The sequence below is a fragment of the Hippocampus guttulatus genome, chromosome 1 (genome assembly GCF_054856545.1).
Source record: "Hippocampus guttulatus isolate MCC_2025c chromosome 1, RoL_Hgut_1.0, whole genome shotgun sequence".
Taxonomy (NCBI): domain Eukaryota; kingdom Metazoa; phylum Chordata; class Actinopteri; order Syngnathiformes; family Syngnathidae; genus Hippocampus; species Hippocampus guttulatus.
Genome location: NC_141261.1, coordinates 26,487,637 through 26,619,698, shown reverse-complemented (window position 1 = coordinate 26,619,698; position 132,062 = coordinate 26,487,637). Strand labels below are relative to the sequence as shown.

Sequence of the window (132,062 nt, the reverse complement as noted above, 5' to 3'; positions counted from 1 at the left end):
ACCCAACTTATAATGTTTTTCATGATCCAAGCCGTTGGTTGGCCAATTTTTTTCCTTTCATTTGTGAGCAAAAATTGGTGGCAGTAGCTAGTTGAAGTTTCATGTCACTAAATACAAAGACAATTGCATTCTTGAGTGTTAAACAGTCAGCAGGCTTCACATTACTGTATTCATAGACGTCGCATACTGTAGAAAGACTGACATGTCAATAAAAATAAAATAAAATAAATAAAAACAATTACTCCTCCCTACCTTAACTAATGTATAGGCCGATTAAACATTTTTGATATGATTGTGACATATCATACAAATTGGATGTTTTTTAAATTTTTTTATTTATGGCTCTATTTTTGTGACCAATGCAAGTCTGGCATGATGAAATCTGCACAGACTTTGTTTTGATAATTACACAAATGCAAGCGGCTCAGAACGGTTTAAAATGGATATCTTGCGCCATTGTGGGCATGAACACAGCCGACTTGATTCACCACCAATCCAAGCTGCTTCCTTTTAAAATCAAAACACAAGAAGCGCAAATTTCTTGACATGGTGGAAGCAGAAACGGACTTGCTGGAGTCTACGCAGAAAGTCGAAGCGTGCATGCGTGCATTTATAAGGAGTCGAGCCGCTTCTCCTCCACATCAAGAGGAGTCAGATGAGGTGGCTCGGGCATCTGATTAGGATGCCTCCTGGACGCCTCCCCGGTGAGGTGTTCCAAGCATGTCCCGTTGGCAAGAGACCCCAGGGATGACCCAGGACATGCTGGAGAGACTGTGTCGGCCAGCTGGCCTGGGGATCCCCAGGGAAGAGCTGGAAGAAGTAGCCGGGGAGAGAGAAGTCTGGGTTTCCCTGCTAAAGCTGTTGGCCCCACGACCTGACCCCAGATAAGCGGAAGAGAATGGATGGATGGATGAACATTAAAAAAAGTGCTATTTTCCTTATTAAAAAACAATTTACCAAAACATTTGTTGTGTTTTTTGGGGAGACTGGAGCATATTAATGACACGTCGGTTCATTTGAATGGGGAAAAATGATTTGAAATATCAGTGTTTTGTGTCACAAGTGTGGTCACGGAACAAATTAAACTTATCTCTCAAGACACGGCTGATCTGCATGAATAAAAGGTACAAGGCCATTCTCAATTCGATATCACCACCCCATCGAGTTTATAAATGGTGTCAATACTAAGCCTACTTGTGTGTAGTTGTGTATTTGAACATTATAAATAAAGAGCTGTGTATTTGATGATGTAACATAATCCTGATGTTTGGAAAATGTGTAATATTCAACCACTGTGTCAAATATACAATGTGCGTCAGCGCTGCTTATGTTATTCTTGCATCTTCCCATCCCAACCTACTCCCAGCTCAGACCTGCTTTTTTCTTCCCTCCTGAAGTCTTTTCTTCAGTCCTCCTTCTTTTCCCTTGCAGTTGATTTTTATTTTGTCTGAGCACTTTCAAATCAAAGGAATTCGTTTCTCTTGGAAATTTCAAACATATTGTGAGTGACTTGGCAGAATCTTTATATCGCTTCTGCTCTTGTTTTAATTGGCAGTGCTGTTATTTATCTATATTGCTCTTGATTACTGTATTGCGATTGGCTGCCAACCAGTTCAAGTCAAGTCAAGTCAAGTCAACTGTATTTATAGAGCACTTTCAAACAGCCATCACTGCATACAAAGTGCTGTACATGGAGCAATTTAACATGCACAATAAACAGTAAGACAAATCGGTAATAAAGGCGGTAGAAAGCACCAAACAGTAAAACCAAGAACAAATCTAAGTCATGCTGAGTTGAATGCCAAAGAATACAAGTGAGTTTTGAGGAGGGTTTTGAAGGGCTTGCCGAATGTTCAGTGGGAGGTCATTCCAGAGAGAGGGACCAGCAACAGAAAAGGCTCGATCCCCTCTGAGCCTCAGTTTAGTTCTTGGTACTTCTAATAATGTCTGGTCCACAGACCTGAGGCGCCGGGCAGGTGTGTAGGGGCGGATGAGCTCAGAGAGGTAAGGTGGCGCGAGATTATTCAGAGATTTGAAAACAAATAAGAGGATCTTGAAAATAACTCTAAAATGTATGGGGAGCCAGGTTCAGGGGAGTTCAGGGTGTACCCCACCTACTCTCCATGTCACCTGGGACAGGCTCCAGCACGCTCTCCATCCTCGTGAAGATAAAGCATTTCAGATAATGGATGGATGTATGGATGCTCCCGATTACTCGTTTATTAGTTTTAGCCTACTATATTGCTGTGTGAATGATGGCTGTTATAATTGGTGGAATGATGTATGGAAATAAATAGCTATATAGATGGATAAATAAATAAAATGCGTTCCCCTTTTTACCCTGCCTTGAATACCCGTTTGATTGGTGAGCTCCGTGGAGAATACGAAAAACAAATTGTTTCTGCCATGCATGACAAAATGAATCCTTCCTGCCTTCCTTCGCTTGGAAGTCAGAAAGAAAGGGAGGAAGAAAAAGGCACCAGGAAAATTGCATATGGAATATGATCAAATGACATGAAATTGTGTTTGGCTACTATCAGCACACGCTGTATAATCGAGTAACAAGAATGTGCTAACTTGATTGCTCTGGCTATACTGCGAGGTAGCCAGAGACGCGTCGCTTACGTAAACCGCGTCACTTCCGGCTAGCAGACCCGGTGGAAGGAAGCTCGCCGTTCGGCTAAGTTAGCACTAGCAGGGCCACCGCCGAGGCAGCTCGCCTCCTCTCTTCATGTGACGGCGGCTTCGGTTGGCAATAATAATAATACTAGCAGTAATAATAATAAAGCCAGGTCGCTTTCATATTGACAGGACTGCCTGTTTTGGGGTGTCAGCAGCGAAAGACGACGACGACAAAAAGCGAGGCCGCCTCTCCCTGCCTGCTGCTGCCGCCGCTGCTGCTACAAGAACTAAAAGTAGTACAAGTCGAACAGGGACGGCGGCTAACTACTGCTGTAGCAAACTGACATCCGAGCATCTCCACTAAAAGGCTACTCACGCGCTGTACGAATTGTCCGGGGAGGGGGGGGGGGCTCCAAACACAACAACAGCTGGACGATCCATGATGTCCGCCGCCAGCATTGACCCGCAGGTTTGCTTCAAGAACTCATTTCAGACAAGCATGTTGCAGATGTACATATCTCCCACTGAGAGGCCAGCTAACTGTAAGGCTAGATAACTGCTTGTAATCAAGGCCTGCTTGGACTACAGTCCCCAGTAGCTGGCTGGCATCGTTGGAATTCTGACTGCTTGTTCTCATGAGTGTTCTTACTATTATTCCAGAAGCCCACGTACAATACTGTCAGGTGTGCACGGTCATCTGATGCCTTACTCACGTTGCTCTCTTCCCCCCTCACATGCTTCCCTTCTACTAAGATCTCGAAAGGACAAGATGCCAATAAAGGTAAGAAATAAATGAGCCCTGTCATGTGTCCTGAAAATGCCAGTAGCTAGATACAAGCGGGGTGCAAAGGTAGGGTTCAGGGAACACCTGTTAATCACAGGAGAAATATTCCAGACCTTCACACATTACATGAAAATCCAAAGGGTAATTTTGTATGATGAGTTTGAGATGACATTAAATCATTTAGGGATCATATTTTGTGGCATCTGTTTGTCTTGCCTTGTACCCCATCTTAATTAAGAGTCAAATTAACTTACATGTAGCAGATACAGAAAATATACTGCTCTATGCTAAATACAAGTGAACGGGTCATCTTCAGGCTACTTTGAATGAGCGTGTGTTTTTGCATTCACTTTTTAATAAATCAATACAAGCAGTTTCATCAGAATACCACACCCGTAACTGAACGCTAAGGAGACGGTGCAAATTGAAAGTTGACCAGGTTGCCAAGCAGTGTAATGCGTGAGTGGCGCATCAAATGCAACCCAAAAAAAAGTAGAATTCATGGCCAATAACTGTAGATTTATTGTGTAAGTTGCTCCAACTCCAAGCCTCATCAACATGTGGAAATGCTCCTCATAGGTCATGAAAAAAGTCGACAGGCCCTGATCCTTCACCAATTAACATGAGAGGCTGTGAAATGACTGCAAAAGAGCAAAATGATGTTTCCCCTTATGAGGTAGTAGAGCTTAGCGCTACCCCTGGAGCGTGGAAAATAAAAGATTCTCCGACAGATCTGTCAGCATCGCCCCTCAATTCAAGGTCGCTCCATTCAGAGTGTGTCCATTTCCCGAAGGTGCGTAAGTGCATGATTATGATGTTTTTGACCGACGTTGTTTTATTGCAGGCTTTCCGGTTTCAGTGCAGAACGGCTCCCTGCACCAAAAGGACACCGTCCACGACAATGACTTTGAGCCCTATCTCACTGGCCAGTCCAACCAGGTGGGTTGCTTGCATTGTGTTTTTATGAAATTAGAACTGTGTTCACACGTTGTAACCCAGGACTCTGGTTCGGACCACTGGTAAAGGTTTTTTATTTTTATTTATTTATTTTTTTGCTGTTGCCATTTTAAAACCAAAGCTTCGTTTTTGATGTGGCATGCACAAACTTGGGAGGCCACAAGTATGTTATGATATGGAGTTCTGAGGCCACCTTCATGAACCAAGTATCATGGAGGGATCACCAAACACGGTGGCATTTGTGTTCAAGGGCCACCCTTTAGAAATTGGTAAAAAGAGAACTCCGCTCCAACATTAGAGACAACATCTGTGACACGTAACTACATCTGTTGCTATAAGACCCACGAAGACAAGTCAGTTACCGTGACAGTTGAGCTCACCTAAAGCTGGTCAAAAACAAGCTAAGCTTGATTTTGGGGATTGAGAAGACAATAAAGTAAAATATACTATGTAGACTGCTGTGGAACTGTTACAGAATGATGTGAATGTGTGAGTCGAGCAAAGTAACGCAAATAAACTAATGCAAGAATATGTTGTGATGAAGTAAACTTGTATGACTTCTCTTGCTTACGCACATTAAGACAATTGGACAGTTTTGCCCCTCCCTGACCAAGGCTGTCAAATGACCGATCGGTTTGTTTGTTTGTTTATTTTTTATTTTTTTACAAGATCGGCCCCTATGATGATCCTTCTGCCTGAGAAATGTTAAGGAGCATTTGTTCCAATAAGCAGGTCCAATATGAGTTGAGCTGACAATCTTAAATATTTAAACAAGTACAACATTTATGACCAAAAATCGGAGTCACAAGGCTATGAATTGTAATGCGGAATGGAATGTAGCCAATAAAAAAAGCACCCAAACTCGGGAACAAGGAAACCGCAGTCCATCAAACAAAACATGTCCTTCCTGATGATTTCTTTATTCATTTTTTTACATTTAAAAGTGTGAACCTTAATGTGTGTCGTGCTCTGACTGATTATCGTAGCACACCACGCACAAACCAAAACTCTTCCATGCCTGATTTTTGATCTTCGTGTGTAGGATCTGTCACAGATAAACAATCGTTTAAGGTTTGAAAAAATCTGTGACCTGTGACTCAAATTGCTTGAAATTTCATGGGGACTCGGCTTGACTTCTGTCACATTAATGCCGGCGTCAGACTACACGAATGTAGCCCGCTTATGAGCCGACAGACGTTTCGCAGACAAACGTAGTGTCTCGTAGCCGATTTTGAGTCGTCTTGACACATCGTAGCCCGTGACATACTCAACGTGGTGTCATGAAAAAAAAACGTGACCTCAAGTTCTTTTTGGAGAATAGACGGTCCATTTTGCCCTCACCTCACCATTCAGGAACAGCCCATACTTTTGTTTTTTTGCCTTTTCTGAACATAGAAACAACACATATGCACATAATGCCTCCGTCGCCATGACTGTGACAGCTGCATGTCCCACCTCCCCAAAGGACCTGCGCCGATGGACTGAATCTTGACGGAAGCACGCAACGATTGAGTGGGGTCTAGTCTGTGACGGACTCGTAGTGTGACATCTCGCCCACGGTAGATTGACAGGGCAACCCTCGTGAACGATACAAAAGGCGTGGAGTTTGACTCGGCCATAATTTGAAACTTTACAGTTTAGACTTGAGACTTAAGACTTGAACATACAGTATATGACTTATTCCCACTTCTGCCATTCTTCTTTGCATAGGCATTTCAGTCAGGTTGTGACTTGAGTTTTGCAATTGTGGTCCAGACCAGAGTACTGGACTGAGTGTGAACACCGCAAATGAGCCCTATTTGCTCCTTCTTGTTGTTTCTGATTGATGATTTTCTTGCTGTATGTAGAATAACAGCTATCAGTCCATGACCGATCCTTACCTGTCCAGCTACTACGCCCCCTCCATTGGATTCCCCTACCCCCTGAGTGAGGCTCCATGGTCCACAGGTGGTGACCCGCCTATCCCCTACCTGACGCCTTATGCGCCTCTCAGTAACGGGGACCACCACTTCATGCACGACACGGTATTTGGCCAGCCGGGGGGGCTCAGCAGCAGCATATATCCGCACAGGTTTAACTTTTTCCCAGAGAACCCAGCGTTCTCTGCCTGGGGCACCAGCGGTTCTCAGGGCCAGCAGACCCAAAGCTCAGCCTACGGGGGAAGTTACAGCTACCCACCCAGCTCCTTAGGCGGCACTTTAGTCCCGGATGGCCAGACGGGTTTCCATAGCGACACCCTCAGCAAGGCCCCGGGCATGAACAACCTAGAGCAGGGCATGCTGAGCCTTAAAATCGGCGGGGATGTGACGGCAGGGGGCTCGGGCGTGAAGACTGCCGGCTCAGTGATCGGCGGTGGTGTTCCCGTCGCCGCGGGCAATGGGGGAACAGTGGGAATGCCGCCTCCAAAACCGACATCGTGGGCCGCCATCGCAAGTAAGCCCGCCAAGCTGCAGCAACAAAAGTCCAAAAACAAACTCTGCGCCCCCATCGGCGGCGGCCCGCTTCCCCCCGCGCCCGTGAAACACAACATGGCGGACATTGACACGTGGGATAATAAAGTGGCCACCCCAAAGATGACTGCTCCCTTACAGCCCCACCACCACCACCACCACCAACAGCAGCACCAGCCGCCGCCACTTCATTCTCACCCTGGCGGCCTCCTGCCCCCCCTGCAGCAGTCGCTCCAGTCGGCCCAGTCTTTGGTGCAGCAGATGACCATGCCCGGTCCTCCGCCTCCCCCGCTCCAGTCCTACCAGAACCACAACTCGGCTCCGGCGCCGCAGACCCGCTGGGTGGCGCCTCGCAGTCGCAACTTGTGCTACGGCGGCGGGAGCTTGGACAGTAGCGGCTCATCCAGCGGCGGGGTCGGCAACGGCTGCGGTGGCGGCTGTGGGGGACCCGAGCCGGGTTTAGAGTCGCACCCGGTCCTGGAGAAGCTGCGCGCGGCCCACAGTTATAACCCGAAGGAGTTTGAGTGGAATCTGAAAAACGGCCGAGTGTTCATCATCAAAAGCTACTCTGAAGACGACATCCACCGCTCCATCAAGTACTCCATCTGGTGCAGCACGGAGCACGGCAACAAACGCTTGGACTCGGCCTTCAGGACCATGAACTCCAAAGGTCCCGTGTACTTGTTGTTCAGCGTCAACGGCAGCGGCCACTTCTGCGGCGTGGCGGAAATGCGCTCACCTGTGGACTACGGCACGAGTGCCGGCGTTTGGGCGCAGGACAAGTGGAAGGGCAAGTTTGACGTGAACTGGTTGTTTGTTAAGGACGTGCCCAATAGCCAGCTGCGCCACATCCGCCTGGAGAACAACGACAACAAGCCGGTGACCAACTCGCGTGACACTCAAGAAGTTCCTCTGGAGAAGGCCAAGCAGGTGCTCAAGATCATCGCCACCTACAAACACACCACCTCCATCTTTGATGACTTTTCCCACTACGAGAGGAAGCAGGAGGAGGAGGAGGTGGTGAAAAAGGTCAGTGTTACGTCTGCATACCAATTCCTGCTAAGACAACAACAAAAATGTGTGCAACGTGTTGAAGATAAGCAGTACTCCACAGGAGAGGTGCAACAACTAATTGAATAATTGACAGCTTGTCAAATGAACAACTATTTTTCAGAATCATTTAGAGCAGGGGTGTCAAGCTCATTTCAGTTTAGGGCCCACATATATCCCAATTTGAGTTCAAGTGAGCTGGACCACTTGGAGCCTCATAAAATCGCTACTATTCGCCATTTTTGTTTTTGCCATTTTTTTGGTGCGAATCATGACGAAGACATTTGGAAAAGATTCACATTTCTTGATTATGATCTCTTTGCTAATCATATGCCATCTGAAATATCGTAACAAAAATTTGTGCAATTGAACAGTACGAATCAGTGGTTTCATTTGCACGTGCAACTTGAAAATGGATACAATCTTTTTTTTTTTTTGAATACCTTTCCCTCTCCATCCGGCAACCATCAACCAACACATCTATCAGCTGTGTCTACTAATGACATACAATACATATTCATATTCTGTTATAAGGAAGGATTGGACAGCGTAAATATGATTCCTTACGAGAGAATACTTGGGCGGAGAAAAAAAAAAAAACGACCGACCGACCGAGAATTTCTACGTCGAAAATGCTGACCGTAAAGTATTTTATAAAATTTTTTCAAACAACCCTCTCCATTTTTGTGTAGAGGGTTTACATCGGTGCAAACTCTCGCGATATTCACGTTGAGCGCGTGCGTTGTTTGCCCTGTCTTCTGTCAACAACATTGAATCATGACGGCGGCCGCGATCTCCGACGACCGTTTAAACTGCGTTTTCTGTGCTACAGTCGCATGCTCGCACCGTAATGTTAAGAAAGTAGCATCCATTGATGTATCGAAAAAATTAAGCGAACTATTTGATGAACACCACGGGCCGAGTAAAAACCGAGGGCAAAGGAGGTCGGCGAAGGCGGCCGCGGGGTCTGGTGCCGGTCGTTGACTTGTATTCTCAAGTGAAAAGAGATATTTGCAAATGTCTTGTTTTGATTCTACAAGGATAATCGGTCTGCTTTGAAGGTCTACACAAATTGGCGTAGGTGACTGCTAAGAGACTGAAATTGAGGGGATTTCCACCATTTTAGGTGAAACGAGGTCGAGTGCTTTCAAACCACTGATTGACTATCACAATATTGCTGATAATATTTGATTAGTTGTCAGCCGATAAATTGGTGTACCTCTCCCCGTGTTTGTCATGCCTCTGCGTAAGCTCACCGAGGCCGCCTTCCCTCTCTGTTCGCAGGATCGTCAGAAGTAAGCGGCGCCCGTGGTGGAACGCTCGCTCCGTGGCAAGTCCTGCTGGGATGGGCACTCGAATGAAATTCCCATTTAACAAAAACAAAGACGGCAACATACGGACAAGGAGAATATTGAAGACTTCATATTTTTTCTATTTAATTTGGGCCCACTCTGGCACCCACCCCCGACCCTGCAATCGTTGAGCACCATCTTGAGGAAGTGTGAAGTTTCTTTAGTGTTACATACTTTGTGTATTTTTGGGGTTTTTTCGGCTTCTCTTGCATCATTCATGGACTAAATAACACGTGTGCACGTCTGATTTTTAAGATCTCATGACAACACGCTGCTGATATTCAGTGACTGTTCACTTTGTGGTTTGTGTGTTGGACAAATGTGAAGTGCTTGTGTCGGTGAATCTCGCGAGTGAACAACACTATTGACAAAACGTCTGCTTTTTGTGCGCGTGCGTGCGTGCCTGGTCACTTGTGTTGAGTATTATGACAAAATATTTTTCTCACGTTTGCTTTAGGAATGTGCGCAGTGTGAGTCTGCGAAGTGAGGAAATGGTTTGGAAAGATGCGGCTCATATGAAATGGAGCATCGAGCTTGAGAGCGTTTGTGCATCTCCAGCGCAGAGCCTTAAAACGTTTCTTTTCAGCATCGGGATTGATTTCATTGTTGACGTCGTTTCAGGGAAATTGCGCTTCTCAAGGCGGTCCCGCTCTTTCTTATTCAAAAGTGAACGTAACCAATCGATGTCCCATCTTGGTAGCTTTCTTTTTTTTTTTTTTTTGCGTCTTGTCAAATTCTGGAGATGTAGCATGTACTGCTTTTCAAACTGTCACTTGCTTTTGTTTCTCGTTCTTTATTGACTCACCAATTATTAATATTGGCATCAGTTTCATCGCTGTGACCTTTCCCCTTTCCTCCCCTCTCATTGCCATCAGATAATATAAGCTTTAATGTACTGGCATTTGTAACTGCAAATGCCTCAAATGTTTAACTGTAGCATTATACTTAACTGATTTATCGTACGTGTATGGAAACCCAGAGGCTAGCCTATATGCTCTGTTTGTGATGTTTTTTCTTTTTTCTTTGTTTTTTTCCCCCCTTTTTTTAATAACTTGCAGTGTTGTGTGTGAGAGCGAGAGCGCAGGTGCGTAAAAGTAAAGAGAGAAGAAGTATGACTGCGGTGCAACCAGAGCTATATAACAGTATTGGATTATTGAAAAAGTATGCAAAAAAAGTTTAATGTCACCCCTGAATTAAATGTCATTGTATCAGAGGTCACTATCACATTCTTATATTTGATCATATTCATTATTAAAGATATACTTATCTGGTATGGTTTGCACTTTTTATTTGTCGAACAACTGCAGTTATTTTGATATTTTGTCAGGGTTTTTTTTCTTTTTTCTGTTGAATTTCTTTTGTCAGGCCAAAGCAACACAATAGTTCCACATAAAAGACAGTCCACATTTTTTTTCTGCTTGGCTCTCAACGAAGGCGGACGCTTTTTGCCCAGCTCCTGCCCTCACCCCCACCCTCTCCCTGCTCGCCACTTAGTCTTTGTGCTGTCTTTGTCTAACTTTTTCCTAGTCTCCTACCGTATTTTCATCCGAAGAACTAACCATGGAATTAGTTGGCTGGTCTCTCGATGCAATTGACAAAATTCTTTCGACGGAAAGAGCAGGCAGTGGGGAGCCTGCTTGCCCTCCGGGGACATTTGCTGCCGGATACGCCCTGGATCCATAGAGAAAGTGGAGACCGGTGTGCCTGGCAATACTGTCTGTGGAGGATGTGGAAGACATCTACATTATTGGCCTTTTGATAACAGGTATGCTGCTGTTTGGTGTTGGCAGCTTTCTGTTCTATCGCAAAATTCAACCGACGGGAGCGGCTTTATTGGAAGTGAAGAAGCTGCCGGTCATTCTGGATGGTTTGGCGCGAATGTCCAACACTCAGACTCAAGCGGGGACTGAGCTCAACCGTAATATTGATGCGGTTTTGGAGCGACTCCGCGCGATCGACAACAACATGGAGAAGTTGGAATCCGCACTGCGGAAAGAGTTTTCGGATTCGGCTGATCGGCGCCAGTGAAGAGATACAGACCACTGACTCAAGGCTGTCTGAAATTGTCTGAAAAGTTCCATGCGTACTTTCCCCTGGATGGAAGTACGCATGGAATCTAGGGCCCCCACCATCACCCCCCTCCTTCTCGGCCATGGACCGATAAGCCGGGACTGTCTTCATGATGAGCAGACCTCGACGAAGCAGCTATGACCTGTACACGCATACACATACACAACTGGACAACCACACGCGCATACACATCCTTGTTATCACCGTCTTCATCGCTCCGATTCTTTTTCCCCCGTGACGTGGTTCGACATGCAGAGCGCTCGTGTGTCCGTGCAGCTGGCCATTTCGGCCGCATCGCGGTCACCCCCCCCCCCCCCTTCCCATTCATCCTACCCCTTATTACATGTTATGTCTTGTTACTTGTTGTAACTGTCATATGCTCATTTATGTGCTAGGGTCTTTTTTTATCCTGGACTTAAATTATCCTCAGAAGAGGATAGTTCGAGCGTGCGCCACTTAAAAATGAGCGGGAAAATGAGAAGCAGTCCGCAGAGAAGGAAATTACCACGACACGAGTGCTATTTGCGTGTGTGTGTGCGCGCGTTTGTGTGTGTGTGTGTGTGTAACTTTTTTAGTCTCCCTTTTTATTTTAATTTTTATTTAACAGGATCAATATATAAGACATTGCCTTTTAAAATTTGGATGATTATATGCATGTAAAACATCTAGCTTCAGTGTATTTGCAATTTTTGTCCCTGGCAGGCTGGTACCATATCATCCCCTGGCTTGAATATTCTCAACAGATGGACACGGCGTATTGTTACGCTTGCAGACATTTTAGCCCTCCTAATACTGTTTTTTTTCTCATCACTGTAATGTTATGACTACAATTTCAAAGTCTGAAGAAATAAAAAGTCAAATAACATTTCGAATTTGTCTTTTTAGCCCTGGGTTGAATGTGCCCCCCCATCAAAACCCCTGGCCCCAGCCCGGCCCCCTCAGTGAAATTGATCCAGAACCGCCCCTGCTCCCTACCCAGCGTTTTCCTTTCTGAATTCTGATTGTAATTTCCTCATTGCGGGACAAATAAAGGATATCTTAATCTTAAAGGCTGAGTGATTTTTGGAAAAGATTAAACTACAATTTTTCTGGCAGATATTGCGATTTAGATTAAATTCATGAATTTGTGAGAGTCAAACCTCGGGACAGTATTTTTTTTTTTTTTTTTTTTTACAAAAGATTGAAATGAATGAATGAAATTAACATCATACCATCAAAACCTTAAAAGCTATTACCGGCACTCTTGTAATGCATGGGCACCAAAGAGGCTGTGTAAGGGAGGCAGTCCTTTCATTTTCATTTATTTCATTCTTTAAAAGAAATGAAAGGGGGCAGGAAGAAAAACAATCTACAGTATCTACACCTTATCAATAGAAAATGAATGACATCTCCAGTCAAGGTATATTTACAAACATAATTTTACAATACGAAACAAAATTTATTCAATCCCCTAATTTCTAATTTATAATAATTGCGCTTTTACACATTTCTTAAAAATGCAAAAGGACTGACGTTTTAATTCGACAATTAAGATTGTTCCACAAACTGACGCCATGCATTTAAACGCCTTTTGCTTGCTTAAACCTGTTTTGTAGGCTATTTGGTGAAAGTTGGTGATGACTTTATACATAATTTTCAGGAGGCTATATTCATTGAATTGTTCCCTTTTCAAGTTTTAAAAATGCTTCAGTACAGTATAGCAAGACCTACTGCCTGCCGTCATACACGTACGAACATGCAATTATGTTTAATTGTGTATTTAAAAATATACTTTTTGACCAAAATGGTTAAAATGTTCGAAGGTTCATGTCTTTTGTACATACAGTAAATGGGTTAGGCTTAGGATAATAATTTTGTTTCTTTTCTCTGCTGCTTTTCATACAAATTTAGCAAGTACTGTAGGTGGCGCTATGCACCAAAGAGACAAGAGAGCCAACAAGAAAATGATCCGACACATCAAGCAACATCTACAATGGGATGTTTCAAAACTAAGAATAATAAAGTTGCCGAAGTATGGCCAAGTCAAAGTTCAGACCTGAATCCATTTGAGAATCCGTGGAAAGATCTAAAAACTACTGTTCACAAACACTCTTCATCTAATGTACCTGAGCTGGGCTGTTTTGCAAGGAAGAATGAGCAAATATTTCAGTCTCCACAAACTGACAGAGACAAACCCCAAAAGACTTGCACTGTAATCGCAGCAAAAGGTGGTTCTATAAAGTATTAACTCAGAGGGGGATGAATTGCTTTGGTTTTTATTTGTTTAAAAAAAAGTTTCAAATGGCGTAAAATTTTGTTCGGCTTCACTATTGTCTGTCACCAACTTCGATACCTGTACCTCAGCACTGACAGGTGGACGTGCTAACCGGTCGACCCCAAATGCCGCCTCATACTGAATATTTGGATATGTATATTTATTATTTGCATATGTTATTTACACCTTAATCATAACATTAAGGTGTGACCTGACATTTAGTCTTTGAATTAAGTTTAATTTTGTATTTATTTATTTATTAAGTTGACAAACATTGCCATAAATGTCCAACGAAAAGATTCAAAAATTCACAAGTTTTTCCCCAACACTGTTTGAGACTAAATCTGAGATTTTTTTTCTTTCAGCGTGAGCCGCTTCTGTACACAGAAACATGCACTTGTAATGAAACCAAATGGAACTGCAAACGCGATTTTAAAATATGACTTCAAATCGCAAACAGCTTTTGAGCAAGCTCATACAAAATGTCCTCCAAATGCGAAAATGCGCCCGATGTACATACAAAAATGAATGTATGTACCCTTTGAATGTGCTGGATTGGTTTGTCCATCCGTCCGCATGCAGGCTGCCCACTGATTCCTCTCTTGGCATTCACCGCGTGCCTTAATGGTTCTCGTGTGCAATCAAGGTCCACCGTGAACACAAGGAGCGGCATCTTTTACAGCGTCCGTTAGCATGGCAAGCACGCCGGAACACATGAGGAACGTTTTCAGACGCACATCGCCCGAGCACTCTGCAATATCCTCTGCGTTTTATTTGGACAAAGCGGCGAGCTAGCAGGCAGGCGAATTATCTTGGCCTCCTCACGCATTCGGGCTCCATTTTCTGGAATGCAGGTAATTAAAGGCCCCTTCCCCTCGACCCCCACTGACTGCATGACGCGCATTGTCCCACGGCTGGCACTCGGTGGCTCGCCGCCGCGTTCGGCCGTGAGTGACCCGGCAGTCTCTGCGCTTCCTGCGGCTGCGTGGTGCGCTGACCGCGGTGCTGAAGAAGTGGACGACGTGATGGAAAGAATAAAGAAAAAACATTAAATAGAGTTTGCGTAGAGCGCTGAAGCGTACGTCAACGTCGCCGCCACGTTGGATGTGTCAATGCGGCTTCAGTCGCATTCATTTGCTTCTAATATGTGAAGCACGCTCATTCCAGAAGTGGACATTTTCTGTCCCCCCACCCACCCCAATAGATTTCTGCGGGCGCATGAAATGCATGTGGGTGGGCGGGGTCAATACCCTACAGACAGTACTTACTTTGCCATAGAGTTGATCCTCAAAACTCACTTGTATTCTTTGGCATTCGACTCAGCGTGACTTAGATTTGTTCTTGGTTTTACTGTTCGGTGCTTTCTACCGTCTTTGTTACCGATTTGTTTTACTGTTTATTGTATATGTTAAATTGCTCCATGTACAGCACTTTGTATGCAGCGATGGCTGTTCGAAAGTGCTCTATAAATACATCCATCCATCCATCCATTTTCCGAACCGCTTGATCCTCACTAGGGTCGCGGGGGGTGCTGGAGCCCATCCCAGCTGTCTTCGGGCAGTAGGCGGGGGACACCCTGAATCGGTTGCCAGCCAATCGCAGGGCACACAGAGACAAACAACCATCCACGCTCACATACACACCTAGGGACAATTTAGAGCGTTCAATCAGCCTGCCATGCATGTTTTTGGAATGTGGGAGGAAACCGGAGTACCCGGAGAAAACCCACGCAGGCCCGGGGAGAACATGCAAACTCCACACAGGGAGGCCGGAGCTGGAATTGAACCTGGTACCTCTGCACTGTGAAGTCGACGTGCTAACCACTGGACTACCGGGCCGCCCTCTATAAATACATTTGAATTTAATTTTGAATTGAATTGATGCTACTGTTCTCTATTCACGTAGCAATGCTGCTCCCAGTCAATCGTCTTGAATGGCTTTTGCGACAACCGCTGCCACATATTACCATAGACAACATTTATGGTGCATGCACGGACGTTTGGCATCGGACGGACAACCCGTTTCAACAGGTGCCTCCAACAGAAAAAAATATTACAAAAGGAAAAGAAAATCGATGTTGAATTTAAATGTTTCAAAGGTTGGTGACTCCTGTGGTTTCCTATACGCATCCGGTTCAAATGGATCTTTGCGTTAGCCAAGCTGGCGGGAATATGTCCCTCCTCCCCTGCCATCCTGTGATTCGCAAAGGATCATCTGAACCTACAACGTACGAAAACAAAACCTCTCATCTCCGTGAACTGCGATCAATCAGTCGTCATCAACATTTTTGTTTACATCTCTGCTTGTGCGCACATGAACATGTGGCGCAACGAGTGTCGGTTGCTTTCATCATTTAATAAGCAATATATATTAATGTTGATTTTTCGCCAAACTTGTATGAGCCAAACAACGTCACCTTGAGAATTCCATCCAAGGAAATTCAAAACAAACATTTCAATAAAAGAGAGAAGAGGGCATGGTTCCGATATAAATGTTTTATTTAAACATCAAATTAATACTTTGTGGAAGAAATAATATTAATTTGTTTGCCTCGGGCTTGGTGCGATATCGTGACCAAGTCCGGTATCAGAGCAAGCATTGATTTTGCAGGACACGGCCTCAATTTGAAGAACACATGGATTGAGCTTCAAAAGCTGTACGTGCACTCGCTACGCGCGATAGTTGGTCAACCTAATAGTGAAGGTTTCAAATTAGTGTTTAAAAATAGAGTCCGTGTGTCAAAGTGGTGTTTTCTCCCAGGGTTAGGGTTTCAAAGTAGGATTTTAAACTTTGGTTTGAGTTTCAAAGTAGGGTTCTAAACACTCAGTAGTGTTTGAAATTATGATTTTAAACCTGGGTTAGTGTTTCAAAGTAGAGCCGTGACCAACGGGTAGTTGGCACCGGGCATCCATCTGAGGGAAGTGCATCCACAGCAGAACAGTTTAATTTAAGTCTGGCAAAAATTTCATGAATACGAGGAGGATGCAAATAGACATTGAATATAATTTATTTGAAAGCAAGCTTCAAGCAAGCACCATTTTTCATCTCTCTCTCTCTCTCTCTCTCTCTCTATATATATATATATATATATACAGTATATATATATACAGTATATTTAAATATATCTCAAGTCAAGTATCAAGTACAACTTTATTGTCAAATGTGCTGTATGTATATATATATATATATATATATACACACATATATATATATACACACATATATATATATATACATACATACATACACACACACACACACACACACACACACACACACACACACACACACACACACACACACACACACACACACAGTATTCTTTTTCAAATGAAAGCTTAGAGGTCGACCCGTTGGGCATCTCCAAAGTAGAGGAAGACGGCGAGGCCGAAGCAGTGGACGAAGGCAATGAGGTAGAACACTGACGTCCACGACTGGGTCACTTCAATCATGTAACCCGACAGCGACACCATCAGCACACCTGGGCGACACACATTACTCAATTACACTTTGAATTTCTCTTTTGAAAATGACATTTAGCACAATTATAGATAGATTCATTCACTCCGTGCCTCAAAACACTTACACAATATCTCAATCGTCTTCATCCACTGAAATGAATTGCCTAAGAAATTTCCGTTCCTATCCTCTCCTGGTGAGATGAACCAGAAGTACCTGGAGGATAGGTTTGTTCGAATTGTATAAACGCTTAGGAAAGGCGCCTGGATGCACACTTTAAGCCAGCTGTAGCAAAAGGTACTCCTGGCCAACCTTTATGAAAGCCGATTAGCCACAATTCTTTAGGGCAGCAACAAGAGAGCACCATGGTCGAGGGAACACGCAAAGACGCTTGTGTGTCATGCTCAAGACTTAAAAAATAATTAGAAGAAAGTAAACATCCATTTAACAAATGGAATTGAAACGTTTTGTGGATAGTCAATGAAACCACAAAATATACTGTACGTTCAAAGCAAAAGGAAAGAAGTGGTCCGACATAAACAGAAATAAAGCTATAAACATCTTTCCATAATGTATTAGAGAATGTCCAAAAGCAACAAAAAACATAATCGGTCATCCTTGACAAAACATTAATATCTGTATCTTTTTCATTTTATTATTAGGTTCATACTTCCACAAGCTAGAGACTTACATCAGCAATACTCGTCGTCGCGCAACGACATCGTTTCGGAAGACTGGAGTCAAATTCATTTGAAACAGTGCCGTGCTTTCCTTTGTTGGAACATAAGCAACCTTTTCATCTCCACTTAACCTGATGGCATCATCCAACAAAGGTGGCATAAAGGTTCTTTCCGAAGAGGCCCTCGAAGACTTTGGAAAGAAGAACTTCAGGACAAGACCTCTTGAAGTCCTGAATGTCAAAACCAACCAAAACGAAAGCCTTGGAAAGAAGAAACAGAAGCTAAAGGCTCGAATCCAAGACGAGCTCCTCCAAAAGAAAACATCACTTTTTTAAAATCCTAATCTTGGTTTTCACGCTATTCGATAACTAACTGAAGACGTCTTCCATGGTACCGATTTGCAAGTAAAGTCAAACAGCCGTCTAAAAAAACATTGTCTCATCACTGAGCGGAGAGACGGCAACGCTATTCATAGGCCAGTTTCAAGACCGTGTTTTGTTCTCAACTCAACTCATTCACACATTTGACTGCGTGTTGGGAAAATGAACACACGTTGAGGATACGTACCCGTGAAAGCTCCGAGCATATTCATGAAGCCTAAAACATAACAATAAGACAAATGAATACTTCAAATAACTTCTTGAGCCGCTTAACAGTGTTTACATTGTTCCAAAAAGCAGGACGTCTCAAATGGCGCCGGTCCAGGAAAAAATGTTTTCTAAATACATGATACACGTTAGAAGATAATTGCTGAAAACATGTACAAAGACTGAGAACTATGTGGTACTGAATTGTGGCGATACTTCAGTTGTAAGATTTTGGGCATTTTTGGTTAAAATGGGGCCCAGTAATGCACTTTGGGTGTCCGGCATAAGTCGCCCCTTCGCCACTTTGGAACAATGCGCCGTTATGCAGCACATATGCGACAGCCTTTTCCCGCATGACTGCTTCAGAGCAGCGTTTTAATAGTTCAAGAATTTTCATTATACTGTAGTTCAGTTTTATTTGTTATTTATTTTCAAATTCAAGTATTTTGAATTTGTTTTCAGAGAAGGGTTGTTCATTTCTATTAGTTGAATTGACAAGTAGGAAAACAAAACATATTTTCGCTTCAATTACACTGGTGAACAGTGTCAAAGTTTTCATCAGCGACGGTGTCATTTGTCCCCAAATACATTTCTGGGATTTATTTTAAAATTGTCCTTCCTGTTTTTTGTTCGTTTTCGGTCACTATGATGACCGTCCGTGCATTGGAGAGCCTCGTGTTCAGCCATAAGTGTGTGCACTCAAGCACGAAGAGAGGGAGATGGGGGGGGGTTATTCTATTATTTATTTATGCATCATGTTTATTATTATTTTGTTTTCAATACTTTTTTTTAAGTAAGATTTGACAATCAGTGGGTGATCAGGGGCTTAATGCTGGCATGCCACTTTAGAGCGCCTTGTTGTTGTGCCTTGGAAAAGCCCTGCTACAACCCGGTGTGATATACCGGTACTTTATTCCAGGCGCCAGAGGTTTTTAACGGATATCATTTGTTTGCTAAATCATATAGATGTGTGTAGGCATCAATTGAAGCCTCAATTTACATACTTGACCGTTTATTTAAATCATTGCCAGTCATTGCGCAATCATTCTGCAGACCCCCACGGGCTCAGTTTGAAAAACACTGCCTTCGAGTCACCGAGCCGACACGTGACACATTCATCCATCACGATGTCATAAGGAGACACGTGCTCCACTCACCAAAGAGGGCACCGGCCCGTGAAGGAGTGAGATCCTGCACATTCACAGATGCACCACTGCAATGCACGAAAAGTTATCAGCGAAACACAGCATGATCTGTCACACAGGTAAAACATACATGAATTTTTCTTTTGAGTGGGCCAGTAAAAACAACCAACTGAAATAACGTGGTTGCACAAATGCGCACACCCTCTTATGACTGGACCAGAGGCAGGGAACTCCGGTTCCTCGAGAGCCATATCCTGCCTGTTTTTGATCTCTGCCGACTCCAACATACCTGATTCAATTGATCATGCTAGTTTCCGGCTTCTACAGAGCTGATCGTTTGACTCAATGTGTTTTAGTCGAGAGAGGTCTAAAAAAGGCAGGATAAGGATCTCGAGGAACCGGTGTTCCCTACCCTTGGAATGGAACAAACTATACTGTACAGTCCACCAAATAAAAATATCTGTATCGTGATTAAAGTGTAGGGATGAGTGATCGTATTGTAAATGATTTTTATGGAAATATCTAGTTCCACTCTATAACAATCCCGATAGGGATTGAGCGAACAGCTTGACTCCATTTGAAGACCAAAACAATGTTTATGCATCTGACCACAAACAACTTTTCCCACAATATTCAAATTTTCAGAGAGTTCTTCATCATTTGCACATACCAGCTGGTGAAGGAGAGTGCAACCATCGCAGCAGAGATGCAGATGACGGCGATGGGAAAGGACACCTTGACAGACAGCGGCAAGACAAAAGCGCTGGACACGCCCATGGCGATGAACTGAGAGGGGCCAGACATGCATTTTAAAACGTGACAAAGTGCAGGCGACCATCGAAAGCAACTCATATGAGCAGCACGCTGCTGTGATTGCAACAATAGAACATACATGTATACGCTTACTTGCATGGACTTTCTCACAAACGCGACACTGTATCCTTGGCTGATGAGCGAATCGGAGAGATATCCGCCACAAAGCGCCGCCGGAATGGCAGCCGCCCAAGGGAACACATTGTACACCCACATCTGAAAGGAAAGCCGGGCGACGGGCCGTTGGGGTCATTGGCGCAAACATAGTGGATGCCCTCTGGGCCGGTAGGAGAACACGAGTACCGTGGCGTGGGGATATTCTTCATGGAAGTATGTCGGCATCCATGAGAGTAATGTGTAGGAGGTGCCGCATGTGCACAGGTGAGCCAAGACCATGGCCCTGTGTCAAAGCACACAATGACAAACAGGTTCATGTATGTTTCATGTTAGGATGTATCTGTCTTGTGTGATTCAGTTTTGATTAGAATTTCGTTTTCATTGTGTTTTTTTTGTTGTCTACGTTTGTGTCATTAGATTATCGGGCCACCTGTGCTTGTCATCTTGGTCCCTTATGTCTTCCAATCTGACACTTATGTCTTGTCCAAGTGTTTCTCATTGTCTTCTCACTTGCTTGTATTTAAGTTTCCCTTTTTTGTCCTTCTTGGTTCAGTGTGTTTTAGCAGTCTTGGTGTCATGTCAAGTCTTTTTTCCTGGTGTGTGTTTAGTTACTTTGAGCCTCATTGTTTGGGATTTCTGCTAATTTCACATTTTGGATATTTCAGAGTAGTTTATTTGCCCTTTGATTTTGAAAGTAAATTGTTTTTGGAGCACTTCCTGCTTCCCTGGATTTAGTTCCCAATCCAAACCAAACGTGACAGGCAGCATAGAAAAGCCCACATTTATTAAAAGACGCACTATTATGCTCGACATTTTTTTGCTACCTGTCCACGGCCCACCCAAAATGGCTCTGCGACCCACTTGTGCGTCCTGATCCACCAGTTGAGAATTACCGGTCTGGAACACGGGTGGGCGTGTCCAGTCCTCAAAGGCTGCTCTCCTGTATGTTTCAGACGTTTCCCTCCTCCAAACGTGTGATTCAAATGACCAGAATCATTATCAGGCTTCCGCAGGGCTTGCAGATGAGCAGATCATTTCAATCGGGTGTGTTGGAGGAGGGAAACGTCAAAAATATACAGGGCAGTGGCTTTAAGGACCGGAGTGTCCACCCCTGGGCTAGAGTGTCATCCCCAGCACTGCCATCTAGTGGTCACTTGTAATAAGTTCAAAATAAGACGACAGAAGTGCAGTCCGAGGAAAAAGTACCGGTACTGTATCTCCTTCCATTCATACTTATACAGTATTTTTGACATTACATTCTAATATAGAGTACAAGCACTGATTTATACAAAAATGTTACTGCAATACTATTATAACGTGTAACCCATCCGTACCAGACGCATGGTTTTTTGACGAATCTCAGCAGATGTGTACATGCAAAACTCCTTGATTGGGAGTCATCTCTTCCTTCTTTCTGCTTTGGATAAGCTTTGCCTGAAAACATCATATGTCAAATATTTTACCGTTTGAAATGGTGTCGCATGATAATTAAGTTCAATGAGTTTACTGTTCAGCACAAAAAAAACCCAGCAGCGAGTGGGGTAATTTTTCAGGTAAGCATAAATTATTGGACGGTATACTTTCTCTCTCCATTTGTCATTTACATCTCGATGTTAATACTATGAAATAAAATCTGGACTTCTTTTGATCAGAAACTCAGAAATCTTCAGTTTTCAACAACAACAACAGAGGAAGTCAAATGGTCTGCCGTTTGCCCCCCCCCCCCCCCACCTTTCACGGAAAAAATGAAGAAAAAAAAGTGTGGATTAAAAACTGCAAACTCCCCCTTTAAACACGTTCACAAAACTATTTAGCCTAAGCCACAAATTCAAGAAAACACAATAGTTGAGAGATGCAACGATGTCATCGTGAATACGCACCTTTCAGAAAATACTGCCACACAACGAGCGCCCAGAATCCAGACAGAAGACCAACAGCATAGAATACACTTTCCCAACCATACCGGTCCAGCAGTACGGAGCCCAGCAAGCCTGCCAACAGTATTCTGAAAGCACCGTCCAGAGGCATCACAAAGAACACGTTTTGCATCTTACGTATGTTGAGCAGCATGTGCGTGCACTTATGTATGCAGGCGGGTTTTTTTGTGTGCGCCGCATACCCAAGAGAGCTACCACTGTGCATGATGCTGTTTAAAAAGCTCTTCTCCCCTTCCGGTGCGCGCTGTGCGATCAGACTGGCCAAAGATGGGAAGAATACACCTGGAAAACAGCAATGGACATTTAGATCGCATGCAGAGTGGTAGCACGATATAACACGATATATTCCTATAAATAGTGACGGGTAGGTCCCGATACCAGGTATCAGTATTGAGCTGATACCAAGGTATCAGTAACTTATGAAGGATGCCACTAATAGCCAGCAATACTATTAGCACCTGGTGGCCGGGCCTACAACCATGGGACCTGGCCGGGCTCAGCCCCAAAAGGGCTCACCATCTGCGGGAGGGGCCAAAGGGGTTGGGAGTCCTGCGAGCTGGGCGGTGGAAAAAGCCATGGACCTTGGCGGTCGGATCCCCGGCTACAGAAACTAGCTCTAGGTACATGGAATGTCAGGAAGGAGCCTGAGCTGGTGTGTGAGGTAGAGATGTTCCGATTTGATATTGTCGGGCTCGCCTCCACCTACAGCTTGGTAGCATTTCACTTGGACACTGGTGGGGTTGGACACTCTTCCACTGTGAAGTTGCCCACGGTGAGAGGCGCCAAGCAGGTGTTGGCATACTTATTGGTCCCCGGCTTGGAGCCTGTACGTTGCGGTTTACCCCGGTGGACAAGAGAGCAGCCTGCCTCCACCTTCAGGTGGTGGGGCAGGTCCTGACTTTTGTTTGTGCCTCTGCACCAAACAGAAATTCAGAGTACCCACCCTTTTTGGAGTCCTCAGAGGGTGTGCTATAGAGAGCGCTCCCGCCGGAGACTCCCTCATTCTGCTGGGGGACTTCAATGCTCATGTGGGCAATGACAAGGAGACCAGGAAGGGCCTGACTGGGAGGAACGGACCCCCCCCCCCCCCAAACCCCAATATCTCCCCATTCAAACCCAAGGGTACTTGCTTTTTTTTCGTGGCAAGAGAATAAAGTGTATTTGAACAACCACTACAGCAGGTGTCAGTGCCGCTCTCATTGTGAGAATGTTTGCAGAGTGTATGAGCTCAATTTGGTTTGTTTGCACCAAGGATGCGCACACAGCACAGTGCGCACCAGAGAATGAAGTGCAGTGGACAAAGAGAGACAAAGAGCCACCATGGAAAAATATTTAACAGGGATGAAAAGAAAGGTGAGAGAGACTTAAAAAAAACTAATGCCAGTAAAGATATTTTTTGTTGTTAAGTTTATCTATTTTCAGTACAGAGTTTGGAGGATGTGAAATATTTTCTTCTTCCTCGAGGGGACATTACAGAAACTAATGGAGACACACAGCCGTAATGTCGGCATATCCACAAACAGAGTGGATACAAAGTCTACACCTCCCTGTTAGTTTTTTGTGATATAAAATAACCGGACCGACATAAATCATTTCCATACATTTTCTACCATAAATGTGACCTAAAACCTGTACAACGCAACAGATTCAAAAAAAGGTTTACAAGAGGGGCAGTGAAAATAAACAACCGAAATGATATGGTTGCTAAAAACAACAACAAAAAAAAAAACGGAGTTCAACCATGTCAGCAGATGCATGTCCACCTCAGTCCACCTTGTAGTCATATGACTGTGTGCTGAAACCGCCCATCCTGTCGCAAATCTAGATTGCTAAAATTGTTCAGATAGCTCACCTTGCAGTATTCCCATGAAGACTCGGGCCATGGTCATGAGAGCCAGGGTGCGAGAGCCAAAATGGGCCAAAGCTGGCGTGCTGGCTGTGACCACCGCCCACGAGGTGGCTGAGAAGAGCAGGACTCGCTCCCCTCCAATTCTACAAAATAGAACATTCAGCGTCAAAGTCAAGTGAAACCTTGATTTAACCAGAAAAAAAAACAAACACTTGAGACCGATGTCTCTTTATCAAGGGTGAAAAAAAAAGCCCCAACTGAGTGGGTCTCAAGCTCATTGCAGAGGATAAAGAACATATAACTGTGAGTACTGTTATATAGAATTGCTAAATGTGTTGCTGCTCAAATATCCATTTCTTAAATCGTTATATATGCAGTTCCAATCGAGGGCTAGTGTTTGCTTTTGGCTAATTGACAAAAGCAAGAACTGTGCGTTAATGTTAAATATGCATTGTGTAATTCTCCTTCTTTGATGTTTGCTTTCAGAGTAAATTTGTATTGGGAGTGGCATTTAACAGCTTTGAGCCTCTTTTCAGAAGAATTGTTGACTACGGAGCATATTTTCCTTTGTGCTTAAGTCAGAAAAGGTGCTTTTTCTATTCTGGCTCCAGTGCTCCGCAATGACATACCCACGGACATTGGAAGCGCGACCGCAGAAGAAATGTTTAAAACACGATTGAAGACGTCTTCATATACTCTCGCCTTGAGCTGAACTACATGTCATCCTGTTTGAGTGACGCTTCTATTCAGGCTCCTGGCCCCTCATCCTGGGCTTGGAAGCGGCTCACTGGATACTGCGCCCACTGACCGGGACAAGATCACAGGTGGACCACTTCCTCGGAGGCGCTGCTGTGGAGATTTCAGCATTGACCAATTGAGATGGGACCCAAATCATCAAAGGCATCTTCCTGCAGCGCTTCATCTGATTGAATGGACTTTCACACTAACTTGAAACATCGTATAGCATCATATTATGAGTTAAATGTTGCCCACTCAGCATCCGTTGCAGCATGGTCATGCCGGAAAGGGGATTCCCCGATTAGTGGCCTCTTCTCATGGTTTCTAATTTTTCCCCAGATGTTTTCTTTTTGGGGAGTTTCTCTTTGCCCTCCTGGGGGTTGTCAACTGTGGGCATGTGAAGCCCTTGGAGACTTTTCTGTGATAAAGGGCTTTATCAAGAAATTTGACTTGGCTTTTTGGCTGTGCAGATTCTTCCGTTGACTTAAACCTTCAAGCGCCAACATATGAAACTTGCAACAAACATTTACAGTATGCCGTTATCTATAACCATTTCCAAGCTACAATTTTGGGAAATACCTTATCTGGCTGTCTTTACTGATAAAAAAAAAAAAAACTCTGGCGCCTCAAGGTTGAAGTGTGTCACTTAGGCACTTTGATGAAATGTATGCACTCCGGGTGGTGCAACCTTCAAATGGGGGCCTTCTCTGACAAATTGATGAAAAAAGGATCATGACTTTTTTTCCATCACCTGCGGGGAGCATTTCCACATTTTGACGGTTGCATGGAAGCGCCGATCATAAAGAACTGCAGCCATGGGCCGTGCGTTATAGATTTTGATTTGTGGGAATTTGATGCCCCACACGCGCAGTCCGTTGCTTGGCAACCTGATCAACTCTCGGTGTGCGCCGTCTCCCAAGAATTCTGTTATGAGCACGGTATTCTGATTACATGGCTTTATTGAATTTATTAAAAAGTGAATGAGAAAACACACACTCCTTCAAAGTAGCCTGTAGATGAGCCGCGCACGCTGGCGATAATCCCCGGACCTACAGTGTGACGTTACTTTCACATTTAAAGTTTGACATATTTTGCACATAGAAATCGCGATGGAATTCGGGTCTCGGGAAAATCCCGTTCCAGAAATCAGCGCCATCCTCGGACTTTACATACATTTTTTGGTGGTCGCGCATGTATTTCCAAGTTGAGTGTGTCAGAAGCCGAGACGGAGAAAGTGCGCAAGGAAGGCGTGAAAGAAATTGACTAAAGCGCAAGCAGGAGAATATGACCCCGTTTGCCAATCTTCTGCTTGTTGTCAAGTGAGTTGAGTTGACCTCACTGCCACCATACCGAGCTCGTATCTCAAGTTTGCACTCTCAAGTCAAAGCAAAAAATAAAAATAAAAACATTTGATTGAATGTCAGCTTGTGTCTTGGAAAACTTGTACATCGCGTCAGTTGTATCTCAAGGCACCCCGGAATCACAAATCTGACATCTTTGTTATGTGTGCCTTTGAAGCTCTCCCAAAATCAGGAGTAGAGTTTTACATTTGAGGCAACGTGATTATGCCAAAACATTAGCACCTTTGAAGCACATACCTCAGGTCAAATTTTTGGGGATAAATCACATACAATATTGCCGTTGGGATTATGAGGGGTTCCCTGGACCCCAAAAGTGTGTGAAGCCTGCAGAAGTGAGCCAAGTAGAAAGACTTGCTTGTCACTCGCATGACCACCCAGGATCTGAGTGCACGAGTAGCCCCAGAAGAATCCACCCAGGGCCAGGCCAGAGTCGATCTTGTTCCAGTGGAATGTGGCTGCCATCGCCACCACACAAACGGGCATCGTCATCCGGGCAGAGTACAACAGGCACGTCCCCACAAACAACACTGGCATCCATTTGCGGGCCTCTGCTCTGTTGTTGGCAAATAAAAAGATTTTTGGACTCCCAGAAAATCTCACAATCGGTGATGTCGGTCACACACAAAATGTGCACATGCGCCATTACTAATCCAACGGATTACTTTTTCAGTCAGGTCATCGGGCTACAGTTATCCTTCAAAATAAACGTTACTAAGCAGAACATATTTACTTCAACTTGACATCAGTATTGCAATTACTGGTACCTACTTTTTTCGAAGGGCATAAGGGTTTTAATGAATAATAAAATACAGGAGGACGCTGGCACTCAACAAACAAGGGTACATTATGCAACACGTTCAGAAAGGGAAACGGTTTGAACATAGTGAGGCATCGGGGGAGTCTTCAACTTCACATTCGCCTCTGAGGGAGTGACGTCACGTACGGGTCATGTCATGTTCTTTGACGACTCACGTAACATACAATATAAACAGCAAGGGGGGAAGGAGAGATTTGCGTTTTCAAGCTGGAAGTGCAGTCACTATTTTAAGTTTGTGTCGGCTAAAAACGGCAGCGCCATGTGCTGTCGACAAGAGTGTTATCTAGCTTCAATAACTTTACGTCTACCGCCCCCCCCCCCCAAAAAAAAAAACATGGACATCATCAGTAAAGTAAGGGAGATGCTTTTGAAAGCAATTCATCTGTAAGGTAACGACGTTACTTTTTAACGGTAACTGTGGCGACGCTGCTCACAATCCAGATACAGTAGAGTAGAAAACTATTGTCGATGCAAGTGAACTTGATTAAAGCGCATCTCACCTGGGCCACAGATGTTTGCCTTGCGGCTCCTCTGAAGTGTTGTTGGCAGAGCAGACATCGCGCTCCAAGAGAGGAACGGCAAAGTCATTTGAACCATTTCCCAGCATGTGGTTTTGTGCCATTTGGGAAATGGTGGTGTCTTCGTTCCTCCGCCCAGAGTAGTGCGCTGCCGTCACCCGATCGCAGGCGGACGAGCTAGACGAGTAAAACGTGTTAGAACAAAAACCCTGAAAAAGCTCCTCAGTGGTGCCATCAAGAGTGACGTCAGAGGTATTTAGAGGGAGTTGTTGAATAGGGTGTGTGTGTGTGTGTGTGTGTGTGTGTGTGTGTGTGTGTGTGTGTGTGTGTGTGTGTGTGCGTGCGTGCGTGTGTGTGCGTGTGTGTGAGAGAGAGAGAGCGAGAGAGAGAGAGAGAATGAAGCGCTTAAATGGGGGAGATGAGTCAATGCTCCAGAAATTGAGACAACGACAACAGGAGCCTGGACATATTTGGGACATTGTTATTACTCTTTAGAGGCGAAAGTAAAAATGTAACTTCATTTTGTTCTGGTTGGTGGGTGCCCAACAGACGGTGCAACATTCAAATGTTACACTTTTCACCACACAGCAATCCAGTTCTTTTCGTCAGCTGGAATGCAATCGTTCACTGCCAGCCAGATCTGCAACAATGAATTACTCAAAAAGGAATCATTATTAAACTAACCGACAACCATTTTAATAATCGATTCATTGTCAAGTGCTCTTGCCGAACATCAAACTGTCCAAATACCCAGCTTCTCGACAGGGAATATTTTTAGATTTCTCCGAAGTTCATGTCATGATAGTAGTGAATCAGTAGCCAAGAAGTAGCTTTCAGTTTTAAAACGTTTTCTGAGTACAACTGTACGTCACTCCTTCTCACGTGATATTGCTTCATTGGTGGTTGTTTGATTTTGTGTAATCATTAGACACTAAGGACTACAGGAATGGGAGACTATTTACTGTTGAGAGATGATTAATTTGAGAACCGATTCAACTGTTCCTTGTTACATCTCTAATGTCGATAAAAAAGTCAACCGCAATTGAGATCTTGAGATATTGGGCTCGTATAAGGCCGGAAAGCAAAAGAGACAGCAGCTCCATGGACGGCCCAACAAGACACAACAGAATTGGAGAAGCAAGACGTTGCCCATCGACACAGGTGGACAGAATTTTTGACGGCCCTCCGGTAATAACGCAGGAATAATTTGAATCTGAGCAATGTAATGAAATAAAAAGTAGACATTGCTGTTGAATTGTGGTTGAACTGATTTTTTTTCCAAAGGCAAACTCATTAAACAGGCCTGGAAAAAAATGATGCCACCAAAACTAAGGAGCCAAAAGCCACAGCTGGAAACACCCAACAATGGCCAAGAGCAAAACACTGAAACAAGAAAATCCACAGCAAGTGTTGCTCTTTGTTGTTGCGTAGTAGATGTGACAAGAATGCTGTTTGCAGCTTAATATCCAGAACAGTTTCAGAACATTTATTTTCATCATTCTTACCTCGGAATTATGAGGAAAAGTCTCTGGAAAAATCCTACGTTTCATCTCATAGTGCCCTTTCAAATGTGAGGTCTTCGTTGCAGCTTTCACCTACTCTGGCGACATCAGCACATTGGTCCTGTGCTGGTTGGAGGAAGAAGAAAGGCACATCTTTTCAGTCCGTTCTCTGAACCGCTAATTTTCACTGTTGACTCTTCTTTTAGCACTTACAAAATGTATTTCTTGCAGCAGCCACCTTGGACGCAGCCCACGTGGAACAGGGAAGTGTGCCGCCTTGAAATGCCACGACAGGACAAAGACAACCAACGGGTTGTTCCACAGCGCAATGCGCTGCGCTTATTGTGGTCTGAAAATGATTCAATGCGATCATGTATAGGCTAAGCTAGAGAATTAGGAGCAAGTCGTACCAGTTTACTGGTGGACACTTTGAACTGAAACTTGTTTGCCAATCAAAGAAGGGCTGCCCCGAGGAACAGAAAATCAAAGGGTCGAGGAGGCTCAGAAATAATCAAGTTGTGCTGTTTTACTCTAAATTGAAGGCGTTTGAGCACATTTTCTAAAGGCGCTGTCACACCAAAATGCTCCCGAAAAAGGCCAGAACCCGCCTCCAAACATACAATCAGACCGACATGGCCATTCCAACAAGACTGAGCATTTTGGATTGTCTTTTTGGGCAAATCCGGTCACCATTGATAATTCCAGTGATTAGGGAGTTACTGCAGTTGCAGTCACTCACTCAGTTCCCTAATCACTACAAAGGAACTTTCAGAAGACATTTTAGGGAACTATCAGAGGGTGCACAACTTGAAACGGCCAAGCCAACCAAATCAGTATTTTGACAGAACTCTTATTACAACAAAATACAAAATCAAGACAAGAAAAAGAAATGTTTCACAAAAGTCATGTTTATTTACAAATCTGCTCTTAGAAATGTGGATTTGTACAATGGACGCAAGCACTCGGTGTCTCCCAAATGTCAGAGCAAGTCTCTGGAAAGACAACACGAGGTCGACAACTTACAGGATGGACAACTCACAGCAAATTCGGCTTCCTGAAAAAAAAAAAAGAAAAAAGAAAAACAACGCATATCAAAAGAGACAAGCGTGAGTGCTCTTTCCTCTCTTGAAAAACAGACACTTGCATGCAGTTAAGCGTGAAAACAATGACCATTAAAAAAAAAGTGAGGGTGGGCACATTTGATAGACTGCAAATGTTACCATTGATTGTTATGGATTACCAAAAGTCCCAGTGTTGCAACTCATCATGACCACCATTGAACAGAAACACGGTTAAAACAAAGATACACAAATGAGGTATATTCAGCTCGACTTTATACATTTAGAAATACATTTAGATTCCATCATTTCTTTCTCTCTCTCACACACACACACACACGGGCTCAGTCTAAAATGTCTTCGCTTGTCTTTTTAACCCAAGGGTGTCAAACAAACGGTCCTCTGCGGAGGGGGTTGAGGGTGTTCCCCAAACCGGCACGGGTGCTCGATAGCTTACTCAAGGCGATTTCGATAAGCGTAAAATATTGGTGGTCATTTTGTCCACTGAAAGGTGCACTGAGAACCACTTTAATGACATTCTGAACTTGGCTGTTACTCAAGATTTGAGACCTGACATTGTTGCATTTGGGAAGTTTCCGTAGCAATGCGAGTGTACGCCACATGACATGCTGCCGTGCCACTTGGGCACGATGAAGAATGTCTTTTTGTGAAAATGAACACCTCCTTGTCGAAATATCTGAAGACGGCGAGTATGGCAAAGCATCACTCGACTGCTTGAGTTGAAAAGAGGCTGGTTTGGTCGATCGCTTCTTTGTCGTTCGCATGCGTCGCCACAACTTGAGTGTCTTTTCATGTGAGGGACAACTGAGGGCGCTTGAGTTTGGACAGTGTGAGTCAGTTGAGTGTGACAAGATTTGCAGACGGAGTTTTAAAACCTACAAATATTTGAAAGTGTTTATCGAACAATATGTATTTACCGGTAGATTCACATTGATCTTTAAGTTGCACATGTTTAAATGATAAAACCGATTGAAATGTTGAAATTGCTTTTCTGTTCAGAAATTTCAGACTGCTCGTATGATTTGTACACACACGATGATCAAAAATGGAAATCTTTTCAAACACAAATAAATATTGGGCATTTTGAGGGGTTGTTGGTTTTAAATAGTTCATTTGACCCCGAAAATACTGGTCTGGCCCACTATGGGGTGAATGTAGCCCCTGAACTCAAATGAGTTTGACCCCCAAACCCCTGGTTTAAACCTTCCCAGCTTTCACTCATTTCGTGACCTCTCAGGCTGCTCATCCCAATTTTGCTCTTATCAAATAGTACAGCAATTTACAGTCTTGTCTTGCCTCTATGACACAGGAATAACAAACGTAGCAATATTATTAGAGTTTTTTTTTTTTTTAAACCATACAGCATATACGCTGTTGCACAAATCTAGATAGCAGGGTAAGCCAGTTTTGGGTATTCTGGTAGAACGCAGGCGTGACTTGTTTGCACAAAAAGCAACATGGTACCATGGAAAGCAGGTCAAGACCTGATTCACATTTTGAAACGGATTCCATTTTTCGAGCCACACAGGAGTAATAAGCGCTACCATGCTGAAAGTGAATTTGAAATCAGAAGTCAAGAAAAATCGTGACAACCATTTAAAAATACACTGGTGCCTTGAGAAACAAGTTTAATTCAGACTGTGACTATACTCTTAACTCAAAACACATCTCAACTCATCATTCCCCTTTAAAATAAACAGCAATGCCATTAATTGGTTCCAGTTCCCCCAATCACAAAATGATTTTTTTTAAATCAATTTTTATTTTAAACAAGAAAAATCTAAAACTGTACTTTATAAAAACTTATATTCAGGACATAATTAAATAGAATCTAAGGAAACAAACCGTTTTTGCAACATTTGTTTTGCTTCAATGAAATGGAAATTATGCTGCTCCTTCTAATATGCGCACCTTGGCCACCAAGGGGCTGTAGAACACCCACACAGATAAATGACAGGATGTTGCAGTTATACAATTCATTTTATGCAAATATAAGACTGCCAGAATTATTTTATTGTCTGTCTGCATGTGTTGCGCCACTGTTTGCATGAAAATATCCATTTTTATAAAGTGCTATAACACTGCGACACTGATGCTATTCATTATTTGTTGTTTATGGCAATTTGTGGTTACTATCAAGCTAAATAGACTTTTAGGTATAGCTATGTGGTTGTTTTGAATAACCCAGAGTTTGGCTGTCTTTTTTATATTAGATGCTTTTTCTGCCAAACTGTTACTTCCTGTGAAACAAATTGAGTCACCTGCCCACAAACAGGTTCCTATCTCAAATGTTTGCTTCCAAGTGAAAGCACAATAATAATAATATTAATAATAATAAATAGAAAAATCGTCCAAATGACTGCTTGTATGTTGAAAAACTGGGTCACTCTTATCTCAAGGCACCTATGTATAGCGCCATGGTAACTTAGACGGTGCTGTTTGAATGCAACAGTCACGATGACCAAGTTCAGTCAAAAAAAAAAAAAAAAAAAACCTCTGCAAAATCTAGTTTAGCACACTATCCAACTGCAACAGCCGCACGGTTGATCATAAATTAAGGGGGCCTACAAAGTCTGGTGGTTGGGCTCACTTGGGGTCCTCGATGGTTCCCGTACTCAAGTCAGTCATTTTCGGGTATTTCACTTTTTTCTGGTCCAGCTCGTTCTGCGCCCAGAGCAGTAACTTGAGGAGTTTGGCCAATTTGGGAGTGGACTCCCTGTTTTCATGGTCCAGCACAGCTTGGTTCACCTCGCTCCACACCTGTGCAGCAAAAAAACATTTCTCATTTCCATGTACTCTCACATTCAAATGTTTGTTTTGTAAGATTAAGATTAAGATATCCTTTATTTGTCCCACACTGGGGTGTTTTCCTTCTGAAAAGGGCTAAATATACTTTACTATCCCTTTAATAATGAATGACCATCTGGTTTTCCTTTTAGAAAACATTTTATTCTTCAATTTAAACTGGGCTTAGCAGCACATGATTTCCCTCTCTAGAAACTGTTTTGAGACAGATGTCTCCCCAAAGATTGTGGTTGATGAGACAAAATGACATCAGAACCACAGTAGTCATTTTGCTGGCTAAAACAACTCACTTGAGTAGTGCCGGGTAGTATTGAAAAGAACATCTATCACGATATAGCCCATTTTATAGCACGATAATGATATACACAATTTATATTCCATATATACCACTAAAAGAATTATACAACACCCTCCGAGTGCTTACCTTCTCTCACTTTATTTTGAAATGAGATGAAACAGTCCTGTATGAAATGAGCAATTCGCCCAGTGCTGTTGCTACATAAAATTATCAACACAATTGCCAACAGCCTGACAGTTTTGTAAGAAGCATTTCCTTGAGTGGCCTCGCCGGGTTCCAGATTGCAATCCCATATTTTTTATGTATATTAAAGAGAGAGAGAGAGAGAGAGAATTTATCTTATTGAATTTTGTATCAAGAGAAGCCATAAAATAGGGTTAGATCAATTATTGGTCAGGCCGATTATGGGCACCGACAATATGATGAATATCGGCATCTGCCTTTTTTAAAAAGATCTGACGGCTGATAAAATAATCATGTCTATTGTCTGTGATAGTATGGATTCAGATATTTCAACAAAGAGCTGGCGTTTTTGTATCGTTTCTTTTCTTTTTTTTCAGATGCCAATATTTTCCCTGTACTGAAAATGAATATCATCGTATCGGCCCAGGGAAGGGGGAAAAAAAACCCAAAAAAAAAAGAATCACCCTCTACCAAAATATAAAAGTTGATTTGAATAATGTCATGCTTTTCTTTTTATTGATTTAGAAACTGGAGATTTATTCATTGTGTAAGAGATAATTCTGGTGATATGTAAATGTTGTTGGTCAACACAGCATTTTTGGAAAAGGTAGCCGGTGCGAGTACCTTCTGCCGTTGCATCATGTTGAGTAGGTCTCCAAAGGGCGACTCCTCAGGGTTGTCGAAGGCCAACAGGGCAAGCGTTCTCTCCATCTCTGTAAGACACTCGCGGCTCTCCTCCCCCTGCTCGGCCAGCTGCGTCTGGGCAAACTCCAGCGCCAACTCGGTCTCCCTTAGCCGGATGAGCTCGATCAAATGTTGCTGCTGTGCAAGGGGAATGACACACAAGTGATGAAACAAGGCTGGATCACGTATGGCCTTTCAAAAAAAAAAAAGAAGACAAATTGCTGCAAAGAAGCAGACAACATGTGCAAAAGAATGTTAAATAGTTTTTCCGTAAGAAAGGTGCGGCTAAAGGCAAGATTTTATATTAAGGCCATATTGCCCAGCCACAGTCATCAGTCGGGCTGGTACTAACCACGATGGTAGCATTATTTGGTACATTGGATACAAACGTGTTAAATAAGATCGCACATTTTCATGACTCATTTTGGTGCCACCTAACATTTTGCCCTCTGTTTCGTCTTCACATCATGCAACCAACATGGAGCTTGTGTGCTGTAATCTCCTCCCGGCATTGAATAAACAACTCAAAGGTACTCTCCTTTCCCACATTTGAGGGCATTTAAGTATACTGTGAGAACCGATAAAAAGTGATCGCTATAAACTGCAGATTACCGCAGTGTAACCGTGATTTCTATTGAATTGTATTTAAAAACAAGGACTGCTGATATGAAATACTGACATCGTGATACGCATCTCACCCGTATTACACAGCTCTAGTATTAAAGATGAAATTTATTGGTCGTGTTTATTAAAAAAAATACATGGGAAGAGAAACTTGGAAAAATAATCCATCACGAAACTGGAGAGGAAAAAAAAGTGCCATTATTTACATTTGTTTTTGTGTGTGTTCATTTTGAACATGTATAAATAGATTAGATGACTTCTCAAAATTGTTCATCCCTAGTTACGAGCATGGTCATATATCCAGCTTAAACTCACTTTATATTGTGTGGCATGCAAATGTACCTGCAAATGAAAGTACAAGTATCGGTTGGTGTCCAGCAGCTCAGGGTGCAGACTGTTGATGAGTGCGATGGCTTCCTGGATCTGTCCCTTCAGTATCATCTCTCGGATCTTTATCCTTTCATCCAGAGAGTCCAAGTCCACAGTGGGCTCGATACCAGACTCCATCCGGAACTTCTCTGCCGCCTCTTTGAATCCCTCTTGAGTACAAGACAGACCAGAACATGGCACGTCACATTCTGAAACAATTGTATGTTCTGCTTTGTCGTGTCGATTCACTCCAACGTGTTTTGAGGTGACTTACCGGTCACCAGGTAGTTCATAATGAGCCGGTTCATATCCGCTCTCTGAATGTGCACGTTGTTCAATTTGTCCATCCACTCGTCTTTTGTGATGTCTTCAGGCTTTTCAGCATAACTCATCATTGGAAGCCTGCAAGAGAGCGAAAGGCTCAAACCGGGAGACGGGAGCAAGACTGACACGGTTTGGCGGCTTCAAGTACCTACAGCAACACTAAACGGACAGCGGAGGAGAAACATGCTACGTGCTGAATACAGGCAGGAAGGGGGAAATAGCAGCTGTGCAATGATGACGAGAGAAAACGAGTTTTGAAGGTTTTCTAGCGCTGAACTGGTGTAAACGTCCGGCGACAGATCCCAAAACAAATCCATTTCCTCATTTCCTCACCCCAGGCAGGCAACAGTCAGACTGCCCCGGCTAGTTAGCTCTCCGTTAGCTGCGAACCTACCGTCCAACGCGAGCTCCGGTGTTTATTTCCTTTCTTGTTGACGAGGAGAAGTATCAAGTGATGACACTTAGCCCGAGTGCTTTCTCCGAGAGGAGAACATTTGTGAATTACAACACAGACTGCGATGAATCTTTCGGTGGCCTGCTAATAAGCCAAGCTAATGTGATATCCTCGCGATAGCAACGTACGTCATTCTTGCGAGATCACCCATTGGTTCGGCACGATGACGTCCGGTTGCTGAGGCAGGGCAACGTGTGGATTTGTAGGAAAAACCTTTAAAGAAATTACATATGCAACAATGATTGTATTAGATACATTGAAAATATATCTACTTTTCAGTATTGTAATGCCCTTCAGTAGCGGAGAGAAGGACGCTCGCAGTCGCTGATACTATTAATCATTTTTAATAACAAAATAAGTAATAAACACACGCATTCAAAGGAGTTGCTGTTAGCCACAACTCACGCCCATGCGCTCCTCACTCAGACTCTCTACCGGAGCCAATATTCCCCCAACCTGGCTCCTCCCCTCCCTATGACGTCACACAAATACAAGAAACAGATATTACACTGCCCTCCCCTTTATGAAACCCTCGCCCCGAGGGTTCAACAAAAAAAGTCCTCCAGCCGTCGTGGTCTTCGTCTCAGCCTCTGTGGTCGGCCTGCCTCTGAGTCTATACCACCTTCAGCTGGCTGGCTTGGGACAACATTGGTGGGATCTGGGGAACATGGATCCACCACATGTTCTGAACTGGTGGATGAAGCGGACCCCGCCTCAAATACAGGAACACCGCTGCCCCGGTAGGGGGCCAACCTGTCCCGATGTAGGGCAACCTTTCTGCCCCTGGGGGGGACTGCCACCCGATAAACTACCTCTCCCACCCGCTCAAGTACCCTACATGGACCGTCCCAATGGCTGTCTAGCTTGGGGCAGCGCCCTTTTTTTCTTTTAGGTGTATACACCCAAACCAGTTCCCCAATCTGGAAGTTCCGCCCCTTGCTCCGCACGTCATAGTTCCGCTTTTGACGTGCACCGGCTTTCTCCAGCTGGTCCCGTGCGAACGCGTGCGCTGCCTCCAGCCGATCCTGCAGTCTCCGGGCATACTCCAGTCCCGGCTGGTCCTCTGAGCTGCCGGGAGGTCTTCCAAACGCCATCTCTGCCGGTGTCCGAATTTCCCGGCCCAGCATCAGCAGAGCAGGAGTACAGCTCGTGGAACTTTGGACCGCCGAACGATAAGCCATCAGTACCAGCGGAATGTGCTGGTCCCAATCACGTTGGTGTTTGGAGGTGAGGATGGCGAGCTGCTGCTGCATGGTGCGGTTAAATCGTTCCACAAGACCATCGCTCTGCGGATGCAAAGGTGTGGTGCCTGTTTTCTGCATGTCCGGGCGTTTACAAATAGCAGCAAAAACTTTGGACTCAAAATTTCTACCTTGGTCACTGTGGAGGATATCTGCAGTCCCAAACCGACAGAACATGCCCTCCAGTAGCGCGTCCGCCACTGTCTCCGCCTCTTGGTCTGGCAGTGCGTATGCCTCAGGCCACTTAGTAAAATAGTCCATCGCACATAGCACGTAACGGTTCCCTCTGTCCGTCATGGGGAAAGGGCCCATAATGTCCACAGCAACCCTCTCCATGGGCGACCCAACCCTCTGTTGCTGAAGCGGTGCGTGCGATTGGTCTTGAGGTCCCTTGTAGGCCGCACACTCGTCACAGCGCCGGCAGAAGTCCTCTACGTCCCGTCGATGCTGACCCCAATAGAACCCTTGGCGCAGCCGTCGGAGGGTCTTGGTGCTGCCGAAGTGTCCTGAGCCGGTGCTCCCATGGCATGCTCTCAGCACCATCTCTTTAAGAGCTCCGGGCACTACCACCTGCCATCTCTCCTCCCCGGTGGCTGGTTCCTTCCAGGCACGCTGCAACACGCCGTCCTTCATGCGTAACACAGCAAACTTGCTCCAAAAGCCTTTGGTGGCAGCGGAGAGTCCCATCACTCCTTCCCAGGGTGGCCTCCTGCCACTCTGGACCCACTGTCGCACAGGGTTGAGATCACGGTCCTCTTCCTGCTTGGCAGCCCACTCTGTAGTGTCCACAGCCTCCAAGGTGCAGCATGACGGTCCAGCAGCAGTCGCTTCCCCACGCAGCTCCAACTCCCTGGCATTCCGCCGGTCGCAGTAGCTGCAGCCACTAACAGAACATGGCCGCTGCGAAAGGGCGTCCGCATTGGCATGTTGAGCCCCAGCCCGATGTACCACAGTGAAGTGGAACGCCTGCAGCTCCTCCAGCCATCGTGCTACTTGGCCTTCTGGTTCCTTGAATGACATCAGCCACTGTAGTGCGGCGTGATCTGTCCTGATGGTGAAAGGCACACCACACAGGTAATATTTGAAATGGCGTGTAGCCAAAACAACTGCTAGCAGTTCACGCCTGGTAACACAGTAGCGTCGTTCACTCTTGTTGAAAGTGCGGCTGAAATAGGCCACCACTCGCTCACCTTCCGGCCCCACCTGTGACAACACCGCCCCCATGCCGACATTACTTGCGTCCGTGTCCAGCACAAAAGGTAAGGCTGGATCTGGCGGGGTGAGAACAGGAGCATTCATGAGGGCTCTTTTTAGGCTGCAGAACGCCTCCTGACAATCCGGCATCCAGAGGAAGGGTTGGTTGTCTTTAAGGAGGTGGAACAAGGGCGCCCCGATGCAAGAGAATCCCTTCACGAACCGTCTGTAGTACGAGGCCAGCCCCAAGAAGCTTTTCAACTGCTTCTGGTCCCTTGGTACTGGCCAATCTTTAATGGTGCGGACCTTCTCCTCCAGCGTGCTGATGCCCTCACCGTTCACTCGGTGGCCCAGGAACTCCACCTCCCGCTGCATAAAGTGGCACTTTTCTGGGTGCAGTTTCAGCCCAGCCGCTGCAATTCTTCCCAGCACCAGTCTCAGAGACTCCATTGCAGCCTGAAAAGACCCACCATGGACGAGGACATCATCCAAATACACCAGGCACCTTTGCCTCGGAATGTTCGAGAGCACTGTGTCCATCAAACGCTCAAATGTTCCTGGTGCATTGCATAGTCCGAAACTCATGACCTTAAACTGCCAGTGTCCTCGGGTGGTGCAGAATGCCGTCTTGGGTCTGGACTCCGTGGTGATGGGGACTTGCCCGTAGCCACTGCGCAGGTCGAGTGATGAGAACCACGCGGAGCCTGAGACCAAATCCAATGTCTCGTCTATCCGTGGGAGCGGGTAGCAGTCCTTCTTTGTCACCTTATTGAGCGGCCTGTAGTCCACACAGAACCGTGGTCTGGTGCTCTTTTTCCGGGGGACCATGACCACGCCAGACGCCCACGGACTATCGGAAGGCTCTATGATCCCTGCCTCGAGCATGGCACGGATCTCCTGATCCGCGGCCTCCTGCTGGGCCAGAGGCAGGCGTCGGGGCCGAACCTTTACTGGTCGCGCGTCACCGGTGTCGATGTGGTGCTCAACCAAGTGAGTGAGGCCCACCTCATTCTCACTGAGCGCAAAGATGTTCTCAAAGTCCCACAGTACCTGCCACAGCTGCTCACGCTGCTCGACATCCAAGCCGTCACAGTTCTTCTCCCAAATGGACCGGATAGCCACAGTCTGGTTCTCTGTTGGCCGACCCGGGGTTAACTCCACTGACGTGGCTGGGCTGGATGTCATTGGCCCCGCCAGTGAGCAGTCCATCACGGGGCGAGCGGACTACCCGATCTACCGTCGACTGTCGAGGAGTCAGCGCTGCTGCTGCATTGGACAGGCTGGGTCCGGTCATCCGCACATCTGTGTTCTCCGCTGCAGGGTCTGCATTGTTGACGGCCACCCCCGGAGTACCCTGCCTAGACGCCAGGAACAGCCCTACATGCTGACCACTCGGCAGGGTGAGCACCCCAGCTCCCAAGTCCACCACACATTTCGCAGCTTTTAAAAAGTCACGTCCAAGAATACAGGGATCACTCACGTCAGCTACCCAAGCTGAGTGGGTTGTCGAAAGACCCCCCAGGACGAACAAAAATGTCCCTTTGCCTCTCATCTCGGCTGTTTCACCGGTCATGGTCCTCAGTTTTGTAAAGGTCGATGTTAAGACGGTCCCTACTGGAACAACGTCAGGCCTCACAATTGTGGCTGAAGACCCAGTGTCCACCAGGGCTGTACAGGAAACGTCCCCAATCTGCACACGAACATGACTGGGGTCCCCCACGTCCGTCCAGCCCACCGTTATAGCTTTCTCTCCGAATGCGGGTTGCAGTTCCCGGTTAACAACTGTAGGGGTCCGCGTTGTCGGGGCTACACTGACCCTTTTCCGTTTCCCTGCTGGTTCAACAACTTTGGGCAGCGCCGCAGCAGATGACCTGGCTGTCCACAACCCCAGCAGACAGCGGGGCGTGCACGATGTCCGCTTCTTTCCTCCTGCTGTGCTGGGCAGGTCTTTATTGCGCACACCAGCTCCTCCAACCACGCTGGCCTGGGCTCCTCCCCTTCCGACAACGAGGTGGCCAAAACAGGGCAGGCGGATGTCTGTAGCGCCCCCTTGGTTGCAATCTCCCACTCTGTAGCGAGAAAGAGTGCCTCTCCCAGGGCTGCCGGGTGGGCAAGCTGGACGTGCAGGCGCAGCTCATCTGGTCTGAGAGCTTGGATGAACTGATCGCGTATCAGTTCATTTTGGATCTCATTTGGCATTCCAGCATATGTGCGCCGACCCAGGCTCTCGATCTCATGAGCAAGACAACGGAGTGGCTCACCGGGATGTCGATCACGCTGCTTGAACTCACAGCGCAAAGAGTCCCTCAAATTAAACTCCCCAAAGCGCCTCTGCAAAGCACCCACCAGGGCGCTGTAATCGAGTCTCTCTCTGGGGCTCAGCAGCAGCAGACAGGATGTAGCCTCCTCCGTCAGCGAAAGCGCTAACTGCACCGCTTTCACCTTGTCCGACCAATCCGCTGCGTCGGCCACCAACTCGAACTGTGCTCTATAAGCCTCCCAACTCCCTTTCCCGGAGAATTTAAGAGCTTTCATGGAGGGCCACGCGAGCCCAAGGGCGCCGCCATGCATGTTTACGTCCGTTGCGATGGCGTAACTCCGTTTTGGCGGGCCCGCGCTCATTTTGGCGCGAATCAACAGCTTCATGGCGACCGCGCCAGTTGCAACTCGACTCAGGCATATCAATCACGCACGGTACGGCTTCATCCTTTACCGTCCGCCGGGTAACGGGATCGCCGCACGGAACGACCTCTTCCTTCACCTTCCGCCGAGTACCGGAGTCGCCGAACATCCTTACGCAAAAACGGGAGTGCGACGGGTGAATCCAAAACTTCTGACACCAATGTAATGTCCTTCAGTAGCGGAGAGAAGGACGCTCGCAGTCGCTGATACTATTAATCATTTTTAATAACAAAATAAGTAATAAACACACGCATTCAAAGGAGTTGCTGTTAGCCACAACTCACGCCCATGCGCTCCTCACTCAGACTCTCTACCGGAGCCAATATTCCCCCAACCTGGCTCCTCCCCTCCCTATGACGTCACACAAATACAAGAAACAGATATTACAGTATGAAAGTCAACATCAATTATGTATATATATATAAAAAAAAAAATCCTCGTCTCACCCCCCCTCGGGTGGTGTCCGTCCCTCATTCAGCTCGGGTCCTCTACCAGAGCCCAGGAAGCTTGAGGGTTCTGCGCAGTATCCTTGCTGTTCCCAGCACTGCACATTTCTGGACTGAGATGTCCGATGTTGTTCCCGGGATCTGTTGCAACCACTCATCTAGTTTGGGGGTCACTGCCCTGAGTGCTCCGACCACCACAGGCACGACTGTCACCTTTACCTTCCAGGCTCTCTCCAGCTCCTCTCTGAGCCCTTGGTATTTCTCGAGTTTCTCGTGTTCCTTCTTTCTGATGTTTCCATCACTTGGGACCGCTACATCCACTACAACGGCTTTCCTCTGCCCTTTATCTATGATCACGATATATATATATATATGGTGGGTGAAAATAAAAATGTTATTAGAAATGGGTTATACAATTTCTCATATAACTGAAGTCATAATTAAAAACGATTCTTTAAACCAGCGCTTCTCAATTTCTTTTTCTTACACCACCCCCAGGAAGAAGAAAATATATATAAGCACCCCCAACTCTCTGCCGCAACAATAAACAGTATCATGCTTCTATAAAATTGTAACTACATGTCTACAGAGGAGCTAATACTCCTTGTCCCCTCTCTGACAACGAAAGCCCCACTACCACCTACTGTAGTGTATGTACAATTACACTTTATTCTTTTTACGGCAAAAATAAAACCCAAGCATGTTCTCTGGGGTGCCATGCAACCCCCACAGGCATAATTTCTTTCAATACATATGTGACACCAAGATAGATTTATAATCTATTTTTAATGCTTATTCTTCATCCACCCTGTAGTACTATGCACATGTTCTCTCTTGATTTAGTTTATAATGGGCTATTAACTAAAAATAAATAAGTAAATAATAGTGCTTTCAGGCGCTGAACAATTAATAAATCACATTATTTTCCATGATGAATCACATTTTTCTACTTCCTGTCGGTCGTCTGAAGATTGTAACGGATATTTACTTGAGTAAAATTTGAATGGAATTCTTCTCATGTAAAAACAAGTGTTGAAAATAACAAAACGGACTCATCTCACAGAAACAATTCTCATAACTTCTTCCTGACAGGTTTAGTTCTGCCCAAGAACACCACTCTCGAGCAGTGTTGATTTGGGAGAGCTCATAGAGTTAACTTCAGCAGGGTATTTTGCTCTGTGAACTATTCAAATCCAAGTTAACTTTATTGTCAAATGTGCTACATGTGCAAGATGAAATTTCTTTCCTCAGAAGAGAGAGGAGCCGTTGCGGGTGCCCGTGCCACCATCAAAAGAACAGTTAACATGAAATGACATCAAATGTTCTTCCACTAGATGGCATAAGGTACAATTAACCTATGTAACCACCTGGTGGCATTCATATCACAAAATAGCAAAGTTCAACTAACCTGAGTATGGAAATGTGTTCTATCTATCCATCTATCTATCTGTCTGTCTGTCTGTCTGTCTATCTATCTATTACCTATCTGTCTATCTATCTACATTTCATAACACGTAATTATAGAGTTAAATGGGTGAATCAATGAATTTCTTTCCATCCTCTGGGAAACCTCACCACAACTTGATTCAACTTGAGACCACCAACAAGCTTCAAGATTGAACAACAGGCCGCTAAATTTGGTGTAAAGATGTTTTTAGAGATTAACTTTAAAAAATAATAATATTTGTGTCTATTTTATACATTTGTGTTTATTTGTACACATATAGAAAATTAATGGATTGATTATTATATTTAATTTTGTTTTCACAAAAAAAATGCTGATAATTTTCAGTTGCTAAACTGATCTGTTTCCCCCTTTTCTTTAAAAAAAAGATCAGTTTAACACATTTTCATCATGTAACCAATGTACATGATTGAATTAAACAAATCTACATTTTTTTTAGTTTTACTCTTGTACTAGAAATATCGTTTTATGTTTTAGGTTCAATTGTATTTATTTTGATTCAGCTGTTGTTGTTGTGTTTTTAAGTGCACTATGAAGAAAGTTGATTTGCGTAAAAAAACGACTGTTAAACTCCAGTGTAGTCGTTACGTCTCTCTGCGCGCGCGCCACGCCTCCCGCATTGGTCCGCGTGCGCGCGCATGGTGCGCCGCTCATCGTACGGGGGCGGGGCCAACGTCCTGCTGCAGCTGTCCATGGTTGGTGGGAGGTTGGAGCCACGCACACACGCAGTCACAGAGGCTACACGGAGAGATGCAACCATAGTCACGAGAAGCCGTCCGTCCTGACTTCGTCGCTACACGGCCACCGCTCGTTGTTCGTCTCGCACTTTGGTCTCGTGGAAGGTGAGTCTTCCATCTTCTTCGTCTCGATTGCTTTGCCTTCGCCTCAGCACGACGGCACGCGCCCTTCGCCAAATGAACGGCTGTGCGTCGCATCCTCAGCAGGCCGGGATGAGGCAAACTAACATGGATGCTGCTGCTACTGCTGATGATGATGATGATGCCCGCAGATTATTGCTCCTTGCAACGCTTTTCACGGCCTCTAATCCTGCTCGTTGACAATTTGATCGCAATCTGTCGAGTTTTTGTTGTCGTCTTGACAAAGCTGCTTGAATGCGGCCTGTTCCGTTTGTATCGAGATGACTACTTCTTTTTCGTAATCTATCGGTTGTCTTAAACGCCTTTATGCTTAAGTAACCCCAATCATGATGCCGTTGGAACAAGTGAAGCGTGTTCCAATGCGAGTGCACGAGTCTGAATATGAGCGTGAGAAATGCGCCGCAGGAGTGTGCCATAAATCCAACATTTACCCCCTTTGACTCTACAGTGCTTGGCCGAGCAGCGCAAGGCAGAAAAGGGCCAGCTGCTGCCCTGCAGTCAGCACCATTTCAAAGTTGGACACCTTCAGTAGTGTGTATAGTATACACACTACTGAAGTATAGTATACACACGCTACGAAAGGAAAAATAAAACAGTCTGTGCTGCTGGCACCAAATGGCCCACTGACCACTGGCTAAGGACCACTGCACTAAAGAACCCACATTTTCATTTGGTTTGAATATTAGTGTGAATGTTTGTCGAGTCCCCTGTTTGGCTTGTCATGAACAGCAGCCGTTGTGGCTCGTGGTTTCCCAGAGTTATTAGCCACTCGGCGTTTTCACTAGTCAGAATCTTGCTGTTGGGTTATAGGCGTCACACACAACCAACTTCCACATCTGGTAAAACAAATGGAAGCACTTCCTTCCGGTGACTGGCAGCGGCCTAAGGCAGCAAACCGCAACAAAACAACTCCAGCAATATTAATTAACTACACTGTGTTTTGTTTCACACAAAATCTACGTGAGACTTTTGAGAGCTACCAATGATGACCATATTCGATGTTGAAGCACACCGAGGACATGTTCGAAATTTTTGAAAGTAATAACCGTCTGCCAACATCTTTGCAACCTTTTAAAAACATCTACCTCAAATTCATTCTGTTTGCAAGCATTCTCCGCTCGGTGAGATACCAGTGACCAAAATTGTTTTAGTCATTATACAGTATGTTTTTTTAAATAGTCATCCGAATGATGGGTGCTTGCAATTTTATTCTGCCAAATATCTATCTGCATCGGTCTAAAAAAATCCATAGCGGTTGGGCAGGTTGAGTTGAAAGTACATTTACACAGAAAAAAAATCATTCCGTTGAATTTACTCAATTTGGACATCTTGGCCTACATGTCATTTGAATATTTTTGAGGAAAATCAACATTATGTCTGTTGACTGCATTTGAATCATGTGCATACGAAAGTTAAGTACAGTACTTGCTTTTTTGGTGTCACTCGTGTTTAGTTTTAAGCAAAAACTTCCAGACTGTAACTTTAATTATTACCTAACGCAAAATTTATTAATACACATTGACATAATATCTATTGGCATATTCACATATAGGCCCCTATTTTGGTAGGCTGGTGCTCGTGTGCACCGTGGAAAAAGAGGCTAACCTCATGATCATGCAAGCGCAAGTCTGGTCTGGCATGCTTGGGGCCGTGTTGCACCTCTGTGGGCATTCCGGCGAACAAAGTTGCCTGTTTCCGATTCAGCCGACAATTTTGGAAGAGAAAACAATCTGCACTCGGTGTAAAAACGGGTACCTTGTCGTTTTTGTGTGGAAGCAATTGTCTAGTTCAGTGTGTTTGTCAATTGGGCAATTGTGCTACGTTTCACATGGGTGTTACTTCCACGACCCCCAGGTGAGACTAGCCAAAAGGAGGTCTATTGTGCAGTGCAGGTAGTCTATAATGATTCTGTTGTATTTGATCGAGGCGCAGCCAGACAAATTTTGGGCTCCGCAGAAGTGTGTGATGGATGTCACATGAATATGACACCAGTGTGGGAGAGTCTCTCTGAATCATTGTAGAAAATAAGTTGCTGAATGAATTATAATCGTTATCATCTTAAAAATATTTTGATAGCACCCTGTCACTATTGGAGACGGGACAGAAGGGGGGGGGGGTTACACACAAACGCATGATAGTGCAGTTGTAAGGCTTGTTCCATATCGCAATGGCGAAAACACCCTGTTGCGCCGAGTTCTACCTGTGCAAAGTCGAGCAAAATACCAAAAGAAAGAAAACACCGACCATGTGCACAGTTTGACTGCACTTTATGCTTGGTTTGCGCTGGGAAGAAAAATGGAGCCCGTAAGTTGTGAAAGGTCAACCGTTCTTCCCCAACGCATGTTTGTGTTTTAGGACAGCATTCCCACTTTATCAAACTCGGCCAAGTTCACGAGAGCCAGAAGATTGACCGCCACACTCCTGTAATGAACCCGTCGTCTTGGTCTGTTTACTCGCGATGCATCCATTATGACCAACGGTCATTTCTTGGTCCTCAATAGTTTCAACTTTTAAGTGGCTTGTCCCGACCACTGGCATCGCCAGACCCCTTTTACTGGGGCCTGTTCCCAAGTATAAATGAGCTGTGCCCCAAGTATCAGGTGCGGACTGCCATCAGACTGGCCAGTACGGCCTCAGTGGGAAGACCCAAAAAAAAATGCTGCGGTGTTGTTAATATGTCACCGCAACCCATGATGATTCCTGGCATTCATTCATTTACGACCTGCTCGTGACTGACGCTCCCTTCCGCTGCCCTCCTCCCCGAAATCCTCCTTCGCCCTTCCCCATCCGTTGTGTGTCGAGTGGCGCCGGCAGGTGGGCCCCACCTCCGACAGATGTCTGATATTGTCTGTTATGTTCTGTGTTGTTTGTATCAGCGTCACCAACCATCATAATAGTTGACTGCACGTTACTAGCTAACATTAATTAAACAGCAGACCATCAGATGGGGCAAACCAAAATGTACATATCTGTTTGAATTGGTTTGCACAGAACAGTTATGTTCAATTGCTTGCCATGCTTTAAGAAGTTAGTCCTGTTCATTATCCCACCTTGCAGAATAATACATTTGCTCGAAAATGCTAAAATTGATACCAGCCTCAATTGCAACCTCTTGGTAGCTTGGTCTGTCCAAACTTGTACTAATTTGTGTTTCAGATGGAAAGGTATTATGTATATCTCTGGGATTTTTCTGATTGGGGGTAAATGTTACATTGAACTACAGTACATGAAGCATTGGAGTTGTTAGTGCAAATGGCTGTTCATTATTTCATACAAATCTTAGTGTTTTAAATGGCAAACATAGTTGTTGACTGATATGAACATGTTAAGGTGCTAATATTTTTTCATAAGGGGGGGTGGGACAAAAACAACAGCAACCCTCTTCAAATTAAATTAGGCATTACTAAATTTTTCTCGAAATAAAAGTAGGACTTTAGTAAATTTGTCCACATACATGGCGCGTAGTGTTCAAAATGTTCATAGTTGTTGAAATATTTGCACATTCATTTAAATCTCAAGGAATAGTCTTAGTAAGAGTGTAGCAGTTGGGATTGGAGCAGTGAGTGTGTGAGGAAGGGGATATAATTGGGCAGTGGTCCCCAAACATTTTTTCCGCCATAGACTGGTTCACGGTCCTACATATTTCATGGACCAGCGACAATCCCTTGCATGCCGGCTGGAGTGATGAAGTACAATTGAGCCATACAAGCTCTGCTACAGATTACAAAGTGTGTGTGTGTGTGTGTGTGTGTGTGTGTGTTGTGTGTATGTATATATATATATATATATACAGTATATACAGTATATAATGTATGTGTGTAGATAGATAGATAGATTCCTGACAAAATATCTAGACCAGGGGTGCTCAAACCTTTTGGACCAAAGATCTACTTTTCGATCAACTAACCTCACGGGATCTACCCTTACCGGCACGCGCGCGCACGCGTTTGAAAGTGCTTCCCTGGGCCCTCCTAGATTCCTATATTTTGCCCGTGCCCTGGGTGAATTGTACACGAAGCAAACTGAATGAGAATAATGACGGTAAAAGATAGAACGCAACAGCTCTGATCACAAGCTGCAATTGCAGACTGCTGAGCGCTAACAACCTCCGGTGACGTAATCATGCGCCACCGTAAATTCAAGATTTACCTGCTTTATTTTATTTTTTAAATATTTATTTTGTGAAAATGAGACTGATGAGATGATTCGGGTGCAGCGTACATTAACACAAAAAATATATTACTAACATGTACAAAGACACACAAATGGTTGTTTGGGGTTTTTTTTCTCCTCGACACTCCTCGGATCTACTTGGGACCGGTCTTAGATCTACCGGTAGATCAGGATCGACGTAATGGGCACCCCTGATCTAGACTGTTCCAAAGCGATGACAAAGTGATTGGGATTGCTACATGCACTTTGCTTTCATGGAGGACGACAGAAATCAGACAAGATTTCAAAAAATTCAAAAGCTTTTAACAATGTGACGTTAAACAACACTTCCATATGATTAATTATTTGTCAAAATAGCCAGTAATTAATTGTATTTGATGATCGATTATTTGTTGATTAATCGACAAAATTGTGCATCTCCAATTTAGTTTCTCACTTGAGTTGTGGCCATCGACAGCTTGTGTAGGAATGTGCTTCTTATGTTTTTCTCAGAACCGTTTGTTCAATAAAGCGATTTAAAGTGCGCTGGTGGCTTTGTCTATCCTAGACCACCTGCTGAGGGATTACAATTCATTCTAATTAGCGTGTGTGGAGGGATTACAAGACATTCTAATTTGTGGTCATAGACAATATTAAATAAAGTAGCGATGTTCGCTATCCCATAGATGTGCAGTTGTGTAAGCCACAGCACAATCGACACATTTGGCAGTGTACCTTCTTTTTGAAGTGTGAAATGGTTCCTTCCAAACTTTGGGCGTTGTTTTCTATGCATTCCCCCCCCCCTGGCTGGCTCGGTCAAATTGCTACATGAGTCTGCGATGCAACATGACATATGAACAGTTTAAAAATCCACGACACAATGAGAATGCAAAAAATGATACGAGGTATGACGGGAGCTAACTTTACCAGTGATAATGTTACAAAAAGTAGTTTGACTCTTATTGTGCTATTTACTGTTTTTGTTATTTATTTTTTGTTGTTTATTTAAATTATTTTTGCTCCCTGCACAGCACTATGTATACAGCGCTGGTTGTTTTAAAGTGCTCAGTTGAGTTGAGAAAAAGTACATGCTGAATACTGAAATGATGGTGATCTAGTCTGAATTTTTTTTTCCTCACAATTTCACGGTACGTACCAAGGTTAAAATCTTGTAGAACATTAAACTATTATTCTGTTTTCGGAATGGCGACAGGTGGACCTTCTGCCATCTTCGTGAGAGAAAATGTAATTCTTCTCCCTGTCACCCTGTAACAGATAGAGGAACAAAGATAGGCATTATTTGTTGGAAATGATACTTTTCACATTAATGGAGTGTAATTGGGTAATTTCCCATGATACATCTAATGGTCTCTAATGGCCCAGTGGTTGGGAAGCACTGATCTATTGTGCCCCGTGGCCGGTCCAGGGTGTACCCCACCTCTCGCCTCAAGTCTGCTGGAACAGGATCGTGAACACACTGAGGATACCTATGTGCCGCATATAGTTGTGGTTTTGTGTGTGTGTGTCCAGCCTGTGGACGTGAGGCATCATGGCTGAGCATCAGAGGCAGCGTTCTCTATCCACCGCTGGTGAGTCACTCTACCACGTGCTGGGAGTGGAAAAGATTGCCACAAGTGATGACATCAAGCGCTCCTACAGGTGAGACCAAAACACACACACACAGACTCTGTAATCTGTAGCTGAATATGTTTCCAAATCGTACAGCCTTAACTCGTATCTCAAGGCACCGCTCTATGAGCTTTGGCTCAATAAATGTTGGGAAACATTGGCCTGGTGTGAGTATGCCCAAAGTTTCTGGCTAAGAATCTCAACTGTTCTGCGTTTGTCTGAAAGTCCAGTAATGTGTTCAGATGTGTTGATCACAGGCTGGACGGCTGTACTGTAGGATGAAGTCCTTGACAGGTTGGTTATGTTCCACTCAGGAAACTGGCGTTGAAGTTTCACCCTGACAAGAATCCTGACAATCCCGAAGCAGCCGATAAGTTCAAGGAGATAAACAATGCCCACGCCATTCTCAATGACCCCACGAAGCGCAACATTTACGACAAATACGGCTCGCTGGGACTGTACGTGGCCGAGCAGTTTGGAGAGGAGAATGTCAACACTTACTTTGTCCTCTCCAGCTGGTGGGCAAAGGTAAGTTTGGATGCCTGGGAAACGTTTGCTTTGTTGGTGCTTTTTGTGCGCAGCCGGCCATCAAACTCAAGCTCTTTTGCAGGCGCTGTTTGTGTTCTGCGGCCTGGCCACCGGCTGCTACTTCTGCTGCTGCCTGTGCTGCTGCTGCAACTGCTGCTGCGGACGATGTAAACCTCGGCCACGGGAGGGCCAGGAGCAAGATTTTTACGTGTCCCCGGAGGACCTCGAGGCTCAGTTGCAATCTGACGAGAGAGGTGAGAACCACCTTTTGACTTTTTTATCCGCTGTGTTGCGAAATCTGCTGTTCATAGCCATCATTCTTGTAGATTATATATTTTTAACCCAATCCTATGCTTACTCGTGTTTATTTTTAAAGGAAAAATTGCATCCCCCCCACCCCCCATGGCAATTATAATGAGCATCAATAATTCCCAAATGTTCACTCCTTTTCCCTTGTCAATAGTCCATGTTGCCCATTCTCACCACAATCGTTACTCACATTGATTAGGATAAGCAACTTAATCTGATTGTCTGTTTGAAAATTGTATCACATGAGATTACTTGTTACTAGAGATGCAGCAATATCAAAATCTCACTGTAAGATAACGTCATGGTATCAGGGCCATAGTATTATTGCAGTATCGTAAAAAAAACAAACAAACTCTGTTCTGGGTGATTGGAAAATTGAATGCCAGTTTTGTTAAGGATAAACACACTTACTTTAACTGAACACAAAAGACATCATGCTGACATGTTTTATCTTTGAACTGACATAATGTTCATTCATTCATTCATTTTCCGAACCGCCTAATCCTCAACGAGGGTCGCGGGGGGTGCTGGAGCCTATCCCAGCCGTCTTCGGGCAGTAGGCGGGGGGCACCCTGAACCGGTTGCCAGCCAATCGCAGGGCACACAGAGACGAACAACCATGCGCACTCACACTCACACCTAGGGACAATTTAGCGTGTTCAATCAGCCTGCCATGCATGTTTTTGGAACGTGGGAGGAAACCGGAGTACCTGGAGAAAACCCACGCAGGCCCGGGGAGAACATGCAAACTCCACACAGGGAGGCCGGAGCTGGAATCGAACCCGGTACCTCTGCACTGTGAAGCCGACGTGCTAACCACTGGACTACCGGGCCGCCACCTGACATAATGTATTTTAACAAAATCAATCCTATTTGGTTGAGTGTCTTTCATATTGTATCAGCAAAAATGACACTCATGCAAACAGACATTTTAAGGCACACCCACTTTCCTGCTGCAATCACAAATCTTGAAGGCCAACAAAATGAAATCATACAACGCGCTGACGTTCGTCAGCTCCCTGATTCACTCACAGCACGTTGACAGCAGAAGGCAGCGTTCACTTCTCAGACCAGCCCAATAAATTGTGCCAGAACGAAACTACAATGGCGGGGAGAATTTTCTCTCAGAATTCTCCTTTGATTCCGTCAAAGAACTTTGAAACTGAAATACCTCGATATTTAGTAGTATTACATCTTATTCTGTTGCTGAAAAAAAAAAGACCATATTAGCGGAACATCGCTGTGGTCTGGCACACATATTCACCGCAATGAATGGCGGTTGACTGTATGCATGTATTGTGTGTGTGATTGGCCTGCTCATCCATGCTGAGAAAGGTGTACATCACTAGAGTCATATTTTTGCTCAAAAATAGTGATTAACTTGAAAAGTTTTGTAAAAAGAGTCATTCGTAACTCGAGGTTGCACATTTAAAATGAAGCACGAAAGTTCATGTATTAAATGAAATGCCAAAGGTGAAAATGACTGTTTTCACCCATAGATGTTGTATGAACTGTAACAACCCTCAACATGTCTCCGGCAGAAGCGGGAGGCGAGCCCATCATGCTTCAGCCCACAGCAACAGAGACCACCCAGCTGACGTCGGACGGCCACTACTCTTACCACACCGACACCGGCTTCAACTAAGCGGCCGCACCCGTCCGTCCGTCCGTCCGTCCGTCCCTCCTCGCCTCGGTTCCACCTGCTCCCCTGCAACACCTCCGCGACGGGAAAGAATCCACCTTTCACCAGGAAGGCCCATGCAGAGGACAGGGACGAGTCAGCATGGTCCATCAAAGGAACTATTCAACCCTTACAACCCCGTCCGTCCCTCTATTTATTTCACCAGAGTATGACCAGAAATGATTACATTTTCATTTCTTTTCCATTTTGTCCCCACGTCTCTCCAATCCCGCATTGTGCGTTATTGTGTAGCATGCAGCATATTTCCTCTTTGGCAACATTCTGACTCTTCCGTGCAATATGTCCACATGAATACGACGTGCAGTGTGAGAGCGGTGAGGCTCCTGGCGGCATCGCGAAAAATTTGTGGCTGCCGTCTTGAATTCATTTATTTGAACGTCAGCACAGTATAGGGGACGTCTTGTCATTTGGTCACCTACGCCTGAGGAATGTTGTCATATCAGCAACTGTGTCTCTTTTTTTTTTTTACCAAAAGATTGAACGAGAAGGTCACCGTGTTATGAAGAACATTACGTTCATCCTGTTGTGTAGGAATTCCGATGACTGCTAAAGCTTCTTTTATTTTTTATTTTTTGGGGAGGAATATAACTGTCATCTTGTTTTGAAGTCCATGTGTTTGGAAGTGCGATATCTGTGATCATTGTTGACTTGTTTTTATGGCTGCAACTATCAATTATTTTAACAATTGATGAATCGGATAGAAAACATATTTGATCATATCCATCCCTCTGCTATTAAAAAAATATATATACATGATCTCAAATTGAGAGTGCAGATCATGATTCAGTTACTAGTGTGATCTGTAGAATCAGAAAATCTGTGAAAATGTTCTCCAAAGTAAAAGCTGATATGTTTGCAAAGTCACATTTTGATAATCGGTCCGCTTTCATGGAAGACGACATGGAAGACGATTGAGAGGTTGAAATTCCAAGGGTTTGGACCATTTCCAGTTCAGCAAGTTCTCGAAACAATTCATCAATTCTCAAAATAGTTGTCGATTCATTTGATTATTGATGAGTTGTCAATGAATCATTTAATTGTTGGCACCTCTAATCCTTTGAATCTGCACAGCTCGCGCGGAACAGGGTCACTCAGCCAGAATCAGATTTTTTTGGCACACTGCATCATTTGGATTTGCATGTATGGCCACACATTTGCAAATCTCCCACGATAGCGTTTGTTTTTTGATTTGCCACTCGGCTTGTCGTGTTTTTCGATTGTTTACAAGCGCTGAGTTGCGTGCGACTGTCCACCCTCTGCTATTAACAGTATGGATGTTTCATATGATGTTTCCTGTAAGTAACCCCTTGATGAAACATACTGTAGATGTGCCCGTCCCATGGCTTTTTTTCATTGAGAATCTGAAAATGCTACTGTAAATGTTGTAAGTTGAATGCACTCAACGAAACGAAAAAAAAAAAATTCCAACAGATGCGCAATTGGGAGATAACTCCGGCAAAAGAAGACAGCATTGAGTGCAACTGTAGTGCATAGGTTTTCTGATCAATCCACGGAGGCTAGTTCATGTTATACTTTGTGGTGGGAAAATCATTTTAACTGGTGCAGTGTTGTATTGTAACCGTTCAGTTGTGCGGGGAGACTTTTATTGGGCTTCAGGTTGGTTGTACATACGGGCAGCCTCGAAACAGTCAAGTACAGTACAAGAAACCTTTATGTTGTAGCATGGTTATCGTGTGTCTGGAAGAAAACATGTGGATCATTGATCTCAATTTGCTGTTGGTGAATAAATGTTCCTAAACATTTGGATGGATTTTGTTCGTTCAATCCAATTCATTGTGAATTGGCTTCATTTTATCATGTTAACAGATTACAGGTTGTCATTATTGGAGCATGAAAAGGTTAAAAAGTAACAAACAAAACGTACATTCAGCTAACATCCAAGAAATTTCAAGATACACTAAAATAGATCAAAATTTGACCACATTATCCATTTGTAGCCAAGGTTATATGGCATTAATATTTTCCAGCTATGCCTTTCAGTGGGCGACAGCAGTCGTAAAAACAAGAAGCCGGGTTTACCTGAAATACAGATATTTCTTTAAAACAAAACAAGGCTACATGCCTGTCTTTCGTCCACCATAATCCAAAACAGCCTGTCAACACTGCATTGAATTGAACAGCGGCTGCTCGATTTGGAGTGAGTATCACATGGTGGCATCAGCTACATTAATTGTTATAATTGCATATTTTGAAAAGTATGGCATATAGTTAACAAAGGTGGAATATAGGAGCAGTCCAAAGCGACTACAGTACTTTATGGAATACCATTGTCAAGTGTAATGATATTCGACACTGTGCCATTCAAACAAACCACATTGTTTTCGGTTTGCCAGATAGCTTTTCATAAGGTTCACGCCTGTATATTAACCTGTAAGTCAGCAGCTTCAGAAGTAATAGCTCATGATCAATCATATCAAAAGCTGCACTCAAAGCTAGCAGTACAGGAACTACAATTAATTGCCAATTTTAGCCATCAGGGGGCGGTATAATGCAGTCCAACAGACACAAACGAAGTGTCACCACCTCTCTCAACCATTGAGTAAGACACTTACACTAGTCAATATATACGGTGTGTGTGTGAGAGAGCACGTGTAATGTATTTTCATTTAATACCCAGGGAGATCCCGCGCGTGTGTGTGTGTGTGTTTGTGTTTGCGTGTGCGTGTGTGCGTGTGTGTAATGTATTTCCATTTAATACCCACGGTGATCCGTGTGTGTGTGTGTGTGTGTGTGTGTGTGCGCGCGCGTGCGTGTGTGTGCGCGCGCGTGCGTGTTTGCTTGTGCGTCTCCCGCTGCTGTCCTAGTTGAGTTGATTGGATGTAAACAGACACAATCGAACCTCGTCCGAAGACATGAGCCGACCGGGTAAGAAAGAGCGCCTCACCCGTTCATGTTTTTTGTCTTTTGACACGTCTGCTATCTTATGGAGAATATAAAACAGTAGTTGCATGTTTTATCTGCCTCGGTTAACATTGGCATTGTGTGCAACAGGTAGCATTATCCACTAGCCACATACAACGAGCACCGAGTTCAGCACTGGGGACAGCACTTTTAGCTGGTCAAAAAACACACTCCTCCTCCCCTGCACAAACCAAGCAGCCAGAGACAAAAACAGCAATGGAGTGAGAAGAGATTTTCGCCTTTTTAAGATGGAAATCCAGTCACTATTTTGAGTTTGTGTCAGCCAAAAATGAAAACATTAAGGTTGCTTGTACACTCTAAACTGGCAACAAAAGTGTTATCTAGCTTTAAAAACACTCAGTCAAATTTGAAGAAACATCTGAAGTCGAAGAATGGTCCATTCAAACTTTGAATGCCAGCTCGTGCAAAACAGAGAGCTGAGACAAATGCAGCAGGTCTCTCAGCACTCCAAACAAAAGATGGACTTTGCTGCTGCTGCAAAAAAAAAAAAAAAAACCGCAAATAAATCGTGATAAAATATTTTTTAAATGTAAACAGTAAATAGTGCGGTGGAGAAGTTGGTCAGGCAGACTGTTGTTGAAGAAATGGCAGCTGCTGAATGGGACTAATTAAGTAACTACAGTATTGCAATCTAACTTGGGTACCTGTAAAATCAATCATCAGCAATCATTAAATAACCAAAGTACTTTTTAAGGTAGCTATTTTTACTGCTCCTCATACATGATTGAAACCCAGCTGAAGTAAGGAACGACTTCTTCAAAGGGAGACATGTCCAGCAGAGCCCAGGCTCTGTTGAGCAAACGTCTGACTCGGCCATTTGGGCGGAAGTGAAAGAGTTGAGTGACAAAGGGTAGACAAAAAAAGAAAATGGGGTTGGGGTCTTGAGCGATCGCGGGAGTGTCGAGGGAGCACTCAGCATCACAACATCCGTATCTCGATTCATTACAATGACAAAATATCACTTGCCACACGCGCAGAGTTGCTTTGAATCGAATCTCATTCTGCTGAAGGTTTTGGCGGGACTTCATCCCCGAGTTTCTCCTCCAGCGTGCCAGAAAATGGATGCCACCCTGCAAAGCTAAGTGACGAGGAGAGGGACAATCTGAGGTTCGACCTTGCCAAGGTGAGACTTTACTTGGCTGTGTAACTTAGTTAATTTGGTTCCCCCAAATCCGAACATACCCCTGATCTGGTTATTGACTCCGTCCACAAAGCTATCAATCAAAGAGCCTCGAAAAACGACACTTTCACCAAATTTGCTGCATTTTTGTAACCAGATGGAGGAGGAAATTCAGACTCTCAGGCAGGTGCTGCTGACCAAGGAGAAGTCGGCTGCAGATATCAGGAGGCAGCTGGGTATGGGCCCTCTCAGTAGCATCAAGGAGAACCTGTCCAAAGGCTGGCAAGAAGTGCAGACCTCTTCCCCGTGAGCGCACCCATTGCGTGTTAGAACAATGAGATCATCGGTTGCACGCTACCTATACCTGCTAGTGATTATATAACTGGGAAATACTCTCTCATCAGTCTTGGGGTGTGTCAACAAGTTAATCTCTTTGCAGATATCTCACAGCCTCTGCAGTCCTGGATGACATCAACAACTCCAACGTGTGAGTGTCGGCATCTACTTCTTCTTGAAGAAAAACAGTCATCATACTCGAGACTCCGTGTTGTTTTTGCCAAGTGCTCACATGTTAAGGTTTCCTCTACGGAACAAGTGATGGGATTTTCTGAGTCCAATAGGATTGGTGCTCTGTTAATAGCCTTACCACCTGAATTAGTACAAGCGGCAGCAGTATTAGCGGGAGGTCCGGCACGACGCGTATGTGCAGGCCTTCTGTTGCATTTGTGTGAGTCAAGTGGCCACTTCTCCTCCCTCTTCTTATTCCTGCCGCTTCCCTCTGCCTGTAGATGCGTGAGGACCAAGGAAGGTCTCGCTCATGCCAGTCACGTGACCTCTTCCGCATTGACCAACGTGGGCGTGGTCATCACCAGGAGGCTGGCGGAGTTAAGGTACTCTCCACTGGATCTTTTCACAATGGTTGGAAACAGTCGGTGCCAGGAGATGTCCGGGTGGGAGAATGCAATTGATGAGAAAAACTTGTTTTGGTTGGGGGTTCACCGCCAGATATCCCTCAAAAGTCACACCGTGCCCCTTAATTTCTCTACAAAAATAAAACTCATAGATTATAAAGAAGAACCTGTGGCTGAAGAGAACAAATCGGGTGTATGTCATAAATCGATGTGAAGAGAAGATGCCAAGACTATTAATTAGTGGTGGTCTGATCGATTGGCCACAGATCGTGATCGGACGGTTTCCGTCGTCCATTGCTAATCACCCAAAAATGATGACCTGCAACTCGTACTTGGCAGCCTGCAACCAACTAGAGAGCAGCCTATGTGCAGCGTAGCATCAATTATTAAAATAACTGTTGGTGAGAAGCTCTAATATTTAAAAAAGTGCAGCTAATCCACGGATGATCGTATCGGCTGACCTCACTCAGGGATGATCAGTACCGGAATCAGCAGCATAAAACACTGATCGGAACACCCTTGCTCTTAACTACTTGTAAACGGACAGATTAGGAACCGGACCTCCATCATTGGAGCTGTGCAATGTGATTGGCCAATCCAAAGGATAGATGACTGCACGGACAACTAAATGTTAAACATTTACCCAGGCTTTATTGGAGCAAAATTACACACGCGCGAGAAGCACAACAGTCAAAACAATGTGAAATGATGATGAAAAGTCATTGTGCCAAACAAATACACGAAGATAGCAAATTACAATCAAAAGGAGCTGTGTGAATACCCAGTAGAAGAGAACTACTGGTAAAAGAACAAAAACAACATTACATACACAAAGAAGAAAATGGGTAACAACAACAAAAAAATGAATAGCATAACTTAACACCAAAAGCAAACCAGAAGTACTTATAAGCCAACAGATAATAATTAAGGGTGAGCAAGAGGCATGGCGACAGCTTGAAAGGGAGTACAGTATTCCGGCAACTTCCTTCCACTGGGGCCTCATGTAAATACCAAATGGAGCAGCTACGACACTCCGCCCACCAATCAAACGAGTGAGACTGTGATCACAGGGAAAACAATGTCATCAGCACATCTAAAGAAACACAGAAATTGACAGTGTGTATAAAATGTTTACCGGGAGTCGAGTTATTTTTGGGTAGTTTAGCTCAATATACTGATCAGCCTGCCAGGGGACAACGCTATTTCCCCATCGAAAAAGCACAACATCAATCCGAGCAACAGAAAACTATGCTCAATGATCATGTCATCTACATTTAAATTTCCTCCACTGTCGACTTACCTGTTGAAATGAAAATTACGGCTGATGTCCCATCTCACTTAGAAGCCTTTTTTTTTCAACTGACACGTCACACATTTCAGCTACGGCTAACGTCATCAATCATGCTAGGGATGATCAATCCTCCTTTTTTTTTTCTTCAAAACAACGCCACTACGAGTATTCACTCTCGAGTGATCACCAATACAGAGTACCAATACCAATACAGTAATCCCTCGTTTATCGCTGTTAATGGGGACCAAAACCACCCGCGATAAACGAAAATCCATGAAGTAGCGACCCCCCGCCCCCCCGCCTCCATATAGGTACATGTACATAATATTTATAAGGCCAAATTTAATGGTATACATGCATGTAGAAGTAAATTTTGAAGTAATTAACATGACCTAATGCTGTATACTAATATAATTAAACATGTATAAGTTAGGTTAGTTTATGAATAACCAAAATACAGTATAATATATATATATTTTTTTAAGTCCGCAAACGGTCCGCGAGAAGCTGCGAAAGTCAGCAAAACAACTGTGAGTTACATAGAGCAACATATACAGTACTGTACTACATGTACAGTATATGAAAAAAATATATTCATTTATTTATTTTTTAATGAATATGTTTGAAAAAATTCGCGATGCACTGAAGCCGCAATAAACGAACCGCGAAATAGCGAGGGATCACTGTAGTCTTTTGATATATACCATTTCAATGAACACAAAGACAGTCAATTGTGAACAAAGACCTTTCTTTCTTTCTGGTGCACATGATTCGCTAGTGTCTTCAACCACCACAGTGTAGAACCAAATATTGGCCTTCACGGGTATGCGAAACATACAGTAGAAATAAGGTAGCCCTATACTGATACCTGCTTGGACGCAGATGGGATTTTGGAACTGGGGTGTGGAGGTGTTTTTTTTTTTTTTTACACGCACACACTGAGGGGGATGTGTCCCAAGCGCCCATCGATACCTGGTATCGGTACTCACCCATCCCTAATTTGAGCCATTAAGCATGTTTTCTTCAGATGTACGTGTGATGTCAGAGTTAAATAGATCATTTCAAGTGTTCCAAAAAAAAAAAAGAGCAGGTCGTCGTGAGCCGTAGCATTTAGCAAGGAGGTCAGTGAGTACAAGCTGCTCTCTGCATGCCACATGGCACATTTTTAGAAAAGTCATCCAGGCAGACGGGCAGACCAGCGGTGGGGGGCAGCAATTATGACCACCGATGTTTTTCTTTCAGGTTTTCTTAAGAAACGCAAACCAAATCACATTTTTGGTGGGGTGAATTGATTAAAACACGATCCAATGTATTTGTGGATTTGGAATATTTAATTGTAATTCCACACTTAGAGTATGTTCCTTCTCCGTGTGACATTATTTGTTGGCCACGTGCAGCAATGAAATACCAAGCGGGGGCAGTGCTGGTCCATCTGTCATCAGGCCAGCCTGGTCTGAGATTTGAGTTCCACCTCAAATATTTATTGAATTGTTGACAAGTGACCCTGATGCTGTCCTCAGCTAGCAGGAGCAAGAATAAAATCCTAATGTCGATCTGACAGATTGGCTGGTGACAGTGGAACAGGTGTCAGATGTTCAGATGTAGATACATTAAGTTTAAAAAAACACACACACAGACAGCCTGGCTTTCAGTCTCCACTTGAATTAATCCTTAAAGGTGCTCAAGCAGGTTGAGGTGAGGACTTTGTCTTGGCCAGTCAAGTTCATCCACACCAAATTCCCGCATCCATGTCTTTGTGGACCTCGCGTTGTGTACTGACACACAGTCGTGTTGGAACAGGAACACACCTGCAACTGTCGACAATATTGTTCCCTTAGTTACAGGGAAAGGAACTGAATGCTTTAGCATACCCAGAAAGTTTTTGTAAAAGTCTTGCAACCTTCAATGGGACGAGCGAGTCAGTGGGCGGTTCCTACGCAACCAAAAATGATGAGGAGAGTGAGCGAGCGAGCGACCTAGCATTTGGAGGCACGCACAGAGTTGCCAACTGAAAAAAAAATATGAATGACATCATGATTAGTCAAAGTCAACTCGACTCTTGCCTTAGCACTGACTGCAAAAAAAAAGAAGAAAAAATAGGTTGTTCATCCCCAGCATTACAGCATGCCAATGTAGGGAGGTTTGCACGCATTCCAAAAATATGCAACACTTAAAAAAATTTTAAAAAAGAAAGAAGCATCTCGTTCTCTTGAAAATTGAGATTTTTCAAATATAAACGCAACAAGCCACGGCATGTAGCTTAAGTCGTAGTCAAGTCTCATCAGTATTGCACGACTGTCTGATTTTGTTGTTCTACTTCTTCCTTTCATAACTTTGCTGCAGTGAATCGTGAATTTCTCCATTGCGAGACTAATAAAGGTTTTCCTATCTTATCTTATCAAGTCGAGTCTTTCATAAGTTTTAACCAATGAGTGCCAAGTACTGAAATTGGTGACTTAAGTCTGACTTTGACTTTGGTCAAGTAAAACAAAATGACGCCATAAAGTATCTTGCTACTCATTTTCGTGTCTCTTTTTTTTGTGTTCATGCCGCAAACATCATCAGAGCTCTGCCCCTTCCAAGCCCACCACGGTAAATTTTACGGTCCATATTAAATATGTGCAAAGATAACGCTTTGTTGTCTAACATCTCTGTATTGTCATGAAAGCACGCTGAATCACACCATGAGTGTGCCATCAATGAGGTAAATACCCATCAATGTCATTTTTCAGACAGTCGCTTATTGTTGTATGAAAGTGAAGCAAATCGTAACAAAATGTACTTTTTCTTCCAAGACACTCCTCCACATTCCGGTCGTTTGAGGAAATGGTTGGCAGTGTGAAGGTGAGTGCATTAAGGGCAGTGATGTGAAAAGTTTGCGAAGAGGACCACGAGTGATTTGCGGGCGTTCACTGTTGGCATGCAGCAGAATCACTCAATTAAATACACAAATCGCTGGCGTCGGGCAGATCCTTCAAAACGTGGTCAGTTTTGTGATTTGAATACAAAATCGAATTGAATACAATCAAAGACGTTAGAAAGGAGCTTGCAGTAATGCATACATAATGCAGCGTGTTATACCGGAGACAAATTCCTTGTGTGTTCTACATACTTGGCCAATAAAGATGATTCTGATTCTGATTCTGATTCTGATACATCATGTTTTACATCGGTTAGATGGTACACTTTGAACTCTACAAGTACAGCGCTCTACTTTTTTTTTTAAATTACAGTTCAATACATGTGCACTGAATCTTTAAGAACTTTCTCCTATGTGGTACACGTTTTAAACTTAAGTGCAAATTATTTTAATGAAATTCATAAGAACATCTTTGCATTGTTTTTGATAAACAATTAGGGCTACTGCGTTGCTATATTTTAATGTTGGTCATCTGGTGGGTACTTAAGACAGCTAAGTATGTTTATAGGTGCTCCTCTGTGTAAAAAGTTTGAGAACCATGGTCACACATGATTTTTTTGTATGATGACGCACCATGTTTCATGTATGATTTCCAGAGGAGAAGATGACTGGCAGTCTTGACAAATAATGGAGAAACATCTGGCTTTGAAAGAAGTTATTTTGTTTGTCTGTGAAATGTAAAATACCAGCAACAATTCCAACATGTTCAAAGAGTTCCTGCACGATGCTTCAATCCAATCTGAGATATTCATTTTATTCATTTCTATTCATTTTAACACTTGCAAACAGAAAAGCTACACTGACATCCCAATGACACTGTTTACGGCATGAACAAAAAGATCAGACATACTGTAAGTGTTTTTGTATTCAAAGATTTTTCAATTAAAGTCAAATGTGTCATAAATAGTGAATAAAAGCTAGTTAATGATGTGTTTGATTCATTCCTCGCCTAATTTGTTCAGTCATAACTATATATGACCTTCAGGTTTTATTTCTTTAAATCTTATATTTGTATTGGTATTTACTGGTCTTTACGTGGTATTTAATATGTATTTTATCAATCCATCCATCAATTTTCCTGGTAATCCTCACTAGTCTGGCTAGGTGACTATTAGATTTTATTGATTTCATCTTCTGTAATGTCCATCCATCCATCCATTTTCCGAACCGCTTGATCCTCACTAGGGTTGCGGGGGGTGCTGGAGCCTATCCCAGCCGTCTTCGGGCAGCAGGCGGGGACACCCTGAATCAGTTGCCAGCCAATCGCAGGGCACACAGAGACGAACAACCATTCACGCCCACACTCACACCTAGGGACAATTTAGAGCGTCCAATCAGCCTGCCATGCATGTTTTTGGAATGTGGGAGGAAACCGGAGAACCCGGAGAAAACCCACGCAGGCCCGGGGAGAACATGCAAACTCCACACAGGGAGGCCGGAGCTGGAATCGAACCCGGTACCTCTGCACTGTGAAGCCGACGTGCTAACCACTGGACTACCGGGCCGCCCTTCTGTAATGTTACTCAGTATTTTAAATGGCTTAAACTTATGCACTTTGCTCATAAGAAGAATAATCAGAATAATAATTAGGAGACCAAAATTACGCTGCACTGTTGAGGCCTTTACATTGTCAGTAATTTATCACTATAGCTGTGGTCTGGGATTTTTTTTCCAGAGCTGCATACTCAATGGATACATTTTGACAAGGGTTGACCCCTTGCGCGGATAAAGCCGTTCAGGCCCAGGAATAGGTGGATGGATGGTTCCATCGTTGTACCTGCAAACAGTACGACAAAATAACACACGTAAAAGCGTCTTTCCCTGACCGGGAATCGAACCCGGGCCGCGGCGGTGAGAGCGCCGAATCCTAACCACTAGACCACCAGGGACTGTGCAGAGTTGACGTTGATTACATATATAACTTTGTATCTTATATTGGTTCATGAAGGCTTAATTTGTTTGGTTTGACCCACATATGTAATTTCATGCTAATGTCTTCCGGTCAACATAGGCAGCTTGTTGACAAAAGCGACTTTTTTCGGCACTATGACGTAATGTTCTCACTCACGAACCGCGGTCACGTTCCGCGGCACGCCACGCCTCAGTCCCCGCCTACACAGAGCTCACGTGGCCCCGAGCGATTAAAAGCGGACGGTCGCCCCTGCTCACGAGCATCCGCAGTCAAACGACCGATAGCAAAGGGTCAACACCACCATTGTCATCCATCCACAAATGGGCCGTTCGAACCACTGAGAAGATCTTGTGCCATCCAAACCTTCCACCCCAAGCACCAGCGTTCCGATCATAACCGAAGGTAAGCCTCACAAGTATCAACTCCACTGTTGTTCACGAAGCGTCAGACATGACACTGGAGACTTGGGGGGGGGGACTAAGAAACAGAATTGTGGATTTAAAATTGGCGGAACGTACGAACAAAATGCTCTTGTAATGTTTCAATCGCACTCCCTTGCTCAACTTGGATGTCTGGGTAAGAAAATGGTGTGCACTTTATCGAAAAAGTACAATGTTCGACGTCCAAAAGGTCGGACATAACAAACGGACCTCTCGATAGCCTGATTAAATAACAGAAAAAAAACAAAATCTTTGCAGTGGCAGACTTTTCAGAATGGCATTGTTGCTCATTAATAGACTGAAATGAAATTCTATCGCAATTCTATCCGTCCATTGTTTTCGGCTTCTCGTTTCTAGACAGTGTTTCGTCCGCACGTAGTACCCATTTTGTGTGCATGTTATGCCCACTCTGTGACCACAAATTACTATTGCATGTTCAACACATTTCTTGGCCTCAAATGTATTTTGCGTACATACTATTAATCTCTTAGTCACAAATGAGTGTTTCGTGTGAACGTTAGATGCATTTTGTGATCAAATGAGACTTTCGTGTTCACTAAATACATGCATACGCGGTGTTTTTATTGATAAATGTCCATTTGGGATGCGGTCTTGTTTGTGTATGGTGGGTAGTACAGCGAGTACTCACCTGATCCTAGAAATCCCTCAGCCTAAAGCCATCTGCTTCTCATGTCAAGTTGAACTGCATCTCCTTCATCTGCTCCTTAAGACTCCAAATTGGCCTTTGAGTCAAAATACTGCCTCCCATTTACGTTTTCACGAGAAGAAAGTGAGAAATTAAAAAATACAAGGCAACAACTCATTAGTGGAGTTGCAAAAAGTCTGATTTGGGATTTCCAAATTGGAAATGTTTCATGGAAGTTAACCAAGAATTGTGGGTAGTTTAGTGGAAAAGTATAAACATTTTTGTTTTGTAGTGAGCAGACATCCATGCAAATGAGATAGCTATTCTTCCTCACATGGGTGGGCATTACAGCAATTTATTTTTTTTCTCACTTTACTCGAGTGACAGCATATGGCATGTACGTACAGTAACTTATATTTTGGCTTCAAAGGCAAAGCCAAATATAATCAACCAAGCAACAGCTCCTAACTCAACTTCAGACATGGTACTTGTGTGAAATTTGCTTGTTTTCTGGGAATAAAAAAACACACACACTTTTTTTGCCATTACGCCTATAGGTCCCATGAATCCCCAAGGTAAATTTCCAGTTTAGAAAATGTAGTCTAGTCAACTGTCACAATTTAATCCATAACAATCCCGCAACCCCGCAGTTTGGCACGTGCTGGAGGAGGAAGGAAACTGGATTCCCACAAGCAGCTGTCTCGAGTCTACACACGTGTGTGTGTGTGTGTGTGTGTGTCTGTGTATTTATGTATGTATAGACACATACTAAGCATGAGTGTACACTAAAATGCAGCACAGAGTGCACGTGGCCTTAACAAAGATTCAAGGTTCAACATGTTTCTTATCATATGAAGAGTAGAAAAACATGTTTCTCTTGTACTGTACAATGAAAGAGAGGGAGAGCGAGAGATCACTGATATATACCAGTATTAATAATACACTGGATGATTTAATTGGCTGATGATCTATTTTAGTTTGCCATAAGAACAAACAGACCAAAAAAAATCTGTTGATTTTTGAAGACTTTTAAAAAATTATCATTATTCGATACTCATTAAAACATTACAATTTAATACAAAGACATTCAGTCACAACTCTCCCCACGGTGGCAATTTAGTGTTCACTGTCTTGTGAGCTAGCGACCCTTCGATCACTGGACGACCCACTCTACCACGGCAGCCCCATATTCATCCTCTGAATACGCTTCATATTTCAACTATTGTTTTCCTGTCTCGCCTTCAGGTCCCGTTTACCCATCAAAGCTTTTTTCCACTTGAAGTGAGAGAAGATGGCAGCAATTCCATCAAGCGGCTCCCTCATCGCCACCCATGATTACTACAGAAGTAAGTCACAGGCCTTCAGGATCATCGCACACATTTTTACCGTATTCCACAATACAGACTTCAACAGCCACCCGTCAAAATATTTATACAGTAACTGCCTAGATTAATAGTTCAAACCATAACCATACCACAAACTACGATTGCAAACCAACCACTTTCATATCATGCCCCAACTCATCCTATGAAATTACTGTTAAAGTTGAGGTGCCGGAAGTGTGCATGTCCTTTTACATGCTGCGAATAGAATAGAAAAATATCCACTAATAATCCAGAGTACATTTAGCTCATTCCCGGACAAAGCTTGTCTCTAGTCACGATGTATCACTTCACCAGCGCTTGTTTGACACCAATTACTACTTTCCTATTAGTCAGGGCTTTGGCACCATCCCGTGGCAACTCAGAGCATTAAAGAAAGAGAACAAAGGCCGTAAACACGTTTTTGAGTTTATGGTTCCACAAAAAAAAAATTGTGAGCACAATAAAGATGTAAAAAAATATTCAGTTCATTGACTGCAAACTGATGGTCATATTAATTGCCAATTTTAATAATTGGTTAATTTTTTAAAGACATTATTTAACTTTTAAAATTGTCCACATCCTCGGAATTTCAACCTGTCAATAGTAAATATTTTCAGATTTCTGTCGTCCTCAATGAAAGCAGTCTAACTATCTTTGGTGTTTTTCCCAAATAAGACGTTTGCAAACAGTGATCAACATTTTTGCCGCTTTTCTCACATGCTCTCAAGCAACAACTGAATCATCATCAATTAACTTTTGTGCATTTTCTGCACGGTCAATTTGAAATGATGTTCTGTTTTTGAACAATGGGATGGAAATTAGAAAATATTATATTGTGGATTAAGTGATTATTGGAGGTGGAGGTCTAGTTCAAATACATAAAGAATGTGTTAACAAGTTAAAATGGGTTCAAGGCCTGTGGGACGTGTATAAATAAGTGGTACTGCCAAGCTGCGCCGAGCTGAGGTTCACACCGTGTCGTCCCCAGTGAAAGTGACTGAGTGTGCTTTGCAGGGCGCATCGGGTCCACGTCCAGCAGCAGCTCGTGTAGCAGCGCCGAGTTCTCGGGAGAGGTCATCCCACACCACCCTGGTACGTAGAACAGAGACCCACGTTGGGTTTCTCTTGCTGTTGTCATTTTGCAGACTTCCTTAAAGTGTCGCATATGCTCCCCGCAGGACTTCCAAGACAAGATTCTGGCCACTGGTGGACCTCCTTTTTCTTCTCGAAACCCGAAACCCAAAAGTAAGCTCAAGCTCAAGCATGTGCAACTGTTATTCATCAAACCTGAGACGAATGCCACGGCTGATTTTTGCTGTCTAAAATAACGCGTCCGAGAGGTAGCCGCAAATTGGCGCCGCTGACCATAATCATGACGGTGCTTTCTGTGACCCAGACGAACCGGTGGGATTAATAAGAACATTTGCTAGTTGCTGTCGGCGGGGCTGACCATTTTTCCAAATTTCCATTTTGTCAAAATATCAGGGATGCGAATTTTCCACCGATCAGCAGATTTCTGACTTTTTTTTGACCGAAATGACTCTTCTCACGAAGAGTGTCGCATCCTCGATTTAATTGGTTATTTGGTTGCAGAAACGGAAGCTACACAGTGGCCAACGGTCAGGTGACCTGCATCGCCAGGGAAATGCTTCTGAAGCGACAGCTCAGTGAAAACGGCGACATGGGCAAGTCTGAGGCCTCAAGCCCGCCCCCGCCGGCCTCTTCCTCTTCCTCCTAGAAGCCCCTCATCCTCATCCCCACCCTCATTTTCCTCTCGGGGCTTCCTCACTGCCAACTTGCCATCATGGCCCAGATGGAGATGGTGGCGGTAAAGATGACTCCCTTTTCAGTATATAGATAGCCTTGTTTTTGCCTGTATAATTTTATTTGTATGACGACCAAAAAAAGTTTTTTCATCTGTTACTTGTTACCATTGCTGATAAGAAAAATAAAAAGACAAAACTACAGTTTTGCTGTCCAGACTGTATTTTCTTTGTCACCTGCATGCAAAATCCTTGAGCTGCATGACATCAGCACAGCACTTGTTTCATAACACAAGAGGCCTTTTGTGGTTTGGCTACATGGATTGGCCGTCATCCATTTTGTTCACATAACGCGCCAGCTCATCACGAATGTAGGTCAGAGAAATGTAATCCACTCTTAGGCGGAGGGAGGCAAGCTGGAAGATGATTTTTGGGCCGCAAGGAAGTCCCGCTGCCATTACAGTGGTCTGAATACTGGTGTATGAATGAGGGATGTCCGATACCAATCAAGTGATTGGAAATCAGAACCGATCACATCATTTTCAGTTGATCACAATTTGGGGAAAGGATAGGCTTATTAAAAATGGGCAGTTTATTTTTAATTTTTTGTTATTTTATGGGTTACAAAGCAACAAAATAAGACAGAGGCGGACACAGGCATTACCAAAAGAAAAAAATGCATACAATGACACACACACACACACACATATACATTCCATACATCCGTCCATTTTCTAATCTGCTTATCCTCACATGGATCGCGGGGGGTGCTGGAGTCTATCCCAGCTGTTTTTGGGCAGTAGGCAGGGTACACCCTGAACCAGTTGCCACCCAATCACAGGGCACACAGAGACGAACAGCCATCCACGCTCACACTCACACCGAGTGGCATTTTAAAGCAAGGGTGCCCAACCTTTTTGGAATGAAGATCAATGTCTACGTCTGTTATATAAGGAAACACAGGGACAATTATGTTTGTCTTACGATGAGGTGATTTTATAATTATATGGTTTTCACAGTCACAGTTTTTTAATGAAATGACAAAATTAAAAAACTGGTTCGACAGAAATAAACTCTTTAAATTTAACAAAAACTAAGTTAGTTGTTTTTGGCACGAGACCAATCAAAGACCAAGTTAAAATAAAGATAAATTCAATTGAAATAGAACGAGCTTATGAAAATAAGTTTCTTGGACTAGTAATAGATACTAAACTATCCTGGAAGCCACACATAGATAATGTTAAAAGAAAAATATCCAAAACTATCGGGATACTCCACAAAACTAAGCATGTGTTGAATAAGAGTTCCTTGTACACATTGTATTACTCATTATTACTCCCATATATGACCTACTGTGTGGAAATATGGGGGAAAGCCTGTAAAACAAACACACTCCCTGTTTTAAAACTACAAAAAAAAGCAATCAGAATAATCAATAGGTCTAAATATATAGGACCCACAAATCCAATATTCATCAAATTAAACACAATGAAATTCTACGACCTGGTTGACTTCAAAATCACCCAATTAATGTATAAAGCACATAACAATCTCCTTTGCCAAAATATCCAGACGCTTTTTGAAATTAGAGAGAGCTGTTATAATCTAAGGGGTACTAATCAATACAAAAAATCCGGAACAAGAACAAACATCAAGCAAAGGGGTGTATCAGTAATAGGTGTCAATCTGTGGAATAAGCTTGAAACGGACCTGAAAATGAGTAAATCGTTGGAGGAGTTCAAAAACTAATTCAAAAGATTAGTACAAAAAAACTACATGAATCATAATTAAGAAGATACATTTGATATACTTATAAAATATAGTATTACAACTGTTTGTTCTTGTTTTGGATTTTGATCAACTTATCAATTGTATTCAAGAAATGCTAATTATAATGAATATGAGAAAATTGAAATAAAAAGGAGAAAGAATAATTATATATATACAAACCGAAAGGTGTATAAATAGAAAAGTATAGTATACATAAGGGTAAAAGTATTTGATGATATGTAGATTTTTCTTCTTCTTCTTTGTTTTGAAAAATGATCAATTCAAATTGCTACATAATAAGTGGTAGGACTAGATAAGTTATAAGAAAAAGATAAGAAAACCTTTATTAGTCTCGCAATGGAGAAATTCCCAATTCACAGCAGCAAAGTTATGAAAGGAAGAAGTAGAACAACAAAAGGAGCTGCTGGAAAGGCAGCCACTCTCGCGGCGCCATTTTGAAGTCAAAATAACACAACACAACACATAGGGCACAGACAGTCGTGCAATCTTCACCACTTTTCTGCATACACTTTGTTGTCTGAAGCATTTCTAGATGAAAGAGGAGAGGATCAAAGTGTCCTTTCACCAGTGGATCAGAGACGTCATGCTGAAAATGTGCACACGTCTGCTACAAGCTAAGTTTTGAAAGCAAACACGAAGCTGTAGCGTCCATTGACGAAAAGAGATTAGTTCACTTCTCTTGTCCCACGTAATCCGCTTCAAACTCCAAGCCGCGACTCCCAGTTTCAAATCCGCATCGGCGCTCCGCGCTAACGCTCCTTTCTTCTCATCGTCGGCTCCTCAATCCTTACATCCATCCAGCCGCAGACCGTTCAACAGCACCGATCTCTCCGCTGAACAAAGAGGGGCTGTGAAAAATGCTGCCCATAACAGGCGCAAGACACAAGCGCCCCGGGACTGTCCAGCAACGACTTTTTCAACCACCAGTTGATTGATTGCATTTTGTTCTTTATCGGTGAAGTTGTTGTGAGCAGCATCAAACGATCTTATCTGTAATATAAGATCATAAAAGATAATAAAAGGTTATTTACTTCTTCCTACTCCTTTGAGCATACAACTGTGATGATGTGTGTTTTTCTTTTACTTACTTTTTAATTTTCCTTTCATAATTTTTGTTTGCCTTTTGTCAATCTGTTATTTGTGTACTATATATGCTCAATAAACAAACAATAAACAAAATAAACAATAAACAGTGGTACTCAAGATCTAACAGTACTTAAGTCACCCATCCACAACACCAAGTAATCACGTCAGCTGTTAAAAACAGTATACTCCCCGTAATTATATTACAGATAAGATCGTTTGATGCTGCTCACAACAACTTCACCGATAAAGAACAAAATGCAATCAATCAACTGGTGGTTGAAAAAGGCTTGTTTGCGCACTTGCCTTACCTTTTGGTCCTTCCCATCACTGTCTCGGGTGCTTCGTGACCAGCTAGACAACCTTTGTACAGAGTTTATTCAATGTTTCGAAGGAAATGCATGAACTACAGCAGCTTGTTTTCCTGGGTGGCATAAGCATCTGTGGTCACACAGTACAAGAAGTCGTGCTCACTTACTGCTGTATTTAATTTATATGTGTTAATCCTCTTTTTTTTTTTTTTTGGTTAAGTGATTTGAAAGGCATTTTGAACATGTAAGCAATACTATATCTTTATAAAAGTGACACAAAGCGTACTGTAAATTTCCATTCAGCAGAGTAAAACAATTTTCAGAGTCAAGATGTCTCTCTTCGGCATACCTCTTTGACACCAGTTGCTACTTTCCTATTTGACAAGGCTTTAATGGCATCCTAAGTTATTTCAGAACAAGCACAGAAAGTAAATAGATGCTTTTTCAGACAGGTGGCACAGAAACTGTACATTTATTTTCAGACGCTATTTTGGAACCATACATTTGCTTTATTGTTCTTCACTTCTGTGAAAGTGGGTCACAAATAATCAAAAATAGCAACGTGCCGGCCCAAGGTTGACAACAGTTATAGAGTCTCCGCGTAACCTATATTCTTCATGCACGCTTTCGGAATGTGGGAGGACGCCAGAGCAATAAAAGCAAACCCACGAACACGTGCAAAATTTACACAGCAAAGCCAGAGCAAATATTTCAAACCCCAACCTCAGAACTGTGAGACAGACACGCTGGCCACTAGTGCACTGTGCTGCCTCATATGTGCAAACATTTCTTGGAAAAAAAAAAAGAACATTGGGGAAGCTGATAAAGCACATTGGACAAGTCTGCTCTTATTTAGGGTGGAGTGTCGCTGTCTGGGAAAGCATGGCAGCCTCCCGCTGTGACCAATTCCGTGTAAAAGTCCAGTTTCGTTGTGTTCCCATCATTCTCCCCCACCCCAGAAAAACTGGCCTATTCCGAGCAGACGAATCCGACACAAAAAAAATAAAAAAATCCCCTGATCTGATCCAAATAAAAACGGTCCAGTGTCAGAGAGGTCGAACGTGAATCTCCTGCCTCCCAACACAGCCAGAGAGGAAGGAGGGGGCGTGGTCTAAGAGTTTTCTAGGGGAAAGTTCACAAGGCACCACACGATCAGATGACAACAACCAGACTGAACATTGGAAAGCAAAACAAATGCTCCTGGTTGCAAGAAATCAACTCAAATGTATTGAAAAAACATAGCAACAGGCCTTCTTTCCGTTTTTTTGTGACTCTGTTACACCTTTAGATGAATTACAGAAGTGCTTCTCAAACTTCTTACACTAAACACCACCTCAAAAAAGACTTTGCTCTCCAAGTACCAATGTAATGACAAACAAATACAGTAATGTAGTAGGCCTTGGTGTTTATCTAAAACAAGATTCACAAATAACCCCAAAAAAACGTCCTGGTTTTTAAGCCGTCTTCTTCATGCTGTTCACATTTTCAATCATGAGGCCAAGACGACGCCAAATAACTGATCGATAGGACCTCAACATCGCAATGTTTGAAACACGACGTGGCCACTGAGCTCAGAGCGTCATTAGCAGGTTGTGAGAGAGAGAGAGACTGGAAGGGTCACTGATAGGAATAGAAGTGGACACAACTGCTTGTTTTCATAAATCAACCCTTTGTCGTGAGTTTATAGCCACTTGTACAAAAAGTAGTGAAACACACAATTGAACACGGGGATTCAAAAGGTCAAGGTCAAATTAAGTTCACCTGTAAAGCGAACAGTGCATTGAGGCTCATTGGGATTCTTTTGTACATTAAATCATGCCAGCCTAGTCCTGTGGGCATGTCAGCAACAGTTTGAAAATTGAAATATTGAAACCTTAGTCATGCCTAGGACAAAGATGGAGACAATTCAGATGAGGAAGGTTGTCATACAAGATGTAGGACAGGGCACATTTGGATCAGGGTCTTATTGTTCCCTAAACCTGTTCTCCGGCAGCAGTGCGGCCAGCTGTGGCCAGTGAGAAATCTGGGCCAAAGGTAGCTGGTCGGCGACACGGCCTGCCACGGGAAAACAAGTAAACAGGATCCGGGCATGGCTCCTTCCTTATCAGAAGCTAGTCACTTATTCAATGACTTTTGATACGCTACATGTTTGTCCTCTCTGGTTTGTCCTGTTTTTAGCTCTCTCTATTTGATGGGCACCATGAGACGACAACGTGGACTGCCTCACCTCGTGTACGTGTCCATATGTGTCTCTGACACACACACACACACACACACGAGTTGACAGTATCAACATAGAGGAGTGTTTGAAGGCCCCCTGACACAGACCGTCTCAGCGACCTGCAGTTAAAATTAGCTTCACCCTGACCCGTTGCATGTAACAGTGCAATGCCTCTGCAGTAATTATAAACTTTAGAGGACGGGCAACGGCATTGAGGTGACTCATACGGACTGGTTACATCTACCCAGCCAGCCAGTTTGTGATCATCATGCAGCCACAGAACTCAGAAAAGTACTCTGTGCTGAAGTCGAAGTACAAGATACTTTTGAGTTAAAAAAAAAAAAAAAACACTCTGGAAAAGCAGAAGTACTGATTCAACTCTAAATTGCTACACATGTTAAGAGAGTTAAGAGAATATTATGGCTATATACAGCATTGGTATTTAAATATGGTATGGCGATGAAGTTAGAGTTGAACATTCCTTAATATTGCTGATATATGAATAATAAAATGTAGATAAAGGGGTTGTAGTCTACTAAGAACAGATGAATGTTTACTTCTTCCTAGTCCTTTTGGAACATGTAAATGATCACATATGTGTAAGTGGGCACCTGATTAGCTGTTGTGTTGATTATTTAGATTATTTGACAATGTTTTCTTTTATTTTTGCTCATGTTTTCAATTGTGTTTTTTAAAAAAAAATTCAAAGTACAAGTCACTGCAACTTACCTTTCTAAGTACAATATTGTACTTAAGTAGTTAGGTGAACTCAAATTTTACCTTGTCGTTAGGTGAAGGTAAAAAAGTACGGACTCGGGAATGTACTTCAGTACTAAAGTAAAAAATGAAACATTTCCGTCAATAATAAACAAAAGACATTTTGATATCTTTGTACAACAACAGACTTCGGACCTTCAAACCCAATTCCAATGAAATCGGGACGTTGTGTTAAACCTAAAGAAAAACAGACTACAATGATTTGCAATTCAAGTTCAACTTATATTTAATTTCAGACACGACCAGATAGATAAGGTTCAAACTGATAATCTTCGTTTTTAGCAAACAATCTTTAAATTGGAATTTTATGGCTGAAACACATTCCGAAAAAGCTGGGGCAAGATCATGTTTACCACTGTGTTAGATCACCTTTTCTTTGAACAACATTCAATAAACGTTTGGGAACTGAAGACAATGGTTGAAGGTTTGCAAGGGGAATTCTTTCCCATTCTTGCTTGATGTACAACTTCAGCTGGTCAACAGTCTGGGGTCTCCGTTGTCCTATTTCACACTTCCTAATGTGCCAACACACATTTTCAACGGGAGACAGGTCTGGACTGCAGGCAGGCCAGTCTGGTGCCCGCAGTCTTTGACTACGAAGCCACGCTGTTGTAATACGTACAGAATGTGGTTTGGCATTGTCTTGCTGAAATAAGCGGGTTTGTCCATGAAAAAGGCCCTGCTTGGATGGCAGCATGTGTTTCTCCAAAACCTGAATGTACCTTTCATCATTAATGCTGCCTTCACAATGTGTAAATTAGCCATGCCATTGGCACTAACCAAGCCCCAAACCATCAACAGCTGGTGGCATAACAGTCCAAATGGTTCTTTTTCTATTTGGCCACAATTCTGTTAGGTATTTGGGATGAAAATTCCAACAATTCAAAATATAAGTAGCTGACAACTTGTCAGAAAGACATATCTACAATGTTCATTCCCAAGAATGAAACTCAGCTTTTAAATGTCGAATCCACTCCCTGTAACACCCCGCCTTCCAACTCATAACACCCCAATATTTCAATATTTCAACAAATCACAAGTCAACCCGTGTTGCCTATCTATTCATGTCTTTTTTTGGTCCTGTTTTCATCCACGGAGGTTGAAAAAGATAATCGGCCTATTTTGACAAAAGAGAAGAATGTGCAGCTACTTGCTTTTATAGGCAGCAAAAGTGAAAGGTCCAGAAAGATCTACTGGAGTACAGTTGAAAAAAAAAATCATACAGCCATAAAACAAAGTGTGCTAATAGGAGGGTGCAGTTGGTTTGGTTAAAGTCGAACGTGTTCAGTGCTGTTTAAATTCTGGCCTACCATGACCTCAGCTACTTCCAAGTATCAAAACCAGACGCCCAGTGTTTTGGCGTCACTCTTCTGTTGGAACACCCAAATTGTGGTCCAAGTTTCTGGCATGCAAAGGCGGGAAACCCGAGGCACGTAATTTTGAGGACTTGTTTGGCAAAAAATTATGAAAGAGTGTGGTCACTCAAGAAAAGTCCTGGCACTCCATTTCGCTGAAGCAGAATCCTTTTCAGCAGAAAGGCACAATCGTAGTTGACTCAGTCGGTAAATCGTGCAGCAACACAAAGAAAATGACCAAGAGGAGTCAGAGATTAACCAAAATAATACAAAAGGGTGGCGCAAGCAGAACCCAACAGGACAGCTTAGTTACACACACATTCTCAATCTCCAGAGCAACGCCAAAAACAAGTCATGTTGCAGGGGTTGTTCGTCACCTTGTGTGTGTACATTTGTTTGCCCGTGTCATACCTGCTATGCTAAGTTAGCATGCTTGCGATGGGTTAGGCAGGATAAAGTCAAAGGTTTAGAGCGCTGACCAAATCTTGGACTAACGTGTCATCCGGTATTCCCAGGGAATAATACTCGACAACCTTTGTCGCTATCGACTGGCTTCTGACATAATTCTTGTTGGCATAGTTGAATCACTGTTGGCACAACTGGCAAAGTTCATTCTCTCGGGGACGGAGCCGACTTTCCATCCCAAAAGCAGGGATGAATGGGGATTATCGTCATTTTTGGAATCATGTCTCATTGGAACATTCAAATCTTGTCTAATTTTAAACAACGCGAGGGCGTTTCTCTCCACATGTTAGTAGCACTTTGTTTAGCGGTGTTTTCATTTGTACTTAGCACATACTGTACTGTTCGTTTCTACTCATGAGTATAATTTATATCATTCTTTTGCACTTAATTAGAATAAAGACTCTTTGAATTGCTCCATCAATGCTCTGTGACAGCTTTAGTGTCAAAAACCAGTCACATATCTTTCCAGGCCCATCGGTACAGTTGAAGTTTCGACTGTTACTGAAGACCCTGGATAAACTTGAGGAGTTTGCCAGCACATAGAGGCTGAAATCTGATGGGGGGTGCGGCGTAATTAACAACATGCTGGAGGCAGTGCAGCAAAGTGAAATGTTACGAAATGAAGTCCATAGACTGTTGGGAATGAATAAGTCAAATTTCATGGAGCAAATATTTGGGTTGTGAATGTAGGTCACTGCTTCTGATAAGTGTTGAGAACAGCAGGGAAGGCCTTGCTGGTCCCGACGGTCAACTACCAAACGTAAGTCAAGCAACGGCAGCTGCGGATCATTCTAGGCCAGTGCTGAGCCAAAGAATCTGACACCATTGCTGCTTGAACGTGTCAATCATATACTGTATGAGAAGTAGGCCAGACGACTGGAGGCTCGAGAACACTAAAGACCTCAACTTATATTTGAGCCAAATTCAAAAGCACAATAGATTGTGGTTCAAAACCTGGTGCCCAAACTGACTAAACATCAACTATTGTTCCGATTGAAAGCCTTCTGCAACCGTTGAATTTTACACTTGTGCTGGCCATGATTTATTCCAAGTCAGTGTTGGCTAACCTCTACTGAGTCAAGACCAGTGTTTTGCCGCAGTTACCTTGAAAAAGTCATCAGACACTCCTTTAAAAAGTAGGACATTAATCTCTATTGCTTACTTGTTGTTTGTGTAGTGTAATATTAAAATGTGTGTTTTTGTGTTGCACGTTTACTTGATTTTGGTTTAACTCACTTAGTGTAGGGTGTGCTTGGCTTGGCATGGTGACCTCCTTCTCATTTCCTGAATATTACCAAATGACATGCTTATGTGATGAGTTGCGAGTGAGCCATTCTGCTGACATGTAACAGGATTCTGCTCCAGCAAATTGAGGTGTGTTTCTTGGGGGACTCATCCCTCACACATTTGCTCAATGATCAGGCCAAGTAATAGATGAGTGATTATTGGTTGGGAAATAGTAATATGTTACATTACTTGTTACTGAAAAAGTGGTCAAATTGCAGGAACGCACACATGGCATCACCAACCAAGCTGTATATTTCATATGAGGAATATCTCATCGCACACTAAAAACGACACAAAAAGGTGTACTGTAAGAGAGTGAAATAATCTCGACTAATTACGTACTAATCAAGACGATGCATAGCACGGAGTCAGCCCTGTTACGCGTTTCTAATGACATCCTCCTGGCAAATGACTCTGGAGACCACGTGTGTCTAGTTTTATTGGACTTAACTGCAGCATTTGATACAGTGGATCACAGTATTCTGCTGTCTCGTTTGCAGCACTTGGTGGGCATTGGCGGCAGTGCTCTTGAGTGGTTTAGGTCCTATTTAGCTGACAGAACCTTCTGTGTCAGCCTTGGCTGCTCTGAGTCACGCACTGCTCCCCTGTCATGTGGTGTTCCACAGGGCTCAATTCTGGGGCCTCTGCTGTTCTCGCTGTATCTGCTCCCATTGGGTTCCATCTTAAGGAAACATGGTATTCCCTTCCACTGCTATGCAGATGACTGCCAGATCTATGTCCCACTGAGCAAGAAAGACGCCTTCTCATTAAGGCCACTCCTATCCTGTCTGGATGAAATCAAAACCTGGATGGCACAAAATTTCTTGAGATTCAATGAAAAGAAGACAGAGGTGATATTGTTTGGTCCCAGTGGCCCTTGTACATTCCATCCTGTAGACTTGGGCCCCCTGTCTCCTTATCTTAAGTCAACAGTCTCAAACTTGGGCCTTAAACTGGACAGTGATTTCAAACTCGATCGGCAAATTGGTGCCGTTGTTAAATCCAGCTTCTTTCACCTTAGACAGCTGGCCAAAATAAAACCTCTCCTCTCACATGAACACTTTGAGACAGTAATTCATGCCTTTGTCACATCCCGGCTCGATTACTGCAATGCCCTTTACTTTGGAGTCAGCCAGTCCTCCATTAAGCGCCTTCAGCTGGTCCAGAATGCCGCCGCTCGCCTCTTGACTGGTACTCGTAAGAGGGAGCACATAACTCCTACTCTGGCATCCCTTCACTGGCTCCCCATTCATTTTAGAGTTATTTTCAAGATCCTCTTATTTGTTTTCAAATCTCTGAATAATCTCGCGCCACCTTACCTCTCTGAGCTCATCCGCCCCTACACACCTGCCCGGCGCCTCAGGTCTGTGGACCAGACTTTATTAGAAGTACCAAGAACTAAACTGAGGCTCAGAGGGGATCGAGCCTTTTCTGTTGCTGGTCCCTCTCTCTGGAATGACCTCCCACTAAACATTCGGCAAGCCTCCTCGCTGCCCATCTTCAAAACCCTCGTCAAAACTCACTTGTATTCTTTGGCATTCGACTCAGCATGACTTAGATTTGTTCTTGGTTTTACTGTTTGGTGCTTTCTACCGCCTTTATTACCGATTTGTCTTACTGTTTATTGTGCATGTTAAATTGCTCCATGTACAGCACTTTGTATGCAGCGATGGCTGTTTGAAAGTGCTCTATAAATACTGTTGACTTGACTTGACTTAATCATGTCAGTTTGAAATTTTGCTGTTGTATCAAAACCCACAGCTCTGGTTAATTGTATCTTCTGCCATCTAGTGGAAGAGTATTTAATTTTTCTGCCAGTCATTGTAGAAAAAAAGAGAGCGGCAGACTGAAGTAGTTTGCAGCGCAGTTATTCACAAGCTGGCTGCTCCAGAGGCCGCATTTTCGGCCGGATGACGTCAGTTCCGGCGAGACCCGACCGTATGTGTTTTTCAAATTCAAATGAAGCCTGTCCTAATTCACCACCGTTTATGCAGTCCACAGAGGCTACATAAGGAGATGTCGTTGAATGCCTCGAATGACCCAGTCTGCGAATTGTCTTTCAAGAATTTGGGAACCTTGTTCGGTCGGGTCGCGCTGGAATTGACGTCATGGGGCCGAACACGCATCCTGCTGTGTCCAGAGTAAAATATTTTGTTCATCTCAAATTCACCTTTACTGTATCTGTATTTCATTGACAATTGTTTTAAAGCGTTTGAGAACCACGAATTTAAAATAGAAATGGTTAGTTCCGAAGCCTGTCATGTCAAACTGTCACTCAAAGTTCTTGACCATTGACCTTAATAGAGTGAGTCCTAAAAATACTATGAGCTATATGTGACAGAACCCTCCTTCATTTCTGTAATTGTATCGCTCTCTTGTGGACAAAATGCCCAATTGCTGAAAAATGTTCTGTTTCTTTTTCCTGAAACCTAATCAAAATGTAAAGACTGCAAAGATAATTGGGAAACTTAGTTTTAAATATGAGGTGGTGTGACTCGATTAAACTATATAATGTGGCAATTAATAGATCGTTGATTTCAAATTTGAAAACAAATATTTGGCAACCAGATTACAAATTGATTTTGGTGGACGAACAGAATCGTGAAAGTGGAATCGTTGCTATTCCATCTGAGTCCTACAGGTGGCAGTAGAGTGCTTTCAAACTGTTGCCCACGACCAAAACAAATCAACACCATTTTTGAAATAGTAACGCTATATACCATATTGAAATGAGTATTATTTTCTAAACTGTATCCATAGGGCCAGTCGAAAAAGAAAAAAATAATTTAACTGGAAAATAACCCTGTGTGGAAAATAACCGGTCCGGTAGTCCAGTGGTTAGCATGTCGACTTCACAGTGCAGAGGTACCGGGTTCAATTCCAGCTCCGGCCTCCCTGTGTGGAGTTTGCATGTTCTCCCCGGGCCTCCGTGGGTTTTCTCCGGGTGCTCCGGTTTCCTCCCACATTTCAAAAACATGGATGGGAGGTGGATTGAACACTCTAAAATTGTCACTGGGTGTGAGTGTGGGCGTGCATGGTTGTTTGTCTCTGTGTGCCCTGCAATTGGCTGGCAACCAATTCAGGGTGTCCCCGCCTACTGCCCGAAGACAGCTGGGATCATCTCCAACACCCCCGCGACCCTAGTGAGGATAAAGCGGTTCAGAAGATGAATGAATGAATGAATAACCCTGCGAACATGCATGTTGTGAAATTGACGTTTTCGTCTTCTATTCTCACCATTCTATTTTGCAGTGGGACTTTTTGAAATATGGTCAGGCAAACGGGAGATGATTAGTGTGTAATGCGTCGAATCAGAATGCCAATAAGGACGCAAGGTGGAACTTTGATAGTTCATCGCACTATTTTATTCAATTACTGACATCTCACGAGATCATGTGTTCTCTTATTTCTTATTTTTCTTTTTTCCATCGCGTTGATGCAACAGTGAAAAAGCGCTATTTTCCAAAGAAGCACACGTGCGCGCGCACACACACACACACACACACACACACACACGGGTCCCTCCTTTGTGATATGTAAGAGCCAGAAAAAATCTCACCTGGACAGTTTTGCATGAAATATACAAATGAAACAGGTTCAAACGTGCTCTTTGTTTTCCTCTTTTTGTATTTCCACATATAATAATAATAAATATCCATACCTATAAACACTCCAACGTAATCCAAATATTTAGTCACACGAACTGGAAAAAGATCCACTTTGCAAACACAATGATCAATGTACAAAACAATAGACATCTCCATAGAAATGTTGAATGGTTTTTGTTAGTGATTTCAGTCTCACATCAGAGGAAATCAGTGAACACAAACTCCCCACGGAGATTGCGTATTTCCTGAGGTTTATGGGTTCCCCGTAAAGGCCAGAAGACGGGAATGGCTTATACTTTATCACGGATGTGTGTGTACCGTTGATGGTACCAGATTACACTTTTCTGAGCATTTCACTTTAAGAAATGTACCTACTCCACTCTCCTTCTCGGCCACAAAAAAAAAAAAAAAAGTTGATTAGAGTCGTATTAAACTTTGCTGGCCCACTCGGAGATGTCGGGGGGTTCTGAGTTGGTGACCTCCAACGCATTGGTTGCACTTGTGATGGGAAAAGAAGACCTTTTGGATGAGCGACAGCAAATTGGGGGGGGGGGGGTCCTGAAGAAAATGCAAAAGAAACACATTGTGAAAAACTGTACATGTAAACATCACACTTTCACTGAGTCCAAAACCGGAGGGTGGGGAGGGGGTACAAAAACCTCACACGGGGATACAGGACGCCACCTCCAGCCCGTGCACACAGCTACAGTCTTATGTGTGCGGCAGGGGCAAGCGTTCAAACCAAAGAAATAACAATAGCATTACAGACCACCAAATGATAAATTCAAACAGGCAAGGGCTTCTTCAAACACTTTAGATTTTTTTTGTCTTCATTTTAAAACAGTGCTGTACCCACAGAAAAAAAGAACAGTTCAAAACAGCTTCTATCACTCTTTGTACAGCTATACAGTACACGTAGAGAACATGATCACTTGAGCAATCCACGAGCTACCTGGGCAGTTGCAGCAACTCCGACAGTTTATTACGTTGTCCACGCAATAAAAATTGGGTGTCGGCATCATTCCAAAACCAACAAATAAAATCATGGTGTCTGATCACACAAACTGCAGTGTTGCGCCACTTACACATCAGCAAGCAAACGTTCGGCTGAGAGGGTCGCTGAGCGTGACCGCCACGGCAACAGTTAACAAACAAACAACAAACAAACAAGTAAAGGAGACGAGGACGCACACGTCACGATTGCTTGAGACAATGGACGCTGGACATGTGCGAGGTTGCCTGCAGAGGAGATGTATAGGGCCAAAATTACATTTACCTCTCACATTCGCAAAAAAACAAACAAAAAAAAATCTATCATCAAATGACTCACACACAATGAACAAGTTCACATTAAACAAAAAAATCTCATACACTCACTCATGCCCAAAGAACTCAAATTCACAAAAGACTCTCTCTTTCTCTCTCTCTCTCACACACAAACACACACACAAATCCCACATTCTGTAACTACAAAGATCTACAGTACCTTTCAGTATAAAAAAAAGCACAATCTTTTGAAAAACTGTCACACGCATTAAAAAAAAACTCACTCACTGTTATCTACATTCTAAATCCCCACACACACCAAAAAACCCTCTCATGCTCATGTACAAAAAACTGAATTATACCAAAAGGCTCTCCTACCTCACAAAATAGTTGTCACATCATGAAAAGTGACATTTTTCGCACATACACAAAAAACTCACACTCACCCGAAAATTCAGCCTCAACAGAAAACCTCTCACACAAATGCACAAACCTCTAATACACCCAAAAAGCCTCACAGACTCACCCAAAAGCCTCTCACACAACTTTTTTATATTCATGCAAAGGAAAAAAATTAATAACCTCTCACATGCACCAAACATTAAAAGTTCACATACTAACCCTCCATCTTTTTATTCCAAATGAGACCTTTTTTGTCTTTATGAGATTCCAAAATTGTGCACGTGATAGAAAGCTCCATAGTGTAACCAAGAAATTATCTGAAATGTCAAATTCTTAAAGCCCCTCCCTCTGTCTGGAGCCGGCTACTGAATGTCCATCCATCCATCCATGGATGGATGGATGGATGTGTGAGAGTTGTTTCTGTTATGTGAGAGGTGCCTGTCAATTTTGGCCTATGCGGCGCCTCCTACAGGCCCGCTGTGGAGCTGCAAAACTGCTTGTGAGGACGACTTGGAGGTAAAGAGCCGCTGACGAGCGGATCACTGCGTTACGTTTCCTTAATCCTGAGCTATAAAGTGCTTCCAAACTTGCAATAGTTCATCAAGCTGACAGTTGAAATGCAAACAGCACGCGGCGCACTGACTGTGTGACGGACGGATGCACGGACAAATGAACACGCGCTGATAGAATGTCTCATAATGTGGTCGATAAAATCATATATTTCTCTCTATTATTTTTCTTTTTTTTTTGTAAGGTGCGAGCCGGCCGAGTCGGCTGCTTGGAGTGTCACTTGTCCTTGTTTGGAATGTGCTGAGTGACAGAATTACCTCTTGACAGATTCATGTACAAAGTGGGACACTTCACTTTTACACAAATAGTCCATGACGACATTTACGCCCCCCCCCCCCCGACCCACACACACACACACACAAATAAAACATCTGAACGGGGAAAAGAAAGACACAAAAGGTACACTTGACAACCGTGTTTGTGCTGAGTGACTCACCATCAAAAGTGTGAGACTTTGTTTTCTGCGTGTGTGCCCTCTGACTTCACACACACACACACACACACACACACACACACACACGCACACGCACACACACACGCACACACACACACACACGGGAGCGTAAACTGTGATGTAATTACATCTTTGTCAAAGATTGTCTCTTGCTTCTTTTCCAACTGCCACTTTTCAGACATGGTTGTAGTGATAGGGCGGCTGCAGTGGGGTTGGGGGGGGGGGGGACTCGGTTCCATTGGCGTGAGCGAGCCACGCGCTCCCCTCGCATGCATGTTCGGGGGTCACCTCAATTCAACGCGTGACAAAACGCACACAACAATTCCTCCACAACAACACGACGACAACAAGGAGAAGAAAACAAAAACGTGTGCAAGTCATGTTTGTTTTGAAAAGTGATGAGGTTCATGACCAACATCGGTCGTCACAACATTGAAATTGGCTACAATGCTGCATGGGATTACGGCATCTTTTGGGATTGTGGCGGATTTCTCCCCCTCTTCGCCTGCGACATGAATAATACACCCTCAGTGATTATCATCAATATTGCACCTTTTTCCAATCGCACTCAACAATATATTGAATAATCTCTTTCTTCCCTGACAGGTGTTCGTGACCTCCTATCATCTAATTTCCTCGCCATGTCAAGCCCGGCATTTTCACAAAATGAGTCTTTGTCTCTCTCGAACAAAAGACAACGAGGTAATATCTTGAGCGGACAGCTTTGAAAAACTGTTGAAAATCATCCGAAAAGGAGGCCGACTTCTCCTGCGGGAATATTTACCCACGTGTGGAATGAGCGCATCACAAACAGCAACAGTGGCAGGCAATTTAGCAGCGGTTTGTCTGTTGATGGACATCCACAAAGTGGAATTGTTGGATGAAACGTGCCGACACAGAATCAGTCTGCAGTACACCTGGGTGCAGAATAACAGCAGTGTGGTTGAACGCTCTCAATAAAATGTATCAAATGAGTAAATCCTAGGCCTGCAACTCATAATTATTTTGATAATTTATTAATCCATTGATTATTTTTACGACTAATACATGAATCAGATTAAACTTTTTTTTAATTGTCATGGTTTTAATTAAAAAAATAGGACACTATTTCAAATTGCCGGTACGTAAAATGCACAAACATAAATTGATGATTTTTCAACTACTATTGTGGTCCATAACACCCAGAAGAAAAAAAAATAATTCTTGATCATTCTTTTTCAAAATAAAATTTGAAATTTGCTCATAGCTAACTTGCATTCAGGAAAAATGCAGTACCGTTTTTATTTTCAGTTGACATTAACTTAAACGCAATATATATATATATATATATATATATATATATACTGTATTTTTTTAAGGACTAAAACCTCTGCTTCTATTTTTTTGTTGTGTATAGGGGGGTGTTGAAGTATATTTTTTTGAGATGGTACTTTGAGTAAAAAGTTTGAGAACTGCTGAATTATTTATGTATGAAATGAAAAGTGTATTTTTTTTTCTTTACAGTGAGTCATTAAATATTTAGGAGAATTTTTACTAAGGACCCCCTCAATGTAACACTCCCAAAAAGAGAAAACCTTTCATGTTCTGAGAATGTGTTTTGATTTTTAGGACACTTTTCTTTCAGGATAATTAATTTCTCATAATTTCGCACCTGTTATTCTGGAAACAAACCTTGTATTCTCTAACAAAACAGGATTATACGGTTCCTCGCCCAAAATGTGCTTTTTCATTTGATACAATGTTTGAGTTTGGACAGAAAATGCAGAGCCAGGACAGCCTAATATTCCTCCATCTTCACTTTTTTGTAACGGTACAACTCATTTAATGAATCTTTCTCCACTTGGATTTAGAATAGAATGCACATCGCTTCCATTATATTAGTCGAAGTAAAGGTTATTACATGGCCTTATATTCTTAATTTTTTTAAAAACACACTGCTATTATTCCCTGCGATTGGCTGGCAACCAATTCTGTGTGCCCCCCGCCTACTGCCCGATGACAGCTGGGATAGGCTCCAGCACCCCCCGCGACCCTAGTGAGGATCAAGCGGTTCGGAAGATGAATGAATGAATGCTATTATTCCATCTACAATTGAAGATCACCCAGTCGAATGTTTCAGAATCTCGTACAGACTATTTGAGTTATTTTAGCGCGATGACATAGAGGCGCCCCGTAGTAACCTGCACATGCAGGCTGAGAGAACTCCCGGTAATTGAACTCGTCCTCTGCTCATTACGATCAGCGATTCCCAACCATTAAAGATCACCCGCTGGGCTGTGGGAATTATCCCATTTCGCTTCATTGGTCTAAAAATTATAATTCATTGACCAAAAAGATTGTATTTTTGTTTATCTATCATTGCCAGCCACAAATAGTGATAGGCAGAATAATTACAGTGGATTTTAAAAGTCTTCGCCCCTCTGATATGCCAGGCTTTTGTGATATACAAGATGAGATCAAGGGGAATCGTTTCTTCACTTTTTCCACCATTAATGTGATCTATAAACGGTATGTATGATTAACTTGGATTATTATTATTTCTTTTTTTAGCAACAATCAAACTCATGTTAAATTCAAGTCAGCATACACCTGCCACCATTTCAAAGAACATCAGTGAGTGCAAAATCAATTTCAGGTGTTCTAGTAGGGTTTTCTTGACATTTTTAGAGACTAGCTGGCAAGCCGAACCCACTTTTCTTTCGGCCGCGATTCAAAACGAACCGTGCAAACAAAGTTGTTTATTTGCTGTGACGTATACTATGTGAGCAACATCATTCTTGGGCAACGGAAGTCCATCCTCATTCAAAAGGGCACGCGGGAGAGCTGATAGTTTGTGAACATCATTCAGCAGTAAATCCTTTTTAAATAACCGGAAACACATTAAAACTCCAGCAGCTGACGGCACTGATCAAATGAACTTGTTTTTTTTTTGGACGTCACATCCGCTCTCCACTAACTGATTCATTTGGCTGTCTGTTTGCTCAGGTTTGCCCCACCTCAGAAATGTGCTTGATTCAAATGTAACCAAAGAGTTTCTAGACAAGAAAATAAAATTTGCTGCAGCTTAAGAACTAAAAACAGTTGATTCTATTAAAAAAAGAAAACCAACTGTCCATTTATTATATTATCATAATTTTACTGTTTAATAAAAGAGTGTGTCAAATCCCTGGGATTAACCTGCAAAAAAAAAAATTTAATCGCTCCTTAAATTTAGAAATGTGCTCCTCAAACCAAGTCATTCATTTGCAAAACTGCTCCATAACATACATATATATATATATATATATATATATACACAGGTATATATATACACAGTATATATACTGTATATACAGTATATATAATTTTTTTGCCTTGTGAACAGTTCAAAAAAGCAGCCAGTTTGATCACAAAACATTCAGGCAGGGAAAGAAAAATGCTAGAAAAAGCCTACTAGAGCATTTGAACTTTATTTGGGGTTAATCAGAGGCACTATAAGAGGTGTGGCAGTTGTGTGCTGACCTTTTTAAAATGAGTTCACATGTGACTGGTTGATTTTGAATGCAGCTACTGTACATGCCCAATTATAAAGAGGGTGTGCACACTTGTGCAACCTCATCGTCACAGTTGTTCCCTTCACTTAGCTTTTCGCAAAGATGTTAAAAACATCCCGACTGAGTTGTAAAGGTTATGTCACATTCATGGAAGAACAAGTTTCGAAATGATTTTTCTTGGTCTCACCCCGCCCCCCCCCACACACACACACACTGATTGAGTACATTTGTCAGTAAATTGAGACAAGATCGTCATCATTTGAAATACTTTCTGTGACGAGTTGGTTCAGTCTGGTGGTTTTTCTGAGAGATTTTTCTTGAGCTTCGGCTCATTAAAGGTTGGGAAAAACGGCACTAGATGGACTATAGGATTCGTTTTCTCCACACATCATCACTTCCTGAGACAAATGGGGTTGAGGTGGTGAGAGAAACTTAGCAGAGAGCCGACAGAAGACAGCACTAAGGTCAAAGGGAAGCGAATGCATAAGGAGTCGTGTGGGATGAGTCAAGGTACCTTACAGGACCTGCTGTGCTTGGCAGTACCACTTCCCTTTGCTTGTGCCTCTATCCAACAGCGTCAAGACTTGCATGTCAGGGTGACATATTTACACGCGGAGACGGACGGACGGACGGACATACAGGCCGAGTTCCGGCCGGTGCTCAGTTCTGCTGCAGAATCAGGTTCTCCAGTTCGTCGGCCGAGCGGAGCAGGAAGGCAGCCGACTCCCGGTAGCCAGCAATGAGCTGCCTGACCGCCGTCACTTCCGGAGGGCTGAGCTGAGCCGAAGCACCCCCGCCGCCGCCGCCCTGCCCGTGACTATTGGAGCTGGAGGAAGAGGAGTTTGGAGCCACCGACTTCATGCTCAGATCTGTTGGACCTGCGGACGCAAGTGTCATCTCATTAGAGAGACATACGGCTGAAATATATCGAAGTTACTGTGCTGAGGCTTGCGGCAATAATTACCTAAGGTGGCAATGCCATTCAAACAATGGCGCAAAATACACAGTACGTACTACGTCAGCCTATCATCAATCCCGTTACTTGATTGACACAGGGGGCAACCAATCAGATCACTGAATCACCACTCATGCGCAAACAACGGCGCTAAACGCTAAGCTAGTCAGCGAATTAGCTCTGATGTCAAGGCAGGGGTTCCCAATACATCGATCGCACTCGACCGGGAGCCAGCGGACTGGTCACAAGTCGACCGCAAGGGGTGGGAGGAGGAAAGGGGTGGAAATACGCACGCGCGCGCATGTGTGTGTGTGTGTGTGTTTGCACGAGTGCTTGCGCGTGCCCACGAGGACGGGATGCCCATGTGTATGTGGCTCTTTGCATTAAAACAGTAAAAAAAAAAAATTGCTCTTTGTCTCTGACTGTTTGGCCACCTCTGGCTGAGAGGAAACGATCCAAGAACTACCATTTTCCACCAATGAAGTACCAATGAACGGTTGCGGTTCTGGATCAATTTCACTGAGGAGGCCGGGCTGGGCCCAGGGGTTTTGATGGGGGGGCACATTCAACCCAGGGCTAAAAAGACAGATTCAAAATGTTATTTGACTTTTTATTTCTTCAGACTTTGAAATTGTAGTGATAACATTACAGTGATGAGAAAAAAACAGTATTAGGGGGGCTAAAATGTCTGCAAGCGTAACAATACGTCTGTTGAGAATATTCAAGCCAGGGGATGATATGGTACCAGCCTGCCGGGGACAAAAATTGCAAATACACTGAAGCTAGATGTTTTACATGCATATAATTATCCAAATTTTAAAAGGCAATGTCTTATATATTGATCCTGTTAAATAAAAATTAAAATAAAAAGGGAGACTAAAAAAGTTACACACACACACGCACACACACACGCGCGCGCACACACGCGCACACATACACACACACACGCGCACGCACACACGCACACACACACGCAAATAGCACTCGTGTCGTGGTAATTTCCTTCTCTGCGGACTGCTTCTCATTTTCCCGCTCATTTTTAAGTGGCGCAGCGCATTAAAGGGTCCGACTAGAATGTTAAATCACGCACTTTGGTTCCACCTTTCGCATCGGCGACTCGGCACGACTGCGTAATCTGCGCTTGGAGGGGGGGCCACAGGGGGGGCCAGAATCGGTGCTACAGGGGCACTGGCCCCCGTTGCCCCCCCCCACCCCCCCCAGAACCGCCACTGCCAATGAAGAGCTACTTACCATTTTGCCATTAAAAGTACACACCAGGGGTGAGGATATTTTTAATGCTTTCATGGGATTTGTTGGTGGGACAAAACAGTGGCTTTTAGATTTATCTTTCCTCACTGATCTCACTGGCCAGCTCAATGAATTGAATTTAGAGCCGCAGGGTAAGAGTAAAGATGTAGTTAACATGATGAGTTCAGTGAGCACATTTAAAAGCAAGCTAAAGCTGATGTCCAACCGGCTGAGGCTTGGTAACCTGTGTAACTTCCCTCACATGCAAGCAGAACTACAACGTCAAGGGAAAGGTGTGACACAGCTTGACAGTGCACGTTACGAGGAGCACGTTCAGAGCATCTCGTCAGAGTTTGAGAGGCATTTGACTGACTTTGCATCCATTGAGCCTATAGTCAGCTATAAGTGTTATCCATTTGGTGCAAATATTGACGTTGGTGACATTGCTGCCAAAGTCAAATGACTTTTCGACTTTGAAATCCCCACTCTTGTGGATGAGATTCTGAGATTGCAAAATGACATTGGGATCAAAGCCAGGCCGCTGAGGTAGGAAGTGATTTCCTTTTTTCAAAGAGAGATCTCCCTGTTTCGTAGCTGTTTTTTTCTGTTTGGTTCATATTTGGTTCTATGTAGGAAAGCCAAATGGCTTGGCCCTGGGACTTTTAGTGTGTGTGTGTGTGGGGGGGGGGGGGGGGGCAGATGTTGACACTGGACTGGTAGATCTCCGGAGGTTGGCTCCTTGAAAAGTAGCCCTTGGGACAAAAAAGGTTGGGCACCCCTGATCTACACGAAAGGACACATACGGTAGAGGTCCCTCTTAGCCAATGGGATGCCAGGATGATGCTAGGGAATAGCCAATGGCAGAGCAGCTACAAGTATGTTGCATTCAGGAAACTCTGAGCTGCGACTTGCAGCCTATACTGTATTTTTACCTTTCATATCTTAAAATTTCTTTCGTAACAAGAGGCAATATTTTTCTGTTGAGTCGTTTTGTAACTTGAAAATTTTGTATGAAGAGACGTTCATAGAGGTACCACTGTACTACTAAAGGCTGATTTAGATAAATAGCTGATTATTACTGACAGAGACGGGTTTGGATAAAATGAGGTACACATCTTACCACCCCTTTTTGGACATGAACATGAAATTGCTCTTCTGATTTCTTTCTGTGTGGGACTTTTTGCGCTGATATTGTTTTAGTTACCGTATTTTCACGACTATAAGGCGCCATTAAAAGTCTTAAATTTTCTCCAAAATGGACAGGTCACCTTATAATGCGGAGCGTCTAGTGTATGCGTCGAGTTCCAAAGCCTGACTGAGAGCACCTCTGGCCGACACGCTGTTTATATAGAGAAAAAGCGGGCGTGAGCGACGACAGGCATGCGGAAGTCCGCCAATGAGTGAAGGGTGGGCATGTAAGGGGACGCTAAAGGCACGGCCCTAGCAGGTACCAGTCGCCAATGAGTGAAGGGTGGGCGTGTAAGAGGATGCTAAAGGCACGCCCATAGCAGGTACCAGTCGCGTGAGTACTGTACATTGCAAAATGGTGAAATAAAGTACAACCGAACTCAGTTTTGCTTCCGCTGCCTTTTTAAAAACGTGTTTCATGCATGCCATATGTTTAAGCTGGCGTATGTTTTACCATGCCTGGCTGCGCCCAATAATCCAGTGCGTTTTGTGTATGTGTCAAATACAGAAATAGCACCCGTTACTGAGACTGCGCCCAACAATACGGTGCGCCGAATGGTCGTGAAAATACGGCATTTATTTTTTTCGGAGTCACGATATCTCCCAGTGAATCATTAAGATAATATAGAAGAAATTCTCCCAGAAAATAAAGAATATATGCCTGTGAGTATTGTTACATTGTCTGTCTACATGTGTTGCTTCACTCTTTGTGTTCAAGTCTCTGTTGCCTAAACGTTTACAATACAGTGAGTATGCATGCAAAATTCTTAAGTGGTGCTCACCATTGGCTTGGGCCGCAGCCGCGCTCTGCTGGTTGCCGGCGACATTGCCGTAGCCACGCAGGTTGTAGTTGAGGTCTCCATTGGTGTAGAGCTGGTCTTGGGCAAAAGCCGTGCTGGAAATGATGAAGCCCGAGGGGGCCACAGATGCGGGCTCCCTGGTGCAGGGCTTCTCAGCGAGGGCGGGCTCGTCCTGTGAGCGCATGTTTCACTTTAGTGGCACTGAGCCATTCGAGACACTTCATTAGGCGCGCATGTAGGCACAGATTTTTGCATTTCAGAACATGGTTGTTACTGCAGTGTGCTAACTACGATGTATTCTAATTTAAAAAAAATCTTTTGATACGATTTCAGTCTCTCTTATAGCTAAATAAGTGAACTCAATTATTGGAAGTGATGGACAGTAGACTCAGTATACTCTCCATAATGAGCCTTAACAACTCAGGCTAAACTTGCTCTCCTCAAAAACAAAGCTAGCACTTGAACATACGTGCTCAAGACCGAAATGACTTCTTTCAGTACTTGGCGCCATCTCGTGGCACCTCCGATCATTACGGCAGGTTCCAAAATAAAAGCACAAATAGGTGAATTTATGATTCGATACTTCATACTTTATTTATCCCAATGTGGGAATTCAGGATTAGGTGAGGCTTCGTTGTCATACAAGGCAGTTTATAGTTTACACTTACTATTCAATTCTCTCAGAGAGTGTCAACCCAAATAATTTGTAGTTTTGCCTTTTGTGGAGGCACGTTAGCAACAGTACTTATATTGGATCTTTTCAGACTGCATACAGATGATTGGTCAATGTATATCCTGAAATTTATTTACCGCTGGGTAGCTGTCGAGCCGCATCCTCTTGGCGGCGTTTCGGGTTTCGCTCTCGCATGCGGCGGCGAGGATGTTTTCAGCCATGGCAGAGGTGAGGTGAGGAGGGGTTGGTCTTATCTGTCAGCAAAAAATTGTGCATGTTTAATAAATGCGAAATACTGGATAGAACTTTGAGGAATGTTTGCAAAAAATAGCGCAAGGGCATTTCGGGGTTTGATAGAATGCAAGTGACTAACGCCGGCTTAAACTGAAAATGACGCCCAAAATTAATTTGAGTTGCATATGCATGTAGTTGAGATAATCCCCAAAAGGATAATGTTTTCCAAAACACCTAAATGAATCAGCGAGGAGGAGAAATCGAGTGTATGGCATAAGTTATTGTAGAAATCATAAAATAAAATTTAAGTGGGCTATATTCAAGTAAAAATACATTCTGCACAAGCCCTTCCAGGAACTTTTACTGACTTCTTTCTGTCCCCATCTGATATTCAAGCTGACTCAGTACGAGGTCAAATGAACTTTCAATGACCTCAGTGTCATAAATTCTTTATGAAACACCGTGACTCCTTAGAAAGGTCTTTTAAGGTCTTATCTACTTTAAAAAAATGTTGAGCTCTGGTTTCATCAGGTTTCTTCTGCCAAGTCAATAAGAATAAACATACTAAGTGCAAGTGAGACAAAATGCTTCATCTTAATTGTATAAAACATTCTCATTTCTTGCCTTGTGTACGCGATGCTTGAATTGTTTTTACATTTTTTCTTTCATTGTTTTTAGTTCTTAGTATTATGGATTATTATCTGCTTAGTTATTATTTTATACAAATGTGTTTTTCTTTCATTTAGATGAGCTATTAGTTTGCATTTATTTTTTAGGGGAGGATTACATCTGAGCCCTTGGGGCTTCTTTTCCTCGCCCGCACAATCTGTCTTTGTCTTGGGACCCTGTTGTTCTGTTGCATTGTGCAAATAAGAAAAATAATAATACAGAGAGAGAGAGAGAGAGAGAGAGAGAAGGCAAAAACTGTCTAACGGGACACCACAGGATAATCTTAGAGGATAATTTTCTGAAGAAGTCAAGCTTTTGTTATTGTTGGTTGGGAAGGGGCAAAATTGGGACAAAGGCTCCATTGTCTTTATGTGTGTGCCAGGCCTAAGTGTTGCTTTACTCTGAGCGCCCTTGCGCTTTTGCCAGTACTTGTGATGGAGCGATGATGAAAAGGTGGATATTAATACCTCAAAACCACTTTTTTTCATGCGACGACAAGATTTGAGGTAGGTGCGAATGCGCTTGCGGGAACGCTCCTGGAACTCGGGGAACTGGCGACTGCACGATTCCATGATGGCCTGTATCTTCTCCTTGGGCTGTTTGGAGATGGGCACCATGCGGTCCAGATTCTCATCCACGAACAGACGCACAAACATCTGAGAGAGGGGGAAGGGAGGGACGGGATGTAGAGCAGAAAAAATTGAGTCAGAAGTAGTGGGGGGATGGCGGTGTGGTGCGGAGTTGAAAACAAAAGCGAGGAAAGGCAGTGAGGGGAGGGGCGAGCGTACGGCGGGGAGTGGAAGAGGCAAGGATCAAGAGGGAGGGGGAGGTTGTGGAAACACACACACACACACAGACAAATTAAACTGTTGTATCACGAGAAAGACAATATGCGTGCATCACACTTTTTGTTCTAACAGTTAGATTAAAATGTAGATGGTCACAACTCCTCAGTAAGCTGCACCAATAAGAACTGTTTTACACAGGAGGATAAAGACAAAATGCATGTGAGTATTGTTATGTTGTCTGTTTACATGTGATGCTGCACCACTTGTCTTCAAATAATTGCCTTAAGGGTTATATCACCATAATATCGATGCTTTTTGTTCGCACGTCGAAGCCATTTTTCATTGCTTGTTAGGATTACGCTAAGCGGACCTCCCTAAGGCAAATCTTGGTGTTTTTCTCAGGATATTCTTGTTGTTTTACACCGGTCCCTTGAGATGTGAGTATAATTAATTCTGCAACCACACTCATAACTCAAATCACCTTTTTTCATTAAAATGAATGCAAAACCCATGAATCCACTCCAGCCTTCACAAAAAAAAATAATTGTAATGTAATTGATTATCATATCAATCAATGATGACAATCCTTGAATCGTTCAGAGACCTGTTTAACTTGAAATTGTCCATATCCTCAGTACCGCCAAATTAATCTTGTATGTTAAGAAAACCACTGTATTTTTGTAAACTATTTGCTGAAGCGCTTGTACTGGAATTCAAAATTTGGCGAGATCAGGCAGGTTACTTACGTTGAAGGCTTTAAGTCTCTCGGGGTCCATCCCCTCGGCGTCATTGATCTTATCACTGTCGTCGTGGTCATCGTGATCGTCGTCATCTTCGTCCATGATCTGCGTGCGGCCAGAGCTCAAATCCTCAGCGCACGCACTCAGTTCGGTCTTCACGGAGTCATAGCTTCCTGAGCTGTACGGAGGTGACTGCTGACACACATGTGAACACGTCAAATGGCATGATCGCAAACACACTGTTCATTTTCCATGCATAAACACTGTAGTAAGATCCCGCTTGATTTTTACTTGGTCCATGCGCAGCCTCATAATAATTGTCTATATCACATTACGAACTACAGATCTTTTCAAAATGTATTGACAGCCTGTCTGACATGGTCCATTCTTAGACCACTTCTATTTAATATCTACATGCTTCTTCTTGCTCAGATTATGGAGCATCACAACATCGCTAATCATACTTATGCAGATGACACTCAACTTTACATTTTAGCATCATCACATGACTAAAGTCCCAAAGTGTATTCATCAAGTCAATGAGTGGATGGACCAGAATTTTCTCTCGCTCAATCTAGAAAAGACAGAAGTGACTGTTTTTGGTCCCAAAAATGAAAGGGCCAAGATCAGTGCTCACCTTAACACTATGTCATTGAAATTCTTGGTGTATTTATTGACTATTCTAACAACCATTTAAAAGCTATTACTAATCTGCCTATTTCCACCTAAAAATCATCATTTGCATTAAGGCATTCTGTCTCAACAAGCCACAGAAATTGCTCATCCTTTTATTTTCAGAAGGCTAGATTACTGTAAATTTACAGGTCTTATTAACTCATTTAATGGCAAAATGTAAAAATACGTTTTGGGTGTTCTTATTTTTAAAAAATTAATAAAGGGCTTTGTACAAATCTTAAGTAAGTATCAAGGCTTTGGGAATGTTTACCTTAGCATATTCTGTTTTGATGGGGTACTTCCTGTTCGGGTCTGCCAGGATCGAGTTTGGCGGCGAACACCCGGCGGGCAGCAATCGGTCACTCAGGTTGACCGGCTGTTGGTCATCCGAAGAGGATGAGGACAAGGCGGTGCTGAAGTCCAGAGGAGCGCTCAAGCCGTTCTCAGGCACCTCCCCATACGAGGCACCACCCTCCGGGCGGGTCCCGCCCTCGGGCTGCACCTCGGACAGTGTCACCCCGTTGCCGCTACTGCTCTCTGAGGAGTCATCGTCTGCTGGGAGGGGAAGAAGGGGAACGTTTGCATTCAGACAAATTTGGTGTGGGCAATTCATTTGCACTTTCCAAGATCAGGGGATATCATAAAAAAAAAAATCACACATTCATATCATAAATTCGACTTGACTAGTCTTGCCTTGATATGACAAGTTCACAGAAGATGGGATAACTACAGTGGATATAAAAAGTCTACACACCTCTGTTCAAATGCAAGGTTTTGATTAAAAAAAAAAAACGGGAGTCCAAGATAAATAATTTAAACACTTTTTAGACCATGTGACCTACACAGTAAAATCTCTCAAACACATGAGGCAAACTGTGTTCTGGTCTGATGAGACTAAGGTTGAACTTTGTCAGGAAAAGACTACTACTACATGAGAACTTTATTTGGGGTTAAACAGAAGCACTTTAAATGACGGCAGGTATGTGCTGATTCTCATTTAACATGAGTTGGAATGTGTTGAGTGAATTCTGCACACAGTCGTGTCACCAGCTACTAGGGTGTGCACACTTCTGCAACCACATTAGTTCATGTTTTCTTTTTTTGTGAGGAGGGGGATCAATTGAGTGGTACAGGTTTTGTGAAACTTTTTTTTTTAACATCACAAAGACCTGGTATTTGAACAAGGGTGTGTAGACTTTTTATATTCACAGTAGGTTATGGGACAGGTTAAAAAAAGATAAGAGCAATGCAACTGTGTTAAAAACTGAAACAAAGCAATTATTTTCTATTCAGTTTGTCATGCTTTTTTTGTAAAATCATTTAGCCATTTCCCCCCCAAAATTGGTTAGCTAAAATCTATTTATCTCCTGTAATTAAGGAACGTGGCAATTGAGATGTTGTGAATAGTCAAATATGACTTATGTTTCTATATATGTGGTTCAAATATGCAAGGATGTGGTTCTCCAGTGCATAGCGCTTCCTTCCCTCTCGTGTCACGTATTTGGTTGAGTTGAATGACTTGTCCCAATTTCCGATGTGTGTGTGGTATGAGGGTTCAGAACAGCCTCCTTTGTCCTACTTTCCTAAGTCTCGAACCCGGAGAGAGAGGGAGGGGTGCTTGACATTGGGGCTGCGCTGGCGGCCCACCCACTGCAGGAGTGGATTTACTGATTTGGATTAGACCACTAAGAACAAGCCAAGCTGTTTGCCACATCCAACATCAAGCGTGTTCATGTATGATGAGTCCCTTCCGCCAGTGAGTACAGTAGTGCCTCGAATGACCTGACATACGAAATTTTCCAGATGTGAGCTGTCGTTTGGCTGGATTTTTTTTTTGTTGCTTTGATTTATGAGCAACAATAAGAGATACACTTCCTAGATGTTATTTTTCAGTATTCAATTAATCTGTTGATTGTTTTTTTTTTTGATGAATTGGAAGCAAATATGCTTTAATTTCCATTTCTTTATTCAAAAACAGGATTTTTTTTTCAAATTGACAGTGCACAAATTGATTGTGATTCACTTCCTGTGTTTGGTCCTTAATATCTGTCAGAAATGTGGCAAATATGTTGATCCATGTTTTCCAAAGTCTTGCAAATGTTGATCGGAACACAAAGACAATCAATTTGCTTTCATGGTGGACAGGAGAAATTCGAGAATATTTAGTGTTGAGATGATAAAATTCTGAGGATTTGTACAATTTTGCCTAAATCTTTCAAACAAGCAAAACTTTTAGTTGGTGTTTTGAGCTAAGTTAGAACAGAGTAATGGCATTTCCAATCATTTTACTTTGTAGGGTGAAAATACGATCAGAGAGACACAAATCTTCTGGCTTATGAATGTGATCATGGGATAAATTCAACTTGAATTTCAACTTGCACGGTTGAAAGAAGGGCAAGCGGGACGTTAGCATGCCGGCAGCCTCACCGTCATCTTTTTTGACGGCAGCTGCGAGGTTGCTGAGCCTCGCTCCATTCGGACGACCGGGCTCAGGCGCTGGCGGCTGCTCAGCTGCCGCCCATGCGGGCTCAGTGCCGTTCATGTCCTCGCTGCTCACCGATGAGTCATCCTGCCGGGAGAGAGAAATAGAATAAATTTTGCTCATGCCTATCTCCCATCCCGTGTTTTTTTAAATTTATTATTATTTTTTTTTAGAAAATATCATTTAAGCTCCCTATTAAGAGGCAACCTTCAATTTTGTAAATTCACAGTTTATTCCCGATAATTCCTGTGTACGTCTAGGTGACTAATATATCTGAAATAATGGTGAAGAAGTAGGATCTAAATACGTTTTTAAATTCTGCATACTCCTTTTTAGAATGGGAGTAAATGCGGTTTAAGGATGGGATATTTATGTCCTATGTTACAATTCAGAGTCGTTGATGGTGTAGTGGTACACTCGGCTCACTTGTGTGCAGGGGGATCAGTTCTCACTCAGGCACAGTGTGAATGGTTGTGCATCTCTATATGTGCCCTGTGACAGACTGGCGACCAGTTCAGGGTGTACCCTCACACGACCTGGTGTTGAAAATGGATGGATGGATTTTGCAATTCTTTATTTAGTACTACAGGTGCAAAATAGAGTGGCCCGGCGGTCCAGTGGTTAGCACATCGACTTCACAGTGCAGAGGTACTGGGTTCAATTCCAGCTTCGGCCTCCCTGTGTGGAGTTTGCATGTTCTCCCCGGGCCTGCGTGGGTGTTCTCCTGGTACTCCGGTTTCCTCCCACATTCCAAAAACATGCATGGCAGGTTCAAGGATCACTCCAAATTGTCCCTGGGTCTGAGTGTGAGCGCGGATGATTGTTCGTCTGTGTGTGCCCTGCGATTGGCTGGCAACCGGTTCAGGTATTCCCCCTGCCTACTGCTTGAAGACGGCTGGGATGGGCTCCAGCACTCCCCGCGACCCTAGTGAGGATTAAGCGGATCGGAAAATGCATGGATAGATGGATGTGCAAAATCATCTAAAAAGTTAATTAATTCATTACATTCTTATTAATATCCCATGGAAACTTTCCAGTTTTGTTATCTGAAAGAGGATTGAATTAAGAAGCCTCCCTTTGAATGAATACCTTTTATGGCTGCATGTATTGATTGTTTTAATAATGAATTAATCTGTCAATCGATAAACCAACAAATCCAATTTTAAAGTAATTTGCATCCTTGGATTCAAAATCATTTGAAAGTGCACATTGATGATGATTCAGGGACTGGTTTAGTTTGTCAGACAATAGAGAAGAAAAAAAGCAAACGTTTGGCAGGCGTTTGGAAGTGCCTTCCTTCTTTTGAGAAACACAAAGATAAACAGTCTGCTTTGATGGAGGACGACAGAAATTGGAGAACACTCACAGTTGACAGTAGGCCATCCATAATGGAGAATTAACATTGCAGTTCTCTCGGAATCATTCAGATTCGTAAATATCGGTGCTAAATTTCGATGCCGAACTACTGTGAAAAAGGGTCCAATAGGAAAAGTGTGTGTGCGACGCGCAGCTCCAGACACGACGACGACAAAGGAACCGTGGCGCAGGTGTGCAGCAGATTGTTAGCAGGAAGGGGGCAGCAGGGGCCCGGACACATAGGAAGAATGACCAATGAAGAATGCGTGGGCAGCGTGCAACAATACACCCATTGAAAAACTATGCTGAAACTGTATGCAAGCATCAAGCTCCCGAGTTGCTAACATTCCTGGGTGGGGAACAAAAGTGGAAAAACAGGACTATCATTCCGCTCGGTGCAACACATGTCATGAAATGATATCGTGCAAAGGAGGATACAGTTCAAATATGATATGATACCTCCGGATTCCCGGAATTGAGTTGATTGCGTGTCTTTTGTCTTCCACCTTCCTGTGCTGCCTAACTTCAAGTGCAACCCCTCAAAATCAAATTAAACGAATAAAATGCTTCTAATGCGAACATTCAGCCAACTAGTTAAACTGGATCTAAAAACAGCGGTTCAACACCAATGCAAATGGGCAGCTAATACCTACCTGTACGTGCATGCATCCTGGTACATGTATATACGCGCATAAGACATATGTTTCCGTAGACTGCTGAGATACATTTTCTTTGCGTCCCCCTCAAATACATAATTTGTGTTTGCCTTATGACAGGGGTGTCCAAAGTCGGTCCTGGAGGGCCGCTGTCCTGCCTGTTTTCCAGCTCTCCCAGGAGCAACACACCTGATTCACATCATCAGGATTGTTCTAATGCTGCTCCAGAGCTGGTTGATGAGCTGATCATTTTTATCAGGTGTGTTACAGCTGGGAGAGATGGAAAACAGGCAGGACAGCGGCCCTCCAGGACCGACTTTGGACACCCCTGCCTTATGATATATCCACAGATAATCAACACAAGTTAAAGCCCATCAATGGGCGCTCAGTAGCACGTTTTGAGCAGCTGCTGCATTATTTTATTTACTCTTTCAAGTGCATTGGTTTGATTTGATTACAGTGGTTAAAAACAGCCCTTTAAGAAATTCATGGCAAAGTTCAAAAACAGTGAAAAGTTAATATCATTTAAAAAAAAGTTCAAATTACTTCACCCCTCCTATATATATCTATCTATATCTATAGATATATAGATATAGATATATTATATACAGTATATACACAGTCATACCTCGGTTTTCCACCATAATTCGTTCCAGAAGGCTGTTTGAAAAGCGATTTGTTTGAAATCCGAAACTATTTTATTAGCCCATGATTAGGGGCTAATACACGACGCAGAAACAACAACAAAAAAAACTGTCAGATTTGTGTGAAAAAAAACCCCAAACACGTCGGCTCACAATGAACGTTACACGAGGAAGCGTCACTTCCTCGTGTAAGGACGCCGAGAGGAGTCGAGTGGCGTATTCGGATTTGCTCAGTTTGGTCGAAAACCAGGTTTCAGTCGTAATCCGAGGCGTAAAAATCTCGAATTTTATGGTCGAAATCCGATTTGGTCGATAACAGAGACGTTTGAAAACCGAGGTTTGACTGTATATAAGAGTTGAGAATCATTACGAACCTGAATCGAAACAAGAAACCTGAATCAGAATCAAAGTCGTCTAAATTCAAACAATGGCCAACCCTATAGATGAGAGCCTAAATTTCTGAGGTTTTGGACAATTTTAAGCTTTGCTTCCACCATTATTATCATCAAAATATTTGTATATTAATTTGATAAGGAATTAGCTATTGATTTATTGACTGCTTTCATTTGTAACTGCTCGGCAGAGACTGGCAAAATGCTTGTAGGCTAACACCAACACGGATAAAGTCGAGTGCAGAGGATTAGCAGAGGAGCACCCAACATAATCTTGCCAACTATTCTCAGCCCGTGCTGACCTTTGACCTCCTTCACACCATTGAACTTGGCCCCTGTGAATGACGGCGAATGTCACTGGGCATCTCTGATTGTGACGTAAAACAGAAATGTGACTTTCCCGCACGTGTCAATATTTCTATGCCTCCCACTCTCTTCTCACGTTTACTTTAGTTGAAAATGACTCACAGTCAGCACCTAATACAGATACTTGCATTTTTTTAAAAATGGTCAAAAGTAGCAGTAGCTGAACTGATTCAACCAAATTCCATGAATAATGAATAAATAAATAAATAAATAAATAAACATATGCTCTTCTCTGAAATGCACTACAAGTCTAAAAGTAAAAATGATTTTTTGCAGTCAATTGCACATAAAACCCGGTGTGATAACTTGGCACAATAGAGCAAAAACTTATCTGCACACAAATCAGTTCCCCTTTTTTGCATAGTGCTTGTACTTACAAGTAGAGCAACAATTACCGTAATCGATTGATCCACAACTATTTTGATAATCAAATAGTCGTTCAGCAAGCTTGTTTCACTTAAATAGTCAGAATCCTCTGATTTAAGCCTCTCAACAGGAAATCTTCTCCGATTCGAGTCGTCCTCCAAGAAAGCAGGCTAATTATAAAAATAAGACATTTGCAAGCCTCTGCTTTTACTTTGGGAAAACAACTAACATTTTCGATGATTTTCTTACAGATGTTACAGACCAAAAGAGCAACTGCATCTCATCATTATCATCATCATCATCAAGTCATTAAATTAATCACAAATAAGAATATGAATAATTACCTCTCATTACCTCTTCATATAGGTTTTCAAATGCTGATTTTCATTTGAAGCTGTCTCCGCCCTTTGTTGTACTTCTTTTCTCCTTTACTTTTTTTGCTTAGCATCTTGATATTGTTGTTAATGTTATTCCTGAACGAATTGGAAACACTGCCTTTGTTACGTGTGCTGTACATACAGTATTTTCAATTTAAAAAATGAAAATGGCCTCAGAATCTGTGAACCACACTGCAATTTCTTTTTTTTGCAATCCTACTCATTTGAATGTTTACACTGTGCAATGCCTCCAACTTGCAATATTTCAAAAGTTGCTGTTTAACAAACTATCATCCTTGATTTCTGATTTTATAACTAATTATCCATCAATTTGCCGTGTACATGTAATAATATGAGGAGACAAACAAACGTTTCTGCGATTTTACAGTCATAGCTAACCTCTGACGAAAACCGGAACTACAATGTGCTCAGCGATGAAAATCAAATTGACACCCCTGCACGAGCTCGACAATTATTACACGAATACACGGTCCTTTTTTTAAATTTGACACATTCAAAAATAAATTGTTCCGATGAACACTGCATACAGCGCCCCCTTTTTCTGTATTTAACTTTCATGATTGAAAACAGCTTCTTTTTTTTCATCTCTTACGTTGCGTCCCTCAGTGGATCCACTGGAGCAAAGGATCGTAAATTGCTCAGTGCTACAGCTGTGGTTTTTACTGTGCACATGACATATTATGAATCAAAGTACACATAACAGTTTTCCAATATAGGGAGTAAAAGTAAAAAGTCAGCATGAATAATAATCGATTTAAGCAAGATAAGGAGAGAATCCGTCTTTATGATATTTCCAACGCTGGCTTGTCTAAAGTTGCCACAGAGAAATTTGTGCCCCGTGTGCGTAGTTTGTTTTGATTAGCAAGAGGAGCTGCTGATTCCGTGTCACAGAGGGCAGTCGCTTGTTCCTGTTGTGGAGGATTTCAAAGCAAAGTGCAGCTCCACCACGATGTTGTTGCTGTCAAGTAATGTGAACTGAGCACACTTGAAGCTTTCGCGAAGCCCCCAAGTGACGGCCTTGTAGTCTCCTTCGCTGCTGCTGGTGATGGAGATGCTGAATTATTTTTGAACACGCCGCGACCAGCACAACGCGCGATTCAGCGTTCTTGAGTGTGGGTTTTCTTTTTCTTTTTTTGGTACTCACCGGTGAGTCCCAGCTTGGCTCCCGATTCCCCCAAAACGCACATCGTTCGCGAGTGCCGTTGCCTGCACTTTGCTGATAGAAAGGCAGGCGTATTGGGAGGACGAGGAGGGGTGGAAAGGAGGGATGGGGGCGTCTTTCTGAAACAGCCTCCCTCACGTAGGAGGGGTCTTTCACGTCACGTCACGCCCACAAATTTAATCCCGGCTCACCGTGGGGGAATTTAGGCACCAGTTTCTGGGAAACGGGCCAGTTGTTTTTAGTTATTTTGTTATGCTTCCATAAAAAAGAACAGGTGATAATTCGTTTTATCAATTGCTTCAACCATCAACACTTTGATATATTATATTGTCATTTCCTTTTATCAGTGTAGTGAACCTTTATTTATCCAGCTGGAACATTAAGAAGAGTTTCTTATGTAAAACTTTGATCTGGTCCAAGAGCTTCAAATGGAAATGAACCCGAATAACAACTGCACAAAAGAGACACGTACATAAAGTCAAGTACACAACTATCATCCATGCATGCATTTTATCCGCTTATTTTCACGAGGGTCATGGGTGTGCTGGAGCCTGCTGATCCCAGCTGTCTTCGGGCAGGAAGAGGGGTACACCCTGAAATGGGTGCCACCCAATTGCAGGGCACACATAGACGAACAAACGTTCATGCTCACATCACACAACGGGACAATTTAGAGTGTTCCATTAACCTGCCAAGCATGTTTTTGGAAGGTGGGAGGAAACCGGAGTACCCGGAGAAAACCCACGCAGGCACGGGGAGACTCCACACAGAACGGCCGGCGATTGAACCCTGCACCTCTGCACAGTGAGGCAGATGTGCTAATCAAACAAGCAAAGCATTTAGATCTGAAATGAAGTGTTACGATCCGGACAGAATGTAATCAACTGAATGCAACTTTCTTACTATTTTATTAAATTACATGACATAGATTAAGGAAACTTGAACACCTGAAAAAAACATATATTTTAAAATATTGCATTACAATTTAATTAAGAAAGTTAAATTATATTTGAATACTCATTTAATTTTGATACTACAGTACTCCAATTGCAGCTAAACGGTTGCAAATCAGTGCTAATTTTAAGAATTGTTGCTCAAGAGTACATGCTAGCTGTGTTAGCTGTTGTGCTAACTGGTCAAGAATCAATTTTGGTTATTAAAAAAAAAAAAAAAAGAAAATAACATAAAATATTCATGTCTTTTTCAGACCCAAACACCCATCTGCTTTTAAAATTTAGAGCTGATTTTTAATTGTGCTTTAGTGCATTTGTTGTGTATTGTGCATTGTCAAGTATGCTGCCAGTCGAGGGGGAACGAGGCCAACAATTTTTTGTTCTTTTTTTAATACGTAATATAATGGAGATTTAACAAAGAATAATCTGAATCTGAGTGGTGCTACGTTACGGCAGAAGACATGAAAAACAGAAGAGAGGACTTGCATCGTATCCTTTCTGCTGAGTCATGTAGCACACTTTTTTCCTCCTCCTTCAGATGGCTAGAGAAAAGTTTTTGTAAGCAGGTTGCACGTGGTTTGAGAGACAACTTGAGCATCACGAGCAAGATTTCAAATGTGTCTGTGATGAAGTGAATGCTTTCACATTATCACAAAAATAAAACCATATTTAAAAAAAAGGATCATTTAAAACCCATTTCTTATATTTGGTATGTAACCTTGTTCTCAAGAGGTTCTCAAGAGTTACTTTGTGTTAGGAATCACTTTTACTAAAGCGACAGTTATACTCTGTCCCTGCATGCTTAAAATTTACACAACAAGTGTGCATGCTCCTGGATTTTGGACATGGATTGTTTGAAATTTCATGGGCTGACACAAAATGTCCTCCACTTTTAAAAGAATAACCCGTGTAAGAAAAGAGTGGACAATGAGAGCTGCTGGCTTCAGGAGCAAGATTTGAGTGCGGGGTACAGGATTTCAGTCAGATTCACACTGTACAGTATGTTTACTGTATTCTTTCCATATCTAAATTGCCGTTACGAAATTTGGGGAAGAAAAAACATTTTTTTAAACATTTTTATAATGAAATGCCAGAGAATATTAAGCGAAATTTTAAGTGAAAAAATGCAATTGTTCCACAAGGCAGATCAACCAATGCCAACAAACGCATGTCAGAAAAACACTAAAGTCACATACCATTTGAATAAAAAGGAACAAAACTGGGAAATTAGCTCCCATGATACTCATGCAAAAAAATGAAAATCTGTGTTTTTAACTTGGTTTGATTTAAATCATGTATGTACGCCATATCCATGGAATTGAAAAATCTGCATCCTCCTTACCAGAATTTATCAAATATTATTGTCAACAAATAAAACCGTTTCTTTTGTACCATGAAAGGGCCTAACTTCATCAGCTTTGCTTCCACCTTTTCATTTTTAACTAACCGTTTGGAAATCTCCCATGCAAATTTTTAGAAAAAATGTGGAGACTTACCCTCTCAGTGGCAGTCATGCACTGCAGTTTCATTTGCTTCAGGTAGGTGGCAGTCAGGGGCATGTTGTAGTCAATCTGGTCAGGGACCAGAGAGGTTGGACGGTCATTTTCTAATAAAAAAAAAAGAAAAAAAAGAAATTAGTCAGGACTACAGTAAATATACTTGTCTGAAAGCTGAATTCTCGGATTCTTGTACATTACTTACAGAAGCATCACATGAGAGAAAACCAATCCAAATCAGACAGCACATTTAACGAAAACGAAGAAGAATACATACATAAATAAATACATACATAAATGATGCCAAAATAAAAACCAAGGAACATTGGAAATCTTTAAATGGGAACACAATGTCAATGTTTTAATAGCTCCTTTATTTTTAAAACCAGATCTAAATATAGATACAACTCTCTCAACAACACACAAAAATGGGCTTTGTGTTTGAAAATTTACATTTGCGAATATAAAACATTGTAAAAAAAAACAACAAAACAAAAACATTGTAAGATTATCTTAATGATATTCCTTTTCAAGTGAACCCAGATTGACACTGTGGGGAGCTTTGAGTGATTCACGTATCGATCAACACAGCCATGGTATTTTTTGTTCTTCTTTTTTTGGTCATCTTTTTAATGTGATATTTATTCTCTTTTGTATCGTCGAAGAATAATGGAGACTATTGTTTAGTACAGGGCTGTGTGTTTTCTTGTGTGTTTGTCTTTTGTTATTGTTTCTAACAATGCCATGACGTTCTTTTGGTAATTCATTCATTCATTCATTTTCCGATCCGCTTATCCTCACAAGGGTCGCTGGGGTGATGGAGCCTACCTATCCCAGCTGTCTTCGGGCAGTAGGCGGGGGACACCCTGAACCGGTTGCCAGCCAATCGCAAGGCACACAGATACAAACAACCATCCGCGCTCACACTCACAGCTAGGGACAATTTAGCGTGTTCAATCAGCCTGCCATGCATGTTTTTTGGAATGTGGGAGGAAACCGGAGCACCCAGAGAAAACCCACGCAAGCCCGGGGAGAACATGCAAACTCCACACAGGGAGGCCGGCCGGAGCTGGAATTGAATACCTCTGCCGTGTGAGGTCGATGCGCGAACCACCAGACCTTTGGTAATTCTGTGACCAAATAGAAGTCGTATCTCCCCTCAGATGCCTCAAGTGGAACAAGGTGTCTGCAGTCCCCCAGTTGTCCACTCGGGGAAGTCTGCCATCATAATTGCTGCTACTGAGCCTCTTGAGTCTTTGTTACATTATGTTGCATCCATCCATTTTCGACAGCGTTTCCCTTCTTAGCGGTGAGTTGGAGCCTATCCCAGCTGATTTGAAGCATGAGGCTTAGTATTCCCTGGACTGGTCACCAGCTAATTCCAAGCCCCAAGTAGACAAACGATTCACATCGAATAACAAAGTATTCCGTTCACAAAAAAATATTAAGTATTCAAAATGTGCATCATGTTATTTGCTCCAACTTTTTAAAAAAAATCTACTACAATACATTTGTTAAATGCAGCTCAGTTGTATTTAATGTTCAAGCACAATACATTTTGTAATGTTAATATTTTTGATTGATGATTTTTTTTTTTGCTTTCAAACTGTCGTCGGCTAAAAATATGGAACTTAATGTGCAATAATGTTGTTTTCATCATAATTTAAGTACCATTAAGTTTTTTTCTACTGTTAAACACAGCGTGAATGTTCAAACTATGCCTAATTTTACAGCAGCTTAAAAAAAATCCAACATAGTACATTTGCAAGGCAAAGGTCTGTTGCATTTAAGTACGAGAGAGCAGCATTTATGCCTTTTTAACTGTTTGTTTTCAAAATTTTGTATTGGCATAATTGATATATTTGTCACTTTTATGTGTAGTACAGTTGTGTGTTGTTTTTTTTCCTTCATTTAATTGATGTTCATGTTCATGCTGTGTTTTTTTCAATATACTACATTTCTATATACATTTCAATTCAGTTCAGTTTAGGAACAATATATTCCATTCAATTGATGTGATATGTTTATTTTCAAGGAGTTAAATTTCGATTTCACTGATCGGTCCAATACTTTTACATTTAATGAATTAGTTTAAATAAAAGAAATTCTATATTTAAGCATGTTTATACTGTGCATAATGTTACAATAGCTTAAACGTTTTTATGTGTGTTTGTGTGTGTGGTTTTTTTTCCAGTTCAATGTATTTCATTTTCAAGTAAAATAAAATCTGTTTCTAAAATCAAAATCATGTTTTCATGTCATGTTTTAATCATGTTTTAATGTGTTTATTGTCATTCATTTATTTTTCTGTGTAACTTTTATGTCCAATAAATCTTAATTGAATCGTCAAGGTTTTTTTTTTGTTTTGTTTTGTTTTTTTCAAAGGTAATGCTTGTACTGTGCATAATGTTACAGTGGCTTCAACTTTCTAAAGTCTAGTTTAATTGTAGTTCAACTTTAAGCACAACAAATCAGCATTTAATCTATATTATCAATTTATTCTTGAAACATTTACACTTCTATTTAATTTATTTTTAATATTTCCCTAGATTTACAGGTGTAAGTTCAAAGATGATGTTCGTACTGTGCATAAAGTTACAGAGACTTATAATAATATAAAAGATAACTTTTAGGAATTATAGGCTATGGCTGTGTTTGAATGTTGGTCATGATGGTGCTACTTGGAGAACTAAGCATATGTTTTGTGGTGTAAAAAGTGCGCTCTCAAAGGTTGATTTTGAAAATAGCCCATCAGTTAATGATGTCTCCCGAGCGAGCAGGCCATGCACAGGTTGTGTTACCTTTGAACTCTGCGGTGCTGGGGTTGATGTGCATCCTCTTCTGACACTCGCCGCAGCTCATTAGGAAGCGAGTGACCGCCTCTCGAGGCAGGAAGGCGTAGGTCTCCGCTATCTGTGGCAGAGGATGGACATGAAAATGGCATCGAATGTGTGTCAGTACAGGTTGTTTTTTTTTTTTTTTTGTGTGTGTGTCAAAATGTGACATCAGTATTGTCGCCATGTGGCGTGATTATCCCTCCAGGTGATCGTCTCACTCTCTCTTTCGTGCCGGCAGAAGGCCTCAGTCTAGTTGCAGCCCTGATCCGTATTTTTGCTCTGTTTATAGTTGCAACATTCCAGGAATTTTCAAAATTGAAAACTTTCCATGGGAATGCACTAGTGAGTGACACAATGGTAGGTTGGCTCTTAATAGGAACCAAAGAGTCCCTGGAAAGTGAAAATAAAAACGTGTTATAAATTGGCCAAACCACAGAGAAGAGTGCTGTTAGAACCCTGCCAAATTGGAATGATTAAAAATCGGCAGTACTGTATATAAAATGGGGCTTCAAAATAATGAAAAATCAAGCCGTTATAGCTGCTGGAACCACACCCCAGTGAATTGTCAACTGTCAATTAAATACCACTTCAATATCCTGGAAAAAAGGATGCTTCTTCGACGAGCACCCTTTTTGTGCCGACACATAACTACATGTGGGTGTCGCCAGATTATGTACGCTTAGAGCCACTGGACTTGGGTGCTTATAAAAATATATTGAACATGATAATAACAATAATAAGTTCACTGAATTGATTTCCACAATGATTCGTATGATGCATGCTGTCGTATTTATGAATGGAATATGATAGCATCTACCACACACATCTATGGAGCACAGAATCTGTCTGCCTGCACCTCAATCAAATGCAATCAAATCGTGATCGCACCGCAACTTAGACCTGTTTCCGGCGGGTCTAAAGTTTAGTCTACTTGCATTCACCAAATAGCCAGGCGCGCCGGGGGCGTGCAAAAGCAAATGCCCTTGGTGCGCGGGAAGGCCCAACACTCTTGCAGTCTTTGTCACTTTTTAGCAATTATCTTCAAACATTATCACTGATCTTCAAACATGAATAATGTATTCAGAAACAAATTCGGAATTGACTTTATAGGGTGTTTAACCATAAATCTCCACCTTAGTGTTGGTGTCATGGTCAGCCTCACCCCCGCCCCCAACCCCTCCACCACACACACCCCCGCTCTCCAGCGCCAACCTCCTCTCCTTGTCCCCTCTGGCGTTTCCCTGGAAAATGCGACCTTCACGAGACCACGGAGAGACAGCAGGGGTGCCCACCCCCACCGGGCCCACCACTGCTGCCACTGCTCCCCATCCCCTTTGCCCCCACCCCACACACACGCGCGCGCACACACACACACACACACACACACACACACACACACACACACACACACACACACACACACACACACACACACACACACATCACGGCCCCTTGAGGCAGCTGAGAGGGAAAGGCCACCCAGAGGAGCGTGCTCGTCCCAGAAGGCCACAGTGACAGTTCCATATTATGCCCTGCCCCACTGATGCTGTCTCCTCAAAAGGGGACACACTATGAGACGTGACAGGACCTCTCTACAGGGCAGGGGCACAAGTAGAAATTGGTTTCATTTTTGGGGGGTAGGGGGGGTTCCTCGGGGGAAGGGGGAAGGGAGGGAGGTTTTCCAAAGTCCTGCAAAACTGTCCAACACGGACACAAAAACACAAAGAAGCTTATTTTTGCCTAATTCCACTCAGTCCGGGCATCAGAAGTCACACGACGGCGTTTGTGGGCTTGAGGTCAGATTGTCTTTTGTTCTCAAGGCAGTGGTCATGTGACACATCTGGCAAAGTTGGTTTTGTTCCCTTGGAAATGGTTGATGCTAAAAATTATACATTGTGTTGCCAGTGCAAAAAATTAATAAATAAATGATGTTCTTGAAACAGAAAGGACCCTCCTGTGGTCAACATGTTTAGCCACTCATCACTTTATCATAAGAAGAACTTGCCTTGTCCCGATCCCTTCATGTGATTGGAAATCGGGGCCAAGTACGTGTGGGTTTTTTTTTAGGGGGGGAAGGGCTGAAAATATCCATCCATCTATTTTCCAAACCGCTTGATCCTCACTAGGGTCGCGGGGGGTGCTGGAGCCTATCCCAGCCGTCATCGGGCAGTAGGCGGGGGACACCCTGAATCGGTTGCCAGCCAATCGCAGGGCACACAGAGACGAACAACCATGCGCACTCACACTCACACCTAGGGACAATTTAGAGTGTCCAATCAGCCTGCCATGCAAGTTTTTGGAATGTGGGAGGAAACCGGAGCACCCGGAGAAAACCCACGCAGGCCCGGGGAGAACATTCAACTCCACACAGGGAGGCCGGAGCGGAATCGTGCTACCCGGCATGCTAACCACTGGACTACCAGGCCGCCCTGGGCTGATAATATTGGATTTTAAATTTTTCTTAATTTCTAAAGTCAATAACAACATTCTTGTGAACCAGTGCTGACTCATACCCATGTAAAAATGTGTTATGCTGGGATATTTCGTATGTCAGTGCTGTTAAAAATGAAAACATCTTGCAAGAAATATAAATTTTGAACATTACGTTGAATTGAAAACCTCCAGACAAATTTATGAAGTACAATTATACAAAACACATGAAATGGATCTACTTGGCGCCGAATATGTCACTTGTTTTTAAAATCAGAAAATGATCTTTGAATCAGCTTTACAGATGTCAACCTCTGCTCTGGTGCACCACCCTTGTGATTCTGTCAGAAATGATCATGAAGGAACGACACCCTCTTTACGGGGCACAACATGTATTTTATTTTGAAGGTGGACGATTCACATGGGCAGGAAGTCAATTAACAATTGCAGAAATTAACATACATGATTCTGCTTGACGTGCCACATAAAATGATGTCACGGGTCACACCTGGCCTTGACTTTTACTCTTGTGCATTAAGCTAACGGGGCCTTTCATCAGGCAGTTGTTTAGTTGTTTTAAATATATGTGTCGTTCTCTTTGTTTTCAAGTAAACTTTTGCTGGTTGAGACATTAAACAGCTTGAAGTAAGCACTTTGCCTCCTTTTTGATTAAATGCTCACTATTTGCCATGCAGGCGGCACAGTGGTCCAGTGGTATCGGGTTCAATTGCATGTTCTCCCCGGGCTTGCGTGGGTTTTCTCCGGTTTCCTCCCACATTCCAAAAACATGCACGGCAGGCTGATTGAACACTCTAAAAATTGTCCCAGGGTGTGAGTGTGAGCGCGGATGGTTCTTCGTCTCTGTGTGCCCGGCGCTTGGCTGGCACCCGGTTAAGGGTGTCCCCCGCTCACTGCCCGAAGACGGCTGGGATAGGCTCCAGAACCCCCCGCGACCCTTGTGAGCATAAAGCGGATCAGAAAAGGGATGGATGGATATTTGCTAAGTGTCATGTTCCGTATTCGGCAGCAGGTGGCACGCGTTCACTTCTGCCGCCTGCACACCTGCTGCCTATTTGTCAGTGATTGCACCTGCTATTTCTAGGCGCTCCGGCGGTCGACCCATTGCCGGAGTATTGCATGCCGTGCCACTGCTATTGCCTATGATTACACATATTGTTCGACACCATTCGCGGTTGGTTATATTATCGTCGTCCCAAGGGAATCATTATCTTAGCGTACGTGAATTAGTACTCGTTTAACATATTTACCTTGCCATTGTTTTGCAAGCGTTTTCTGTTGTCGCGTTTCCTTATTTCCTGGTGCTCGTTTTTACCAGCGCTTTCTGTTGTCGCGTTCCTTATTTCCTGGCCATCGTTCTGTGACCAGCGTTTTCTGTTGTTTATTAGGCGGGATTTTTGTTTATAATAAATATTATTGTTTTACAAAGTCCTTGTCGGTGTCTGCTATTTCGGGGATCCGCTTATTTTCGCTTTCTCTGTTACGTGCGAAGCAGTTCCCTTTCCCTGCTACGTACGTAACGTGACACTAAGCTGTTGCTTGTTGTGAAATGAGTTGAGGTGAGTTTACTGGCACAACACAGTGGTTGTATCGCAAGGTTAGGCTTGAAAGTCAAAGCAAAGGCATTAAAAAAAAAAGAAGAAAGAAATCAGCTAAACGAAGGATTGTATCTTGAAAAACTCACAAGTTGAGTCACTCGTATCTCAAGACACCACTGCAGTGGAAGCAGTGGAACAAGAGGATGCGGTTGCGAATGAATCAACACAATTTCTCGTTGGAAATTCAAGCATTGGCTGACAGTCGGCCAAACTGAGGCTTGCCCCACATCAGCATGTCACTCAAACTGCTCAGAAAACCCGTCCGCCGTCGTCTTCCAGGACCTGAGCTCCCGCTTGTAGGTGAAACTCCAAAGTGTGATAACTCACCGCTTTGTAGGTCTTCTTCTGGCCCGCGTGTTTGGGGGCCCGGCCAGGGTCGGCGCCAATCTCCACATGCATGGCATAGATGATGTCAAAGAAGTCTTCCACCACAGCCACACGCTTCAGGGACGAATTATCCTGGGCTGAATTGCCGTCCGAACACTGAAACAAACATACAACTCTACATTAGTTTCATGCAAATAATAATTGTAATTGACAGCAAAGTAACTAACTTTTGAACATTTCTGAGTACCATCATTCCTTCAGATGGACACACACCTGTGTATGTTATCCCAACACCCGGCGAGAAGTTCTCAGAACTCGTTACCATTTTTTGGATGTCATTATTTTCGCTGCTCACCAAAAATCAAGAAGGTCTCGCAAGTGGATTTGCCCTGAAATGGGTCCGGGTGAGAAACAAGGAAACGGCCGTAAATCAAAACAAACGCGACTTTCCAGATGTGTCAAAGTACTTTCCCCAGACGGCAACAAGTATTTTCCACAGCAAGTCTTGTTGGCCAGATCACCATTTCAAAATACTCACCTCGGACACACTTTGCCAGTATCCAGATGATCAGCGTACTTTTTTTCTTCTTTGTTTGTTGTGTCAAGCGAGAGGGACACTTCAGTGAGCCATCGGCTTGTTTTTTAATTGATGTCCGTTTTCTCATGAGGCTGTGATGATTCTTGGTCAGCAGTGAAAATTAAGTTGTCATATATAAAATTAAAATGATTAACAACCATCCATTTTCAATGCCGCTCATTCTAATTAGGCCCAGCCAGGGGTGGACTGGTACAAAAAAATAAAATAAAAAAATAGTCCCTGGATTTTGCCTTAGACAGGCCAGCCCACATGCACAAGCACCTACACTTATTTGCAATCCTCTCTGTAACTGAGAGGTCATTGTATGTCATAACATCCACAGTCAGGGTTATATGAAAATTAATGCAATCTTGTGTGAAAATAATGGATATATTATAATGGACATCAACTGCAAGAATCACACATTCTTGCCTCAAGACAGATTCTTATCAAATTTGTTTTCAGACCTGAGTCCTGACCACCCCTGGCAATCACGTAGCTCTGGCACTGATGTTGATTGGTTCAGTTTGCTGTCTATATTGTCAATGGATCAATGGGATGGTCCCACTAAATTGTGAGCTGGTCTCTTGGGGTAAAATCCAGGGAAATAATCATTGAATGGCACCGCATCGGCCCCAAAGTACGCCGGCTCACCAGGGATCTTCCCTGTATGGCAGATGACCAGTCCAGCTCTGATCCCAGCTGACGTTGGAAGCGGGACATAGCCTGGACGGGTCACCAGCCAAAGCAGGCCCTATCCAATACGATGAAGGCGCAAACGCACACAATGGGTCACATAAGTTGGGACAGTCGTATCGAGTCTTTCAGCCGGAGAGGTCGCAAAACATCTCATCTCCACACCGTTTAAAAATAACCCGTTGAAGACCAACAGTCCCTCCCACCGTCCACCACCTCTGGCAGCTGTCCTGCCTCCTGCACCGCTGACCCTGTCGCCATAGAAACTGCCACTGATTTCTCTCGGGCAGGTGTGCTGGGCACAGGGTCACGTGATGCACCATGGAAGTGGGATCGCCAGGACAACCGTCTCCATCCACCGCGTCACATGCTGCTCGTGTTTGCAGAGTTGTTCCTAATTGCCATTGCGTGGAACCGTTTCAGCATCCTGGGTAGCAGTTAATAGAAGGCCTGGATGAGAAATTAAAGAATTGTGATTTTGTCTTCCAGGAGATTGGGAATGGTCTCTACTTGTAAGAGGAGCATCCTAACCAGAAAAAGTTGTCTCATGGCCCTGCAGGGAGCACCATGTTGTCCCTCCTTCCCTGAGATTTGTGCGCTGATCCCGATTCGTGACATTTCTTGGTCCCATCCGGTCGGACGGTCGTGCACTGTTTTCTTACGCCTCGCCGCTGCCCTCCCCCTTTCCTTCTCTCTTCTTGCTCTGGCTCTCCCAAGTGCGAGGTAATGATCGTTGCCATGGCAACTAAAACCAGCTCACAGAGCGGGCTTGTTTTAATCCGGCCCGCCCCGCCTCTTCCGAGCCACTCTCCCCTGTCAGCATGGGCTAAATGTAACGCTAATAAATGAAATAATAACAACCCTCCACCTCATCATTGCAGTTACAATCAAGCAAGGTATCATCACGGTAAGCCCCCCCCCCCCCCACACCCCAACCCCCCAACCCGCTCGTATCGCCCCTTTCCCAGTGTCAACATCACCAGCGCTACCGCTGCTTGGGACAATGGTGTCAGGTCCATTCACGCTGGATTTAGATAATCTCATACAAGTGCGGGGTGTGCATTGCACCCACAGCACTGCTGCATCTCTGCTGAATTCCTCCGAAATTCTCCAAGACGGATGTTTGCAGCACTCGCTGGGAAGGACACAAGCATATCTATGAAATATAGGCCTTCGCAGCACTGTTTTCACCACTTTATCATTAAAAATAGGATTCTTGCTTTTCATTTTTACTCTATAAATGTATAGTTTCTGTATAGTTTTTTTAACGACGAATCAAATCAGATTTATTCACTATTTCAAAGTGACAGTCTGAAATTCTGAGGATTTCAAAGTTTCACAAAATCTCGAAACAATTGACTGATTGTTTACATCAATTATCAAAATAACTGTTGATTGTTTGCTTTGTTACACCTCTATTTTGATCATTGTTTATTGCCATTACTCAAATTTCTTGTCTAAACCCTCTCATTTCACCCTCTCAACAGTAAGTATTCTTCCATTTCTGTTCTTCATGAACGCAGAGCAATTATCATTGTACTGAGTCACAATAGGATATTTGCAAACGTCTGCTTTTACTTTGGAAACAAAGGATCAAGACTTCTGGTGATTTTCTGACAGATGTTACAAATCAAACCAGGAACCGAATCATAATCCATTTATGGAAAAAAATGCCCATTTCATTCCAATACATGAACGTTTGCAAATGATAACGTCGAATTGGCTGGCTGTCAACAGACTGAACATTCGCCACGCTGGTGTTCACTGACGCCATCAGTTGAGGACAGCGTGTGTTTTCTTCCCGATTGTTCAACAAAAAGATTGAAAGTAGACAAGCGGTCCTCTATCCAACCACCTGTGGAGGGATTACAGTATGACAGTAATTTAATCTGCCAAAAAAAAGAATTATTTTGCAATCAACTGTATATGCAATAAAGTGATGCAAAATAGATTGTTGGACGAATCAATTCTAAAAAGAATCCAACTGCAGCTCTAATCTAATTTTATTCTTTCTGGAGTGTAATAAACACCCATTCAGGAAAAAATATATTGATTTGCAACCTGTTGTGTGGAGGTAAGAAAACAAACGCAGTTAGCCACGACGTCAGACTCGTCAGCAAGTGAAGGCCGTCTCGAGCTAAAAGCTTCCAGAAGAGAGTCAACAGGGAGTGGAAGATTCAGCCCTGATCACATCCTGCTTTCAAGTGTGCGTGTTTGTGTGATCTACGCGCGTTCAAGTACAGTACACGTCGAGCGGGGAGAGCTGCAAGCATCTCGGAGGAGAACAGCTGTTGAATGGAGCCGCAGCTATTTGGCCTCATCAGCGGCGGCGGGGCGTTTTAAAGAGCAAAGGAGACATGTCAGCATCCCTAAATGGCAACAAGGCATCATGAACACGCCGCAACGCTCCTTTCCTGCTTCGTGCTCTCGCTCTTTCTTTGTAATCCCGCAGGACTTTGCTCTCCTCCCCAGCCACTGTACGACCAGCCCCCATCCTCGCGTCGGCTCCCTGTCCCGCAACAAACCGCTCTGTTGCTAGGAGACTGGAGGGTTTGAGTCGGCCGCCCCCACCCCCGCTGGCAGTCTCACGCACGCGCGCGCACACGCACACGCAGAGCACACGAGTCGCTGATGACGAGAGAGGAGCGGTCCTGCACACAGGCGGGCGGGTCAGGAGGAGGGGATGGAGGAGGTGGGCTTCTTGACGGGAGTCAGCCGGGTCACAAAGGCAGGCAGGCCACGAGAGCTGCTGGACGAGACGCTGCCCGCCAAAAATGAGCTCGACGGCCATGCAAAAAGATCCCATGCCAGGGGTTTCGCGGTGAGGGGAGTTTGCGGTCTTCCCCAATCTTATGGTGGTGCCTTGAGATTTAAGTGCCTTGGCATAACAGATTTTCCAGGTATGAGCCATCGCTAGGCCGATATTTTGACTTGCGTGACCTGCACAAAAGGTCAGATACGAGTACGCTTCAGACACCTTCCCCAACACCTCCAGATGGCGCCACCAAACTTCACAGCATCCGGCCTCCATCAATTCGCATTGGTTTCCTTGCAGTGGGAGGACAATTTAAGTTGGAGACGCTCATGCGCTGGCTTGCCAACTGCCAGTGAGCATTAGGCCAGGGGTGTCAAAGTCATATTTGTCACAGGCCACATTGACAGTTGATGTCCCTCGGAGGGCCGTTGTGACTGCGAAACCATTTAAATGATTAATCACCTCCTCAAATTATTACACATACAGTGCACAACAAATGTATGGATAACTAGTTGAAATAGGGAATTGAGAAAAATGGATTGCGCAACCGTAAGAAGAGGTGTGGTAACAAGAAAATGCTTGCATTGAGATGTTCATCCATCTCTTAATTTTCGAATGAGCTTATCCTCACAAGGGTTGGGGCCATGCTGGAGCCCATCCCAGCTGTTTTTGGGCAGTAGGGGGGGTACACCCTGAACCGGTTGCCAGCCAATCACAGGGCACACATAGACAAACAATCATTCACTCTCACACTCCCGCCGAGGGACAATTTAGAGTGCTCACAAAACCACCATGCATGTTTGTGGAATGTGGGAGGAAACCGGGGTACCCGAAGAAAACCCAAGCAGGCACTGGTAGAACATGCAAACTCCACACAGGAAGGACGGAGCTGGAATCGAACCCTGCACCTCTGCACTGTGAGGCGGACAAGCTAACCAGTGGATCACCGTGCCACCCTTGTATAAATATAAAACGTAAAAAGATGTGGTCGGCCAATTCTGGCCCCCAGGCCTTTTGCTTGACATCGTGCATTAGACGTCGCCCTGTTTTGTGCTCACATTTCCATGTTTGCATGTTATGTGGAGAGTCAGTGGTATTGCGGTGTGTAATACTGCTGAGTGCAAAAGTTCCTATCAAAAATAGATGTTGGTCTTTTTGGGGTGCTAGAAGTGATACATTACATTCCAGTGTTTTGAGATGGTCACAGAGCAAATTAAACTCCCCGGGCACCACTGTGTGTTTATGACAAGCTGGTACTGTATCAAGTGTCGTAGTACCAGAGCGTTTTATGAGCCAGAGTACAAGTCCAGACTGACTGTATCGTATCGGTGCAATAATATGCACGTATGCATGCTGGTAAAAAGCCCTTCATCACTACTCGCGACTTGTGACAGATGATCAAGAAGTCCGTAAATATCAGTCAGCTAATGGACATGTAAATGGGACAATGGCGGGAAGCAGTGTGTGCACAACTGATTAATAGTGGCAGGTTAAGGTGCATATGACATCAAATGGGGATAAGAGAGTATTAGCCCCATCGCTTTTTTTTCTATTCCTTCATTGCTGCCCGTTCTTTTTACCATCATCTTCTCCCTTCTGCCTCTGCTCACAAAGCTTGTCATTAAATCCACATTAGGCGCAGAGAGCTCCAAGCCGCTACCCTGTGTGTGTCTGTGTGTGTTTGTGTGTGTGTGTCTATCCCATGATGAACATTCTTTGATGAGGTGTGTGACACTCCCAATATCTTACGGAACCGGCGGGAGGAGCGCCGGTCCCGGGACTGGCACCGCTCTTGTATGTAAATGAGCCGCACGCCCATGATCCCGCAGTCCATTTCCGCCGTCTCACTTTGTCAAATTCCGTCCCGGGAAAAGTATTAAAAGGTGTGGCTATTGTATTAAAAGGTATTAGGTGTACAGGGGGGAGATTATTGGCAATTTAAAGAGGTGTGTAAGTGTGTGGGTGCGTTAGGAGCGGAACTCTGACTGTCTTCCACATAGGAGGGAGGCCCCCGGGCCAGTTAAAAATGGTGTTAATTTCTCCTCCTATGGGAAAGCAAAGAGCGGTCTCTCCATGGCAACAGAGAGGGTGCTGAAGAGAGGAAACGCCGATCAGCGACCCCCTCTTTGTACCGGAGTGCATACGAGCACAAAGTAGTGAGCACACGTGTGGCGTCTGTATTTGGACACGGGCGCACCGGCATCTCAAATCACCACAGTGGGGATATTTCGAGATGAATACAACAACAACTGTGCCTTGAGATACAACTTAAATTTGTTCTGTGACCAATACACTCAAAAGACTTCCAAACTGTCTATTTTGATTGAAATTAAGGTAATTGCTGTTTCATCTATTCCAGTATTCCTCACCTATTAAAAACACACTTTGTGTTTGTGGTTCAATGAGGATAAACAGCTCTCTTTAATGTTCTACTTTATAAAAACATAGTCATTGTTTATGTCTTGTGACCTGTTGTAACTGTCATATGCTTGTGCAGGAGTTTTTTTGCCTCACTCAAATTATCCTCAAAATGAGGGTAGTTCGAGCATGCGTTTTTTTTCTCCCTCTCTCCCTCCCCTGTGGTTTCTTTCTGACCTTCGGGTTGAGTGAACGCTGGCGCGTTTTGGCTGCCGCTGCTCAACCCGTATTGTTTTGTCTTTTTTGTTATTGTAATTGGGTGTCTTGAAAGGCGCTTATAAATAAAATGTATTATTATTATTATTATTATTATAATAGGAACATAAATTAAAAGGATGTGAATAATTTAACGATGCACGCTTCGTGATTTATTGCTGTAATTCAACTCAGTGTGTTGCTCCTTCTGGGGTGCCCACCTTTGCCAGCGGGGGCCAAAAAAGAATACAGTGGATCCCTGCATAAGCATATGTGTGACTTAACACTTGCGGATTCTCTTACTCGCAGATTGTTTCACAATTTTTTATATTTTTTTGGGGGGGGGGGGGCATAGGTGAGGGGGTCACCAACCCCAATTTTCAAGGGGCCGTATATCCCCATTTCCTCAGTTATTTTCAGGGTTTTATTTTTTCCAATGCAATTGAAATGGACATTAAATCTGCACAGATTTTTTGCTATTTGCGGATAGAGGAGGTCCCTTGTAGTTCTTCTACTACTGTACATGAGTGACCCCATAATATGTTGTAATAATGCATCATTTTCATATAGGATAAAGAATATACAGTATGCTTGTGATTACTTACATTATCCGTCAACATGTATTGCTCCACTGCTTGTGTTCAAATACCTGTTGCGTAAAGGTTTCTAAAGTCATAACTTTCAATGCTAACTGTTAGCATGCCAGTAATGTTTTGTTGTCCAGTTATGCTCCGTCCGAGCACACCCTTCAAAACCTTCATGAAATCTGCACTCATGACACAACAAGCGCATCCCAATTGGGCAACTCTGTGATTCTTGTTTTGGGCATCCAACAGTGGGAAGCCCTTCAAGTGAAGCCATGTGGCCTGCTGATAAGTGCTGCCAGACAGCCATCAAACAAAAAGTGGGAACAAAAGCGCAGGAGATTCTAAATACACACAAAAAAAAGGTATTTATGCAAATGCTGTGGAATAATAGGGCCAGTATTCTTTTGACTCTGTGGCCCTTTCCCCGAAAAGATGGTCTCTCAGGGGAAGCGTGGCCTAATTAATCAGATAATAATGATGATGTTCCCCTTCTCGGCTGATGCCGAGGTGCAAACATCTCCAGTCGCCTTCTCAAGACCCGAGATGGTTAAGAATAATAAGCTTTTCTGCACAAAGACGACATCCCCATGAAGTCTTTTATTTTGTAAATTGAGGGAGGCATGACCCTGAAAACCCCACGTCGGCCTGTTTGATTGTCTCTTGTCCATTCACAAAATAAATGATGAAAACTCAACAAACTGGAGAGTTTTCATTATTGATTCCTTTTGGTGATAAAATAAAACAAAGCACCCGTTTCCCATTAAGACTTCAAGTCATGGTTAAAAGACATTCACTTTACTTTTGCAAACAACAGCAAACAAAAGAAGCAAGCATATGGGTCATTTTTATATCATTTGAAATAAAATAGAGGCCAATCAATTTCATTCTGGAAATCTATTAATTTGAGTATTTGCATTATTGGCAGTATATATATATATATATATATATATATATATATATATATTCGGTATATATATTCGGTATCCGTGTCAGTTTGATATACGCATATATATATATATATATATATATATCGGCCCGGTAGTCCAGTGGTTAGCACGTCGGCTTCACAGTGCAGAGGTACCGGGTTCGATTCCAGCTCCGGCCTCCCTGTGTGGAGTTTGCATGTTCTCCCCGGGCCTGCGTGGGTTTTCTCCGGGTGCTCCGGTTTCCTCCCACATTCCAAAAACATGCATGGCAGGCTGATTGGACGCTCTAAATTGTCCCTAGGTGTGAGTGTGGGCGTGAATGGTTGTTCGTCTCTGTGTGCCCTGTGATTGGCTGGCAACTGATTCAGGGTGTCCCCGCCTACTGCCCGAAGACGGCTGGGATAGGCTCCAGCACCCCCCGCGACCCTAGTGAGGATCAAGCGGTTCGGAAAATGGATGGATGGATGGATATATATATATATATATATATATATATATTTTTTTTTTTTTAAGTACTATTTTTCAGACTGTTAATGACAAAATGTCTTAACAGGTATGTGCCCCAAATTCAATTTTATGATTTGGAGCATGTGTCCTGAAGATATTGCTGACTATGCATTTTTCATGAAAACTAACACAAATGCGTCTTCAGTGCTCCACTTTTTGCTTTTTAACAAATGCCACTCAAGCTGTCTTTTCCGTTACGGCCACTAGAGGGCGCCTCATTAGTGACCTGTGAGTTTAAGGGCCAGGGTGTGGCTGCCATTTTGCATTCACACATTTGTAGACATCATAAGAGATGCTGTTGTGTTCTGAGCAAAGTAAGAATTTTGAAAGAGCGTCAGAACAATTATGTATCTGTAACATTATTTTTAATGTGTAACTACAAGAATGTACTGGCTTTAATGAGTTCTTGGGCTCATTTCCGTACTTGTATCTACAAAGTTTGAAGTCATGTCAATTGTGGAATTTATATGTTTGCCGCAAAATTGTTTATGCCTTTACCACTACGCAAGACGTGGATTATGAGTTCAAGCAGGGCTGTTTGAGCATAGGACAGACTGAACAATATGAAACCAAGGCATTATAATTTTTGTTTTTTTTTTAAAGGTTAAATTAGGAAAAAAAAACATTGTTTCTGTACTGTTATTAATGGAATTTTATGAAAATGATCCGTGTCAGTTTGATATACGCATGCCCGGATCAAATACATGAACAAATGATTAAATGGTCCGTCAATCAATTGCACTTTACTCGTACTGGATTTGGAGTTATTATTCAAGTTCAAACTAGAAGTGTTACAAATAAAAGTTATTTGACAACAGTTTGATCATCAATCCATCATGTTGAGACCTTGTTAACTTTAATATTTCAGGCTCAATAGCAAACATTCTCCTATTTCGGTCGTCCTTGATGAAAGCATTATCTTTGCATTTAATCAAATTTAGGGCTGCAACTGACATTTATTTGAATAATTGAGTTATTATATTATTTAATTTAATGAAATAAAAACTTTTTTTCAACTTCCATTCCTTTCTTGAAAAACAGGTCATTATTTCCAATTGAAAATGCACAAACATGAATTGATTATGATTGAGTTGCTGATTTCTCTCAGAAAATTGTTGAAAATGTTGATCAAATTGTTTTCCAAGTGAAAGCGGATGTTTCCAAATTCTTATTTTGATTCAACACAAAGATCATCAAAAAGATCAAGTCTGGACCACAAAAGGTGGAGGATATTTGCTGTTGAGAGGCTGGAATCAGATCATTTGGAAAATTTTAAGTTAAACGAGGTCACGAAATGATTTCATTATGAAAATAGATTCTTAATTTGATCATCGATCACTTGTCGATTAATCGTTGCACCTCTGGACAGATTATTTGATGATGAAAATAATTGTTAGGTGCAACCCTACAGTTAAAACTTGAGGCCTGTCCCGCGGCTTTGCTGCAATGTTCTCTCACCAGAGTCGCGTGATTTCTCAAACGCTGCGCGGAGCCACAACACGGCCACCAAAATCCGCGGTGACGCAAATCACACATAGTTATAGCTTTCAGTTGACATGGCAACTAAAAGCAAGAGCCCACAACATATTTTTTCTTGATATGTAACCTTAAACTCACGGCTCACGTGAATGCAAATGTATTTTCGGTATCCTCGCCGCTGCTTTCGTGGGATGTAATTTTGCGGCGCATCTTTGGTGTGCGTCTGTTCGGACCCCCTCCTCCTCCTCCCTAATCAGGACATAATGTGAGATAAACGAGGTTGCTACTCCACGCTGGGGGCTGCCGGGAGAGCTGTGCAGAAAAGAGGTCGAGACAACACGGACATACAGGCAACTAAGAAGCAGAATCCAGTATGGGGCGTGCTCGGACAGAAGCCTCTTGACGGAGCGGCGACTGTTCGCCCGGCAGCCTTTGTCCCATCACACACTGAAGCCGCCTTGTGCACTGGGGCGACGTACAGAGGAGGCCTTCTCTGTGAGCACATCAGCTACCGTCCGTCCCCGCCCCCACACTCACCCAAGCCCATGCATCCTCCCGTCATTTGCACGCCTGCCCCCATACAGAAACTTGGCACGGTCCGAGAGCAGCTGCAGCGGGGCGTCCGGAGACACGAGCTCCCTCACCCCACCCTCCGACCCCCAGCCCCAGCGAGGACGTGGGCCTGTGACCGTGAACCACGTACGTGTGTGCGTCACTTTCACGCTGGCATATCTGCAACAAAGCCCAAACAAAATCGCCTTGGAATACTCAAAACAAAATTGCCTTGGAATACTTCAGAAGGCAAATGCATACAACGCAATTCCAAGATTTGTTTCTTCTGACTCATCAGTAGACATAGCTCCTGTTTCCTAATGTTATGGTTCGTTCTTCCGTTTCCCAAGAGCTGCTGAGTCAGACAGACCCCCACGCCCCAACCCCTCACACGGTATTCGCTCCAAAGTGTGTACACGCTTCTCGGTAAATAAAACACTTTAAGTTCTGTAAGACCTTCTGTGGTTGAAAACGGTTGCATCATAAGTGCTCCAAAAATGAGTGAGATATCAGTAACACCACTTCAGAGTTTTTCCAAAATCCGAGCCGTCATTACGACGAGATGTTTGTGCTTTGACCTGAAAGCGCAGACTTGAGCACCGTATAGTGGCAGTGAACTCAACTTAACTTACCTCACAATTAACTTGGCAAATCATGAACCTTTCATCACAAAAGAGGGTTCAAGAGTTTTACTGATGCTCCCAGTTTATTTTTACTCAAAAACTAAACAGAAAACAAAGAATTAGGAAGAGAGTGGCCTGCTAGCTTAATGTTAACATACAGTATAATGGAAAATGCCACTGACATGCTAAACAGTTAGCATCAATAATTGTGGTTTAGGACTCTTTCAGCAATGAATAATCGACCGAGGAAATCACAAACGATAGAGCAACACATAGGGATGGACAATTCATCAAATTTTGATCGTTATCATGATTTTGGCAGATATGATTGAATTAACGTGATCCTTGTCAATATTTGCATACAAAATGCAAACTCTGCTGCATTTTAACCGAGCACTTTCTCAAACAGTGGTCAGCCAACCAGCCGGAGGTGAAGGTGAACAATTTATGAAAAAAATGTGATTAACACTGGCCACAATTGTGCAGAACTAGCAACACACATAGACAGATGATGTAGCAATACTCGCAGGCATATATTCTTTATCCATTTTGAAAAATTACTCATGCGATTAGAACAAGGGTGTCGAGCACATTTTTGACGTGGGCCACATTGTAGTTGCAGTTTTCCACAGTGGACCGTTATGACTGAAACCATATAAATGTTTAATCATCTTCTCATGTTACAAATAGTTTGTTCAACTATTGTTCAAGTTACTGTAACAACTTAGTAAGAAAATGCTTGCGATACTTCAACGTTATTAGTCATTACATTTGACAATTTGAAATTTTGGTCCAGATTTGAAGAATATTCATCGAAGTTGACCTGCTTGATTTGCTTTTGTGGGCCACATCCAAATGATGTGGCAGGCCAGATCTGGCCCCCGGGCCTTGAGTTTGGCAATTGTGTACTAAAAGAAGTTGATTATTCATTTTGTGTCGGCATGACCAAATTATGCTGCCCCCCAATGGTGAAGGGGAGCATATCAAATGGAACCGCACCGTGAATTGCAGTATGTATGATGCCAACACTGCAGAATTCTTTACATTGTATTTCATTGTGTTATCACTTTATTTTTGATGAAGTATAATGGAATGCTATTATACTATGCTCAAAAACATTTAGTTTGTTTTTTAGGGGGAGGTTAGAACAGATTAATGGCCTTTCCATTCATTTCAATGGCAAGGGATGATTTTATAAATGAGTGTTTTGAGGTACGAGCATGATCACAGAACAAATGAAAGTCATATCACAAGGCATCACTGTTTATCTTTGTTTGTCTCACAATACCAGCGATGTATAGTGACAAGAAAAACATTTAAAGGCCCATAATGAACTTGCGTGTCCACTTTTTGGAACATTTTTTTCCCCAAATGTGAAATTTGTGCTTTGGCTCAACAAAGGTTAGGAAACACCAGGTGAGATTTGAGGAGGATTTGTCCCAATAAAGACGGCTGGAGGAAGTTTCATCAAAAGAAAGCTGCACACACAAAAGGCAGCCAATACACTCGACGCTTTCCACCTGCCCTCTTGTCCACAGAGGAACATAATACAGCCCCGAGACGAGATGAATAAGCTTCCAAAGGCGCTCGCTTGGCCCACGTGGAAAATGTGCATTCACACAGGTGGAGCACCTGTGGAGGGATCTAATACTCCATCAGAATCCACTCATTTGCTCCCTAAGTTGCACCATTATGTCCTCTAGTTTGTTAACAACATGAGCAGGATGATTCCCAGAAGGCGCATTTAAAATGGATGTGGGCCTGAACATGCACCACTTGTACTGGCACAAACATGACATGACTTCCTTTAACCCCAAGGTGCAGGGAGACATGTAACACCTGCCTTTTACTTTTACACGTCACATCATCGGGCACAAACAAGTGACACTCTCTGCCCCTTTTGTTTCATTGGTAGGCCCGTATGTGGATGGGCACCAATTACCCCCAATCTATGTGTCCCCTCCCACTTGTGACATGCCGTCGACAACAAAATGCGGCAGATGCCGGTGCCGGTGGAGCACACAGGTGTTGCCAGAGCAACGAGCGCCTGTGAGACAGCGAGTCAACCCGCATTTTGGCCAGGACAATGAAAAGTGACACTCGGCCAACACGGTCTGCACCCGTAGTTCACATTTTCTACTCAAAGCGCCACATTCATGTGAAAACATAAGATGGATGTATGCGTTTGTTGTTTTAGCTGGGGCAGGGAGGGCGGCGTGTCGTGAGCACCTCCACCCTCAATCAGCAGGTGATTCTACCCCCCCCGCCCCCCCCGCCCCCCCCCCACCCACCCAAAACACACACGTACACACACACACACACACACACTTCCTCTACACACACACACTTCCTCTATACTCCCCTCTAAAGGCGCACCCATGAGCGTCCTAACTGCACCGCGAGAGTCGTGCAGGGTCCGGTGCGAAAGTGTATAATGCCGCACATTGTCAATGTTGGTGGGGCTTCTCGCCGTCACGGCTGCACAACAGCCTCTCAGCATCGCCACCGCCGGCAGGCAGCGGCGTTGCTATGGCAGCAGGGATGAGAGCGCACGGGGCCGCTCGCGTTGGGATGTGCATGCACGGACAAAGTGGAGCGTTATAGCTCGGGGTGGAGATGGGACCGCGAAATGTTGGCGTTTTTTTTCTTTTGTGGAAGCTTTGAAATGGAGACAAGTTGCTGACGGCAACGGGACAGCTCGCAGACGCCACGCGCGCACACGCACACGATCAGACTTTACCGTTGACTTCACCGGGACGTACAGCACGGGCTTCCCCGGAGCTCCTTTCTTGTTGTGCTCTCCCAAAACGTTGGTCCCCACCTGAAATCCTTTGGACTTGACCCAGAATTTGAATTTGGCGTTAATGTGGCTGTTGTCCACGTACACGCCGTCCGACTCGTCGTTTTGCAACAAGGTCTGCATGATTTTGTTGTATTTCCGCCGGGTGACGGTCTTTGTTTTGCCAGAGTCTCCGTAAGTGCGGAGGCACCAGTCCTGAAATTCAGTGAACATCTCCGCCTCCAACGCGACCGGACTCCGGCTCCGGCTCCTTTTGGGAGCATCCACGCACGCCGCCTTCTTCGTTGCCATTGCTCGCTCTCGCTCCCCCTTCTCGCTCTCTTTCCCTCTCGCTCTCTCTCTCTCTCTCTCCTCTTCCACGTCTGGATCCAACAGCCCGGCTAATAAAGAGCACACTTGAGCGGCTTCCTCCTCCCCCCTCCCGCCCCGCAGCCGCCGCCGCCGCCGCTGCCGTCCCACGTCCGATGTGGATCGGTTCGTGTTCCGGGACGCGGTTTGGTTGCGCGCGAGTGACCCAGGCCGGACGGACGGACGACAGCACACCTGTTTGCAGCGGCTGTCCCGACCGCAGCGGTGATAAAATGTCACTTCCTCAAATCACGAGCTGAGGAGCGGAGTGCGAGGGAGGGAGTGTGGGGGGGGGGGGGCGTCCTGCTCCGGGGCGGTCATCTCCCACCTGTGCGTAAAACCTTCTTCTTCTTGAGCTCAGAGGAGACAAAAGAAGCAACATGTCCCTTTCACTTGCTATCGACCTATCCTTCCGAATCTGACCGGGGGGAGGAGGGGGGGGGGGGGGCTGAGTCTCGACCTGCAGAAGGCTGCTCACGTCGTGCGCCTACCGCTCCTCCTCACACCTGTTTGAATGGCATCTGCGCCTTTTCCCCTTGTCGTCCCCCCAGCGAACCGAAATGTGCACGTGCATCACAGAACCTATCCCGCCACATCCGTGCAAGGCGCCCACGACATACGGCTGCAGGACAAGAACACTTTTGCAGACGGAGGGGTCGGCTTTCACCGTCCCGTTGCGCAACAAAGCATGAGTGAGGACGGCTTCTTTGTCTGATTGCAAGACGGGCCTTTGCAATTCAAAGAGGAACAAGAAGTGAAAGAAATACTGCCGACTTCGTTTTCCCGTCTACGCCTTTTGGCGTTGTCGTCCCGCAAGCGAATCTCGTGTGTTTTGTCAGTCCCTGCACGAATTCAAAACAATGTCCGATGAAGGACGAGAACACTTTTGTATTTTCTTTTTCTTTTTTAACATAGTCCCCTACGGGGGGGCTGCTGGCTGAGTCAACTGTCCCGTTGTTGTCCAAAGCATGCATGAGGTCCTTTGTTTTATCGCAATTCACAATATGGTACGAGCTTGAATGGACGTTTACAATTCAAACAGCAAACTGAAGGAGAGAAAAGCAGAGGGGGATTCTTGAAATTCACCCAATTGCAACATCTGGCATGCAAAAAAAAAAAAAAGCACTATGTTACTTTCACTTCAGGCAGGAAAAAAAATCCGTTGTCATCCAAGTGTCCCCAAAAACTGCAAATTTTTTGGACGAATGTTTTCTTTCATGCAAATCAGTTATTTCACATGCATTTAACGACATGAGTAGTGGCCAATCAATGTGAGTAAATGTATTGTATTTTATTCGATTTATTGTTGAATGAGTAGACAAAGCAAACACTTTGGACAAAGTGGACACACTGCTTTAAGTACTAAATGCCAGCACTTGTCCGGCACATGAATTTGCATGGCATGCGTGGCTCATGTTCGTATTAGATTTTTTTAAAAAGTGAAGACATGCCTCACTGTATTTTCTTCTAATTCACAAATCAATTACTGCAAATCAACTAATGAAATTGATATCAGTATGTGTGCAGTTGTAATCATTCAAAAGGTAATCGTTGTTTCCAGGAGTGAAAAATGTAATCTCAAGTAATATTTTTCACACGCTTCATGCCAAAATAGCGTTACCACGATGTGTCCCAAAAGAAATGTCATGTTTCGCCACATGTTTTCTAAAAATGTCAATTTCATTTTTGCATCTTTTGGCTCTTTCTCCTATTGCTGAGTATGCCCTTCCCATGAAAACTAACACAAATGTGCGTTCGGGCCTTAAGAGTTGCTTTCTTTGTTGTCGCTTCTTTTCAAAAGTCACTCAAGCCGTACTCACAACTTATGCCACTAAGAGAGAGTCTCATGTTGTTTTTGCAATACACCAGAGGGATCAGTGATCAAAAGTGCCAGGAACTGGCAGCAATTTTGCAGTCCCACAAAAGCAAACAGCAAAATAGATGCTGTTAATTCTGTGCTATTATGAATTTGTCTTTGTGTCACAATAATTTCATGTCTGAAGCGTTACGACAGACAAATAAAGACAACAGTGGAATGGATTTCAATTTATGCACATTTATCTGCAGAGTTTGAAGAGCAACCCGTGGAGATTGTGCAACGTACACATTTATTTTTATTTTTAAAATAAGGCTGCACTTTTGTCCTTACCGTTATGCAAGAAGTGTATTTCACTGGCCCATCACCATTTGCGAAAGTCAGTGGAGGTTCAATCAACAAAGCTGTGGCAAAATTGAAGTAATTATCGTTCATGATTTTTCCCACGCAAGTGGAAGAAATGTTGTTGTTCAGATGATGTTTGCATTGGACTGCCATGAATTGAGTGTATTTACCTCAAGTGCATGAAGAAAAATTGCTGTATTGAAAAAAAATGACAAGTGTCTGCACTATGATCAATTCATGACCCATATATTAGTCTATATGTGAGGAGGAAGCATCCCGCATGGTCTGACTGTTTTTCTCCTCCTCGGGGGTTTTGTTTGTACAGTTAGGCTCCTGTGTGTGACTCCCCCTGGCCTGTACATTACAGGCCCAAGCTGGCGGCAGTGACTGCTGCTGTTGCCATGACAGCAGCTCAGCAGAGTCTCTGCCCATGCAAAGGGTGTGTGGGATGGCCCGTTCTCGTGGCTCCATCCGCGCTCACAAAATGGAACACTGGACAAAAAGCCCCACCCTGGACAGTGGAACCACCGGCAGACGTCAAATACAGCACTAGCTCTTTGATGCGTGTGCGTGTGGTGATTGGCCGAAACCTGTGCAAGCCATTTCATTCCATTTCATCATTTGGTGTCCAGGAGACTTTTTTTTTTGTCAAAGCTTGCCTGGCCCTATAGGTTGTCCATAGGTTGGAGGGCTGGGGGGGCATTTCAAGCCTGATTTTTGCAAGGATGATCTATCATCATTTTATTGAGTGAATTGACTCCCGTCCCGCGTACCACATATCAATGCAGCTCTGTCTTGCGCTAATCTGCATTTATTTTTGACCAGTGTGTGCGCTGAAGAGGCAAGCAGCAACTCATCCCCCATAATTATGTGCAAGAAGAACACATGGGCCACATTTGGATATGGACAAACATTTGGCAACACCCGTTAGTTCCAGAATTGGCTGCAATTGGCCACTATTTGCCAAAGTGCCAGTAAACGGCGCTGTGGTTCCATCGACAGACTGACTGGTCACATTTTTCCAGGTTGTACTGCTCTCGTCATGGATGGTAGACGAGAGCAGGCTAAAACATACGTCAATGTGGCGGCCATGTCGGCAGTGGCGATGTTCCCATTTAAGGCAATGCATGGACACACGTGAGCGCCATGTTTGCAGAGGTGACTGTCCCATCAAAGGTAACACTAGTCAACAGAAAATGTAAATCAGAGATGGGTCTATGCATCCATAAACATATTTTTGACGCTGATTTATATGGTTTTGACCATGCTTTGTATTTTATAGCTATGATGGTAGGGTAGGAGGGGGGGTAGGGTAGGGTAACCCTCCCCCCCTTCCCATTCACCCCCCCCCCCCCCCTTATACATGTTATGTCTTGTGACTTGTTGTAACTGTCTAATGCTTATTCATGTGCTAGGGTCTTTTTTATCCTGGACTTGGAAGAGGATAGTTCGAGCGTGGGTTTTTTTCCCTCTCCCTACCCAGCGTTTTTCCTTTCTGAATTCTGATTGTAATTTCCCCATTGCGGGACAAATAAAGGATAGCTTATCTTATCTTATGTTTCAGAAAAACAATCCACCTGTTGCTGAAGGTAACCCTTAATTCATGAATATGACATTACTATATTACATATACAGTAATATTTTTTGGATTGGATTGGATTGGATACAACTTAATTGTCAAATGTGCATATGTGTAACATACAGCACAGATGAAATTATTGTCATTATATTATTATTGTTATTATGAAAACCTGAGAAAAACGACGACAGATTTGGACTCAGCACAAAAAAATATCTAGAAAAGTGTACTTGCTTCTCTAATTAAAAAGAAAATGTAAAAGGTTGTTGAGCAGTTGAATGAAAAACATTATCTTAACATCACTGTAAGGACACAGCTCAACTTCCATCCATCCATCCATTTTTCGTTCCGCTTCATCCTCACTAGGGTCGCGGGGGGTGCTGGAGCCTATCCCAGCTATCTTCGGGCAGTCGGCGGGGGACACCCTGAACCGGTTGCCAGCCCATCGCAGGGCACACAGAGACAAACCACCATCCGCACTCACACTCACACCTAGGGACAATTTTGAGTGTTCAATCAGACTGCCATGCATGTTTTTGGAATGTGGGAGGAAACCGGAGTACCCGGAGAAAACCCATGCAGGCCCAGGGAGAACATGCAAACTCCACACAGGGAGGCCAGAGCTGGAATTGAACCTGGTACCTCTAGACTGTAAGGTCGACGCGCGAACCACAGGACCACCGGGCCGCCACGGCTAAACTTAACACTCAAAATTATCCATAGATGTGATTGTTAGTGTGGATGGCGATTCGCCTCTGTGTGCCCTGCGATTGGCTGGCAATCAGTTTGGGGTGAACCCCAACTACCGCCGTAAAACTGCTGGGATTGTCTCCAGCTCACCCCCAAACCTCGTGAGAATAAGCAGTTTGGAAATGGATGGCTGGATGAATTAAATGGAACAGTCTTACTTAAATGAAAGGATTTATTTTGTGACCATTGGACATTTTGAATATGGGTAAACAACTATGACATTTGGGGTCCCTCAATGGGTCAGTCCTTGGACCCCTTCGATTCACTCTGCTTCTTCAGAGATGATCACTTTACCCTATTTTGATGGTATGCCCTCCATCCTTCGTCCACGACCTGGGCACCCATCCGTAATCGTCCGTCCGTCCTTATTCATAAAATAATCATCCTCCATCCCTGTCCATCCTCGTCGTTTTAAAGCGCTTTCGTCCTTACATTTCATCAATCCGTCTCCCTCACCCCCGCACAAAAAAAAGCGTCCATGATGACACCGTGGGAGGTTTCATAATTCATATACATTATTTAAAGCTCATTTGCTGGCTACTTTCCTATTCACATCCACTTACCTTACGGACACCCCCTGAGTTGGATATTTACGCAACTATCGTTATTAGTGTCCACAAATGACAGCAGTTCAATTGATATGTAATCTGGCTCGCTTGAGCAAGGGCGCCCAATACGTCGATCACGATCGCCCGATAGCCTACGGACTGGTCCCAAGTTGATCACGGAGGGTGCAGGGGAAAAAAATTGTTTTATGTGTCTGTGTGCATGTTATTATTATTCTAGATTTTTGTGTTAGTGTCCACTGCACCCTAAGCTTTCTATCAGTTTCACTTACACAAAAAAAGTATTGAAAGAATGAAATGAAATTTAAAAAGTGGTTACGTTTAACGTACAGTGGCGCATGACCGCCATCACCGGAAGTTGTTAGCCGTCAGCAGTCTCTAACTGCAGCTTGTGATCAGAGCTGTTGCTATATGTTTTTTGTTTGTTTGTTTGTTTGTTTTTTGTTATTTTCTCATTCGGTTTGTTTCATCTGCAATTCACTCATGGGAATATGGAGTGCCAGGAGAAGTATTTTGAAACGATACACTTGAGCTACGATAGTGATGTTCAT

At 43.4% G+C, this 132,062-nt stretch overlaps 7 protein-coding genes and 1 non-coding gene across 25 annotated transcripts; 4 read left to right on the top strand and 4 right to left on the bottom strand.

Annotated features, from left to right (window-relative positions):
- Window positions 1-2,654: 2,654 nt before the first annotated feature.
- Window positions 2,655-10,488, top strand: LOC147211189 (YTH domain-containing family protein 1-like). Of its 4 annotated transcripts, none has more exons than XM_086123339.1 (5): window positions 2,655-3,091; window positions 3,376-3,403; window positions 4,251-4,345; window positions 6,252-7,842; window positions 9,148-10,488. In XM_086123339.1, the coding sequence occupies exons 2-5, from the start codon at window positions 3,392-3,394 to the stop codon at window positions 9,160-9,162; spliced, it is 1,713 nt and encodes a 570-aa protein (XP_085979465.1). In that variant the 5' UTR covers window positions 2,655-3,091; window positions 3,376-3,391; the 3' UTR covers window positions 9,163-10,488. The 4 variants fall into 4 exon arrangements, with proteins under 4 accessions (XP_085979465.1, XP_085979446.1, XP_085979437.1 ...); XM_086123320.1 differs by having other exon boundaries at window positions 6,211-7,842; XM_086123311.1 differs by having other exon boundaries at window positions 3,283-3,403; window positions 6,211-7,842.
- Window positions 10,489-16,019: 5,531 nt separating this feature from the next.
- Window positions 16,020-29,425, bottom strand: LOC147211188 (voltage-gated purine nucleotide uniporter SLC17A9-like). 9 transcript variants are annotated; one of them, XR_015102196.1, is made up of 15 exons: window positions 29,276-29,424; window positions 29,066-29,188; window positions 27,543-27,737; window positions 26,581-26,778; window positions 24,130-24,269; window positions 22,460-22,559; window positions 22,221-22,345; window positions 21,675-21,774; window positions 20,527-20,623; window positions 20,317-20,439; window positions 20,081-20,196; window positions 19,423-19,478; window positions 18,246-18,275; window positions 17,690-17,938; window positions 16,876-17,020 (listed from the first exon to the last, which is right to left on the bottom strand). XR_015102196.1 is itself a non-coding variant. In XM_086123267.1 (14 exons), the coding sequence occupies exons 3-14, from the start codon at window positions 27,662-27,664 to the stop codon at window positions 17,916-17,918; spliced, it is 1,230 nt and encodes a 409-aa protein (XP_085979393.1). In that variant the 5' UTR covers window positions 27,665-27,737; window positions 29,066-29,188; window positions 29,276-29,424; the 3' UTR covers window positions 16,020-17,915. The 9 variants fall into 9 exon arrangements, 3 of the variants coding, with proteins under 3 accessions (XP_085979393.1, XP_085979384.1, XP_085979410.1); XR_015102197.1 differs by having other exon boundaries at window positions 16,878-17,020; window positions 17,810-17,938; XR_015102208.1 differs by having other exon boundaries at window positions 16,020-17,938; window positions 20,303-20,439.
- A 2,329-nt stretch (window positions 29,426-31,754) lies between these two features.
- On the bottom strand, window positions 31,755-36,291 carry LOC147211187 (glucose-induced degradation protein 8-B homolog). Of its 3 annotated transcripts, none has more exons than XM_086123226.1 (5): window positions 36,011-36,291; window positions 35,379-35,506; window positions 35,078-35,274; window positions 34,052-34,249; window positions 31,755-32,901 (listed from the first exon to the last, which is right to left on the bottom strand). In XM_086123226.1, the coding sequence occupies exons 1-5, from the start codon at window positions 36,031-36,033 to the stop codon at window positions 32,728-32,730; spliced, it is 720 nt and encodes a 239-aa protein (XP_085979352.1). In that variant the 5' UTR covers window positions 36,034-36,291; the 3' UTR covers window positions 31,755-32,727. The 3 variants fall into 3 exon arrangements, with proteins under 3 accessions (XP_085979352.1, XP_085979362.1, XP_085979371.1); XM_086123236.1 differs by lacking the exon at window positions 36,011-36,291 and adding an exon at window positions 35,823-36,000; XM_086123245.1 differs by lacking the exon at window positions 36,011-36,291 and adding an exon at window positions 35,581-35,734.
- Window positions 36,292-43,585: 7,294 nt separating this feature from the next.
- dnajc5aa (DnaJ (Hsp40) homolog, subfamily C, member 5aa) lies at window positions 43,586-53,869 on the top strand. Its single transcript, XM_086123214.1, has 5 exons — window positions 43,586-43,752; window positions 49,471-49,599; window positions 49,884-50,097; window positions 50,180-50,351; window positions 51,948-53,869. Exons 2-5 carry the CDS (start codon window positions 49,490-49,492, stop codon window positions 52,049-52,051), a joined length of 600 nt encoding a protein of 199 aa, XP_085979340.1. The 5' UTR covers window positions 43,586-43,752; window positions 49,471-49,489; the 3' UTR covers window positions 52,052-53,869.
- Window positions 53,870-54,848: 979 nt separating this feature from the next.
- LOC147211185 (tumor protein D54-like) lies at window positions 54,849-62,223 on the top strand. Of its 2 annotated transcripts, XM_086123203.1 has the most exons (9): window positions 54,849-54,994; window positions 56,062-56,174; window positions 56,329-56,477; window positions 56,611-56,658; window positions 56,960-57,061; window positions 60,939-60,965; window positions 61,042-61,077; window positions 61,169-61,217; window positions 61,890-62,223. In XM_086123203.1, the coding sequence occupies exons 1-9, from the start codon at window positions 54,982-54,984 to the stop codon at window positions 61,899-61,901; spliced, it is 549 nt and encodes a 182-aa protein (XP_085979329.1). In that variant the 5' UTR covers window positions 54,849-54,981; the 3' UTR covers window positions 61,902-62,223. The 2 variants fall into 2 exon arrangements, with proteins under 2 accessions (XP_085979329.1, XP_085979319.1); XM_086123193.1 differs by lacking the exon at window positions 61,890-62,223 and having other exon boundaries at window positions 61,169-61,882.
- An 887-nt stretch (window positions 62,224-63,110) lies between these two features.
- Window positions 63,111-63,182, bottom strand: trnae-cuc (transfer RNA glutamic acid (anticodon CUC)). Its single transcript has one exon. It is a non-coding gene; the product is annotated as a tRNA-Glu (tRNA).
- Window positions 63,183-63,440: 258 nt separating this feature from the next.
- Window positions 63,441-67,622, top strand: ppdpfa (pancreatic progenitor cell differentiation and proliferation factor a). Its single transcript, XM_086123180.1, has 5 exons — window positions 63,441-63,607; window positions 65,537-65,637; window positions 66,670-66,747; window positions 66,834-66,900; window positions 67,249-67,622. The coding sequence occupies exons 2-5, from the start codon at window positions 65,583-65,585 to the stop codon at window positions 67,391-67,393; spliced, it is 345 nt and encodes a 114-aa protein (XP_085979306.1). The 5' UTR covers window positions 63,441-63,607; window positions 65,537-65,582; the 3' UTR covers window positions 67,394-67,622.
- A 12,693-nt stretch (window positions 67,623-80,315) lies between these two features.
- nol4la (nucleolar protein 4-like a) lies at window positions 80,316-126,503 on the bottom strand. Of its 4 annotated transcripts, XM_086123148.1 has the most exons (12): window positions 126,048-126,503; window positions 111,993-112,148; window positions 107,584-107,695; window positions 104,783-104,892; window positions 96,939-97,080; window positions 94,783-95,066; window positions 93,843-94,031; window positions 92,776-92,964; window positions 91,543-91,659; window positions 90,715-90,904; window positions 87,181-87,419; window positions 80,316-80,874 (listed from the first exon to the last, which is right to left on the bottom strand). In XM_086123148.1, the coding sequence occupies exons 1-11, from the start codon at window positions 126,396-126,398 to the stop codon at window positions 87,202-87,204; spliced, it is 2,058 nt and encodes a 685-aa protein (XP_085979274.1). In that variant the 5' UTR covers window positions 126,399-126,503; the 3' UTR covers window positions 80,316-80,874; window positions 87,181-87,201. The 4 variants fall into 4 exon arrangements, with proteins under 4 accessions (XP_085979274.1, XP_085979265.1, XP_085979294.1 ...); XM_086123139.1 differs by having other exon boundaries at window positions 80,316-87,419; XM_086123168.1 differs by having other exon boundaries at window positions 80,316-87,419; window positions 93,843-94,028.
- Window positions 126,504-132,062: the final 5,559 nt, after the last annotated feature.

Coding starts and splice junctions, on each gene's coding strand:
- LOC147211189 (XM_086123311.1), top strand. CDS start 3,062: ATGATGTCCGCCGCCAGCATTGACCCGCAG. Junction 3,404..4,250: donor AGGACAAGATGCCAATAAAG/GTAAGAAATAAA, acceptor GTTTTATTGCAG/GCTTTCCGGTTTCAGTGCAG. Junction 4,346..6,210: donor TCACTGGCCAGTCCAACCAG/GTGGGTTGCTTG, acceptor TGCTGTATGTAG/AATAACAGCTATCAGTCCAT.
- LOC147211188 (XM_086123258.1), bottom strand. CDS start 27,664: ATGGCACAAAACCACATGCTGGGAAATGGTTCAAATGACTTTGCCGTT. Junction 21,775..22,220: donor GTGGCAGTATTTTCTGAAAG/GTGCGTATTCAC, acceptor TGATGTTTTCAG/GCAAAGCTTATCCAAAGCAG. Junction 18,276..19,422: donor ACGGGCCGGTGCCCTCTTTG/GTGAGTGGAGCA, acceptor GTTATGTTTTAG/GCTTCATGAATATGCTCGGA.
- LOC147211187 (XM_086123226.1), bottom strand. CDS start 36,033: ATGGGTGATCTCGCAAGAATGAC. Junction 35,507..36,010: donor GGTGATCTCGCAAGAATGAC/GTACGTTGCTAT, acceptor GCTCTCTTGCAG/GCTTCCAATGATGAGTTATG. Junction 35,275..35,378: donor TATGAACTACCTGGTGACCG/GTAAGTCACCTC, acceptor CTTGTACTCAAG/AGGGATTCAAAGAGGCGGCA.
- dnajc5aa (XM_086123214.1), top strand. CDS start 49,490: ATGGCTGAGCATCAGAGGCAGCGTTCTCTATCCACCGCTGGTGAGTCA. Junction 49,600..49,883: donor GACATCAAGCGCTCCTACAG/GTGAGACCAAAA, acceptor TGTTCCACTCAG/GAAACTGGCGTTGAAGTTTC. Junction 50,098..50,179: donor TCTCCAGCTGGTGGGCAAAG/GTAAGTTTGGAT, acceptor GCTCTTTTGCAG/GCGCTGTTTGTGTTCTGCGG.
- LOC147211185 (XM_086123193.1), top strand. Junction 56,175..56,328: donor TGAGGTTCGACCTTGCCAAG/GTGAGACTTTAC, acceptor TTTTGTAACCAG/ATGGAGGAGGAAATTCAGAC. Junction 60,966..61,041: donor CCCCTTCCAAGCCCACCACG/GTAAATTTTACG, acceptor TTGTCATGAAAG/CACGCTGAATCACACCATGA.
- ppdpfa (XM_086123180.1), top strand. CDS start 65,583: ATGGCAGCAATTCCATCAAGCGGCTCCCTCATCGCCACCCATGATTAC. Junction 65,638..66,669: donor CACCCATGATTACTACAGAA/GTAAGTCACAGG, acceptor TGTGCTTTGCAG/GGCGCATCGGGTCCACGTCC. Junction 66,901..67,248: donor TCGAAACCCGAAACCCAAAA/GTAAGCTCAAGC, acceptor ATTTGGTTGCAG/AAACGGAAGCTACACAGTGG.
- nol4la (XM_086123139.1), bottom strand. CDS start 126,398: ATGGCAACGAAGAAGGCGGCGTGCGTGGATGCTCCCAAAAGGAGCCGG. Junction 92,965..93,842: donor AGAGACTTAAAGCCTTCAAC/GTAAGTAACCTG, acceptor CCCCTCTCTCAG/ATGTTTGTGCGTCTGTTCGT. Junction 91,660..92,775: donor TGAAAAAAAGTGGTTTTGAG/GTATTAATATCC, acceptor TTTTGCTGACAG/ATAAGACCAACCCCTCCTCA.